The 144179-nt window shown below is 36.8% G+C and overlaps 2 protein-coding genes, 6 long non-coding RNA genes and 2 pseudogenes across 20 annotated transcripts in view; 4 read left to right on the forward strand and 6 right to left on the reverse strand.

Moving 5' to 3' along the window:
• Positions 1–7655: 7655 nt before the first annotated feature.
• Positions 7656–21529, forward strand: LOC114324026 (ADP-ribosylation factor GTPase-activating protein AGD5). The gene is given in 11 exon segments (XM_082884279.1): positions 7656–7876; positions 11532–11590; positions 11863–11952; positions 12579–12634; positions 12731–12821; positions 12913–13123; positions 13249–13320; positions 13322–13469; positions 13596–13774; positions 14142–14286; positions 20938–21529. Coding segments are annotated over 11 exon segments (1587 nt in total). The 5' UTR covers positions 7656–7825; the 3' UTR covers positions 21423–21529.
• On the forward strand, positions 15523–15850 carry LOC145797353 (uncharacterized). Its single transcript, XR_014338795.1, has 2 exons — positions 15523–15660; positions 15730–15850. It is a non-coding gene; the product is annotated as an uncharacterized LOC145797353 (long non-coding RNA).
• Positions 21530–25402: 3873 nt separating the features above from the next.
• Positions 25403–97667, forward strand: LOC145797354 (uncharacterized). Its single transcript, XR_014338796.1, has 2 exons — positions 25403–25503; positions 97458–97667. It is a non-coding gene; the product is annotated as an uncharacterized LOC145797354 (long non-coding RNA).
• LOC114324029 (ADP-ribosylation factor GTPase-activating protein AGD5-like) lies at positions 36363–45619 on the forward strand (annotated as a pseudogene). Its single transcript, XR_014338790.1, has 12 exons — positions 36363–36560; positions 38167–38225; positions 38488–38578; positions 42333–42387; positions 42484–42574; positions 42693–42816; positions 42854–42961; positions 43087–43306; positions 43433–43611; positions 43976–44224; positions 44304–44362; positions 45196–45619. The product of XR_014338790.1 is annotated as an ADP-ribosylation factor GTPase-activating protein AGD5-like (transcript).
• LOC145797357 (uncharacterized) lies at positions 60516–64025 on the reverse strand. The gene is made up of 2 exons (XR_014338799.1): positions 63113–64025; positions 60516–60821 (listed from the first exon to the last, which is right to left on the reverse strand). It is a non-coding gene; the product is annotated as an uncharacterized LOC145797357 (long non-coding RNA).
• LOC114324024 (putative disease resistance protein At1g61300) lies at positions 65840–87995 on the reverse strand. 9 transcript variants are annotated; one of them, XM_082884277.1, is made up of 4 exons: positions 87782–87995; positions 85675–85762; positions 66162–69195; positions 65840–65984 (listed from the first exon to the last, which is right to left on the reverse strand). In XM_082884277.1, the coding sequence occupies exons 3-4, from the start codon at positions 69179–69181 to the stop codon at positions 65978–65980; spliced, it is 3027 nt and encodes a 1008-aa protein (XP_082740403.1). In that variant the 5' UTR covers positions 69182–69195; positions 85675–85762; positions 87782–87995; the 3' UTR covers positions 65840–65977. The 9 variants fall into 9 exon arrangements, with proteins under 9 accessions (XP_082740403.1, XP_082740397.1, XP_082740399.1 ...); XM_082884271.1 differs by adding an exon at positions 85019–85088 and having other exon boundaries at positions 65909–69195; positions 87782–87994; XM_082884273.1 differs by adding an exon at positions 85083–85155 and having other exon boundaries at positions 65909–69195; positions 87782–87994.
• LOC145797355 (uncharacterized) lies at positions 93434–93888 on the reverse strand. Its single transcript, XR_014338797.1, has 2 exons — positions 93754–93888; positions 93434–93646 (listed from the first exon to the last, which is right to left on the reverse strand). It is a non-coding gene; the product is annotated as an uncharacterized LOC145797355 (long non-coding RNA).
• Positions 94176–97184, reverse strand: LOC114324030 (uncharacterized). Of its 3 annotated transcripts, none has more exons than XR_014338793.1 (3): positions 97045–97184; positions 95514–95590; positions 94176–94236 (listed from the first exon to the last, which is right to left on the reverse strand). It is a non-coding gene; the product is annotated as an uncharacterized LOC114324030 (long non-coding RNA). The 3 variants fall into 3 exon arrangements; XR_014338794.1 differs by lacking the exon at positions 94176–94236 and adding an exon at positions 95203–95374; XR_014338792.1 differs by lacking the exon at positions 94176–94236 and having other exon boundaries at positions 95381–95590.
• LOC145797352 (uncharacterized) lies at positions 97240–97724 on the reverse strand. The gene is made up of 2 exons (XR_014338791.1): positions 97587–97724; positions 97240–97296 (listed from the first exon to the last, which is right to left on the reverse strand). It is a non-coding gene; the product is annotated as an uncharacterized LOC145797352 (long non-coding RNA).
• A 34212-nt stretch (positions 97725–131936) lies between these two features.
• Positions 131937–144179, reverse strand: part of LOC114324043 (disease resistance protein At4g27190-like) — a 13664-nt pseudogene continuing 1421 nt past the window's right edge. The window contains exon 2 of the transcript XR_014339228.1: positions 131937–133692. The product of XR_014339228.1 is annotated as a disease resistance protein At4g27190-like (transcript). The remainder of the gene's footprint in view (positions 133693–144179) is intronic.

Here is a 144179-nt window from a genome sequence, read left to right on the forward strand (position 1 = left end):
TGACAGCATTTGGGTAATTTGTTTGGTATATTTGTACTCTGTTTTCCTTTCATAGTGGATTGATTTGTGACATTTTGCCCGTAGTTTTTTAATCATAATTGGAGGTACTCCAATTGTGATTTTTCCACGTAAAAATTGTTTGTGTCGATTTATTATTTTTGAAACAGCAATCTAAATCACTTTCGTATGTGCTAGATGATTTAGATTGTTAGTTTTAATCGTTTGGATTGGTACAATTAAATCTTGATCTAATCACGAATCACTTAGGTTTTTCAAATTATTTACCTACATACATTGATAATATGGGCGATAACTCAGTGGCAGAACCTTTTGTATTAACTAATGTTGCAAATTGGTGCCCGAACGTTTGTTTTGACAAGTTTATTATTGACGGTGTGTGGAAGGAAACTACGATGCAAGCAGGTGCAGCTTGGGTTGGGCTGGATAGGGATGGACACCAGCTTGTTTGGAAGAAATTCTCTTTCCTAGCATCCTTTGCATTAGTGACTGAGGCAAGAGCTTGCCTTGAAGTAGTCAAGTGGTGTGTGCAACATGATGTGAAAGCTGTTATAATTCACACAGACTTGTTATTGTTAGTTCAGCAGTTGAAAAATAGGCGGAAGATAGAATGGGATGTGACAAATCTTTCACAGGATATATGTTATTTTTGTAATATGTTAAATCATATATGTATTACTAATGTTCCACGAGTGGATGTAAACGTAGCTCATGTGTTGGCAAAACTAGCCTTGTCAGGTGGCTGAACTATTTGTAATGTTGGGTATTTATATAAGATATCATCTTACTAATTCTCACCAACCAAAAAAAAAAAAAAAAAGTAATTTCTGCTCATAAGCCCGATAAGAGATAGCAATAAGATTTGTTGTTAGTTAGTAGTCTTTCTTTATTTAGTTTTTAGTATTTAAAGTTGATGGGATCTTGAACTTCTGAAGTAATATATTAGGATGACTAGAAATGGGTAAATATATAGTTTGTTTTAGAATCAATAACTTTTATAGAACATTATTTATTGGCTTGTATTTTATTTTTTGGTACTATTATCCCTATTTTTCTTGAATAATTGATTGAAAGAAAATTCGAAAATTTCTAGCAAAATAATTAGTTAAAAGTTCTGCCATTTGTAGACGTGTGAGCTCTGAAATCTGGTTTTAGGCATGTGATTTACATTCTACTCTTAAGTTTTTTTGATTTGGATTTTTCATCAAGTTTCATATTCTATTAATGTTATAAGTAATTAACATATTTATAAATCATGTAATTGGTTATGATAAAAGTGATCATTGTGAGGATCCAGTAGATATGGGATTTCTTCTTTATACTTTAAGTCACAAATGTGTTGTATCTTGAATCTGCTAAAAATTTAGATTTGAACATGTCCAAAGATACCCTTCGAAGAGAGATATGAACATATTGTGTCACTTTCTTTCCTAACCAAAAACTACACTTTCTTGGAAACACAAGTAAAGCTAGAGAAAATATCAAGCAGGAAAGGGGGAGAGATAGATATGAACATATGACACTTTCCTGGAAAGCTAGTTCACAAGAGAATCTCATAAATAAAGCTAAAAAAATATCAAGCAAGTCAGTCCCTTTGTCAATTAAACCTACTCAAAACGAAGAGGAGAGAGAGAGAGAGAGAGAGAGAGATTTTCACTAACCACCTTCGCAGCAAGTGCACCAAAATTGATTATATGCAACAAATCTATTTTAGACACAATAACCAAACCAAACAAAACCTTAAGTCTCATTAAATAGGATCGGCTGCAGGAATTTTTCTTCTCCACTCGACTTTATCTAAAGGTCATTTCATTAGTCAAATTAAGGAGAATCATATCTCTATTTACTACACTAGTCTACGTCAATCTAGGTCTACCCCTACCCCTAACACTACCATCTACCGTCACTATATTGCATCTCTTCGCTATTGTCTCAGTTGATCTCCGTTATGTATGACCAAACTATCTCAATCTATTTTTGGACACAATATACCACCGAATAAATTATAACACCCTCACATAGCTGTGGTTACACAGGTTGTCTAATTCTGATTATGTATTTGTACACTCTTAATATATATCTGCTTAAGGTTTTGCTAAAAAAAAAGGGAAATACATAAATAATGCATCCATTTCATCCCAATGATCATAAACCATAAACCCCCCCCCCCCCCCAAAAAAAAAAAATGCTCAAGTAACATAACATGTATAGCATGCCATCTCAATGACCTTACACACAAAAAATAAGCATAAATAACTTGTGCTTAAATGAACTCTTCTATTTCCACCACAATAATCCATGTCTGCCCAATATAACAAGATAAGGATATAGGATATGCTTAAGACATCAATAACTCATTTAGATAGCTAGTTTCTCTAATTCATATAATGATTGAAGAAGAAGAAGCTCACAGTTGCTAACAAAAAAATATTTCTTACCTCTTACATGACATGGATGGAAAATAGAAAGTTCATATTTTTCTTAAATTTCTATTTAATTTAAAGTATATTTCTAAAAAATTTACATCATAATATCTAAGAATATATATACAAGTGTTCAGGATATGTATAGGATATGTTCTACATATCCAAATATTTTAATATTTAACTTTAAGAAGGAATAAAGCTTTAACACTTACCTGTGCTCAATACTCATAGCTAAGTTCATGTAAGATAACTTGTGCATTCCATTTCCATCTCACAAACAAAAAAGAAGGCATCTAGAAAAAATAGTACCTCATTTGAAAACTAAAAGCTCCCAAGTAGAAATTACATCACTTTGAAAGAACAACATGATCTGATTCTTTACTTGTTTTTTAATTGCATAAAAAATTTGTATAAATGCATTGGAAAATCAAACAAAATAAAGAAATGCCAACATATTCAACCCTGTTCCCTACAACAACAAAAGAGATATTAAAATCTTGAACTACAAGAAAAATGAAGGTTCCTAGAATTCTCATGCTTCTGACTACAAGCAAGGGGAAAAAATTTCGCCTGAACAATGGCCATTATTTTGAGGGTATCATACCTCACATCGACAGCCAAATAAAGAACAAACCTTTTACTCAGCAGCAAAAGCTTTCATGCTGTATAAAGTATAAGCCCAGTCCATGCCCTAGAAATTACCAGTTCCAACTAGTTCAGCAATTTGAAGTAACTTGAGGACCTAATTTTTTATATTGAACACAAGGGAAAAAACATAAGAGGAACAAATTATCAGATTATACCAGAACAAAGAAAAGTTTATGTGAAGAGAAATTTTTCACTTTAGCAATGAAGAAGAAAAGGAAAAGGAAGAATGGGAAAGAGGAAGAGGGAACTCACCACAATAGATTGAATAGAGAAGAACCATCTCCCAGTCTCAAATCTTTCCAGAACAAAGAAATGTCTTTGTGAGTGCTCTGAGTGGTTATGGTTATGTTTATGGATTGGATGTGATAAGAGTAGATGTAGAGAAAATTTGGGATAGTGTAGCATATTGGACAGCAACTCCTAAAAGAGTAGAAAAATTTGAAGAAACAGCTCGTCAAGTGAAAAATTTGAATACTAAAAAGATGGGACTTGATTGTGCAACTAGGTGGAATTCAAGATACTTGATGATTCAAACTGCCTTGTTGTATAAGGATTTATTTTACCGTTTGAAATATAAAAAGACCCAATATACAACATTGCCAAGTGAGGAGGAGGGAGTTTGCTAGAGAAATTTGTGGGAGATTCAAAATATTTTATAAAGTAATTGAATTGTTTTCTGGAACTAAATATCCCACAGCTAATGTTGCTTTTTCAAATTTATGTGAGATTAGGATAACTATCTCTCAATTGCTCTCTTGTTCAATTGAGGTGGTTAGATCAATGGCATCAAAAATGTCGGGAAAAAGTTTAATAAATATTGGGTTGTTATACATGGTCTTATAGGAGTTGTACTTGATCCTCGGTACAAACTTAGTGTGTTGGAGTTTTATTTTGATAAATTTTATGGAGATACAGCTGAAGAGGAAATTGCGAAGATTCACCAACTTTGTTATGATTTGTTGCAAGAGTATCAAAGAAAACTTAGTTTGGGGACTGATGCTAATGTTAAATCTTCTACAAGTTCAAATTTTGGGGATTCAGAGGTAGTTTCAAATTATGATTTGTTTATTAGTAGAGAGCAAAGAAAAAAAGTCAACAATGTAACATCAGAGTTAGACTATTATTTAGAAGAGGATGTTGTGACAAGAACCCCCAATTTTGATGTGTTGACTTGGTGGAAATCAAATGCATTGAAGTATCCAACCTTACAGGCAATAGCTAGGGATTTTTTAGTTATTTCAGTATCCATTGTTGCTTCTGAGTCTGCATTTAGCACTAGTGGTAAGTTGGTGAGCCTGTATCGGAATAGACTTCATCCAGATACTTTGGAAGCATTGATGTGTGCACAGAGTTGGTTGTGGGCTATAGAGATGCAAGGTACTTAAATAAATCAATATATAATAATTTTTAAAATAAATACATTTTCATTGAATAGTCTTAGTACTTAATTTCTTTTCTTATTTTTCAGGTAATTCAACATTGGAATCAGTTAGTTATGCTACTATATATGATGAGATGGATGTGAATTAGAGTTGATCTTTCTTTTGCATTTCTCTTGTTGGATGGCTCAAACTTTCATAATAGGATCTTTTTACATGTTATACATTGTCTTTCAGTAAATGGATGTGAATCAGAGTCAAGCACTATTTTTTTCTTTGGTTTTTATTATCCTTGTGTAGGTTTTGTTGCTGGAGCGATGCTGCTACTGGAGTGTTGTTACTGTAAGAAACTTGTAAAAAATTAAAGTTGAAATGTCAAAGAATGCACTTTGTTGAATTGGAAGCTGAAATGCCAAAGAATGTGCATTGAGAGTTTAGTGTGTTTTGCTTCTAGCTGAATTAAGCCTTACTATGAACATCTAACTACTTTAATAATTTTGTGCAATTCATTTATGGTGTTTAGAATTACAAAAATAGATACTTTGACATACATGTGTATTTAGAGTAAAGTTATCCATATGTGGGTTTTGGTTGGCAAAGAGTTTTTTGACATTATTTTGTTGGTTCTGTCTTTAGGATCTTGCTGTGTATTTTGATTTGTTACAATTTTTCTTTTTTCTTTTCTTTTTTTTTTTTTTTTTTTTTGTGTGTGTGTGTGCGTGTGCGCGCTACCATTGAGATAAACATGGGTAGCTCTGTATTAGTGTTGGTTGGTAGAGATCAGCAAACAATTCCTTGTTTATGCCCTGATGTAATTTAATATGAGTCTGATAACACTTTCTTCAAACAGGTTCTTTCACATTTTATTTCTTCAAACAAGCTCTTATAACATTGTAAACAGACTCTTATAACATTGTAGCGGAGAGAGAGAGAGAGATGGTTGTAATTTATTTTTATTTTTTTTAATCTTATACGTTCTTTCACATTTTTTTTTTCAATTACTAAAACTTATTTGATTGTCTCAAAATTATATATTTGATTATTTTAAAACAAAATTTTTAATTACTTAATTAATGTATATTTGATTTTGCTATTGAACCAAATAACATAAAATAAGATTGAATGTATATTTAGCTTTGGTTGTGAACCTTTAAAAAACAATGGTTGTTAACCTTAAAAAAAAAAAAAAAAAGGGTTAAGTTGGGTTGGGAAAAATCTAAATCCATTAGGAGATGGGGAGGATAGTACCAATGGGGAATGGGGAATGGGGAATGTGGAATGTGGAATAGGGAAAATTTATTATAGGGGAATGGAGATGAGGAATTAATATCCACTCCATTAACCCCCATTGTCATCCCTACCTGGACCGACCCGTTCCAACCTTGAATCGAACCATTTATTAGGCCATCGGCCCGGTTGATGACTATAAACAGTTAACACCCAAACCCCTTCTCTTTTTAGATGGGCCTTCTTTTTTTCTTTTTAAATCTGATTAATTATAAATGCGAAAATAATTACATTCAATTATATAATTAGAGTTTGACAAGGCATAGCTACCTATGAAGCACGGGTGCGGGTACGGGTATGATACAGGTACGCCGATACGGCAAATTCTTAAAAATGTAAGGGACGGGTACGGTTGGGGTACGTCAATTTTTTTTTTTTTTTTTTTTTTTAAATTTATAGTTAAAATTCAACCTACAAATCATAAGTTTCAATATCAAAACTAAAAAGAGAACTTGTCTAAAAAGTTATATAATTCTTTATTTTTCTTTTTTTATTGTCTAAAACAGGAAGTAAAATAGAGCAAAACCATGACTCATGGGTAAAGGGTGTTAGAAATAAATTACTTGATATTTTTAAAATTGAAAGAAGAATAATAAATGCTGCAATAAATTCTAGCAGCTGTTAAAAAAAAAAAAAAAAATCACCTTGCCATACCGGTGCCGTACCCACGGCATACCCATGCTGTACCCACAACGTACCCAAATGTATTTGTTGTACCTGGCATGAATTCGGCGTATCCGGTACACGCATTGCCATACCGATACGCGTACTCGCATCTGGTAAGTACCCAGTACTCATACGGCATACTTTTTGGAATACCCATGCTTCATAGGCAAATTCAACCATCAATAATCTAAATTTGAAACTAAATAAATAGTTACCTACAATCTCATAGTGGATGAAGAATAAACAATATTTATTATTGGCAATAATTGACTCTCTTATAAAATTGGCTAATTCAAAACTGTTTTGATTATATGATTCAAATAAAATTTTCTATTTGATTGATTTAATTGGGAAATTTGTTTCTGAAGTTATTTTATAATAGAAAAGTTTAGTTGAATCGCAAGGTTTAAGAATAAAATAATGGAATTGGAGAGAAATAAAATTAGCATAATTTGTTTGAATGATTAAGGAGGTGAAAATTATGAAAAAATTATGAGAGAGATTAAGAGAAAATAACTTTTTTTTATAACTCACTTTGATGAAGTTTAATCAGAAATAAAAAATTATTTTATAAATCTTTTCAAAATACCTGTAATTATTTATCTAAATACAAAACATTGAAAGTAAAATGATACATGTATCATCTTTTATTTATTATTCATCCATAAGCAATACTAAAAAATCACAATTATTTTACTTCTTATCATTTTTGTTATTAGTTAATTTATTAAGGCCTATTTTAAAAACATCAAGTTTTAGTAAAAATATCCTTACAAAAAAAAAAAAAAATTAATTATGCTCTATTTTTTTTTACATATATTTTCGTAAAATATTAAAAAATCATTAAAAAAATTAATTCTCAAAACAATCCTAAATTTGTTATAAAGATTTTAAAGGGAGGACACTGGCATTTTAGAGACTAAGAGGGTGTCTTCGAGATATTAGGTGGAAGTGTAAGTTTACCTAATTTATTTCCATCCACTTCATTTTTTAATAAATTATTGTTTTATTTATTTATTTAATGTTTATTTATAAATTGAAGGTAGCTGAAATGAAATCTCAAATTACGCGTGGACCCCGATCAAAAGTTGATCAACCGCAAATCACACTCCACGTTACACGTGCGAGAGCGTATGAAATCCACCAACAGTTTCGCTCACACGAACATAGCCTCACGCCCGCACGAAGAAACAAGAGAAGAATAGAATGGAGTCTGAGGCGACAAAAAGTCAAGAATCCGCTGTTTCATTCTTCTCCTTCTCCTCTCTATTTTAGTATTACAATCAGACGGTTTAGAGAGAGAGAGAGAGAGACCACCGTTCGTTCTTCATCATCTTCACCTCCAACAAATTGCTTCTTTCGTATACTTGTTTCCATTCTCTGTGCGCATCATCAATCACCATGAACGAGAAGGCCAACGTTAGCAAAGAGCTCAATACCAAGCACCGAAAGGTTTCACTTTTTTCACAACTTCATTGTTTGTTCAATTTTCGATTTAGCCCCTATTTTGCTACGCTTTGTTCGATTTCACATAGATTTGATCTAAGGCCATGTTTGTTTGGGCGTTCTAAATTACACTATGTTTGGATTGAGTGATTTGGAGAGAAAAGAAAAGAAATTGAGCGATATGTATTTCCCTTATTTGTTTAAAAACCTAAGTAGAAAGAAATGAAAAGAAATGGAGAGAAATAGAGTCTCTTATAAGTCGCATTTTCAATCTTTTCAAAAGTGGAGAGATTGAGAGAGAAAAAAAATCACTATTTTTATAATATCAATTTTGTCCCTATAAAAATAAAAGAAATAAAATGATTAAAAACATAAAAAGCTTATTTTGGTAATATAATAAAATAATTTCTTTTCTTTTCTCTTAATGAAATCTAATCAAAGAAGAATGAGAGAAATCACAATTATTTCTTTTCTTTTATTTCTTCTTTATCCAAACAAAAAGGAGAGAAATTACAATTATTTCTTTTCTTTTCTTTTCTCTTATTACTTAAGTAATCATTTTTTTTTCTTTTCTCTCATAGGTTCTCAAATATAGTGTTAGATTGTATTAGCATTTCATGACCAATAGTAATAGTACTACGTATCTTTGATTTTGTATTTTCTGATTGAGTTAGGATTATAAGGAGGACTAATAGTCCAAACTTTGATTTATTCCTTCAATTTATATCCCATCCCTTTGTTGGATTGAATAGTCCATCGTATGTAGAATATCATATCCGGATGGATTGTTAATCTGTACTTCAATTGTTTAACCAAATATCAGATTAATAATTTTATTGGACTATTAGTCCAATCCCAACCTCATATCCACCCAAACAAACCCAAACAAACATGGCCTATAATAGTATTGGTTTTTTATTGATTTGTTCAATTGGGATTGTGCTAATCCAACGTATAATCAGGGATCTCCTATTTGGTTGATGTTGAAATTTCTGGTTTTCCAAATTAAGTTTTGAATATGTTTCTGGGATCATCCATGGATTGAACATTATTTCTGGATGTTAAATTTATGATTTTTCCATAAACTTTAACTTAATCACTAATTATCATATCTGCGCATATGTGTCACGGTGGTGGTGGTGAAATTCTCTGATTTACATGTTATGTAGGTTTTGCGTTCAAATTGATTATTGTATCAACTTTTACATTTTGTGGATACTGAGTTATGTACATAATATTGCATTTTGGATATGAGCAGAGTGTCAGACCTGGAAACCACTTAAAATGCGGACAAACAAATATGGCTTTAGGATGTTTATGTTTATGGGTTTACTATGTTTGTACCTTTCTTTATGTTTCACCATGTGCTTGTTTGGAAAACATGGTCCATAGTTAAGAAGTTATTTAAGGGAAAAAAAAAAAAAGGAGTAAAAAATAATGAATTTTATGAACGTAAATTAAGCAAATTGGAAAAATTACATAGTTCATTCCTGCTTCTTACATCTTTGAAGTAAAGAAAGTTTTCAGTTTTTAATAAGTGTCTAAACAACTGTAAGATCAAACAGGTGCAAGTCCCCGTTGTATGTGGTTGGCCCCGTTTGGTAAAACTGTGGAAAAGTGATTATAGATTATAACTTAACAGATTATGACTTATAGCTGTGAACATAAGCTGTTAACCTGTTTGGTGCAGTTGTGAGATTATGGATTTAAGCAGCAGAGTAGTGTTTGGTTAATAAGCTGTAGCTTTTTACTATATAATTGTCCTTTCTACCCTTATATGATATAAAAATGATTATTTTGTCATTTTTTTTTCAGTTTTAATTTAAAAAAAAAAAATATTTCATTAATAAAAGTTAATATAATTAGTATCAATTAATATAAAAATTGATACATTTGCTAAAAATGTAATGGAAGTGTCATTGTCACAATTATTTTCCATTATAAATTAATTAGTATCAATTAATTGCTTAATTAGTATCAATTAATACTAAAATTATTAATTAGTATCAATTAATGGCTTAATTAGTCTCAATTAATATTAAAATTATTAATTAGTATAAATTAATATTAATATTTAATTTTTATTAGCATCAATTAATATTAATAATCAACAACTGTTATTAATTAGTATTAATTAATAATTAATTCATTACAAAAGTATACAATATTAATTTATTAATAATTAATACCAATTAATATTGATTTTTTTTCTTTTTCTTCAGAAATATGCAATTTTTTATTTTTTAATTAATATAAAAATATACAATATGAATTTATTAATAATTAATACCAATTAATATTTATTTTTCAATTAATATTGATTTTTTTCTTTTTCTTCAAAAATATACAATTTTTTATTTTTTAATTAATATTAATTAATAATATTAATATTTGGGTATTGACGAGGACATTTAAGTAATTTCAGCCCCCCAACACCAGCTGCGCACTTAAGTCAAAAATTTAAGCACCCCCTGACCAACTTTTGAGATAAGCTGAGAAATAGCTTGATTTAAGTTATAAGCTGGTTAACTTAAGCTGCACCAAACACATTATTTTAGCTTAAATTAAGGTAAAAGCTGAAATAAGCAGCTTATAAGGGGGGTGTTTGGTGCAGCTTTTTTAAGCTAACTTATGGCTTCTGGCTTTTAAAAAGTTATTTTGGACTGTTTGGTTAAACTTATTTCAAACAGCTTCTGATTCTAACAACTTATTTTAAGTCAAAAAAGCTGATTCTGAGAAGCTGCTCACCCCTTGCTTCTGATTATCAGCTTCTGCTGTGGACATGTTAATTCACGGTTATACTCTTAGATTTTTTTATTTTTTATTTTTTTAAAAATAGAAAAAGACTCAAATGGACTATTAAATATTATTATTATTATTTATGAAAAATGTAGACAAATAGTGAATAATAAAAAATAAAAATTAATTGAAAAAGCTACTTCACAGCTTATTTAACAAACACTACTCAGCAACTTAAATCTATAATCCAACAGCTATACCAAACAGATTAACCGCTTCTGATTAAAGTCATAATCTATAATCTGTTAAGCTATAATCTATAATCTGTTTTAACAGCTACACCAAACACCACCAAGCTTTTACCAAACAGGCATATTGTCTTGCATTGCCTTAAGTGTCTGACTTAACAATTTGGATTTTTTTTAGCTTATAATGATGGATCAGATGCTAGATTTCTCATATTGCTGGCTTTACTTGTCTACCCATTAATTTGATGATTTGTCTGAACTCTTAAGGCTTGTGGAAGAGGCCTGTATGCTGATAATGCATACTTGATGTATGTGTGTAGCAGCGTACAATCTGTGGTCTTTGAGAATCCTTAAATCCTCATGGTGCATTAAAGTTTTGGCTTCATCCAGTTGATAAAAACAGGTTTTCATGTGCAACTTCATTAGGGAGGCAAAAAGTCCTCTGACTTGTTGCTGACTTCTCATTCTGATGTCCAATTGTGATATGCATGACCATTTTTTTTTTTTTGTTTTTTTTTTTCTGCTGTGTGGAAATGCACCATTTTTTCGAGTGCCCCCCCGCCCCACCTCCTCTAAGATAGATAATTATTTTGTTGCCTTTCTTCCTTCATTAGTCTGTTTCCTTCTGAATATGAATCATTGATCAACTATTTTCTGATCCTTATCATTTACAGATACTGGAAGGGCTTCTTAAATTGCCAGAAAACAGGGAGTGTGCTGACTGGAAAAGCAAGTATGTTATCTGGAAACTATCAAAATTGATATTGATAGTAAAATTGTGAAGCAATAAATAACTTGATCTCAGTACATTATACCATAAAGTAGCTGCATGTTTTTCTTTTCCTTTTGTTAGGTAAGAAAATTTGAACTTGAGTCTCGTTGTGTGGGATTTGCGACCTAAGCTTCATGGGTGTCCCGTTCTGGACATCAAGTAGCTTCATGTTATTAGTCAAAAATAATTTCTATGTATTTCGAGTTGCTGTTAGTGACTAGTATTTCATGCAGGGGTCCTCGATGGGCTAGTGTGAATCTGGGCATCTTTGTATGCATGCAATGTTCTGGAATCCACAGAAGTCTTGGAGTGCACATATCAAAGGTGATACTTTATGCATTGGTAGTGCGCTTTAATATTGGGAAGTTTGTCTATTGGTTGGGTCCCTTCAAAGTTCCACTGTATATTTTTCTTAGCTTTAATGCCAAAAGAACCAGTAAGTAGAGAGTTTTTTACTTATTAAAAATAAATAAGAAAAGCAGAGAAAGTTTTATGATAGATACTAGCAATAGGGAAATTACTACGTAATATTTTTCAACTTTCCAACTTGAAACCTGACCTATTACTTTCCAGCTTGAAACCTTACCTTTGGTGCTCTCTCTCTCTCTCTCTCTCTCTCTCTCTCATTGGCTTCTTATTGGTCTTTCCATTATGGAAGGTCTCTTTGAGAAGGTGGTTGCCTTGGGTTACGGGAAATAAACATTCATATCCCTGTGATAAGTTGCTTGTTTGTCAATGCTAAAATCTTCATAATCTAAAGTTCAATAATGCAGAGTCAAAAATTTATGAGCCCTTCAATTATTCTATCATAATTTGTTTTTGGGTTAATATTGAATCCTTGCTAGGTTTACCCTATCACGTAAGAAGAAAATATTTTTTACTTCTGCACACAAATATGTGGTTAAGCAAATGCCAATTATTATTTGCATACTTATTCTGGATTTTTGCCGGTGAGGTCTGCTACTCTAGACACATGGCTTCCCGAACAGGTTGCATTTATTCAATGTAAGCTTCTCTCTAACTACAGTTCCATTTTTTAGGCCAATGTTGGTCCTAGATAACAAAAAAGTGACTCAATATATGGTTTCCTTCCCTATACAGCAATGGCAAATGAGAAGGCAAATACTTATTGGGAAGCAGAGCTGCCCCCTAATTACGACAGAGTTGGGATTGAGAATTTCATTTGTGCAAAGTATGCATTTGCTCACCATCAGTGCACTGTTATGGCCTGATTTTACAACTGCTCAGCCTTAAGTGGACATCTCTTGCATACTTCAATGAAGGTATGAGGAAAAGAGATAGGTTGCTAAAGATGGCAAGCCAAAGTCGCCTTCTAGATCACTAGAAGAAAAGGCTTCTGTGCAGTGGCAGAGACCTGGGGATAGGAGTGGGAATGGATATGCTAGCATATCTGAAAATTCATCTGAGGAAAGGAAGAACTTTCAAGCTAGTACGGGGGAGACTGTTCCTGCTACAAGGAAAGGACCTGAATCAGTATGTTGAGTTCTTTGCCTGGCTGATTTCTTGCATACTTTTAATGTGTTCTCCTTTTCCTTCATGTTTGTTTGTCTTCCAAAATCTTTGAGATTGTTGCCCTGACCTATTTGGTTTACAAACAGGTCATTCCACCGCCAAAGTCTCAACAGATCATTCAGAAATCAGAACCAGTAGTGTCGTATGCTGAATCAGCAAAAGCAGGCAGCAGACTCTAGTCCAGCTGTCTCTCCTCCTAAAGTTGATTTTGCTACTGACCTTTTCGACATGCTTTCGATGGATGGTCCTAGTGAAAATGGCTCAGAGGCAGCATCTGCTGATGATAATGCATGGGCAGGTTTCCAGTGTATGTCCAAGTTTTCCTCATTTTTAACATCATTGAAGTAATGTATCTACTTTTGTAACAGCCATGGTTGAGGTGGAGTAACAGTGCTAATGATTAAATTTTTCATTGACTCTTGACAACTTGCAGCTGCTGCAAAAGGATCAACAGCCGATAAAACTGTCTCTACAAAACCAGATAATAACAATACCCAGTCTACTTCTGGTATTGAAGATCTCTTTAAAGACTCTCCTTCACTAGCACCTTCTACAGTATCGGAGAAGCCTATAAAAGATGTTAAAAATGATATTATGAGCCTCTTTGATAAGGTACTACTGCAGGATTTTACTCCTTATACAAACTTTAATTGACTGTATATTCAACTTTTATTTTGCTTAATTGATGGAATATCTAGTTTAAGCTTTGTTTTTGTTAAAACTAAAAAAAATATGAAGTTCAGTATGTATTATGACTTATTGGGCAGGGATAAGTCAATCCATTTGGATGTGGTGTTGGCTGCTTCAACCCCCGTCAAACTCTGAACACTAGAGCCGCTTTAATGATTTTTAGTTTATTTTTTTTGTCTAATATAAAACAGTTGAGACCAACAACATTACTTTTGGTTTTATCTTATCGCTGGTGCTAATACTACCATTTGAAAATCATATCTAATCTTATAGTTCTTTGGTTTTGCAGTCCAATGTGGTATCACCATTTTCTGTTCATCAACAGCAACTTGCTATGTTGGCACAGCAACAGTCCCTTCGTATGGCTGCTGCAGCTAAATCAGCTGGCGTGGTGCCACAGTTTGCTGGCAATGCACAACCACCGAGCCCCAATGGTACAAACTTACCCACTCAAATAACCACAAATGAGAAACAGAAGTCAATTAATCATACGATTGGAATTGCAACAATGTGACCATAAACATGTATCCACTAAGCACCAATTTAAGCCAACAATGATAGTAACTGAAATTACAAAGTAGAAACAAAATTAAAGAGTTTCCAACCATAATTTACAAAGTTGTTTCCCCAAGGGTCTCACATTAAACATCCCAGAGGTTGTTTGAGTTAAACAAAAAAGGAAAATGCCTGCTCAAATCAAACTTACAGAGTATGTCTTAAGAGTGAGCTACACTGTGTATTCACAAGCATTACATGTAAGCATGCTAGAGATGTGAACGTTCTCTAATTTTTTATGCAAGTTTTTGGCCAGAATAATTTTGGGTAAGTGTGAAATCCCGTATTTTTATATAATAAAAATAATATATAATTTTCTTAAATAATTATTCACAATATTTTGAATTTAATAGCTTGTATATTTTTATACTGAACATTTATTCAAAATAAAATGAAATAAAATATTTTTTGACTTTATATTATTACTCAATATTACTTTCTGAACCTTATGATATTTTTATTATATTTTTCTATATATTTTTTTGTAATCAAATTACACTGGAACATAATATTTTCTGTACTAAAATCCAATCCAAAAAAAAAAAAAGAAAAACCGTGGGCTTACTCCCCATGTTTTCTCACCTTCCACATGCACCCCTCTCTCAGCTATCATTACCAAAACAAAACGTGGTGAACATGCTGATGCCATACCACCAAGTGTTCTATTTCTCCTTTTTTTTTAATTTCTTTTCATCTTCTTCATTTTGCTTCTCTTCTAATTTGATATCTCTCTCTATCCGTTTCATATATCTCTCTCTCTCGGTTCTCTCTTTCCCTCTACCTCTCATTCTCAAAACTCTCTTTCTCCTTATTTATCTATGTTTTTCCTCCTCCCCCGACCTCCATAGCCATGGCCTCAACCCATACTATCACCATCCGAACCACCAACCCGCGAACTGAACCACCATTGACGCACCGTCGGACCGCCACCACCACCACCACCACCATCACCTATTTCCATTATCATCTAGAACCACCATTCACAAAGTGTTGTAGGTGAAGAAAGAGAAGAAGAAGGAAGATGGAGGAGAAAGAAGCAAAGTTAGAGAAGTTTATTTTGAAGTTCAAAAGTTGGTTTTCGGCTTACTTTCGGCATGCCAAAACCATCCATTTCGGGAAGAAGTGAGACAAATAGGCCATGTAAGATGAAGTACGAAGTAAGTTGAAGAGATTGGCGAAAGAATGAAGTAAAACCGTTAAGAATTAAGAAAATTATGGGGTTCGAAAGATGGTTCGAAGAAATGTCCGAGATGGTAGGAAAAAAATCTAATTCTTCATCAAATTTTAAAGATCCGACGGCATGCAAAAAGAGATGGAACAAGGCGTGTGAGTAGTGAACCAAAAATTAGGCCGTGAGGTGAATCTAATGATAGAAAAATAAGATAAAACGGAGTTACGATGAAAAAGATACGAGTATTTGAACTGGGGACATTGAAACTAAAATTCTGGGTCTCTCTGTCGTGCATGCTGTGGCTGTTGGAGAAGATGAACTAAATTTTATCCAGTGTTTCTCAGCTCATGGTGCTACGGTGCATCCTAGCACATTTAGGTTAATCGAGTGGTCCTATGACTTTGGGGATGACCACCCTTAGGTTTTTCGACGTGTAGAATCCATTTTTGGGGTTAGATCTTGCAAATTCTGAGTCTAAGATGATGATCAACAACTAAAAGTCCTAAGAGAATCCAATGAAAGATCAACGGTGAGATCGTGTCCGATTAATGTGAAATTTCAGCAAGACGATCATGGAGCCAAGACGGTCATATCTTACGATCAGAATCATAAATCAAATTCGAACGATAAATCGCTAGCAACCTAACATAGTAAGAAAACCCTCTCAACCCTCTCATTTTTTATATATTTGAAATTTTCAAATTATATACATATGATAAAATGTCTAAACTTGTAGATAAAATTTTATTTATAATTGTATGAAAATTTATGATGGTATATCAAATTTGGACTTGCATGTGTAGTTTATGCCATTAAAAAGATTATTGAAGATGTTATTTGGCCCTTTAAATCTGCCAGAAAGTTGCACTAATTTTTAGACAATTTTATACTCAAAATTTGAAGATGATTTCTTTTACAAAGTTGTTGATAATGATGTCTAGTTCATCCACAAAATTTTTCAACAATTATTGAGTTTTGTATGAATTTATACAGATTTTTAACCAAATCTGGAGCTATAGACAAATTTTGTTATGTGTTTGAAAAATCATTAAAAATTTTATATTAAACCAAATCTGATAATTTCTAAGCAAAAAATGAAATTTGAGAAGTCTAGTTTCATAATAAATTTTTAGATCATGGAATTTATTTATAAAATTTAAGTATGGAATTAATTTAAGGAAATGTGATAAATCTGTGTCATAAAATTTCTGAGAATTTTACAGAATTATTTATAACTTATTTTTGGGAATTTATTTCTGAAAAATGACCCAAACATATTTATTGAATATTCTGTACATTTTCACGAATTTTAGAACTGTATAAATAATTTATTTATAATTTTTATTACCTAAGGTATAACCTGAAAATTTCTAGACAGGTTTAAAATCATGACTTCAATTATTTATTCGGATAAAAATCAGTTATTGTGTTAGTCCAATTCATCAAATATAGTAAATTAGTAATCCATGTATGGGAGTATTGTGGTTTATTTAATATTGTGGCAGTCTAATCTTGTAAATTAAAAATCTATGCACGTGTGTTACTTTGGTTTATTTTCTCTGTATCTAAATTATTATTTCATACCATGGTTTAAATAAATTATTTATTTAAATGCTGTACATTTATTTATTATTGTGTGACATGTGTAATATTTTATGTTGGGAATTTTAATGAGATGGTGTAACATCAATTATGATTAAAAATTGAAATTATTTGTGAGTAATATCAAAATTAACTGAAATGATTAACGGCATATACGAAGTTAACAATTGACGGTCAATACCAGTTGCTCAGAGTGAGTCTTGGTTTTAAAGAGTGTACGAAATTAAGGGTTGACGGTTAATACCGGTTGTTCAGGGTGAGCCCTGGTTTTGAGAATTCTCACGTAAATTGTGTTGCGAAACTCTAAGATGGCACGGGACTTATTTGAACTATTTTCGGTATTTGGTTTTGGAATAAGGGTGGATGTGCCGGTGGCACACAGGGAGGTTACGTACCCCTGGCAGACCGTTTCCTTGGGGCAGACCACGGATGCTACTACTTGGGTATATAACTCCGGACGTGGGCATCCCTGGTAGTTACAGTTGGTAACACTAAAATATTTGACCAAGGGAGGGTTTCAAATTAACCGTTGCCATGCTTAGTGGTTGGTAAGTTCAATCTCTTTGGTGAGATTTCGAGTGTCACCTAATTTATTAAAATTATTGAAATTATTTTAATGGTTGTAATTCATATTTACAATTATATTATTATCTCGTGTTTATAATCTCATTATTTTTCTCTTAAAAAGAATGGCAGGTTGGTTATGTTTTCTTACTGTGTTGCAAAACTCATGGCATATATTTTTGTTGCCCTGGCATTTTATGCCAGGTTTTGGCGAGGAAATAATTGAAGCTGAAATGGAGTTGACGCTAACGTAGAGCTTTGGCTGACTTGAAATCATGACTAAAGTCGAATAACTTTATTATCTTATAAATTAGCTATTAAGGACCTTATAATTTCATTTGATGTTGTATTTGGATAATCTTAAGTTTTTATTTAATATTATTTGAATCTTTGGTTATATACGAGAGCTGGAATGTCCTATTAAGATGTCAACTTTTTAGTTTATTAAGTCATTTTGTTTATTTAATTTCCCTTGATATTTCAAAAAAAAAAAAATTTGGGGTGTCACAGTAAGACACATCCGTGACCTGATACTCCGCAACAAATTTAAATGATAAATTAAGATATCCAAAGAAAAGTAATTATTGTAAGAACAAAGCTGTTGCACAAATCACAATCTGGAAATGATAATTTAGAACCGACAATGCAAAATTAATTGAAACCAACCACTGCCTCCAGGTTTCTGATCAGATAGACAGCCCGGCAAAAAGCAACTCCAACTCCTCCTCCTGTGATGTAGTTCTCTGGAATAAAAGAGCTATCATTTTTCCATATGTTATATAGATTACTGTATAAGGGAAACATGAACAAGCAATGTAAATTCTCAGATAGATTTAACAAACTTGCCATCTAAATTTTAGTTCTCCTCTAGGGGGAAAAAATGCACCCAGCAATTTAACCTACCACTTTATTAGTGTAATATCTTTTAAAACTCAACAAACACTATGGTAGGGATGGGTTCCAAGCCATTTTTTACTACACCTTTTGGAAGATTGTGGGCCCATCTGTGATTAATTTTGTCCAAAATTGTTTTTCCTCTTGTAGCATCCCTCCTGAGATTAATAGAACTATTGTAGCCCTTATCCCGAAAGTTGCTAATCCTGAGAGTGTGAAACAATTCAGGTCTATTAGCTTGTGTAATGTCACTTACAAAATCATTTCAAAAATCCTTGTTAACAGAATAGGCCTGTCTTGAATGATATTATTAGTCCTATTCAGAGTAGTTTCATTCCGGGTCGTTCCACTCATGATAATATCATAATCACCCAAGAAGCTATTCATACTTTGAATAAGAAAAAAGGGAAGGTGGGTTTCATGGTTTTTAAAATTGACCTCGAAAAGGCTTATGATAACATTTCTTTGAATTTCCTTCAACAAACTTTGCAAGAATTCCACTTTGATAAAAATTTGGTGAACCTGATTATGAGATGTGTCACTAGTGTGAACACAGCTATTTTGTGGAATGGTGAGCCCCTTGAAGAGTTCAAACCAGCTAAGGGCTTAAGACAGGGGGATCCTCTATCTCCCTATCTATTTGTGTTATGCATGGAACGACTCTCAGCCATGATTAGCCAGCAAGTGCAAGGTAAACACTAGAATGGGCCTAGCTTGGCTAAGAATGGTCCTAACATATCACATTTGTTTTTTGCAGATGACCTGATTTTGTTCGCCAAAGCAAATGAGCATAATTGTAACACTATTTTGCAAGTCTTGAATGAGTTTAGTGAAATTTCAGGATTAATGGTTAACCTTCATAAATCACACTTGCTTGTGTCTCCTAATATTGCCAGAAGAAAAGCAAATTAGTTTAGTAATATGTGTGTCATTCCTCTAACTTGTAATTTGGGGAAATACCTAGGGATCCCTTTGTTGCATGATAGAGTGTCCAAAAATCATTTTATGTTTATTTTGGAAAAAATGAAGAATAAACTTGCGGGGTGGAAATCTGAGATGTTGTCTTTGGCAGGGAGAGCAACCCTGATACAATTTGTCTCTAGTGCTATGCCCAGCTATATCATGCAAACTATGGAGCTCCCGAGGAAAGTTTGTGATGAGATTGATAAAATCAATAGAAACTTTCTTTGGGGTGACAGTCTTGAGAAAAAGAAAGTACATCTTGTTAATTGGGATCAGGTTTGCAAGATGAAAAAACATGGGGGTCTTGGGATCTGCAAGGCTAAAGATCAAAATCTAGCTCTTCTCTCCAAATTGGGATGGAAAATGTTAAGTGGAGAGAATACTCTCTAGGTTGATGTGTTAAATAATAAATACTTGGGTCAAGAGCCTTTCTTAATTAAAAAGAAAGGCAAGAGTATATCGCACATTTGGAAAGGCATCCTTAATACCAGGAAGCTCCTGGTTCAGGGAGTTCGATGGAAACTTGGTAGCGGTAACAAAGTGAGAATTTGGAAAGATTGGTGGTGTGGTGTTGGGGCTTTTGAATTGGGTTTGAACACACTTACCAATCAAACTCCAAATTGTGAACATACTACTGTGGTGTCTCTTCTTGATACTCATGGTGATTGGGACTTAAATCTTTTGCAAAATTCCTTTCCTTTACCTATGGTTGAAGCTATTTTAAAGCTACAACCACCGAGGCTTAATGCTGGAGAAGACACTCCCAGATGGATTAAATCCTCTGATGGGGAATTCTCCACATCCAGTGCATATGATTTAATTGTTGATCATCATAATCAAGAAAGGGATTGGGGATGGATTTGGAAGCTTAAGTTTCCTCAGAAACTTAAAAGCTTCTTGTGGCTTGTCTTTCATGGAAAAATTCTTACTAACAAAATGAGAAACCTGAGGGGTATTACTTCTGATCCCACTTGCCCTTACTGTGCTAATGTGGAAGATCTTGAACATTTGCTTTGGTTTTGTCCCAAAGCTACCCAGATATGGTGCCATGTTTATAGTAAGGAGTGGTACTGCAGTAGGCTCTTGTTACCTTGGAAAGATTGGATCATCCAAAATATGAAAGGGAAGAACCACAATTCTTATTTGATCCTCATCTCCCTTTGGACTATTTGGAAAAATCGAAATAAGATGGTTTTTGAATCTAAAACTACTAATATCCATGAGAGTGTTAAACTCATATCAGATTATGCCAAGGATATCTTTCAAGCTTTTAGTTTGGATGTTACTCAACCACTTCAAGCTAAAAGTTTTTCTGTGTGGTCTTGTCCAAATGCAGGAAAAATCAAACTTAACACGGATGGTAGCCCTCGCAGGCATGGAGGAGGTGGGGGTTTTGGTGGTTTATTTCGGGATGAATCCGGAGCATGGATTAGTGGATACTATGGAAGACTTGAAATATGTACCTGTCTAGAAGCGGAACTTTGGGCAGTCAACAAGGGGCTGACTATAATACTTCAACAAGGCTTCAATCAAGTGATCATAGAAACCGATGCGGAGCAAGTGGTGAAATTATTGAGTGAAGATCTGGGAGAAAAATGTCCTTTCCGGGACATTGTGGAAGATGCGCGTATTATCATGAGAGGATCTGACTGCTCCATCCAACACATTCGAAGGGAAGCTAATATTTGTGCGGATGCAATGGCCAAGTTAGGTGAATATCAACCGGCAGACTTGCTTATTGTAAACGAACCCCCTAAAGAACTCCGCGCCTTACTTGTTGCGGATATTGTTCATCTCTCTCAGGAGAGTGGTAGGATGTAGTCCTTCTTTTGTTTTATTTCCGATGTACCCAAAAAAAAAAAAAAACACTAGATGTTTGACCATTTGACTCCTCAACATTGATACATAAGCCACTGGAATGGCCATAATTAACACATTGGCTTCGAGAATAATGAGGATCCATCAATCCACAAATGAATCTGAATGAAACACAAGAGTCACCAATAAACTAAAAATCATTTATTCAAGAATTTAGTGAGAACCTAAGCTAAATTAGTGGTGGGTGAACATGCAATGGGTGTGCATGTGCATTGCGCGTGTATGGGTCAATAGTTTATGAATGAAAAAGATGAATAGAAACCATCCGTGTTTGTGGAATTTAAAATATCTGAATTAGTTTAAAATTTTCATATGCGCAGTTTTCTTTTCTCACATAGGCAATTTTCAAACTCATAAATTGTGATGGATATTTTTGGAACACCAAAAAAGTATGACGAAGCTTTAAAAAGTGTTCAATCCAAATGGGTTGTACATTTTGTATAATGGTATATATAGCATGACATGTAAACTTAAAAAAAAATTTAAGAGTAGAAACCATAAGACATAATGAACTTTAAAAAAACACCATAGCATCCAAAAAACAATCCACGAGAAGTTAAAGATATGGATAGGAAGAAGCGTCACTATCCCGATCATATCCCTGCACTCAAACCTAGGAGTAAGGGGAGGCGACCTTTAATTGTAGCCGATAAAAAAACAGATAGGTTGCTACTAGAAAAGGGAAGCAAATTCACTTCCCCTTATCGAGCTAATAGGCACCTGAGGAGATCATGCATAGTGTCATCCAAAAACTAGATCTAAGGGGAGGACTCTTGGGCCAAACCTATCCTCACTTGGGCAAGTAGGGATGGCAATAGGGGGCTTTGGGGCGGATATTAATTCTCCATGCCCATTTCCCTGTTATAATTTTTCTCCATTCCCCATTCTTCATCTTCCATGGGGACTACCCTCCCCAACCCCTAATGGATTTGGATTTTCCCCAACCCAACGTGATCTTTTTTTTTTTTTTTTTCAACCAAAGCTAAATATACATTCTATTTTAAGAAGTTTATTTTAAAGTAATCAAATAATTAAGAAATTTAGATCAACAACTTTTGTCTCTCATTTTTCTCTTACTTTCTCTCTCTATCTAGTCTTTATTCTCCCTGTATCTCTGCCACTTCATCTAGACACCACTTTTCACTTTCTCTCTCTAAAATTCACATTTTGATCACCCCCATCCAAATATCACCACCATCACTTTCTTTCTTCTTTTTTTCTCGAGAAAATGTCGAAACTTCATCTGGGTTCTAAACTTCCTTACAGAGATTCAAGGTCATGTCTAACCAACTCACTGGTTCGCTATTGAGTTTCGCAGGGTTGAACTCGCTCCAGTTCCTCTTGTTCAACAACAACTTCTCTTCCATTCCCTAAGGTTTCTTCTCCGGCTTGACAAGATCACCGAGGCTGGATCCTTAGCTGTAAACAAGGATGTCAAAACATATGGAGAAATGGTAGGTACCCATCCCCGACCATCCCCGATAGAGACTTAGATCAAGCTACCAACCCACCCAAATCGGGTGGGGGGGGGGGAAGTAGGGAAAATCCATATACTTTGGGTTAGGTCTCCATGGGTAACCATGGGTAGGGTTTCATTGCCATTCCTAAGGGCAAGGAATCCAGAAAGGGGAGCTCGGCTTGCAGCAAAAGCTTTTAGTACTAACGCAGTTGCGGACTCAGACGTGCTGATACTTTTTTTTTTTGGGGTGAGTGACGTGCTGATACTAGACTAGAAGAGGAATGCCCCTTTTTATGCATGGCGCAAGGAAAGGAAGAGCAAACTGATTTTCGCTAATCTTGGATCAGTGTTCTTTTCCGATCTTCCACTAAGAAAGGTATCATCACGACAACTCAATTTGTCCGCTCAATTTGTCCGATAAATTACTCGGGGCTCCCCATGGTTTAAATATACATACACTATGCATCAAGTTAGCTTCACCAAGTAATAGGTGAGCTTCACCAAGTAATAGGTGCAACAAGTACATTTATTTATTGATAAATGCAACAAGTTCATTTATACAAAAAGAGAATGCAGTTTTATTTCTTTCAAGTTGACAAAAGACACATAAAAAAGACTATCCAGTATGCTAATTAACAGGAGCAATTTTATAGAATGCTACGCACCTGACTGAAAAAATAAAAATAAAAAATGTAACGAGTCAAAGTATCCTCAGTGTCTCATGTACAAACTCTCAGTTAATCTAATACTCAAATCCATATCAAGAAATCAAGTACTTAAAATTACAAAATAAGTACAAAAGCATTAATATGAATTTAAAGTACTTAAAATTACAAAATAAGTACAAAAGCATTAATATGAATTTAAAGGGGAACTTACTGATAAGTCCCATGTACCAAGTTCAAGATCCAGCTAATCCCAAAACAAAACACTTGCACCAATTAGTACAATACATTTTTAATTGTTACCAAAAAATCTTTTTTTTTTTTTTAATTTACAGACATTGTTCACATCTTACTACCATCAGACTTCCGTCAAACGGTTGCCGGAGACTTGTCGGAATGTTCAACATCGCCGGGAAGTTGCCGGAGTCAAATTAATCAAACTGAAAAACATGTTATGAAACTGTAAAATTTTACAGTTTTATACCATGATTCATTCCAGTACCAAAAAAATTTGAAACTGCAAAATTTTACAGTTTTTACCGCCTGTAACTAAAACTCGAAAACTACTTGTTCAGAATCTGTTATTCTCTCCTTCTTCCTCTGTTATATTAGTTTTTTTTTTTTTTTTATTTGTGTAAATTTGGTAGATTTGTGTATTTTGATTTTTTAATTTAGATTTAGGTTTTGATTTTGATTTTTTCAAAGAGCAGGGTTGCGATTTGGATGAAGACTTCTACAAAAGGATTGCATTATTCAGTGAATGACTTCATATATAATCTAGATCAAGTGAGATATTGCGCCAGTGGTAAGTAATTTCAGAAATGGAGAGAGCATGAGTGGAAAGAACATGATTTGGTAACGGTGGATCTTGACTTGGAACTTGGATGCTGCCAGTTTTATTTTTGCTTTTGTTGTTATCCTCACGTTTGGGTAAAGCTGGACTGCTCTGCTGCTGCTGCTGAAAACAGAGGCAGAGGGGAAGGAAGAAAAACGAGAGAAGAAAACATAAAGAGGGAAGCACAAAGTAGAAAAATAGAGGAAAAAGACTTTTTGGTGTACTCAAAAAGTTATGGGATTAAATAGTGTCCACATGTTCCACATGGGACCTGTGGGTAATTTCCCCAAATTTATACCAAAAACATATATACACAAAAACGGCTTTATGTTTGTGTACCTGAATGGACAAACGTTGTCAAATGGATTCATTTTTGCAGTGAACCTACCTAAATTAAATGTAACATGATTTAACAATCTTGAAATTGCAAAACAACAAAAACATAACAATAAAAAAAAAACATTTATATTCGTTTCAGTTTTCTGAATGAAGTTTTTTTGAAAATTTAGTTTTTTATTTTTGGTATTTTTGGTTTTTTTTTTGTTTTTAGTGGATATTTTTAAAATTTTAAATATTTTTATTATTTTTTTAAATGCACTTTACATAGATGTATTTAAAAGATAAAATATTTGTGAAAAAATATTTTAAAAAATTAATAAATACACAAAAATACAAAAATATATTGAATTTTTGTTTTTATTTTTTTTTTGTATTTTTGGTATTTAATGAATTTTTTAAAGATTTTTCGCAAAAATTATATTTTTTTAAGTGCATTTATGTTACGCTAGAAATTAAAAAAATGTTTAAAATATTAAAAAAATCAATAAAAACAAAAAAAAATATTTAAAAAAATACAAGAAATTAAAATTTTATGAGAAGTATTTTCAAAAAATTATTAATTTGAAAGAATAATCTATCCAAAGTACATTGTTATTAAAGAAGTAACCAATAACATAAACCTTACTTTGAATTTGATTAGCAATAATATAGAGGAAAAAGGGAACAAAATCGAAGTTGCAAGTCTTCTTGTTATCTTTAATTTGATATCCAGGGAGAGTAATTGAGGTTTTTTTTTTTTTTCTCAGGGCCCAAACAATGAAAAACTTTTTCTTTTTTGAAGTTTCCCGACAAACAAGCGGAACCTGGAATTTGAAGGTCACAGACACTTACAATTTGGGTCAGATGCCTAACAATCTTCAGTGCGGCGTTCCGGAGAGAGAGAGAGAGAGAGAGAGAAATTCCTATCTTTCCATCATCGCTGACCAAAAATATTTTCAGATATTTTTCTTATTAGTACCTGGACCGACCCGTTCCAATCCCGAATCAAACCATTTATTGGGCCATTGGCCCAGTTGACCACTATAAGCAGTAAATGCCCGGGCCCCTTATCTTTTTAGATGGACCTTCTTTTTTTCTTTTTAAATCTGCTTAATTACAAATGCGAAAATAATTGCATTCGATTGTATAATTAGAGTCTGACAGGACATAGCTACAAAGAAAAATGCTTAGTAGCTCGAATTTGTGTGTCTCGAATGTGTCAAAACGATGTCATTTTACACTCAAAACGATGTCGTTATAAGACATTCGAGTCATGAAAATTCAAACCACCTAACATTGTTGAGCTACAAATTCAACCATCAATAATCTAAATTTGAAATAAATAGCTACCTACAATCTCATAATGGATGAAGAATAATCAATATTTATTATTGACAATAATTGACCCTCTTATAAAATTGGCTAATTCAAAGTTGTTTTAATTATATGATTCAAATAAAAATTTCTATTTGAATAATTTAATTGGGAAATTTGTTTATGAATTTATTTTATAATAGAAAAGTTTAGTTGAATCGCAGGGTTTAAGAATAAAGGGTTAGGCTTTCTTCCAGTCCGTGATCAAACTAAAGGATACTGTTAGGCTTGTAGGGGTCCATCACAGATTCCGTTTCGGTAATCCAAACTGTTCAATGTATAAAACTCGTATATGCTTGTAAAAAATCACGTTGATCAGATATCGATAGTTACTTCATCAAATTAGTTTTATATATAAAAAAAATAGAGAGTGAAAAAATAAACGGTTGACAGAAAATTGATTTGATCACATAGCTATCGATATCCGACTAACATGAATTTTTACGAATATATAGTACTCGACAAGTTCTACACATTGAACGGTTCGAATTATCCAAACAGGACCCATGATGGGCCCCTACAAGCCCAACAGCACTCTCCAATCCGATCACAAAACGAGGGAAGCCACTGCCAAGAATAAAATAATGGAATTTGAGAGAAATAAAATTAGTATAATTTGATTAAGGAGGTGAAAATTTGAGAGATTAAGAGAAAATAACTTTTTTATAACTCATTTTGATGAAGTTTAATAGAAATAAAAAATTATTTTATAAATCTTTTCAAAATACCTATAATTATTTATCTAAATGTAATACATTGAAAGTAAAATGATACATGTATCATCTTTTATTTATTATTCATCCATAAATAATGCTGAAAAATCAAAATTATTTTACTTCTTATCATTTCGGTTATTAGTTAATTTATTAAGGTCTATTTTGGAAACATCAAGTTTTAGTAAAAAAAATCATTACAAAAAAACAAAAGCTCTGTTTGGATGTGTTTTGAAATTACATTTCTACCCTATCATTCCCGCTTCTCGTTTGGATACCACTTTCAAAATAGAATTCCACTATATAATTCAAACTACAATTTCAAAACCCGTTTGGCAGCTTTGTGATTCATTTCTCTACTTTCAACGTCTTCAGCCTTCTTCCTCTTTCTTTTTGAAAAGCTTCCATGTTCATCGTCTCTAAAAAGATTCACATGAACTGATCTACTCATCTTTCTATGTTTCATAGATCAGGACTGAAGATTCGCCACGGGTAGTGTTCATATAGAACTCAGACCATTTTATAATATCATGAATCCTGTGAACCCGCTAATCAAGTGAGTTACAATTTGTGCGTTGTGGAAGATTCATTCTACGGGCAACCAAACAACGACAAGACCGAGGTCAAATATATCACAAATTTATTTCACATATTTTCTTACAGATCACTAATTTGAAAAAATCATCTCTAATTTTATTCCCATTTTTTTTTTTTTTGTCTCAGGTCAAATTTATCAAACCTATTGTCGAATCAGACGACTACCAAAGAGTCGCACATTCAGTCACTGTACCCACTCCATCACCGATGAGAACTATTCAACTCTCACTAATCTGGTAAGTATATCCTTCAATCATCTGTTCTGTACAAATGAGTTTTGAAATGATTTTTGAGAAGTCCAAACGAGTATAGAGATAGTTTTTGATCTATCTAAACTCTTTGACACCTTCATAGCTGAGCCGATCATCCCCTGGGTTATCCGGCCGGTTGTCCCTCGGGTCATCCGACCGGTCGACCTCCCTGCCCATCATCTTCAACTCTTCTTCTTCTCTTCTTTTGCTCTTTTGCTTATTTCTTCTTGTGGCCTTCTTCTTCTTCTTCTTCTTCTTCTTCTTCTGCTTATTTGTGGTTATTTTTTTACTATGTAAACTTGCTTCACAAACTTTTTACAGACAATGTTATATGATTTTTATTTTGTCTCTGTTTTGGCCTCAAATCATCTGCCTTTCCTACAGTTCAAATAAACATTGATGTTATGTGTTTTTATTTTCTCTCCGTGTTGCCCTTCAAATCATCTGTTTCTCCTAACATTATTTAACAAGTTGAAGTAAACATTAATGTTATGTGGTTTTATTTTTTTATCTGTGTTGCCCTTCAAACCATCTGTTTTTCCTAACATTATTTACTAAGTTCAAATAAATATTAATTTTGGTTCCTACATAAATAATTGTAATTGGTTTTTGCTCTATTATTTTTTTATATCCACTCCAGAGTAGTTTGCTCTGTTATTCTTTTATATCCACTCCAGAGTAGTTTAAATATAAATTGTATGTTTATAAATGGATGGAAACAATTCTGATGACAATCAGGATACAAAAATGTGGACTCCTAGAATTGAAATGAAATTAATAAACATGTTAAGAGAAAAGGTTAAAAAAAATCAAACAACAGGCTGTACTACTGTGTGGACAATTAGGCATTGGAATCGTTTTGCAAATCAGTTGCACAATCTATATAGATTTTTGTATACAGCAAAGCAGGTGTGACAAAAATATCAGCGATTGAAAGCTGATTACCAGACGTTTAAGCGACTGCAGGCACAGACTGGTCTGGGATGGGATCCCATTGTAGGCACTGTTTGTTGCACCTAATGAATTTTGGGATAAGACTTTTCATTAACCTGTACCATTTTCAAATTATTTTTTTTTTACATTTCATCACACATACGTTATGCTTAATTCAATATTTTCAATTGTTGTAGGCTACCAAAAATGTAAAGAAGTTTAAGACAAAAGGATTTGAGTATTTCCAAGAAATAGGGGAAATTGTTGAAAATTGTTATGTCACAGGGGCCTTGTCTCGTGCATCCATACAAGGAGCCCTTGATTCAGATGAAGAAAATGAAATTCTAAATAAAGTTTGGAACCTTGAAGTTGGTAGGAGTAATGCTGCTGAAGCTATTCCTGTTGACTTATTCGACGATGAGTACATGGATCCAAGGAAGGGCAAAAGTCACAAGAGGGGCAGTGGTTTTGATGATGTGTGCGTAGTTTTCACATCCTACGTACTGGCAAAAACAAAACATTCACATGCACGATCAAATGAGACAGAGGCTGTAAGTGCAGGTGGTGATGAGTATTTCCTTGATGCATGTCAAGATGTATTCCTAGAGCTTGGGGACATACCACCGGTGGAGTACGTTAGGGCACTGACACTGTTTAAAGACAATGAATGGCGAAGGTTTTTTATGCATACTCTTACCCATATGCGCCTAGCTATGATCCTCGTTTTGCAGTGAAGTAAGAAGTTGTTTTTGATTGTGTTAGCGAATCTCCTTGTCGTTTTGCAAGATGATTTGATGATTCCTGATTTGTTTTTTATCATTTTTTTTTTATCCCATGAGATGCTCTTTCTTTTCCATCTTCGTATGTTTAATTTTATTGAACTTTTAAGTAGTTTCTGTTTACATCAATATGTTGTGTTATTACAAAATGACTACATATTAAACAATTTTTCTTCTCGTATATATTTTAGTGGATGCTTGAAAATGACTAAGGCCGACTATTCATGTAGCCACTTTTTAATTCAGTTTCACCAATAATGGTAAGCGTTAGCATATTGTCAAACATTATTTTATAATTATGCTTTTACTGTGATGTAGACGAAACAATATGTCATCCGACACAGAAAATAATGCAATGGAGATCTCATCAGAGGATGATGAGATTATTGAAGATTTTATGGATTTTTTGATGATTACTTTCATGCATGACCATATCAACGCATCAAGTAGTTGTCGATCGTAGCGAACTTGTCCATTCAGAGGTGGTGATTACATCTTCAGTTTATTAAATGGTCATCCAGAAACAATGATGGACATTATGCGAATGGATGCACAAACATTCACTTTATTAAAAGACACCTTACTCCAAAATGGCTTTATCGATACTGAACATATGCATATCAGTGTCGAGGAATCGCTTAGAATTTTTTTATACACTTTTGCACAAAATGATCACCATTGACTACTGACAAATAGATTTCAACACTCCATGGAAACAATTTGTTGGCACATCAAAATTGTTATGCGGGCATTGTGCAAGCTTGCATCAACGGTTATCAAACTACGTAACCAAGACAAGATACCGGCAAAAATTTTAAATGACAGGAGGTTTTTTCCCTGGTTCAAGGTATGGATTTAATGATTGTCTTGTAAATTTTAAATAACAATAAGGGATGATATTTTTTTTTTCTCCTGTTATAAAAGTAATATCCAAGTTTGTTTCGCTTTTAATGTCAAACAAATATCTTTCAATTAAGATTGTGTCGGTGCTATCGATGGCACATTGGTGGATGCATGAGTCCTTGTTTCAAAACAAAATACATTCTGCGGTCGTAAATCTACGGTATCACAAAATGTACTCGCAGCTTGCGACTTCGACATATTGTTCACATTTATTAATTCTAGATGGGAAGGTAGCACTCACAACAACACTATCTTAGTTGACTCTATTACAAGAGCTGATCTACAGTTCCTACACCCACCCAATGGTGAATGTCACGAAATAATATATGGTACACTTTTCGGAATTATTTTTTTGTACATCTGTTTGACAGAACAGTGCATTCATTATTTACATATAGGTAAGTATTATTAGGTGGATGCTGGTATCCCGAACATGCCTGGATTTCTTGCCCCATTTCGTTCCCAACGCTATCACTTGCAAGAGTTTCATGGCCGTCACGTCATCATTTAGGACCTAAGGAATTGTTTAACCATCGACATTCGTTGTTACGCAATGTCATAGAGAGAACATTTGGTGTTCTGAAGAAGCGATTCCCAATATTGCGGTCCATGCCAAATTACAAGTCTACAAGACAAGGCCCTCTCGTGATTGCAAGTAGTGTACTGCACAATTAGATCCGTTTGCATGCAGATATGGACCCATTCTTCATGGAAGTTGATAATGAAATGGCAGCAGAAGCGGAAGCAGACAGGCTTGTTAGAGACCAAGCTGACTGTGTTGACATGTCACAACATGGGTTGACGTACCAATCTAACTTTAGGGATGCAATTGCCACTGCTATGTGGCAAAATCATGTTGGCCATGGATAGATTTGTGATGTGAACAAGGCAAGTGAATATCTTAGTGACTAATGGTTTTAAATGTATTATTATTTTACTAGTTTCAATCATTATGACACATTTATTACATAACTTCGCCCACTTTACGTAACTATGAATTTAATGACTTCTTTCCTCTTTTTGAAGGATAACTAACAATGAGGACAACGATTAGGCTAAATGGCAATTAAAGGAAAGGGAATACAAAGATCATCACATGGTCAATCAACAAAATGTTATTACGTTAATGAAGACACTTAAATATATTATTGATGCAATGTATAATATGCAGAGTCAAACACTTTATTGAATTTGATGGTTGAATGATGCATGCAAAAATTGTAATTTATGATATTCATTCACTTTATGATGTTCATTAACTTTTTATTAAAAAAAAAAATTGTTGGCCATCGATAGATTTGTTATTAATTCTAATTTTTTTATTAATTTGTATACAACATTTTTTTATTACTTTATTTTTTTTCATTTTATTGAAATTTTGGCTTTGTTATTAATTTTTAACTGTCTTTTTATTAATTGTTTTTTTTTTTTTTGTGTTATTAACATAATGGTTTTGTTAGTAATTTTTATACCAAACAAGTTTTTATTAATTTTTTTCCTTTTTATTAAAGAAAATGTATAATTACTAATTTTTAACTTTTTTTATTTCATTTTAGCCGAATTTTTTTTCTGAATTTGTTTTTTTCATTTCATTAAAATAATGGTTTTTTTTTATTAATTTAAATTTTGTAAAATTAATTTGTAGACGACAAAAATTTTAATTTACTTTTCTCATTTTAAAACAATTTGAAGGCTTTGTTATTAATTTTAATTTCTTTTTATTAATTGTTTTTTTTCCATATTAACATAATGGTTTTGTTATTTTCATATGTTATACCAAATAAGTTTTTATAAATTTTTATTTCCTTTTTATTAAAAAAAAGTATAATTATTTATTTTTAACTTGTTTTATTTCATTTGAGCCGATTATTTTTTTTCATTTTATTAAAATAATGGTTTTGTTATTAATTTAAATTTTTCATAATTAATTTGTAGACGACATATTTTTATTAATTTACTTTTCTCATTTTAAAACAATTTGAAGGCTCTGTTATTAATTTTAATTTCTTTTTATTAATTGTTTTTTTGTTCATGTTAAAATAATAGTGTTGTTATTAATTTAATTTTTTTTATTAATTCTTAGACTTTTTTAATTTTCATTTTAATTTTAATTTTTTTCATTTTATTGAAATGAAGGCTTTGTTATTAATTGTAGTTTCTTTTTATTAATTTTTGTACGAATTTTTTTTTTTTAATTTCATAATATAACTCACAAATTGTTATAACGTTGTCACTGATTAATTTTACAGTGCAGAAAAAAAAAATTTACTATTTATTACGTCAATACAAAAGATTACAACAAAATAAAAAAAATAAAATAACCACAACAAAATGAGAAAACAAAATAAGCACAACAAAATAAGAAAACAAAATGTAACCACAGCATGTGTGAACCATTTAAACGTTCCTTGAAACAAGGTAAGCATCATTGTCAGGTGGTGGTGGTGGTGGTGGTGTTGTAGTGGAGGTGGAGAGAAGTAGTGATAGTACACCTGAGTGACTCGATGGTCAATCTGATCAATGCGGTTCCTTATCACTTCATCACATCTTCCTGAGTCTACACGAAACTCACCAAATTGTTGAATTAATGAGTTCTAAGTGGCGGCAAATTCATCGAACCGAGTACCCAATGTATTGACCTAATTAGCCATTTGTTGTTCCTATTATAGGCACTGATTGTACCGTTCTTGTTCCAATGCTAAATAATCAGTCTAGTATTGGGGTTGTTCATTTGGTGGCATGGCATTGTCATTGGGTTCTTCCTCATCAGGTATTGGTTCATTTTCAAAATTAATAAAGCCCAGTAAGTTTTCAATACCACCAGCTCGGGTCAGTGTGTACTCAGAAATTGGTGAAGTGATTCTCATATCTACTTCACCTTCAAGGTTGACATGATGCGCTTTGAAAATTTTGGTTAACAAAGCTCCAAAAGGTAGTGACCGGCCACTCAGAGTACCAAGTTTTGTAGCCATCATTTCTCTCAGTAATATGTAGCATAAATATAATTTTTGTTCAATTTCAAAACAATATAACAAATAAGCATTATAACATGAAACTGCATCAAAATGTCCTATTTTGGGAGTGACATTTTCAACTATCCATCGATGAAGAATACGAAGGTGGGGTTTTAAATGTCTTGCTTGTAAATTAGTGCCGGTGAATCGACTCTCACAAATTGTGGTATAAACCTCAGTTAGATCACCAACAATGTTAGCTAACTGAGCCTCAATTTGAAAATGGCTTTGCAAATCTCCTGTTTCAACTCCAATAATTTGTGCGAAAGTGCGGGGGTTGAGTGTGATTACTTCCCCCTTCACATAAGAGGTCAGACTGAACGGTTCAACTTGTTCTTTAGCAGATGTCAAGTGAACGTAAAATAAATATACAAGACGGGGATATACCTTATGTAGTAAATTAGTTAAAGGTAATCATCCCATCGTATCCAGTCTACCAAGCAATAGTGGATAATATTGAAAAGGTAGATTTACCTTTCTCCACGTAACAATTAGTCGATTAGGAAAAGTTGAATAAGCTTGTTCGTGATTATATGTGAGAAAATCAACAGTGGGATAGCCACCATGTTGTTGTTGACGTTGTATAGGGTTAGAGGTTTCGCCACGTTCGGGTCCCGCTCTTTTTGTTATCGGCATGATGACTACAAAAGTTAAGAAAAATGTATGAGAAATGTATTGTAAAATCTATGATGTTGGTGTGAAAAAAAAAAAAAACAGATAGGCAAACTGAGCCTCTGCTAAAAGGCAACGAACAGATAGCGAAATTGAGCGCAGAAGGGAAACTAGTAGCTGAAACCGGATGACCGGCGGGATGACTGGCCGGTTGTCCCGTATGTGATTCTTCGCCTTCCTGTAACTCAGCTCTGAAACTATCGAGAATATGAACTGTGCTTCAAACTAATCTCTTCTCTTTTCCTTCACATGAATATGCACACTGATTGTAGTTAATATTGTAGGGTGAAGGAGTTGCTGAAGTTGTTGGAATGAGATGGTGAAGATGGTATGGTTACATGAATGCAGAGATAATGGCTTATATAAAGGCTGAGGTTCAGAAGGTCCAGAAGGATTTTTTTTTTAATTTTTTTTTCTTATTTACTTTTCATTTCTTACTGATTATTTTTTTTTTTTTTCCTTACTTATTTTTAATTTCTTCCGTATACTGATTACTGACTATGTGTGCCGATTTTTGGCTTCTTATTTTTTTTCCATTATCGCACTGTGATGAATAGATACCCAGCATAGGAGGGGTAGGTCTATTGGATGAGCGAAATTACAGTATTACCCTTTTCATTTTATTCTTACATAACAACCTGCCATTCAAATCAATAGGGGCGAATTGGTCATTTTGTACACAAATATCACTCTTGCCTCCAATTATATGACCTTCATGGGTGGGTGAGAGGTAGGTGATAATAATGCACCAACAATTCAAAACGATTTTTTTATTAAATTAATAAAATGTAATAAATGAAAAAATATTGATAATGTTTGGTAACGTTTACATTTTAGTTTGTATTTAAAAATATTGAATACACTGATTTTTGTTAATTTTTATCAATATGTAATCTCCAAAGTTGTTGACTTCAACAAAATTTTTGAAAAATATTAAAAACGCACTGTACAAAATATTTGTACAGGCCTAAAAAATGAATTGACACAAAATAATTGACATAGAACTTATTTGAAAAAAAAAATTATTCAAAAAAATTACTTAAAAAAACAATTAATTGAAAAAAAAATCATTTTTTTATTTGAGTATTTTAAAAATAGTTTGGTTATGACTGTTGATAAAAAATACGGATATCGATATATGAGTTGTGCGTTTGATTATCAATTATAGGTTGAATTAAGTTTTGAAAACTCATCACCAAACAAATTTTCTTATTTCACATGTCACATCAAACTTTCAAAACTCAATTTCACATACAATTCAAAACTCAATTCAACACTCTATTCAAAAACCATAACCAAATAAATTTCCTATACTCAAATCATAATTTCACAACTCTCAAACTCAAAATTCAATTCATATTCTCAAATCATATTTATAGAACTCTATCAAACGTAATCAAAAAAATTCAATTATGCTGTCCATTTTTGACATATATTTTCATAAAATGTTAAAAAATTATTAAAAAAAATTAATTCCCAAAACAATCCTAAATTTGTTATAAAGATTTTAAAGGGAGGACACTCGCATTTTAGGGACTAAGAGAGCGATTGTCATCTTCAAGATATCTACAAGGGGGAAGTGTAATTTTACCTAATTTATTTCCATTCACTTCATTTTTTAATAAATTATTGTTTTATTTATTTATTTAATTTTTATTCATAAATTGAAGGTAGCTCTAATCTCAAATTACGCGTGGACCCCGATCAAAAGTCAATCAACCGCAAATCACACTTCACGTAACACGTGCGAGAGCGTACGAAATCCACCAACAGTTTCGCTCACACGAACATAGCCTCACACTCCCACAAAGAAACAAGAGAAGAATAGAGTCTGAGGCAACAAAAAGTCAAGAATCCGCTGTTTCATTCTTCTCCTCCTTTTTATTTAGCCACATTTTATCTGACGAATTAAGTTGGAGGGGATGGGTAGGAAAAAAATTATTAGTGAAAAGATTGTTAATGTGAAAATTATTCGTGAGTAAATTAAGTGAAAATATATTTATTTTGATGATAGTATAAGAAATGATTAGTGATAGAATTATTAAATTATTTTTATATAAAATAAATAAATAAATTATTTCTATATTAAAAAAATTAAAACAAATATTACAACAGAGATACACTTGGTCAAAAAAAAATTCTAAAAAATTAATTTTTTTATTACATAAAATAAACTCAATCACTTTATTATTTTTTTAATGTCACTCAAAATATAGACAAACTAATCATCCTATGTAAAAATAATCACAATCTTATACTAATCTTCTATTTTTGTCGACCAAGCCTGTGCTATGTAAGGCCACAGGATTGCTAGTCCAATCCCCCGAGCCAAACAAACATGACCTTTTAGTCTTACAATCCGACGGTTTAGATGGAGATAGAGCTAGAGACAGAGAGAGAGAGAGAGAGAGAGAGGACAGAGAGAGAGAGAGCACCGTTCGTTCTTCATCATCTTCACCTCCAACAAAGTGCCTCTTTCGTACTTATTTCCATTCTCTGTGCGCATCACCAATCACCATGAACGAGAAGGCCAACGTTAGCAATGAGCTCAATGCCAAGCACCGAAAGGTTTCACTCTTTTCACAACCTCATTGTTTGTTCAATTTTGGATTTAGCCCTTATTTTCCTACGCTTTGTTCGATTTCACATAGATTTGATCTAATAGTATTGGTTTTTGATTGATTTGTTCAATTGGGATTGTGCTGATCCAACGTCTGATCAGGGATCTCCTATTTGGTTGATGTTGAAATTTCTGGTTTTCCAAATTAAGTTTTCAATATGTTTCTGGGATCAGCCATGGATTGAACATTATTTATGGCTGTTAAATTTATGATTTTTCCATAAACTTTAACTTAATCACTAATTGTCATATCTGCGCATATGTGTCATGGTGGTGGTGGTGAAATTCTCTTGGGAGTTACATGCTATGTAGGTTTTGCATTCAAATTGATTATTTTCTCAACTTTTACATTTTGTGGATACTGAGTTATGGACATAATATTGCATTTGATATGAGCAGAGTGTCAGACCTGGAAACCACTTAAAATGTGGACAAACAAATATGGCTTTAGGATGTTTATGTTTATGGGTTTACTATATGTTTGTACCTTTCTTTATGTTTCAACATGTGCTTGTTTGGAAAACATAGTTAAGAAGTTATTTAAGCAAAAGGAAAAAAGAAAAAAAAAAATGAGTAAAAAATAATGAATTTAATGAACGTATATTAAGCAAATTGGCAAAATTACATAGTTCATTCCTGCTTCTTACATCTTTGAAGTAAAGAAAGTTTTCGGTTTTTAACAAGTGTCTAAACAAGTGTAAGACCAAACAGGTGCAAGTCCCGGTGTATGTAATTGTCTTGCATTGCCATAAGTGTCTGACTTACCAATTTGGATTTTTTTAGCTTAATATAATGATGGATCAGATGCTAGATTTCTCATATTGCTGTCTTTACTTGTCTACCCATTAATTTGATGATTTGTCTGAATTCTAAGCCTTGTGGAAGAGGTTTGTATGCTGATAATACATACTTGATGTATGCGTGTAGCAATGTACAATCAGTGGTCTTTGAGAATCCTTTTGCTTTTGGTTCAAGAGGTCCTTCCCAATTTCATGTGTCAATTTGTATACTTATATCTAGCATAAGTTTTTTGTTTAAAGCTTAGTTGTTTTGAACTTCCTTTGTGCCTTGTGAATGTGATTGTCTTAACAAGTTTATTGCACCCTTTTCTGGCACCTTTATTATACTTGCATTTTACTTATCAAAACCCAAAAGAATATATTCTTTGGTTTAGGTGAATACCAGCCCTGAACTTATTTGTATGCCAAAGGCTTCTCACTTGGCCTTAAATCCTCATGGTGCATTAAAGTTTTGGCTTCATCCAGTTGATAAAAACAGGTTTTCATGTGCAACTTCATTAGGGAGGCAAAAAGTCCTCTGACTTGTAGCTGACTTCTCATTCTGATGTCAGATTGCGATATGCACAACCATTTTTTTAAAATTTTTTTTGCTGTTGTGGTGGAAATGCACCATTTCTTCAAGTGCCCCCCAGCCCCACGTCCTCTAAGGTAGATAATTATTTTTGTTTCCTTTCTTCCTTCATTAGTCTGTTTCCTTCTGTAGATTTTAATATGAATCATTGATCAAATATTTTCTGATCCTTATCATTTACAGATACTGGAAGGGCTTCTTAAATTGCCAGAAAACAGGGAGTGTGCTGACTGCAAAAGCAAGTATGTTATCTGGAAACTATCAAAATTGATATTGATACTAAAATTGTGAAGAAATAGATAACTTGATCTCGGTACATTATACCATAAAGTAGTTGCATGTTTTTCTTTTCCTTTTGTTATTTGAACTTGAGTCTCTTTGTGTGGGATTTGCGACCTAAGCTTCATGGGTGTCCCGTTGTGGACATCAAGTAGCTACGTGTTATTAGTTAAAAATAATTTCTATGTATTTCGAGTTGCTGTTAGTGACTAGTATTTAATGCAGGGGTCCTCGATGGGCTAGTGTGAATCTGGGCATCTTTGTATGCATGCAATGTTCTGGAATCCACAGAAGTCCTGGAGTGCACATATCAAAGGTGATACTGTTAATGTAAATTGTAAAAGTAAATACTACCACCCACTCCACCTACCACCTCCACTACCACCCACTCCACCTACCACCTCCACTACCACCTTCACCTACTCCCAAATCCTCTCCTATATAAAATCCTTGTAATATACACAATATACACATCAATCATACATATCAATCAATAATATACATCAATGTATTTTACATGGTATCAGAGCTATAAGATTTAGGCCTATATTCCTTTCTTTCCGGCGGGCAGCCATGCCTTCGCTGCCCGCTGGAGTTTTTCAACACCTCCACAGAGTATGGCTCAATCCCAAGCTTACTTCCATCAAACACAGTCTCAAACTTAGAATACCCACAAAAAATCTCTCCTTTTTCCTCCTTCAAGATCCTTTATTTTCATTTTATTTGGATATGGATCCATACACACCCAAAAACATCCTCATACCTGGAGCTGCTGGCTTCATTGCATCCCATGTCGCCAACCGGCTTATCCGTAACTATCCTGACTACAAGATTGTCATTATGGACAAGCTTGATTACTGTTCAAACCTCAAGAACCTCAGGCCTTCTCGATCATCCCCAAATTTCATGATTCATGATTGACATCGGTAGTGCTGACCTTGTCAACTTCATTCTCCTTACTGAGTCCATCGATACGATAATGCATTTTGCAGCCCAGACCCATGTTGACAGTGAAATCCGATGGGGGGTATTGTGATCTTGCGTTCCGGTCGGCGCTAAACTTGCAGCTGAAAACCGGCTGCCGGATGTTCCTCTGTATCTGGAAAACCACCGGACTACACTCCGGTTCGCCACCGAACTGGAACACAAACCTCGGGTCTGGTTCAGACCAACCGTCAAATGCAGCCAAGCCGTCGGCTTCTCCTGTTCACTCCCGAGCTTTATCCACCTATTCTGAAACACGGCGGCTCTCGACTCCGCACCGTCGAGGTTAACGCCAACGTGGACGTGCCCCAGTAGCTTCCCGCACGAGACTCTGCACGTGCGACCCATGCGGCCAGCGTAGACCGACAGGCGGAGGGTGAAAGGCTTGCCGGAGAGGCGGCGGATGGCGGCGGCGTCGAAGTGGAACTTTTCCATGAAGTACAACTCTGAGGTTCTGAAGAGGAGATAGTCACACGGGTTTAGAGAGAGAGAGGGCACCCACACACTACACAGGCACACGGCATACAGAGAGCCATGTTTGTTTAACAGCAAAAACACAAAAACAAAAACAAGTGGATCTGACACTCCACTCTCACCCACGGCACTCACAACCCACACTCACACACACACCCACGGGATTGACAGACACACATGCACTTTCTGATGCCAAAATTTTTTTTTTTTTAATCAACCCCACTCCACTTTCTCTTATTTTAATATATCTCTATATATATATATATATCTATGTTTATTTTATTCTATTGCACAGACCATCATCCTCTTCTCTCTCACTTTCACGCCCACGGTTTTGATCAAACCCAGCATATAGTTTCCAAGCCACCCATGTGGGCTTGTCCCCTCTTATTCTTATTATTATTATTATTATTAAAAAAAAAAAAAAAAAAAAAACAGGCAGACGACGAACTTGCACACCACACTCCTTTTATTCATGTCGGGGCTCCCCCCGTTCACAATTTTACATCAAAAAAAAAAAAAAAAAAAAAAAAAAAAACCACACAAACAAAACAACCACACCCACAGTGGGATTTTTCTTCTCTACTCTGCTACGGGTCTCTTCTTCTTGCCTCCGTCCTGGGCGGCCCTTGACGGTGTTGCCTCCGTGCTTCCTAGTCCACCGAGCACGTTCACTCCCCCATACTCCTCCACTGCAGCATATGGCGGACTTCCAAATCGAAACATCACGGTGGCCTTCCGCTTCAGCTCCTTGTTTTCTGCCCTTAGCACACTTATCTCTGCTCGCGCATCCTTATACATGCGTTGGAGCAGAGCCAGCTGGGAGTTTAACTGCTGCACCTCATTTGCCCTACTCTGCAGCCGGTTCGACAAGTTTGTCACCGCAGTCATGGTTTCCACACATGACTTCAACGTATACTGATTGGCCTCCACATCCGACTGCACCGCCATTTTTTGCTCCACAGACCACATCGGAAAGTTCACCGGAGCAAACTCCGGGGCGCTTGGTTGAGGTTCCAGTGCCACCGCACCAGTTTTCTCTCTTGTTGACTCAACCTATTTGAGGTTGATAAAGTGGGCACGCCTTTTGAGGGCACGACTTTTGAGGGCTCGATATATATCTACATGTATATTTTTTGGGCAGCCTATCTACATACTCATACAGTGTCTTCTACACCGGTCAGCTTTATCAATCCCTTTGTTTCAACCTCAAATAGGTTTCTCTCTTCACACCTATTTGAGTTTGAGGGGGGGTTATACACAGTATCATGTATAAGTCGCTCATGGCGCACTGTGCATCACCACAACCTCTGCTACACCGGTCCGACATGACCCCGTAAACTGTCTTCTACAACGGTCCGACATGACCCCGTAAACTGTCCTGCTACAACGGTCCGACATGACCCCATAAACTGTCTTCTACAACGGTCTGACACGACCACACAGTGTCTGCTACAACGGTCCGACATGACCTCGTAAACTGTCTGCTACAACGGTCCGACATGACCCCGTAAACTGTCCTGCTACAACGGTCCGACATGACCCCGTAAGCTGTCTTCTACATCGGTCTGACACGACCACACAGTGTCTGCTACAACGGTCCGACATGACCCCGTAAACTGTCCGCTACAACGGTCCGACACGACCATACCGTGTCTTCTACAACGGTCTGACACAACCATACAGTGTCTCCTATCCCATTTTTAATTTTATTTGTCAGCTTATTTTTCTGTTTTGTTACTCTCTCCAAACTCAAGTTGGCTAGTACCTATCCTCCTTGAGTTTGAGGGGGGCTGTTAATGTAAATTGTAAAAGTAAATACTACCACCCACTCCACCTACCACCTCCACTACCACCCACTCCACCTACCACCTCCACTACCACCTTCACCTACTCCCAAATCCTCTCCTATATAAATCCTTGTAATATACACAATATACACATCAATCATACATATCAATCAATAATATACATCAATGTATTTTACAAATACTTTATGCATTGGTAGTGCGCTTTAATAATGGGAAGTTTGTCTATTGGTTGGGTCCCTTCAAAGTTCCACTGTTTATTTTTCTTAGCTTTAATGCCAAAAGAACCAGTAAGTAGAGAGTTTTTTTACTTATTGAAAATAATTAAGAAAAGCAGAGAAAGTTTTATGATAGATAATAGCAATAGGGAAATTACTACGTAATATTTTTCGACTTTCCAACTTGAAACCTGACCTATTACTTTCCAGCTTGAAACCTTACTTTTGGTGCTCTCTCTCTCTTTTCTCATTGGCTTCTCATTGGTCTTTCCATTATGGAAGGTCTCTTTGAGAAGGTGGTTGCCATGGGTTACGGGAAATAAACATTCATATCCCTGTGATAAGTTGCTTGTTTGTCAATGCTTAAATGTTCATAATCTAAAGTTCAATAATGCAGAATCAAAAATTTATGAGCCCTTCAATTATTCTATAACAATTTGTTTTTGGGTTAATATTGAATCCTTGCTAGGTTTACCCTATCACGTAAGAAGAAAATATTTTTTACTTCTGTACACAAATATGTGGTTAAGCAAATGCCAATTATTATTTGCATACCTATCAATGGGTTCTTTCTGGATTTTTGCAGGTGAGGTCTGCTACTCTGGACACATGGCTTCCCGAACAGGTTGCATTTATTCAATGTAAGCTTCTCTTTAAGTACAGTTCCATTTTTTAGGCTGATGTTGGTCCAAGATAACAAAAAAATGACTCAATATATGGTTTCCTTCCCTATACAGCAATGGGAAATGAGAAGGCAAATAGTTATTGGGAAGCAGAGCTGCCCCCTAATTACAACAGAGTTGGGATTGAGAATTTCATTCGTGCAAAGTATGCATTTTCTTACCACTATTATCCCATTTTCCTTGGTAAAATACAGTGCACTGTTATGGTCTGGTTGTACAACTGCTCAGCCTTAAGTGGACATCTCTTGCATATTTCAATGAAGGTATGAAGAAAAGAGATGGGTTGCTAAAGACGGCAAGCCAAAGTCGCCTTCTAGATCACTAGAAGAAAAGACTTCTGTGCAGTGGCAGAGACCTGGGGATGGGAGTGGGAATGGATATGCCAGCAATTCTGAAAATTTTCTTTTGGGTAAGTACAATTCTGAATTCTGAAAATTCATCTGAGGAAAGGAAGAACTTTCAAGCTAGTACGAGGGAGACTGTTCCTGCTACAAGGATTAGTATACCTGTACCTCCTAAAGGACCTGAATCAGTATGTTGAGTTCTTTGCCTGGCTGATTTCTTGCATACTTTTAATGTGTTCTCCTTTTCCTTCATGTTTGTTTCTCTTCCAAAATCTTTGAGATTGTTGGCCTGACCTATTTGGTTTACAAACAGGTCATTCCACTGCCAAAGTCTCTACAGATCATTCAGAAATCAGAACCAGTAGTGTTGTATGCTGAATCAGCAAAGCAAGCAGCAGACTCTAGTCTAGCCGTCTCTCCTCCTAAAGTTGATTTTGCTACTGTCCTTTTCGACATGCTTTTGGTGGATGGTCCTAGTGAAAATGGCTCAGAGGCAGCATCTGCTGATGATAATGCATGGGCAGGTTTCCAGTGTATGTCCAAGTTTTCCTCATTTTTAACATCATTGAAGTAATGTATCTACTCTTGTAACAGCCATGGTTGAGGTGGAGTAACAGTGCTAATGATTAAATTTTTCATTGACTCTTGACAACTTGCAGCTGCTGCAGAAGGATCAACAGCCGATAAAACTGTCTCTACAAAACCAGATGATAACAATACCCAGTCTACTTCTGGTATTGAAGATCTCTTTAAAGACTCCCCTTCACTAGCACCTTCTACAGTATCGGAGAAGCCTATAAAAGATGTTTAAAATGATATTATGAGCCTCTTTGATAAGGTACTACTGCAGGATTTTACTCCTTATACAAACTTTAATTGACCGTATATTCAACTGTTATTTTGCTTAATTGATGGGAATATCTAGTTTAAGCTTTGTTTTTGTTAAAATTAAAAAAAATATGAAGTTCAGTATGTATTATGACTTATTGGGCAGGGATAATTCAATCCATTTGGATGTGGTGTTGGCTGCTGCAACCCCCATCAAAGTCTGAATACTAGAGCCGCTTTAATGATTTTTAGTTTATTTTTTTGTCTAATATACAACAGTAGAGACCAACAACATTATTTTTGGTTTTATCTTATCGCTGGTGCTAATACTACCATTTGAAAATCATATATTTTATAGTTCTTTGGTTTTGCAGTCCAATGTGGTATCACCATCTTCTGTTCATCAACAGCAACTTGCTATGTTGGCACAGCAACAGTCCCTTCTTATGGCTGCTGCAGCTAAATCAGCTGGCGCGGTGCCACAGTTTGCTGGCAATGCACAACCACCGGGGCCCAATGGTACAAACTTACCCACTCAAAACTGGCCAAATGTTGGCTACCAGTTTCCTGGGGTGATGATGCTAGCTGCTGGAAATATTGAGCTACAGAAATACATGCAGCAGGTAGAATACTTCAATTTGTAGTGCTATTTAATTGAATTGATTCTGAACACTCATTTTTCTATTTTTGCTTTTGAGCCAGATGGTAAACATGGGACAAACACATCCTGTCGGGTGCTCTATTCCATTTCCAACATCAAGGTACCATCTTATAGGTCAATTGATTGCTTCATCAACCAATTGTTTGATTGGGTGCTTACATCCTAACACCTTAAATTATTGGATTTTATTTTTTTAAGCATTTGAAACTTTTTATTTTGATTGTGGTGTAGTTAAAAAATGTGGTTTTTTTGCTTTCCTTTCTTGTACATAATTTAAAAGTATTTTAGGCGGCATTAATGCTGTGACTGCTGTTCTTTAATGGATGTTTAATGCTCATCTGTTCTTGGCATGATGTGGCATCTATTTTTCCCATGGAAATGCTTCTATGAAAGACAATCTGGGAAATAATTGTTATCAGCTTTCTCATCTTCAACTACTGGGAAGGAAACACATTCATTACTTTGTCATAGGGTGTAACCCATAAGCAACCGACCTTAGTTGCAGAAAGATTGATAATTCGACACTAATTGATTTTTTCTACATTTTGTCCTTATTTCTTTCTGATGTATTTATCCTTTTTTACTCCACATACTATATAGGTAAATGTTCTGTACAGATTTTCTTTTGCATTGGTTAGTTTTTCTTTTCTTTTCTTTTCTTTTCTTTTGGTTATTTTTGGGATTCATATCTTTGAGCGGTATAAGCAGTCTTATCCCAGTTGGAACCACTAAGCAGTTCCAAGTTTGATTCTTGCTCTCAAGGAGGAATCGCAATTTTAGAGTGGAAACATCACTTTGTCACCCACAGTAGGTTTTTCCTGCAACTAACCAACCAACAAGCTCACACCTTAACTGCTTCATGGAACCTGAAGATAACAACACAAATCATATCCCAGGCATTCCATTGACTCCACTTGAGCTATTTGATTACAGTGCCAGTATGGTCGATGAGGTGATTTCTGGCACTGATGATGATGCAGAAGATCTTACCACAAGTGCTGTTTTCTCGCAGCTGGTAAATCCCTATGGAAGATGAGAAGTAAATGTCATCTTTATGATTTTTGCCATTGGATGTCCTGCAAAAATATTGATCATCCTGGCCTAAAGACTGATTTGACATCTCCCAAGGGAAGGTTGTTCCTTTTTCTTTTTTTTCCTTCTTACTTCCTTTAATCTAGGTTTATACTTTTTTGTTTTCTTCTTTTGGTGATAATATGTGGGAGCCAATGAATCCATCAAAATACCACAGATTTTAATATTGTTTCGCTCCGGATCAATGCAAGTGTTAACTTCCCACATTCCATGTTAACTTTACGTAGTTCCAAATTTGGTTATGGTATGGATTTTATTACTTGTATAATTTTTTGTTCGGAAAATTATATAGAAACCAAGGTATAATTTATCATCTTTGTGGCTGGAGGTGCTTTCTGTAATGATACTTGTCTTATTTTTGGATGAAAACTGTTGTAGTTGTGCTGTTTTACATTGGATTTCCACACAGATGGGTAGCCTTCAGGTATAACTAGCTCCTTGCCATTGTAAGAGAATTTTAGATGGTCGACTTCATCGTCCCATGTTGCTGCCTTGGTGGCCTCAACAGAGAAACTTTGAGAGTCGAAAAGGATTCCTAGTGCTTGAATCCACAGGTAGTCCCTGGGTCGACCAGCTGGCCTCAGTCCAATGAAGCGGGCATTGATTTGGAGATTGGGATTTGAAACCAAGCTGAAATGCTCATTGCTCTTGCCATGGAAGTAGAAGACAATGCCATCTGCGCCAATGAACCGGGGGTCAAAGTATGCTGCTCCAGGGCTACCGCAATTTGGTTTGCGAGCTGAAAATATTAAAACACAAGGGTGTTAGTTTTTTGAAGCACAAAGCGTAGAGTAAATAAGGATGTTGTACTATGAAGGTGAATCAATTACAGAGAAGATAATTTACTTTTGCACTCAGCTTGGCATATGGGTGAATAACAGTTGACATGGCAAACTTTAGCTTTTGGGTCGTTTGGATATGGCGTCGGGCACTCACTTAGGCATGGCAGCTCCTTGAGAAAGCATGGGCTCTTGGGTTTGTTGCAGGTGGTGGCTTCTGCCTGGGTTTGTACTGCACCAGGTATGAACAGAAGCAAGATGATCAATAAGCATTTATTGCTTAAGATGATGTTCATGACTCTATTCTCAGAGGCAGATGAGTCAGGTGGAGTAACAACACTCTTTCTGCTGGTTTTATAGACTAATGTCAATTGCTTTTTTTTTATTTTTTCTTCCTTCCTTTCTGTGCATTGGTATTATTTATTTTGATCAATTCTCTTGAAATGAATCTTGAACTATCTAGGAACAAAGGGCTTAGTTGGATCTCTTGAATGCTTTGCTTGATTTTTGATCTTGGGTCAATGCTTTGGGAGCCGTAACCTTGTTTAAGAAAATGCCAGTTGGCATACTGTCTCTGGGCTTCCTTTTGTTCAGTTTGTAAGTTGCCTTAAATTTTTGCTTATTTTTGTCTAGTGAACTTTTATATTCAATTTTGAATTATTTTTTTTTACTTTTAGGTGTATCTCGACTAAATGATCTTTAAAAAAAATTTAGTTCCGAAGGTTTTGCCATGGCAAATTTAATTTTTTCCTACTTTTTAGTTAGTGTAGGCTTGAGGGTCATCATTCTCTCTCAGGCCTCATATCATGCTAGACCCATGTGAAACTTGGGATAGAAAATTGGTTTGTTTTGGACCACGAGTTCAGCTCCACAACCACCTTGATTCTTGCCTACGTTTGCTGGCATTTATTGATTGCCATTTATTAAATTCTTGTTCATAAAAATACTACACAAATTAACGAGACATTATCCAAAAAGCGAACACATTTTTTTCGCTTCATTCTTATCAATGCTTTTGTTTGTTTGCATCCAATTAAGCTGAAACTTCATGATACTTCCAAAAGATTGTTAAGAGATATTAATGCTGTGTTTGGTTGGGAGATTTATGGAAGGATTTGAAAAGGAAAATGGAAAAAGTATGTGAAATGTGAATAAAATATGTTTATATTTCACCTAGTTTCACACACTTTTTCCCTTTCTCTTTCCAAATCCCTCTTCAAATCCCCCAGCCAAACACAACATAAATGTAAAAATGAAATGTTAAATGCAATGGAGGGAGGGGCAAAAAGCACCAGTGTTAACTGTTAAGTGTAAGGAAAATAGTGGCAACTTGAATTTTTTAATTTTTTTTTAGCAATAATAGCAAATCACTACATAAAATAGATCAAATACAAATGCTAGTAATTGCAAAGAGATCAGTAATTGCACAACTAATAATTAAGACGGTACAACAATTTCAAATAGAAAAAAGAAACAAAATATGCAAAGGATCAAAGATTATGGAAAGATCACATAAAGATGGTTGAAAGGAGACATATATTGTACAAGAAATAATTGGGTGTAGCATTAAACCATAATTTTGAAAGGTATATTCTTCCGGAAAATTGAGTAGTTTGGACTACTATATGGCTTAGAAGATCTACTTCTGAATTGGCATTGCTTTGATCACACCCTTCAAGAAACAAAGAAATTTGAGGAAAAATAAGTTGTTAGAACAATAATAGAAAATTTGATTTGCTGAGGAGTGTATATAATTCGGGGAGATTTTGGCACGCTTAAAAGGTTGATGATGAGTAAATCCTTGGTGCTTTTGAAGAACTGTCACCAAAGGTAGGTGAAATTAATGATGACTAAGAATTTGGTACAATTGATGGTTGATAAACATATTCCAATATTTTTGTACAAGTTAGAAAAAAAAAAAAAAAAAAAGAAATGAAAGAAAAAATATTAGTTAATTATTGTTCAAACCAAGCTTGAGTGTGGAGAGATATGCGATAGAGATGATAGACAAAAAAAAATCATTTTATCATTGTTTTGCCGCTTTAATACTTTGCATGGTTTTTCAATTTGTTGAACAAAAGAAGAAAAGTAAGGAAAAATTATGAGGATAGAAAAATGCGATGAAAATGAATAAGCATTTTTTAAAGGGAAAATGATCAAAAAGTCCTATTCCAGGGTTTCTTACTCTATTTGGTCTTTGATGTTTTCTAATACACGTACAAGTCCTATTCGGCTAAACAATATTACAAGGGGGTCCTGTTTTCATTGGTTGGTATGTTTTCCTTGACGGATGTGCCCTTCCCGAAATTGTAGTCAACATAATAAGGATCACATAATATCGCATTCCGTTTCAGAGTGATTGTTTTTGGAAGGTGAATCTCAATATTAGTGCAGATGGACGTAAAAAGGGGGAGTAGGTTTGTGGTGTGACAGGATTGTTAGGTTACAGAACTTCATTTGTTCATAATTGGATTCTGGCGACGTCGTTGTTTCGTCTCGAACAGGTCAGGGCATTTTCTATATATCTTTTGTTTTTCCATGCTATTGTACGTATATGTGTGTGTCTATGTTTTTTGGTTAGTGTATATCCACTGTGTGTCTGGTCGACACATCGAAAGAGTCATTTATTTTGATTATAGGTTTTGATTGGAACACCCAAAACCCAAATGTGTGTCGTTGACTCATTCACTCACATATTCAGTTTCTAGGTTACTTTTAGTATGGTTGAATGACATTTCCGAAGGTAGGCACTGAAATTCAGTTGAGTGTCAATAGCATTTTCTACAACACCACACCCCTTCACAAGCCCAGTGTCCTCCACGAGCTTGAAAGTCGGGACATTGTTCACACTACCCCCAAACCTCTGCCCCACCCCATATTCAAACTCCAACAGTTTCACTTCCTTTCGTACTTTGTTCTTAATGTTTCTAACAAGTGAATGTTGACCATATCCAGGCAATGGTCCCTCCAGATTGCTTGTTCCAACAATATCCATGTCGTCGCACCCCACAACGTAGGTACTATATTGAACATCCAATATTTCGGGCCGTGTGACCAGCGTGCCCCCGCTAGTCGAATCCCGTTCCAAACCAGCACAGTTTATATCTGCCTCGATTGCACCCGTCACGTCGGTCATGCCCGGTTCCATACCACCTTCTCATGCGCCATCTAATCTTCCTTTTCCCGCCACACAATTATAAGCCTGCGTTACAACATGTACTTCCCGGTCAGCAAGTTGATCTTCAAGTTCAGACATCTTTCTCAACAATTTCAAATTTTGCTTCTCTAGCCTGCTAATCTCATCATCCTTCACCTTCACGACTAACGTGAATCCTCCAACAATGTGCACAACTTGTCTTTCATTTGCATTCCTCAGTGTGTCAATCTTCTCCTGCATTGTCATGATCATTTTGTCCTTATCCTTGTTCTCCGCCTCAAGCACTGCTAAAGTAGCTAACGTTTCCGCAACATTCATGTCACTCCCATCCTTCAAACGTCCTTCACCAACAGCTCCAATATGTGCCACTTGGTTAACAATCACAGTTTGGACATCCTTACTTGCCCTACTCACTGTCACATTAGGATTTGCATTATCGCAATATTGCGTCACGTCAGCACCACCCTTACCACTGAAACCACCCTTACCAGAACCCTCTGCCACATTCTGACCCATATGCGCAGAACCACTAATGGCATCCCCAACAAATTCATTCCCAGACTCGTTACCTTATACATGTGTCGTAGTTTTCTCCGTATGTAACCCCTCTGCCATCTTCTTTTCACCCACATCTTCACCTTTCAGAATCAGTCGTTCGTATGGCTCAACGCGCAAACGCTCAGCCACAACCTGTCATATAGCAAAGGTTCAAAATTAACAAATATTTTGCACACGCAACGCACATTACATTACGTGTAAATTACATAAACAACACCACGTACAACCCATCTTCGTATACCTGGAACTTGACATTATTCGTAAACACAACTGATAGCTTCTTCGTATGTAGCTCGTTAACATTCCACTTGAGGAATCTAGGAAACGTTGTCACAGTTTCAGGTTCCATAATAGTTGAATGCTCGCACGGCCAGTACTGTAACACAATAACATACCAAATTAATACACTCTAACACTAGACACACCCAAACGTACCTTCCTACATCAGCAAACCAACAACACACTCAAATCATAAAACGTAACAACTAACAGAGCGACTAACACATATACATCAAACCAAAATAAATACATACCAACAATGCCACCACGCATCTTGTCACTTTTTGCGGCATTCGATAAAATTCCCTAATCAACCCCATAAGTGTGTTCAGCATTACTCCTGTCCAATTATATGTCTGCACAGTTTCCAAATTATCAAGAAACCAAACAAACGCCTAACTAATTGTCTCCCTCGAAGTACAGAAAAATAAATTCCCACAAACATACAAACTCAGCAGTTTAACTGTGTCCTCTACATCCCGTTCCGTATTTCCTTGCACAGTATCCTGGAGCAACATCTTAACCAGCTTTGCAGTCACACGTCTAAGGTTGTGGTATCGGCGCTGGATGAAATCAGAGGCCGGCTTCGGTCCGGGGGTCAAGTCAAGGAACTGGCCTCCACATTGCATGCCGAAAATCAACCTTAAGTCTCATGTTCTTACCTTAATAGGCACACTCCCAATGACAAAAGGGTCATCCCTGTGATTATACGATCGAATGATTTTCATCATAAGCTCATCATACTTTCTGAGCTCGCTGTGTTCCGACTTGTTCATTAGTATCGCTTCAAACATAAGCCAGAATGGTGTTCTCCATAAATGTGGGTAATGCACATCACGTAGCCTAATAGTGGACACCATATTCACTACTCCAGCCAAGTTAGATTGAGAGTTCAATCTTTGTTTAACATTTTTCGTCGTTTCACCCACACGCCCTTCATTCATCTCTTGTTTAAACAATACACACCCAATGGGCCTTACCCCAAGTTTTTTCCGTGAAAAACCCGATGCCTCTTCACCCCTTTTCTGCTCACTTGATCTCGTCCATGAGCTGATGCTCCTGCCAATCGCTACAATTGACAAAGAAAACACAATATCAGCAAAATGACACCATTACACGACACACTGTCATGACCCGAACCCGCCCCTAAAAGTTTGGGTCATAACTGGCCAATAATCCGTAAACTACCGAAGGCCTCAAATGATCATACAAAATATTTATGCTAATGGGGCCATAAACGGAAGTATGTAATAAATAGAAGTCCATTGAGCTGTGCCAATCATGAGCAAAGTCATAGGGTTAACCACGTAACACAATTATACATATACATGCCCATCAAAAATATAAGAGCCAAAGGAAAATCGTACACAATGTTTACAACCCAAGACCATGAAAGCAAAAACATAATAGGGTCAAAGTGTGGTATGAGCCAAGATAAAACTCCATCTCGGAGGTATGGCTCGATTGGGTCACAAAAGGCTCCTGAAACTGACTCTAGGGTTGTGCTCCATACTGCTGATCACCTACATGTGCATACATAAAATTGGGTGAGTGAAGCTCAATGAGTAATAATGCAGTAAAACAATGTAAGTCAATGATCATAAGGTTCTCTCAATATCCATAATCATATAAGCCAAACGGCCTTAGGCCCAATCATATGTCAAGCGGCCTCGGGCCCAATCATTTAACAAGCGGCCTCAGGCCCAATCATTTAATAAGTGACATCGGGCCCAATTATTTATCAAGCGGCCTCGGGCCCAATCATTTAGCACATGTCATATAATATCAATGAAGTTTCATCATTTCCAATCAATTCATAATGTTGACATCAATCACCGTTCATAGTTCAAGATACGCAACAGAGAATATAAGTGTACTATATTACTACTCACAGTGCGTTTGGTCTTGCGGCGTTGTCTCCGGCACTCGATCTACACAAAACATGTCACATACACATCCGATAAATCATTTGTTTCAATTCGTACACTTTTCTTTAATTTCTCTCAAGTGTTCAATGCGAAACTTCTCTACATGTGGACCGCGTACAAAGCATGTTCCAAAGATGTACCTTAAACGGCCCTAAATGTTCATGACTTAAATTAATGTTTCTTACAATAATTTCACATGTTTTTCATTGAACATATCATGTTTCCTTATTTAAGATTTAAGGAAATAGCAAGAAGTGAAAGGAAACCAAGTTAGGATAGGAATTGGCATGAAACGGTTAAAAGAAAATAAATAGCCTTCACTAATTTGAGCATATCTATTTGTGTACATAGAATTTGGGTGTGAGACCACCACCGTTAGAAACTAGACTTCGAGGGCTTGAATTTAGGCTCAAGAATCGCTTAAAACGCAGTCCAGATGACGGATATATGCCTTTTTGAAGTTGGGCTGAAACAGGGGTTCCGCTTGAACGGAAATCCCCACAGCTTGTGCGGCCCAAATCCGCTCGAGCGGAAAAATCGGCCGCTCGAGCGCCCAAGGAGTAGAACCAAAACTTTTTTTTTTCATGTTCCGCTCGTGCGGTGCCCGTGACCGCTCATGCGGTCTGGGCAAACTCAGACAGTCCGAAAATGGCCAAAAAAGCCAAACTAACCAACTCATTTCCAAGGTCAAATTCATGCAAAAACAACTCAAAAACATGATATCTAAGCATGATACAAGTGAAATTCTACATTAAACATTCTAATCTTGCATCAACAACAATTCCATGGTCTTATCTCTTTCCTATATCCATACATTACATAAACAAATTCAAAGTATATAAACCATGAATAATCTTACAACAAAACTTGTTTCCATAGATCATCTAAGGTTTGTTTCATGGGTCAATCACAAGAGTGGACTTAAATCAACAAAGATGGAGAGATTAGGGTTTAATCTCATGTCTTAAGCTCAAACCACTATACAATTCAAAACCCTAGTTCAAACCCCCAATCTCTTCTTGATTTCTTGACAAAGATGAGTTAGAATCAAAATTTGTGAGTGATTTTCTATACCTTGGTTCAAATCTATGGTTTGCCTCTTGATTTCCTTCAAATCCCTAGCTTCATCATCTTCCTCTCTCTCTAACTCACACTATAGAGCTCTCAAGCACAAAAAGGAACACAAGAGGCCAACATATATGTGACTTAGCTTTTTTTTTTTTAAAAAAAAATTCCAATTTAATCATTACGAATCGTAATTTTTCAAAATCTCACCAATGGCTCTAAAAATCATGCTAATCATAGATATGAAGTCGTTTTTTGTTTATCGCGCCTCTACGGCTCCCAATTTCAGTTTAAAGTTCCAATTGCAACACATATTCCTACTTTCAATAGATATTTTTCCAATTTCACATATTTTCCATACTTAAACATGCAAATTCATATCAAACACATAATCACATATATAATTAAGCATAGTATGGGTTGGGTTATCACAATCTTCCTCCCTTTAGGAAGTTTGGTCCTCCAAACTTTTTTACCTCAAGTTGAAAATAATTCCGGATATCATTGCCGTATTTCTTCTTCTCGTTCCCAAGTGGCTTCGTTCCCGTGATGTTCCCTCCATTCCACTTTTACCATTGGGATAGTCTTGTTCCGTAGTTGCTTGACTTGTCGATCAAGGATTCGAAGAGGTTTCTCCTCATAAGCTATATCGTCATCTAGCATAACTTGATGATAGTCAATAACATGAGAAGGGTCCTGAAGGTAGCCTTGCAACATTGATACGTGAAACACATTGTGCACTTGTTCCATGCCCAGTGGTAAAGCAATCCGATAAGCCACTGGACCTAGTCTTTCTAAAATCTGAAGCGGCCCTATGTACCGGGGTGATAATTTCCGTTTCTTCCCAAATCTCGTGTGCCCTTTTATTGGAATGATTGTAACAAAAACATGATCCCCAACTTCAAACTCCAAGTCTCTCCTTCTTTGATCCGCATAGCTCTTTTGTCGGTTTTGAACAGTTTTCAATCTCTGTTGGATGATTTGAATCTTTTTCGTAGTAACTTGCACAATTTCAGGCCCAATCAACGACCTATCCCCAACCTCGGTCCAATAAATCGGAGTTCAACATCTTCTCCCATACAAAGCTTCATATGGTGCCATCCCAATACTGGAGTGGAAACTATTGTTGTAAGCAAATTCCGCCAAAGGTAAATGAGTTTCCCAACTTTCACGGAAGTCTAGAACACACATCCGGAGCATGTCTTCCAACGTCTGTATGGTCCTCTCAGATTGACCATCGGTTTGCAGGTGAAATGCAGTACTAAACCTCAACTCCGTTCCCAATGCTTTTTGTAAGCTTTGCCACAATCTTGACACAAACCTGGAATCTCTATCCGACACAATGGAAACCGGAACACCGTGCAATCGAATAATTTCAGCAATGTACACTGTAGCTAGTCTATCCGCATTATAAACAGTCTTCACAGGCAGAAAGTGAGCAGACTTAGTCAATCTATCTACAACAATTCATATAGAATCCATACCTCGGGGTGTTCGGGATAAGCCCACAATAAAATCCATAGTTATATGCTCCCACTTTCATTCCGAAATAAGGAGAGGTTGAAGTAACCCCGCCGATCTTTGATGCTCCGCTTTTACGTGTTGACATTGAAGGCACCTTGAAATGAATTTCGCAATTTCTCTCTTCATATTAGGCCACCAAAAAGCTTGCTTGAGATCTTGATACATTTTGATATTCCCGGGATGCATAGCAAACCTGGACTTATGAGCTTCTTCTAAGACTCTTCTTTTAACTTCGGGGACAGTAGGAACACACAATCTTCCCTTGAACTTCAACACTTGGGCTTCCAAAGAAAATTCCGATCTCAGTTTTGCTTCCATCTCATCATATACTTTTTTGAGGAATTCATCCTCCAATTGCCTTCGTTTAATTTCCTCAACAATAGCCAGTTGTGCGGTCATTGCTGTAACGCCCTCAAAAAAATAACATTAAACCCATCAGTAGAGACATACATTGAAATGTAAAAGCTCCATTTCCTTCTATTCATCAGAGTTCCATTACCAAAAGTATTACATGTTAACAACAAAAGCAAATGCCCTAAAGGCTTACAGCTTTCCAAGTTAATACTTGGTTACAACAAAAGAGTGCTAACTCATTTACACATTAAGCCCTTGGCTTGAATATACATGTAATACATCAAAGAAATAAAATAACAAAAGTCCGCCTGCCTCTAGCCTCCCAAGCTACGTCCTTGGAGGTGGCATGCTACCTGTATCTGAAAATGATATTCCCATATAGGGTGAGCCACAGCCCAGTAGAAATACACTAAACTAAATATGAACAATGACTAAAAGATTAACAATTGATAGATGGTCAACACTGATACTTTCTCTTATTACACTTTACAGTTTCATGACATACAAGCCCATGTTACAATCCATTTTCCAAGTCTCTTCAATTCTCAATTTACAACCATGGCTCAGAACCTGGCCAAAAACTCATATGAGACAGTAACTCATATTAAGCACTTCTCCATTTCACAATAGATAAGCATACTAGCTATATCACACATCAACAGATAAGCATACAAGCTATATCATCACTTCCACAGATATGCATAAAAGCATTATCACACTTCCAATGACAAGCATATGAGCTCTGTTAACACATTACTAGATAAGCATATGAGCTCTATCTATGGAGTCCATCCCCTATCTCCTCCCAACAACATCCGGTTTAGAGGTCCATCCCCTATCTTCCCCTAAACCGTGGAGTACATCCCCTATCTCCTCTAACACAACACAATGCATATAAACAATAATTATACACATCATCACACAATACATAAATATAATATATTCTTTCAACCGTCATGCTCAATGACCCATTCCAGTGATTAGTTTCAGTTTGCCTAATCATCATGCATTGTCTACAACAATCAAGACTATCCTCCACCGATAACCCAAAGCAGTTATTTCTATACAGAAAATAAATGCAACAATGGATATATAATCAACATTTCAACTAGGTGAGCGATAAATAATCCAACTACACCCTTTAATCCCATATCTTTCCAAATCAATTCCTCATTTCCCATAATTAATTGTGCAAATTAATTAACCAATGTAATTAGGGCATTTTCCATAATTAACATCACAACCCTTAGGTTCCATTTTCATTAATGTTTTAACATTAATTTCACTTTTCCATGCCAAACATGCATCTAGGTTTTATATAGCCAAAACTCCAACTTTTGTAAAAATTACGCCAAGGCCCCCAAACTTTCACAAAATCACCAAACCAACCCCAACATCTCAAAATACTAAAATTTAAAGACAAAGCTCATAAAGAGGAGTAGGATATCCCTATCTCAAATTCGGAGCCCAAGAGGAGAAGATGTAGAAAACTAAAATGCTCCAAACTCCAAGATTCACGGATCAAAACGAAGCCCTCGACGATCAACACAACCTTTACAAAGGGCAAAGGGAAGGAAAGTACTCTAACTAGATCAAACCCTAGAGAGAATGGAGTTTCTAGAGAGAGAGACTCTCAAAATATCTTTTTAGAAAGTAAGAGAGAGAGAGAGAAAGTGTAAAAAGTGATTCAAAAAAGCCCAGCTGCCCTCTGTTATACGACATTCCCGCTCGAACGGAAAACACAACGCTCGAGCGTCAAGAACAAAAATCTGGACACTCTCGAGCGCAATAAGGCCCGCTCGAGCTCCAAGACACAAGAATAAAGCACATCCGCTCGAGCGCGAAAACCAGTCCGCTCGAGCGTAGATTTCCCCCTCCCAGAACTCACACCGAAAAGATACTACCCGCTCGAGCGCCAACAAATCCGCTCGAGCGTAGAGAAACCCGCTCGAGCGTAGAAATCACATCTGCAGAAGTTTTGCGGGAACACGAAAATACTGGAGGTATGCAATCCCCGCTCGAGCGCAAGAAGGCCCGCTCGAGCGGATCGCCTAAAAACTGAACGACAAGGATTTGAAACCAAGGCCTAACCAACCTGTAACAACCCTGCTCAAAACATCTTAAAACTCAATCAAGCGGAATTAAAGGACATCAACAAGATAGATACTACTATCAACTTCACAGAACCAAGTCCGGAACACAACAGAATAATAAAGGGACAACCGGGATCGATATAACGACCAGCATTCTATCCTGTTCATGTAGCCCAATTTCCACCTCCATCCTTTCCAAGTCAAGTAAGAGTTCATTCTGCTCCGTAAGCAAACATGCTAAGTTTCCCGTTGACTTTCTGCTAAGGGCATCTGCCACCGCGTTGGCTTTACCGGGATGATAATGAATCTGCAAGTCATAATCCTTGATAAGTTCTAACCATCGTCTTTGTCACATACTAAGCTCCTTTTGAGTAAAGAAATACTTGAGGCTCTTGTGGTCAGTGTAGACTTCACATGTTGCTCCATAAAGATAATGCCTCCAAATCTTCAATGCAAACACCACAACGGCTAATTCCAGATCATGCGTAGGATAATTCTTTTCATGTGGCTTCAACTGTTAAGATGCATAAGCAATTACTCTTCCATTCTGCGTAAGCACACACCCCAAACCCTTATGAGATGCATCATTATAAATCACAAACCCTTCGGTACCCGACGGTAAGGCAAGGACCGGTGCTGTCGTGAGACTTGTCTTTAATTCTTGAAAGACGGACTCTCTCTGTTCTGTCCACTCGAATGGAACACCCTTTTAGGTTAACTAGGTGAGTGGCACTGCAATCTTGGAGAAATCTTTAACAAATCTTCGATACTAACCCGCTAAACCCATGAAACTACATATTTCTGTAACATTGGTAGGAGCAGACCAATTCACAATAGCTTCTATCTTTTGCGGATCGACAGACACACCATCCTTGTTAATTACATGCCCCAAAAGCACAACTTCATTTAACCAAAATTCACACTTCTTCAATTTAGCGTATAACTTCTTGTCCCTAAGCGTGTGAAGAATTAATCTTAAGTGCCTTGCATGATCCTCACTACTCTTTGAATAAATAAGAATGTCATCAATGAATACCACCACAAACTCATCCAAGTACGGTTTGAAAACCCGATTCATTAAATCCATAAAAGCTGCTGGTGCATTCGTAACCCCAAATGGCATGACTAAAAATTCATAATGGCCGTACCTAGTTCAAAAAGCGGTCTTCTCAACATCCTCTTCTTTGACTTTCAACTGATGGTACCCGGATCTCAAGTCGATCTTTGAAAACACTTGTGCCCCTTGTAATTGGTCAAACAAATCATCAATCCATGGTAAAAGGATATTTATTCTTCACTGTTACCTTATTAAGTTCTTGGTAATCAATACATAACCGAAGGGTCCCATTCTTTTTCTTCACAAACAAAACAAGTGCGCCCCATGGCGATGTGCTCGGTCGGATAAACCCTTTGTCAAGCAATTCTTGCAACTATATTTTCAGTTCCTTCATTTCTGCCGAGGACATTCTATATGGAGCCTTGGAAACCGGTTGAGTACCCGGTACAATATCAATAACAAATTCAATCTCACGGTCTATCAAGTCCCCTGGCAATTCTTCTGGAAATACATCCGGAAACTCACTAACAATTTGAATATTTTCAACACCCATCTCATTTGTCTCTGCATGCAAAATGCTACACAAATAACCCCTATAACCTTTCTGAAATAGTTTACAAGCTTTCATAGCTGATATCAAAAAGGATGGAGGGACCACTCCATGTCCCACAAAAGTAAACTCTTCTTGACCCGGTGGGCGGAAAACAACTTGTTTAGACACACAGTCGATGGTTGCATGATACTTAGCTAACCAATCCATTCCTAAAATTACATCAAAGTGTACCCTGTCAAGAGGCATCAAATTCGCACATAATGAAATATCTCCAAGTAAAAGCTCACATGCCGGATACATAGAAGCACAAAACATATAATCCACAGATATGAGAGACACACACAACACATAATTCAAGGGTTCCATAGATCTATTCAAATTAGGAGCAAAGGTTTTCGAAACAAAGAAATGAATGGAACCTAAATCAAGTAACACATGAGTAGGTTGGCCATTGATGAAAAGCGTACCTGAAACCACAGCATCGAAATTTTGGACATCACCCGGAACAAGAGCAAAGACTCTTCCTTGCCTAACATTATCTCGAGAAATAGTAGGCCTTGCCGGGGTCTTTGTTGCAAGAGTGGATCCGGCTGAACTAGCAGTTGGCCTATTCCCTTTTTGCTGCCCAAACATAGGACAATCTCTCATCATGTGTCCCATTTTCCCACACTTGAAGCAAGCTCCTGATGCTCGATGACAAACCCCTCGATGCTTCTTTCCACATTCCGAGCAAGTTGGTGGTGAATTACGGTTAGACCCTGCATTGTTGGAAGTTCCCAAATTTTGCTTCTTATTTTGCGAGGATGCTGACCCTCTGTGCATACTAGAACCCTACCTTTTGCCTCTCCAATCCGAGTACCTGTTGCGGTTAACTTGGTTACCTTCTACTATAATGGCCTTATCCAATACATCCACATATTTCTGTACTTGCAATACATTAATTTGATCTAGAATGGAGTCTCGGAGACCTCGCTAAAATTTTCTCGCTTTTTTGTAGTCCGTATCGACCATGTACGGTGCAAAATAGGCTAATTTGGTAAATTGCGCCTCATATTCTGCCACTGTCCTGTTCCCCTGCTTCAAGTTTTCAAACTCCGCCACCTTATTGTCTCAGATACTCTGTGGGAAATACTTCTCATAGAAGATTTTCAAAAAGTGGGCCCAATTCATCCCTTGATGTCCTTCTCGGATAAACATCCACCAACGGCGCACCTCATCCTCTAGTGTAAAGGCAGCTAGCAAGACTTTCTGTGCCTCCGTGCATGGAAAGACTTCAAATAATTTCTCGATACCAAGCACCCAAGCCTCCGCCTTTACTGGATCAATACCTCCTTTGAACATTGGCGGTTTCATCTTCTTAAATTTCTTTGTGAGAGTAATGGTTCGATCATCAGCTTGATGGTCTTGCACTACTGGTGGTGGTGGTGGTTGTTGTTGCTGTTGTCTAAAAGCTTCTGCAATTTCCATAATCATTGCCTCCATCCTATCAAGTCGGGTGGAGGTCGAATCCTCTCCATCTTCCGCCCTTGTTCTCGCCATGATTTGAGGAACATGCATTATAACTTTCACAGATAATATGCACATAAGTCGCATATACAAATGTACATTTCCATGTCATACCCGATGTGAATGCATTATGGATGCAACTTAAAACTTTTCTAGACTTCTTATTGCTCATATGGACTCGTGTATGAGATATTAACTCGTGCTTTGATACCACTCAGTCATGACCCGAACCCGTCCCTAAAAGTTTGGGTCATAACTGGCCAGTAATCCGTAGATTACCGAAGGCCTCAAACAATCATACAAAATATTTATTCTAATGGGGCCATAAATGGAAACATGTAATAAATAGAAGTCCATTGAGCTGTGCCAATCATGAGCAAAGTCATAGAGTTAACCACGTAACACAATTATACATATACATGCCCACCAAAAATATAAGAGCCAAAGGAAAATCGTACACAATGTTTACAACCTAAGACCATGAAAGCAAAAACATAATAGAGTCAAAGTGTGGTATGAGTCAAGACAAAACTCCATCTCGGAGGCATGGCTCGATTGGGTCACAAAAGGCTCCTGAAGCTGACTCTAGGGTTGTGCTCCATGCTGCTGATCCCCTACATGTGCATACATAAAATTGGGTGAGCGTAGCTCAATGAGTAATAATGCAGTAAAACAGTGTAAGTAGATGATCATAAGGTTCTCTCAATATCCATAATCATATAAGCCAAACGGCCTTAGGTCCAATCATATGTCAAGCGGCCTCGGGCCCAATCATATAACAAGCGGCCTCGGGCCCAATCATTTAACAAGCGGCCTCAGGCCCAATCATTTAACAAGCGACATCGGGCCCAATTATTTATCAAGCGGCCTCGGGCCCAATCATTTAGCACATGTCATATAATATCAATGAAGGTTCATTATTTCCAATCAATTCATAATGTTGGCATCAATCATCGTTCATAGTTCAAGATACGCAACAGAGAATATAAGTGTACTATATTACTACTCGGCACTCGACCTACACAAAACATGTCACATACACCTCCGATAAATCATTTGTTTCAATTCGTACACTTTTCTTTAATTTCTCTCAAGTGTTCAATGCGAAACTTTTCTACATGTGGACCACGTACAATGCGTGTTCCAAAGATGTGCCTTAAACGGCCCTAAATGTTCATGACTTACATTAATGTTTCTTACAATAATTTCGTATGTTTTTCATTGAACATATCATGTTTCCTTATTTAAGATTTAAGGAAATAGCAAGAAGTGAAAGGAAACCAAGTTAGGATAAGAATTGGCATGAAACGGTTAAAAGAAAATAAATAGCCTTCACTCATTTGAGTATATCTATTTGTGTACATAGAATTTGGGTGTGAGACCACCACCGTTAGAAACTAGACTTCGAGGGCTTGAATTTATGCTCAAGAATCGCTTAAAATGCAGTCCGGATGATGGATATATGCCTTTTTGAAGTTGGGCTGAAACAGGGGTTCCGCTCGAACGGAAATCCCCACCACTCGTGCGGCCCAAATCCGCTCGAGCAGAAAAATCGGCCGCTCGAGCCCCCAAGGAGCAGAACCAAAACTTTTTTTTTTTTTCATGTTCCGCTCGTACGGTGCCCGTGGCCGCTCGTGCGGTCTGGACAAACTCAGACAGTCCGAAAATGGCCAAAAAAACCAAACTAACCAACCCATTTCCAAGCTCAAATTCATGCAAAAACAACTCAAAAGCATGACATCTAATCATGATACAAGTGAAATTCTACATTAAACATTCTAATCTTGCATCAACAACAATTCCATGGTCTTATCTCTTTCCCATATCCACACATTACATAAACAAATTCAAAGTATATAAACCATGAATAATCTTACAACAAAACTTGTTTCCATAGATCATCTAAGGTTTGTTTCATGGGTCAATCACAAGAGTGGACTTAAATCAACAAAGATGGAGAGATTAGGGTTCAATCTCATGTCTTAAGCTGAAACTACTATACAATTCAAAACCCTAGTTCAAACCCCCAATCTCTTCTTGATTTCTTGACAAAGATGAGTTAGAATCAAAGTTTGTGAGTGATTTTCTATACCTTGGTTCAAATCTATGGTTTGCCTCTTGATTTCCTTCAAATCCCTAGCTTCATCTTCTTCCTCTCTCTCTAACTCACACTATAGAGCTTTCAAGCACAAAAAGAAACACAAGAGGCCAACATATATGTGACTTCGCTTTATTTTTTTTAAAAAAAAATTCCAATTTAATCATTACGAATCGTAATTTTTCAAAATCTCACCAAACGCTCTAAAAATCATGCTAATCATAGATATGAAATCGTTTTTTGTTTATCGCGCCTCTACGGCTCCCAATTTCAGTTCAAAGTTCTAATTACAACACATATTCCTACTTTCAATAGATATTTTTCCAAATTCACATATTTCCCATACTTAAACATGCAAATTCATATCAAACACATAATCACATATATAATTAAGCATAGTACGGGTTGGGTCATCACACACACCCAACAAACTTTGATGCACAAACAACAATCACCACATTATGCAAACCCACATTCGCCCAGATCTGACGTCCCAAACCTATCACTACATGTCACACTAACCCTCTCAACAACACACAAACACTCGATTTGTACACCCACATTACCATACTGATGACGTTGGGAGGAGTCCAAACTGTTCTATTCATATTACATCGGCAAGAAATGCATCGGCTCATAAATTAGTCCAATCTGACACACAATTACGCACATTCCAACATTTTTCACAAACACAAAAACAGCCATACGACACATCGGTAAAGCAAAAATCCCAGTTTGATAATGTTCCATAAACCCTAACAACCCACTACACAAATGAAATAACAAAATAGGGATGTCGTTACTTACGTTTGGGCCCCATTGATGTAGTAGATACACAGTTGAATAACGGCACCTGCAAAACCTTCAATGCCAGACACCTACGCGACCACGTCGACAACTCCACTGCTGATCCAAATGTCACAGAGTACTTGTTAGGGTTTCAATGTTGTATATGACGCCACACAACCACACCAACACGAATCTGAAAATACTACCATAGGCTTTCAAATTGGGTGACAAGATTTCCCCCAAATCACATGACTTCATCGCATCCCAAAAATCACGCTTATCAGAGTTTCAAATTACTAATTTCTAGAACATAGCCTAATGGTCTCACACGTGTGCCATGATGTCACACTTTTGCATTCACATCCGTCACACCCCACCACATGCCAAACAAAATGAATAATGTGCTAGTTAAACAAATCGGCACATAAACACAAACACACGTGTGTTGACACAAATCCCAAACAGGTGACATCCAAACGTTGCACATTACATACCCTACCAAAAAGTATTACTAAACTTCTTGCTTACATCACACCCAAACAGACCCCCAAAAACGTATTAGTAAACTTCTCCTAAACGTTACACCCAAACAAACACGTCTAAACCAGTGGTTGTCTCGTCTTTACACATCAAATGGGACTAAATGGAACACATAAAATAATATGGGACTAATTAGAACATATTTTGAATATATAAGATTTATTGGTAACTCTCCCTTTTTTATATAAATAAAAATAAAATATGCTTACAAATAATTCCATTTGATTTTCATTTTAGTTACGTTTTCACATGAAATCAAATATCCGAACATAATGTAAAAGTCAGGTAGCTATGATTTCCAAAAAAAACCCAAAAAATCACCAAATAAGTTAAAAAGTAAAAAATCTCAATAATTCAAGGTTTTCGATACAACTAAAAAAAGTTGTACCCAAACACATTAATTTTTTTTCACCTTGTAAAAAAAAAAAAAAAAAAATTTAAAAAATCACTACAAAACTAATTCCCTAGCAAGAAACATTATGAGCAAGCATTACAATATATAAGAGTTTAAGAGGCCAAGCTTTTTTTATCCCAAAAGTGAAATTTTTGTTGCAAAAAATATTTGAGGACCAATTTCTATTGTCTCGAGAACAGTCGCTAAAACCTCATCTTGAAAAGTTAAAAAAAAAAAAGTTTTAAAGATAATTTTTAAAATGTCACTAATAAATGCACTTCTAGGGAAAAAATAACATGGTCTCATAAAGGTCTATTTTTTTAAACAAAAAATTTAGTCCTAAAAGTATAATACTTCGTTACTAAAGCCAAGTTTGGCAACTCAAAAATAATCTATCTTTTTATTGTTTTATCTTTTTTCTATCACATCACCTCTCTACTTTTCTGCACATCTTTTCGTAAAAAGACAAAAATGCACTTATTTAGTTCATCCCAAAACAACCCCTAAATACATAATTTTATAGCTAAAAACATAATGATATTTTTTGTAATAAAAATATTTAATTTTTAAAAATGATTTTATCTCTAAACTTTAGTCTCTACTTGTTTTATTTTGTTTTGTTTTGTTTTTGTAGTGGGAGTCTATTTGTTGTAGTGAAGAGACTCGGTAGTAATGTGATTGACAAACATAATTGTGTGTGGTTTAAAAACAAAATAACAACAACAAAGCTGGAATGTAAAGAGAGATTGGGTGGAATTAATGGAGAATGCTTTCCGCATAATGAAAACAAAAAACAAAAAACAAAAATAACGAGTAGGAGCGTAAAGAGAGTTTGGGTGGAATTAATAGAGAATACTTTCCGTATAATGAAAACAAAAAACAAAAATAAAGAGTATACGGACACTCAACTAGTGGAGGAGGGAAATTAAGAGAGATTTACATGTGCATATTACCAATGGATTTTACTTCATCACCTAATAACGCTAAATATTTATGTATTTATATCCACAAATTCATCATGTAACAAGAGAGGTAGGCCCTCTAAATGTGTAACAAATTAAAAATTAATAAATAACCTACCACATCAGTCTAAGTCAAATTTTGAGTCTGAATATAAGTCTGGGCCAAAGTCTAAGCTAGAGAACAACTTTTAAGTATAGACCAAGGTATTCTCGATTAGATAAGGGGATACTGTTGTACTCTTTGTGAGAGGTCGTGTTTTTCGATAATTTGAATTGTTCATATGGTAAGATTCGTCGAATATATCATTCATACAAAAAATCAAGTTAATTGAATATATATATCTTTATAACCAAAGAATATTTGATTTTATAAAAAAATTAACAGTTAACATAACTTTCATAAATTTTTAAAAGTAATTAGGACCTAATCATGAAATTATGAATATTCAATTAACTTTATTTTTTACATGAATAATATTCTTCACGAATCCTATAATATAAAAAGTCTAGATTATCAAAAAAATATTTAGGACGAACTCCCATGAGCAACACAAGTTGAGATTCTCTCCTTGGCTCTCTTCTTACCTCCCTACTTGCAATGATGGAAATACATTTTGAGTTAATCCAATGATACAGATTTAGTTATTTAAAAATAAAAAAATAATAAGACAAATTTAAATTTGCTTTTTCAGCCCAAATCTAAACTAATATTGGATCAAGTCAAAGTGCAACTCTATCATAAGTAAAGAGAAAGCTCAACAAGAAGAACCCGCTAACGTATGAAAAAATTTCCAACTCTGATACGGGTGAAAGCGTAAAAAGGGTAAAAAAAAATTATGAAAATGATTATGAAAAATTTATGATTTTTAGATTACTTTAATTAATATGTAATGCTTTATTTTAAGTGTAATTCAAAAGTCACAAAATTTTTATGATTATTTTCATAAAAAAATTTTCATGACACCAAACATTATTGTTCCTGAAATATCACGTTATCGTCAAACACCAAGGATCCTCTAGAGTGGTTTTTTCCTAAAGTTTCGTAAAGTGGTGTATTGTGTGGTTGAGATTTAATGTTGAAAAATTGATGTGACTTATCATTAAATCTCAACCACACAATGCACCACTCTAGAAAATTTTAGAAAAAAAATACTCTAGAGAATCCTGGCTCATCGTCAAAAAGGGTCGAAGCACATCCTTGGTATTGGGAGGGTCCCACTCTAGTGATTCCCACCAATCTATGTCATTGCTACTGACGTTGATCTGTTCAAGAGTCATGGGAGCAGACGGTTGTCCATTATTATCTATGGGCAAAAACAAAGGGAGCCTCTTCAGCTTGGGGCACTCTATTATATTAATTTCTTTAATGGAATCACAAACCATTATTCCTTCGCAGATGCTCTCCAATTTCGCCAGAGAATCAAGCTCCAATCTCTTCAATTTGGGAAGAATGAAAGGCATATCGTAATTATTTCCGAAGAAGCTTGTTTCCATTCCTTCGCAGATGCTCTCAAATTCAGATAGAGAACAAGAAAGACCCAATCTATTTAGCTCTGAGAGAGTGGTACGTGCACCATCGAATATCTCCTCAATTTCATTGCAGTTTCTGATCTTTATCTGTTCCAAGTGTGGCAGCTGCAAGCCAGGCGTGAACACGCTCTTCATTTTGGGACAATTCCAGACTTCCAAGTTTCTAAGATTGGAAAAGGTGCCATGAGGTGCAATTACTCCAAACGCCAACCTGGACCCCGCCAACTTCTCCCACCCAATTAGGCCCCTGAGATCCGGCAAACGAGAGAGAATCAATTTCTGAACGCTTTGAAATGGGGCATTGCAGGACTCTCCTAATTGATCATCACCTACTTCTATCTCCTCCTCATTGCGGGATGAAGACGAGAAAGTGAAGCAGGAGCAACCGGACACGATGCTCTCTATCCCTCCGCAATTTAAAATTTTACAAAACTGCAGGTGTCTTGCATTACCCCAAAATGACGGGAAAACATCACAAAAACAGCCGCTACTAAACCATTGATCCCTAATAATTAAGGCCTCAAGATCGTATGGCAGAAAACTGACATCTTCTCCCTTGGAAATGTTTTCCCCCTTCCATGATATGAGTTTGCTATAAATTTTACCATCAAAAGGAGGGACTCCAAGCTGAAGCAAATACTTGTCCAACGGCACCTCACGGTGTTGTAGAAATTTGACGATTTGGTTGAAAGAATGAACATCGCCCAGACGGACATCAAGTTCTTCCAGCTTCGTCAACCCCTCCAATTCCTCTGCTGCTTGTATTTCTACAGGTGTATGTCCAAGTCTAAGGAGTTGGAGATGGGAGAGTCTGCTTAATGTCCCACTTGGTATCTTCTCTAGCCGATATTTGTTTTCCATATTCAAACTTCTTAGATTGACCAGCATGTCCACACCTTGAGGTACTTCCCTAATTATTGTACGACGGAGGTCCAATTCTTCTAACGCTCTAAGCTTTCCTAGTGGAGGCACAAATGCGAGTGAAATACAGTCCGCAAGCAACAATGCAGTGAGGTTCACCAAGTCTGATATGGAATTTGGCAACACTTGAATTCTATGATTATTGGACAAATCAAGAACCTGTAGGGCATGCATATGCTTGAAGAATGATTCTGCAATGCTCACCAACAGATTGTTTTTCAAAATCAATGTCGAAAGACTATGACACCTCATGGACCAGCCGCATGGAATTTCTCGTATGTTATTACACATCAAGGAAACCTTTTCCAGATTTCCGGCACATTCCTGCAGATGTGGAATTTCCATCAATCCAAGACGAGCTTTTACCATGAATCGATTTTCTGTCATCTTTAGTGCCATGTCCCTAATCAAATCATGCATCTTCACATATGCATGATCATAAAAAAAAGGTTCCAATAAGCAGGACCTTTCAAGTTTATTCAAGATAGTGTGACCCTCGTCAAACTGTCTTATCAAACTCTTACTTCTGTCAATCAGTCCCTCAGCAATGAAATATCTTATTAATTCATTTCTTGGTATGTTCCAATCTTCAGGATACAAGGCGCAATACAAGAAACAATCCTTCAATTTTGTGCCATTCAAGCGACTATAACTAAGTTTCAATAACGGTAATACATCCTTTTCCATATCTTCATGCCCCATGGTAGGTTCCTTCAGTTGTTCAATCACATTCCTCCACTCACGAATGTCATCCACCCCTCTCATGCTTCCAGCCATGGTAATAATCCCGAGTGGCAAACCATCACATTCAGCTGCCACAGACTTTGCGATATCTATTACTTCTGGAGAAAGTGTCGTGTCCTCCCCATTACAAAGTTTCGCCCAAAATAAGTTCCAAGCTTCTTCTTCAGAAAGAGATTCCACTTTGAATCCTTTGCAAACCATCTTGCGGCATATATCGAATGAGCGAGCAGTGAGGATCAACTTACATCCACTAGGAATTCCGACCCTATGTAGATCAATGTTATCCCACACATCATCCAAAAAGAGAACACATTTCCCCCTTCTTGCAAATGCTTGCGACAATTCTGCTGCCCTTTTCTTCTCTTCGTTCTCATTTGACAAATCTAACTTCAAACATTTAGCAATGTCACTCTGCAGCTTACCAATGCTATAATCATGGTCCTTTGATACAGTACACCAAAAGACATGATCACGAGTTTCAGAGTTTTCTAAAAGTTTATTATGGATGTTCACAGCCTGAGATGTTTTGCCGACTCCCCCCATTCCCCAAATCCCAATGCGTAATTCTTCAGAGTCATCCATCAAGCATGCCCAAATTTTCTCCAGATTTTGCTGTACTGTTTGGCCTGTTAATTCTGTTGACAACAGAGATTCTCCTCGGGTCGCACACACGTCAAGTAGAAGCCCCCCTTGAAAACTACCTTGCTCACGGAGTTGCGCAATTTCTACATTCAATTTATCAACACGATTTCCCAACAAGAGCAAAGAAATTTTCCTTTCTCGTACTTCTTGTTCTAAGTTTTGAACTCCATTTCTCATCCTTTCTACATTGCTCAGCCAATTTTCAACTTCATGTTTCCGTTTCTTTCCTGTTCGCAATTCTGCATCTTCTACTTCTGCTTTTACGTCAACTGCTCGGCTGTCCAACGCTTCAAAGTTGTTTCTGAGTGTTTGCATCTTTTCATCCTGGCCTCTTAATTTCCTCAACAGCTCCATTTCAATAGCACTGCCTGATACCCAAAAAACCAGAACTGTGCTTAAATTAGTGAGCAAAAGATTGTGCAAGTAAGTGAGAGGTCCAACTTTTGGTAGAAGAAAAAATTAGTGTTCCTTTTTTGACAATGATGTTGCCCAGCTAATAAAATAAATAAATGAAGAATAAGCACAATAAAAGAGAGGCGGGAGGTCCTCTTCATATAGTTTGCAAATGACCATTCTTTAAACCATTTTTTTACAAACAAATTTTTTTTTTTTCATATGTAATATTGTTAGTTTGAAGTCTGGCCTAGTTTGAATTTAGGCTAAAGTTTCATTTTAAGTTCAACTCTAAAAATAATATTAAAATCTAAAATCTACCCAATCAACCTATATGTTAAATATAAAATAATTATTGTAAAACTGAAAATTAATAACTGCATGGTTGAGTTGAAAAAAAAAAGCTTAATCATTACATTATCGGTTCAAACTGAAGTAGTGCATTTTCCATCTTAAAAGCATTTTCTTTGTGGCCGAGTTTTATGCTAATTTCTTATACGAGAATTGAAGCATAAAAAATTAAAATGTGTACGAATATAAATAAAAATACTTATATACGAATATATATGGGCTCTAGACAATCTCTTTCAAGCTATTTTGATCAACTATATATTGGGACGGAACCATAAATTTTATTTAGAGGGCCCAAAGAATGTGTATAAAAAATATTTAGATAGTTTTGATATAATAATTGAAGATAATTTATTACGCAAGTGTTGTGAAGGAATTATTTTATGAAGAAAAAAATAATTAAATTTAATAAGTCTTTTTTTTAAACTTCTGAACTATTAATCAGATCACACTATATAATTAATAAGATTATTATTTTTAAGTCATTTTGTTAGTTGATATATTTGGTAAATAAAAAGTAAAAAATGCTTAACACTCTTAAATTTATCCCAAATAACATGAACTATTGCAGGTCAGTTGTTGATTTATTCAGGAATCAATCAATTAAGACTCAACTTATTTTCACATCAATTTTTAGGTAAATTTAGAAGTGAAAATTAGGGATATCTACCATTACTCATAAAAAGTATACATATCATTTGATTTTTAAAATTAAAAAAATTGACATTTATCTCTTGTATTAATAAAAATCAATTCAATGAATTTGATGCTATTAACTAGTATGTGAAACAATTGAAAATCATCTTCTTATACATTATCAAATCCTAATGAAATAGAGAGTAAGGTATTTTTTATTAAATAAGGGATCCTCCAATTATGTATTTTATAAATACTCATAAATATAAACGTAAAAATAAATTTTCAAAAATTTAGAAGCGGCCCCACCCGATCCCTATGCAGTTCATATGCTCTCTCAATACCATTACAAACCCACACCAACCCAAACGATACTCACCAATACCATTAGGTCATGTTTGATTCACAAAATTAATAGTGAAGTATTAATAATTCTATTAAATTAGTGTGGTATTCACTATCCAATTGGATTAATATCTATTGGATTAAAATCCCACCCCTACCCCATTACTAATAATCCTACAAATTTGTTGGATTAATTATCCATTGGATTAATAATCCTAAACCAAAATGTTAAAACAAACATAGGATAATTAGACCCACGGATTTATAATCCTAATCCCATACTCTAATCCACCCAATCAAGCATGCCATTACAGAATTACCCATTTTCATCAAACATACTCAAACAATCATCATTATCTACATCTCTTACTTGTTCTGTTTCAAGCTTTAACAAGAAGGGGAGAGACAAGTGGGATGAAAAGAAAGGGGAAAAAAATCCATTTAAAAGGGAAGAAACTGTTGTACAAATTGCATATTTAAATAATTATAATAAGATTCATATAATTAGAATAAAATTATGGAACAAATAATCATGGACTAAAACTTGTTGGAATTTACAACTTGATGAACATAATATATATATATATATATCAAAATAATTTGCTTAAATAAGATAAGGAAGCAAACCGAAACCTTTATAATACTATAGTCTCCTTAAAATAGATTCGCTACCTCACCGAGGGTGCTACAGGTATTAAAACCCGCTAACACAGAAGCACCTTGTGTTTAGCTCCAGCGAACAAACAATGACAACACTCTCTCACACAGGAAGAATATACTAGGAGCAAAGTAACTGTATAATATGAAAGTCAAAAATTCTGTGTACAAAAAACCCAAGGAAGAAAGTCTCCTTTTATACGCAATGAGAGAGAGAGGAGGGATTTTTTTTCCTTATTTCTCTTGTTGGTTATCCTTTTCTCTTTTCCTAACCAACATAACTCCTATTAATAGGAGTTCTAGAAAAATGCATTCATACTCATCAAACAGCACAGAATGCTTTCATACTCATCAAACACCATGAAATGCTTTCATACTCATCAAGCATTCATCCTTAGCATAATATGCTTTCATACTCATCATGCATTCCTCAACAATTAATGTAGAATATGTAGTTATATACCATTTTCAATCAATGTAGAATAGGTAGTTATATACCATTTTCAATACCTCATTCATGAGGCCAACATAATGAAACAATTTTCATTCAATTCTCAAACCAAAAAAATCATTTTTTTCCCAACAATCCCCCACATAAATAAAAATTAACTGAATAAAAAATAACAGACAACATTTAACAATAAAGACTCGGAGAGAGAGCACACAGACTAACTCTACATCAAAAAAAGTAGCTGTTGGCCTTGAACCTTTTGTAGTAAAAGTCTATCGAATTTACTAGCTGACCAGTGAACGTGATGTCTTAAATTGTTCTGTAGTTTGTATAAATTAAGACAATAGACCTCACATAGGAGTAATTCCAACCATTGTTCTTGTTCTCATTGGCGTGTCCGATATGGCCTTGGAATATTAGCTTGGTTCAGTGAGTGTTTTTAAAGAATTTGGCATTATCAATTCTTAAAGAAGCAGCCCTACTTTGCACTCACATAAGTGACCTACATAAGATATCTAGTAATATCATGGTTGATTCTTCATCTCAATTAGGTTATTAAAAGTATTAGCTTAACCTTCCACCCCTACAAGGTATCACTGTATAAAGAAATGGGCAAGAGGATTTACCTATTCAGTGACTTACCCGTTATACGCAGTTAAGTTGTCCCTTTGAACCTAGATCTTGGGATCTCTAGTCAACTAGGTTGGGTTTTCCGTTTTGGTAACATTTACTAAAGGCCTTAACTCTATTCCTCTTGACGACATTTCTACTGACTCTCGAGTTAACCTTTTGGTTAGCGGATCTGAATGTTGTCCTTAGATTTTAAATAGTCTATAGCTAATTCCATTAGAGAGTAGTTGTCGTATGAAATTATATCTACGACAGATATGTCTAGACTTTCCATTATACATATGACTATGTGCCCGTCTAATCGCCGATTGGCTATCACAATGAATACAGATAGCTGGCACAGGTTTCGGCCAACGTGAAATATCTTCAATGAATTGACGTAGCCATTCAACTTGTTCAGTTGCTTTATCCAAAGCAAAACTCTCAGATTCCATCGTTGATCTTGAAATACACATCTACTTGGAAGATTTCCAAGACACGATTGCCCCTCCGAGAGTAAACACATAACCACTAATGGATTTGGAGTCATTTATATCAGATATCCAATTAGCGTCACTATAACCTTCTAGTACTGCTGGGTATTTGGTATAATGCAGCCCATAATCCCAGGTATAGCTCAGATAACCTAACACCTGCATTATACCCTTCTAATGAGCAGCATTCGGATTACTTGCGTATCTACTAAGCCTGCTAATAGAGTAGGCTATATCCGACCTTGTACAACTCATTAAATACATCAAACTCCCAATGACCCAAGAATATTCTAGTTGAGAGACACTCTCACCATTATTCTTGGTCAAATGTAAACTCAAGTCTACCAGTGTCATAGATACACTCGTATCTAATTTACCAAATTTCTTAAGTATCTTCCCAACATAGTGAGATTGAGAAAGTACAATACTACCAAATGTTTTGGTAATCTTAATACCCAGAATCACATCTGCAAGACCCATATATTTTATGTCAAACTTAGAGTTTAACAATCTCTTGGTACCTCTAATCATCTCATCATTACTATCAATAATGAGTATGTCATCAACGTATAGACACAAAATGACATAACCTACGTCAGTATCTTTGACACAAACGCATTTGTCACACTCATTGATCTTAAACCCATTTGACAACATAGCATTGTCAAACTTCTCATGCCATTGTTTAGGAGCTTGCTTCAAATCATATAATGACTTAACAAGCTTACAGACTTTCTTATTTTTCCCTGAAGCTGAAAACCCCTCGAATTGTTCTATGTAGATTTCTTCATTTAAATCTTCATTTAAAAAAAGTTGTCTTTACATCCATCTGATGTATTTCCAGACCAAGTAAAGTTGCTATTGCAATCACTATGTGAATGGATGTAATTCTTGTTACAAGTGAATACGTATCAAAGTAATCTAGGCTTTCTCGCTGCCTGTATCCTTTGATAGCTAGCCTAACTTTGTGAAGCTTAAGTAACCAGCTTAGGGTTTGATAGAATATCATCCCCTATTTATAAATAAAGATTAGGGTTTACAAGATGAGACAATTACAAGTCGAGCCCTGAGGGCATAGAATAATTACAAACCAAAAAAAAGTTCAGATAATAATATACTATGCTAACACTCCCTCTCAAACTAGTGCGAAGATATCTCTCATGCCCAGCTTGCCTAATATGTCATGAAATGGTTTATTCCCAACCCCCTTGGTGAGAATGTCAGCAAGTTGTTCACCAGACTGGACAAAAGGAGTACAAATGGTACCACTAGTGAGTTTCTCCTTAATGAAGTGGCGATCAATCTCAACATGTTTGGTCCTGTCATGTTGAACTGGATTGTGAGCGATGTTGATGGCGGCCTTATTATCACAGTATAACCGTATGGAGCCCGTCTGATCAATACCTAGATCACTCAACAATAACTTGATCCATAAAAGTTCACACACACCTTGTGCCATAGCTCTAAACTTAGCTTCTGCACTTGACCTGGCAACCACATTCTGTTTCTTACTCCTCCAAGTAACTAGGTTGCCTCCAACAAAGGTGCAATACCCTGAAGTCGATTTCCTATCAGTTACTGATCTAGCTCAGTCAGCATCTGTATAGGCTTCCACACGAAGATGATCATACTTTGAAAAATAAAGACTCTTACTAGGAGCTGACTTCAAGTACCTCAAGATTCTCATGACAGCCTCAAAGTGAATCTGATGAGGAGCATGCATAAACTGACTAACCACACTAACAGCAACAACAATAGCAATATCAGGACGGGAGTGAGATAGATAAATGAGCTTACCCACTAATCGCTGATAGCTCCCCCTATCAACAGCTTCTCCTCTTTCATCATCCCCCAATTTCTGATTGGGTTCCAGTGGAGTGGCACATGCCTTGCAGCCAAGCATCCCAATTTCCTTCAATAGGTCAAGCACATATTTTCTCTGTGAGATAAATATCTCATCCTTAGAGCGAGCAACTTCAATTCCCAGAAAATACTTCAAGCTTTACAAGTCTTTGATTTCATACTCATTAGCTAAATATTTCTTCAACAGAGGTATTTCTCCACTATCATTGCCTGTAAGAACTATGTCATCTACATAAACAATAAGTGCTGTAGTCTTACCACATGAGGAATGTTTCACAAACAAGGTGTGATCTGCCTGACTCTGTTTGAAGCCATATTTAAACATAGCCTGAGTGAATCTCTCAAACCAAGCCTTTGGAGACTGTTTGAGACCATATAATGACTTCCGAAGCTTGCATACTTTGCCTTCTGTCTGATGATCCTCAAAACCAGGAGGAATGTCCATATATACCTCTTCTTCGAGGTCACCATGGAGAAAGGCATTCTTGACATCAAATTGATAAAGCGACCAATCTAGATTAGCTGCTAGAGAGAGAAGTACTCTGACTAAATTCATCTTAACCACGGGTGTGAAGGTCTCTTGATAATCAATGCCATATGTTTGAGTAAACCCTTTTGCCACAAGTCTTGCCTTGTAACGCTCAATAGACCCATCTGCTTTGTGTTTCACAGTATATACCCATTTACATCCCACAGGTCGTTTGCCCGTAGGTAACTCAGTCAATTCTAAGTGTCATTCTTCCTAAGTGCTTTCATTTCCTCAATCATGGCTAGTTTCCACTCAGAGGTAGCAAGAGCATCCTGAAAATGGTTAGGAATGCTAACAGAAGAAATATTGGACACAAACGCTCTATATGAGGATGACAAATGAGAGTAGGACACAAACTGTGAGATAGGATGTTGAGTACAAGATCTCACACCCTTCCTCTTGGCAATAGGAACGTCAAGATCAATGGACTCAAGAGATTCAAAGTTACCTAGACTCTCATCAGAAGCAGGAGATAGCAGTGGAGGAGCAGAAGTGGTCCCTTGTATCCAGTTAACTTGTTGTCTGTCTATGTCCCGGACATAAACATGCTCGTCCTTATCCTTGGTGACATTGGGTTCTATAGTCCCAGTAGAAGAGGGTGGTGCAAGAACAACTGGTTCCACCATAGGAAGCACAGTAGAAGAGGGTGGTGCAGGAACAACTGGGTCCACCATAGAAAGCACAGGACTCATTTCACACCAAGGCTCCCCCGGAAATGAGGACGGTGACACCGGAGAGGACAAGAAATAGGACTAGGACTCAAAGAAAGTAACATCCATGGACACAAACCACTTACGAGAAAAAGAGTGGTAACATTTATACCCCTTTTGAGTAGGAGAGTAACCAAGGAAAACACACTTGAGGGAGCGAGGGTCCAACTTACCACGAGAAGGAGAGTGATTACGAACAAAACAGACACAACCAAAATTTTAGGAGGAATAGAAAACAAGGACTGAGAACCGAGGAGGACGTGAAGATGAGCTTGTTTTTGCAAGACCTGGGTAGGGAGACGATTAATAAGATGGGCAGCGGTGAGAACAGCATCACCCCAATAGGGCCGAGGCACACTCATAGAAAAACACATGCACCGAGCCATGTCAAGAAGATGCCTGATAGGGTAATTTTGGTGAAAATTGGGCCGAGCTATGAGATGGACTTCATGCCCCAAAGTGCGAAGGACTGGGTAAAAAGGCCGCAAAGTTATTCCGGTCCAAGAGAGATAAAGCTACTTCGGCCCAAGAATTGTAAAGTTACTTCGGTCCGGACAACTTAGAGCTAGGCCGGTCTCAGAGTTAGACCGGTCTTTGACGTATTCTGGGTAGATCGGTCAGTACCTTGCTACTCGGTAGTTCGGTCCACGTGCCATGGTTTGTCCATGAAAGAACCGAGATAGGGAGTAGAAAGGAAAGAACCGAGCTAAAGATAGTTCGGCCTACTCTGTGGCTCAGCATAGCCAGTTTTATTTCGGTCATATGGTAGTTCGGCCGTGGTAAAAACCATCCCACTTGGTTTAAGCAGTGGGGGGGTGTAAAAGGATAAGCATTATCCTTTAGGAGTATGAATCCTAGGAGGACTCTGCATGGAGAAATAAAAGTCCTACTAGGATTGTGCCATTCGAAACCTATAAAAGCTCACAAACATCACCTTGGAGGAGGTAACACAACACACAATTTTGCTTTCTGAATACATTGAGCTTTGTCTATTTGTCAAGTTTGCTGACTTAGGCATCGGAGAGGTTTCCGGCAAACACCCGCCGGCTAGCTCACGTTTGTGTTTTCAGGTGACAAAGCGACGTCGTACAGAGGAGCGCGGACTTAGTCAACAGGATTATACGAGAAGGTTTATTTCTTTCCCGTACAATGCCGATTCTTGCGTTCCGCCACCCCATTTTGTTGAGGGGTATTGGTGCAAGAGGTCTGATGAATAATGCCATGAGAAGAGAAATATTGTCCTAACCCAGAATCTATGTATTCCATGCCATTATCGGAACGAAATAGTTTGACAGTGGCCCCAAACTGAGTACAAATCATCTTATGAAAATTGCGAAACACAGAGAAAACCTCACTCTTATCTTTCATGAGATACACCCAAGTAGCACGAGAAAAATCATCAATAAATGTAACAAACCATCGATGACCTTTCACAGACATAACACGAGAGGGACCCCAAACATCAGAATGTATTAATGAAAAAGGAACTAAACTTTTATTCAAACTGGGAGCAAAAGAAGCTCTGTGTTGTTTTCCAAGTTGACAAGACTCACAAAGAAAGTCAGACACATGATGATTTGCAAAACCAGATGGAAATAAATGCTTAAGTAAATAAAAAGAAGGATGCCCAAGACGCCGACGCCACAGCCATAAATCAGCGGGGGTAGTAGAAGAAGTGGTGGAAGAATAAGCAAGTTTGTCCGGTTGATCCAGGAAGTAGAGACCATTTTCTGCACTACCACTGCCAATCGTCCTCCTCGTGACAAGGTTCTGAAAAAGACAATGATCAGGGAAAAACGTCACACTACAATTCAAATCCTAGGTAAAACGACTCAAGGATAACAGATTAATAGAAAAATTAGGAACATGGAGAACAGAAGATAGATGTATGGTAGAAGTGACTTGGACTAAACCTTTTCCAGAAATAGAAGAAACAGTACCATCTGCAATCCTAACTTTGTCCTTACCTGAAGAGGGCTTATAGACAGAGAAAAGATCAGAGGAGCCAGACATATGATCGGAGACACCGAAATCAATAATCCAAGGCAAAGACTTATGACACAAGAAAACACAAGGAGAAGAGGTTAAGTTACCTGAGCGGGCAAAGGACGAGGAAGCTGTATTGAGAGCAGTATAAGACCGGCGGTCCAACAATTGGTGCAAAGTATCCTCCAGCTCAGTATCAGAAGCTTGGCCAACAGAAGCAGAATTAGAATCAAGTGTATCAACGGCACTAGACTGATGAGCCCGGGAATAGGAACCACGTCCTCTAGACTGGCCTGACTGACCTCCTCGAGAACCAGACCGATCACCTCGACCCCCGGATGGAGTCCCATGAAGCTTTCAACACGTCTCACGAGTATGCCGCGACTTCTTGCAATAATCACAGAATACAGACTCCTTAGCAGCAGATGGAAGGATAGGAGTCAGGCTGAGGCCATCTCGAGGAGTAGACAGTAATGCTGAGCGGTCAGTAGAGACAGGGGACATCATAGCAAACCGGCGACTCTCCTCATTTTGTACATAGGCAAATGCCTCCTAAAGTGAAGGAAGAGTGTCCATACCCAGAACTCGACCCCTAACTAGATCATACTCCACATTTAGGCCTGCCAGAAATTTAAAGACCCGATCCCGTGCAATGAACTTCTTGTACTCGATAGAATCAGCAGGGCAAACGAGCTTATAGTCTTCTAGGTGGTCAAAGCGTTTCCAGCCGTTGGTGAGGAAAGTGAAATATTGAAGAACAGTCTGCTCCCCCTGAAGTGAGCTCTCAATAGAGCGGCGCAACTCAAATACCTGTGAGAAATTCCATTTGCGAGAATAGGTGGCAGCCACAGCATCCCAAACATCCTGGCAGTCTCCATAGACAAGTAGCCCTCACCAATTTTAGGAACCATCGAATCAATAAGCCAACGCATAATCAAAGAGTTGGTAATCTCCCATTGGTCATAACTCGAGTCAGTGGTACTAGGTGCCTGTATCCTGCCATCAACATACCCCATCTTCCCTCGGCTTTTCAACAATATAGTCAAACTTTGAGACCATGCTAGGTAGTTCTGACCATTAAATAGAGAGGTGGTGATTTTCAAACTAGGGTTGGGGTTCTCAGTCATGGTAGTAGGTATAATGAGACTCTCACTCCTTGGTGTTTGAGAAGTAGGGGACACATTGGTGGAATCTGCCATGGATACAATACTACCGAACCCGAAACAAAACTAGTGGTAATCACAAATCCGGAAGGTGGTGGTAAAAGAATAGGCACAATGACCACTATAAAGGCATAATAAAATTAAGAAACCATAATTTTTTTTTTTTTTTGTGTTTTTTTGTGTTTTTTTTTGAGTAATTATTTATTTATTTATTTATATATGTATTGGTATGGATACAGGCATATAGGTTATTTATTTATACATGTGTATACACGACATATATACCAAACAGAGATGAGGTATTTTGTATGCCAGAGATGAGAGTATACCAACCGAACAAAGATGAAGGAGATCGACGATGTGAGGAAGACGAGCTGCGGAGATCGACTGAGGAAGGCGGCTGACGAGATCGACTGATGAGCTGATGAACGAAGATGAAGGAGATCGACTGAGGAAGGCGGCTGAGTGACGATCGACTGAGAGACAGTTGAGTGACGATCGACAGAGGAAGGCGACTGAGTGATGAAGACGAAGCAAAGATCGACGCAGCAGATGATCCACCCAAGTAAGCTTCGAACCGTAGAGTGTCGTTGGTGTAGAGGCCTACCAACGAGGGTGAGCTGAAACCCTAGAGGTTCTGCTCTGATACCATGAAGCTTGAGTAACCAGGTTAGGGTTTGATAGAATATCATCCCCTATTTATAAATGAAGATTAGGGTTTACAAGATGAGACAATTACAAGTCGAGCCCTGAGGGCATAGAATAATTACAAACCAAAAAAAGCTCAGATAATAATATACTATGCTAACACTCTGTACTTTTCAAATGATCCATCGACCTTCATATTTCTTCTAAAGATCCACTTACTCCCCAAGGCCTTACTGTCTGAGGGTAGATCAACCAACTCCCAGGTATGGTTCTGTAAGATGGAGTCGATCTCACTTTTAATTGCTTCTTTCCACAAAGGACTTTCTGGTGAAGTCACAGCTTCATGGAAAGTTCGAGATTCTCTCTCTAACATATAAGTCAAGAAGTCCAGGCCAAAGGACTTGGAAGTCTTAGCCCTTTTACTCGTTCTTGGCTCATCTACTTTTTCATTTTGATCACTATCACTAGGATCATCCTCAAGTTCTTTCTCAAAACCTCGATTCTCTCTTTAAATTTGGCAAGGAAACACGTCCTCAAAGAAAGACGCATTCATTGACTCTATTATAGTATTCTCGTGTATATCTGAAATATCAGTCTTGTGCACAAGAAACTTATATACACTGCTATTCTGTGCATAACCAACGAATATACAATCCACGATTTTCAGACCTATCCTAACCCACTTGGGTGTAGGTACCACTACTTTTGCCAGACAATCCCACATTTGTAGGATATTATAAGAAGGCTTGCGACCTTTCTATAATTCATATGGAATCTTGTCCATTTCTTCCGAGGTATTCTATTTAGAATATAATTCGCAGAGAGAATTGCTTCCCTCCACAAGTTCTATGGCACCTAGAACTTATTAACATTGCATTCATCATTTCTTTCAACGTCCTATTTTTTCGCTCAGTAACACCATTTGACTAGAAAATTCCGGATTGAGCACAAATCTTAATAAACGGCAATTCATATTCTCTACCACGATCACTTTTCAAAACCTTGATCTTTCAGCTTAGTTGATTCTCAACTTCATTCTTAAAAAGAATAAATTTATCAATCGCCTTATCTTTGCTTTTTAGCAAGTACACATAACAGAATTTAGTGCAATCATTAACAAAAGTGATGAAGTACTTGTTCTCACCACGTGATTGTACGACTTTCAAGTCACACATCATTGTGTACTAAATCTAAAGGTTCGGTACTTCTTTTAATAGAATGAAATGAAATCCTAGTCAATTTTGCTTCTACACAAGTTTCACACTTGTGATTTGGATTAATATTGAAAGATGATATGTGATCTAACTTGATTAATCTACGCAAAGAGTCAAAATTCACATGCCAATCTACCATGCCACAATTCAGGGGACTCAAGCATATAAGCAGAAAAAGAAGAGTTCTCGTTCATTTTTAAGATAATAGTCATTATATTGAACTTAAACATACCGCCCGATATATACCTCTTACCCACATAAACTCTGCTCTTGGTCAAGACGACCTTATCAGACTCAAACACCATGCGGAAGCTATGCTTGCTTAAGAGAGACCCCAAGACAAGGTTCTTACGAATGTCCGGCACAAACAAGGCATCACTCAGAGTCTGTTCTTTTCCTGAAGTCAAGGCACCAAAACATGTTTGGTCCAAAGAAGTCACTTTGAAGTCAATAGTCTTACTATCAGGAAATACAAATCCAGTGTTCAATAGTCTACTATTCGAAACTTCATAACATGGCCAGTAATCTTATCATTATGAATCATTAATTTCTCAACATGTGGTCAGTAGACTTTTCACTACTAGGAATCACAATATCTTGACATGTGATTAGTAAAGACATAATGATTCTTAGTAATGAAAGAGTCTACTGATCTTATATCAAGACATTGTCACTCACTCCACTACTAAGAATCACAATGTCTTGACATAGGATCAGTAGACTCTTTCATTACTAAGAATCATCATGTCTTGACATATGATTAGTAGTCACTCCACTACTAGGAACCATAATGTCTTAACATGTAATCAGTAATTTGTTCACTGCTAGAAATCACAATTTCATAATTGTGTAACCAGTGGTCTAACACCCCTTAGGAACCATTAGTTTTCTATCTCTGTGATCAGTAATCTTGCACTCACTACGAGCCACGAATTCAAGAATATATTCAGAATTATAAAAATTCAAAAAATACATTCACCCACCTTAACGGGTTGTCTCATTTTCAATCTTAAGCAAAATCACATAGCAATCATACATGTTAACCTAAGGATAACATACTAATTGCCTCTGATTAATTCAGAGATATTATTATGCAATCTTTAATCACATTTGATCTCTCTAGATTTTCCTTTAAGTATCTCGCAAGGCTTAAGGCTATCAGGTGGAATAACAACTTCCGTTGAAGCCATTTCTGAAAAATCACAATAGAATTTCATTATTTTGTTTTTCTAAAAACTAAACTTAACATTAGAAAATCTCGAAGTCTGAAATTTAATTCAAAACTAATCTCACCACTTACCCTAAAATCGAACATGATCAGAAAAGTTTCCAAGAAGACCGGAGGAGTCACACCGATCCCACTTAAGACCCAGTTAACCTTAGACAAAACTTTCAAGAGCATGTTGACTCCTAATCTATAGGAAACAAATTTACAATTAAGTTAGTCAGGGGATAAATTAAGTTAAAACAAACCAAGTTTACAAAACTTACAAATAATTAAAAATTGCTATCAGAATTACACCATTCATAAAAGTTAACCGGTACTCCCAGAACTGAGCTCATTATTTCTGAATAAAAATCAGAAATATTTTAGCTAATGATAAAATTTGGTTTATTTTTTCAAAACAAAACACTTTGGAAATAATCAAAATATGACCAAAGACTTTACCAAAACTTGATTTTCTACCACTTTGAGAATAAAATGAATTAAATCCAAAGACTTCCTTTAACCATAAAAGTTTGAAACCAAATCCATCTTAGTTGCCAATAGGGGTGTAAATTTGACCCAGCCCGGCCCATGTTGGGCCTTGCGGGCTCTTGCCAAAATTCAGGCCTGGCCACGGGCCAAAAAAACTAACCCCGGGCCTAGGCTCAGGGAGTATTCGGGCCTCGGGCCAGGCCCGGTAGGTCTTGGCCTGGCCTCGGGCTTGGGCCGAGCTTGGGTGGGCCTGATCATTTTTTTTGCTTTTTTTAAATTTTTTTTACCAAAATTTTATTATTTTCCACAAAAAAAAACACTGGGCTTTAGGCGAGTCGACCAGGCCGGGCCTTGAGTGGGCCAAAAGCAGGCTAATGGACTGGGCCACGGGCCGGGCTAGGCTTCAAAATGATGGTGCAGGCCCAACGGTTCGGGTTGGGGTCGGGCCCACCCCTGGCCACCGGACATTTTTACACTCCTAGTTGCCAAGGCTAAACTTTGGTTTCTATTATAGAAAACTTAGACTAAATTTTGGTTTCTATTACAGAAAACCAAACCACTTTGGGAATAATAAAAGTAATCCCAAAGATTTTCTCTAAACCCGAAGATTTATAATTTCTTTCATTCCCCCTTTCCTTTCACTATGGTGAAACTATTATAAAGTAGAAATAAAACTACTACTAAAACACAAGTAACAAATTGCTTCAAATATAAAGAATAATAAACCAATCCAATTAAGGATTCTTATTGGTCCAAAATTCCTTTCCATGCTTAGTTAGACAAGTTACAAAAACCTTATAACTCCAAAATTAAATTAAAATTAATTGGCACAGTAAACATGTAAATAATTCTATCATGTAATAAATTCTAAAATAATTCTAGAAATAAAATATGCATGTAACATAAACCAAAATTTAGAAAATTTAGAACATGCAAATTATCTTACAAATCTACGTTCTAAAACACATGTGAATTAAACTAGAAAAGTAGAAATGGCTCTGTTTGGAAGGATTTTCAAATCCTAATTCTACCCCCACATTGTAACATCATGTTTAGATAGAGTTTTGGAACTAGTTTTCCACAACAAACACAAAACTTTGCAGAAAACTCTCTGTAAAGCGTGATTTTCGATTTTTTTTTTTTGAAATTTGGCCTAACCGGTCGTCCCACGTCGTTCGGCCAGTTGACCGAAATAGTGGAATTTTTTTTTTTTTTTTTTTTGCAATTGATTTGTTAAATTTTATATATTCAAAAAAAATATTTTCTAAATTTTAAAAAAAAAATTATGTGTTTTAATAGAATTTTGAGTTGTATGTTTGGGTATGAGTTGTAAGTTTTTGTATCAAATGTCACATCAAAAATTCTCCACTCAATTCAAAACTCTTTTGAAGACTATTTTCAAAACTCTTGCACCAAACAAATTTTTCACACTCAAATCATAATTCCAAAACTCACAAACTCAAAATACAACTCATACTCTCAAATCATAGTTAGAAAGCTCCACCAAACACAACTGAACATATTTAACATGTCAATTTTAACTAAACAACTAGAAACTCATGAGTATGTAAATTATATTACAAAATTATAAAATAAAGAAGCATGCAAATCATGGTAGGAAATTAGGAATCATACAAATAAAATTGAACTATATTAGATAGCAATATTAAAACCAAATAATGAGCATGTAGTTTATGTTATAAACGTATGAAACTGGAAATGACACACTACAGCCCAACAGCATGAACACTATATTACTTTACTTCAATAAGTTTGAATGCCTAATCAGGTACTACATAACAGTTTCGGTTTTTATATATGCTACAGGTGGTTCGGAAAACAAAACAGTAGCATGCATAATTTTTTTTTAAATAAATTAATTTAGTTAATAGAAGTCACAAAATTACAATTTGTAATCATGAATTTCATGTGAGAAACAGAACTATACACATGCATATGAGAAATGTTTTAGTAATTGAATTCCCAATCAGAAATATACATGAAACAGCAAGTAGAAGGAACTCACTCCTAGGGAATTGTACAAAACGTTTGTCGACTCTCTGGAAAAACCCGTTGGTTTTCGGAAAACAAATTCATTTTTATTTTTTTTTATTTACCTAATCTAATATCATGGGAAACAAAATTACAATTCATTTTTATGTACAAAGTTCCAAGAAAATAATATGATTAAATACTATGAATCTCTTTTATATCCTAAATTACTAACAGAAGCAAATCTAATGTAACAAATTAATCTAATATCATGGGAAACATATAATTTGTTTTAAGATTGTTGTACAAATTGCATATTTAAATAATTATAAACAGATTCATATAATTAGATTAAATTATGAAACAAATAATTATAGACTAAAACATGCTGGAATTTACAACTTGATATTAAAATAATTTACTTAAATAAGACAAGAAAGCAATTTGAAACCTGTGTGATACCACAGTTTCTTTAAAACAGATTTGCCGCCTCATCGAGGGTGCTCGAGGTTTACCGGCATCTGTCTCCCAGGATACGACGGTTAGAGTCCGTTAACGCAGAAGCACCTTCTATTAAGCTCTAGCGAACTGACAATGGCAGCACTCTCTCACACAGTAAAAATATACTAACAGCAAACTGACTGTATAATATGGAAGCCAAAAAATCTATGTAGAAAATCCAAGAAAGAAGGTCTCTTTTTATACATAATGGGAGAGAGAGGAGGGGTTTTTTCCTTATTCCTCTTGTTGGTTTTCTTTTTCTCTTTTCCTAACCAACATAACTCCTATTAATAGGAGTTCTACAGAAATGCATTCATACTCATCAAACACCCTAGAATGCTTTCATACTCATCAAACACCATGAAATGCTTTCATACTCATCAAGCATTCATTCTTAGCATAGTATGCTTGAAATGCTTTCATACTCATCAAGCATTCATCCTTGGCATAATATGCTTTCAGACTCATCATGCATTACTCAACAATCAATGTGAGACAGGTAATTATATACCATTCCCAATATCTCATTCATGAAGTCAACATAATAAAACAATTTTCATTGAATTCTCAAACCAAAAAACCATTTTTTTCTTATAGAAACATTACCTGCCAATTTGTATGGGTGATCGATTTCTAGGCTGTTTGATTTTGAAATCCAAGATGCTTATGTAGAAATTGCTACCTCAAATGATGGCTGTTAAAAGCAACAAGTCAAAAGTGGAACATATGCAAAATTATCGATTAAGTGGATCTCATTCTCATGCCAAGTATTGGGATTCTGGCAAACTTTTGTCTTTTAGTTAGTATGTTCGATGATACATTCTTTAATATTACTGTCTTTAAAATACTTTAAATTTTATTACGAAATTTATGCTAGGCAATTACTATTAATGTAATCGAACCAAGCTCTCCTAATAAATACATATGTAATTATTTTTATCAAATATAAATTATTCTACACCAGTCTACTCTCAAACAATTATATCAATCTCTACACCACGCTGATTAGAACATTCACAATAAATCTAAAAGAAAAATGATTGAATTCAAGTAAAAGAAATAATTTGTAAAAGCGCGAAAAAAATAAAGTTGGTTGTTTAGAACACAAAATAAACAAAATTGCATTTCATTTTTCATAGGACATAATCATGTATTACAGATTTTTAAAAACATATGTGGAGCTCGTGTGAAAATTTTAGTTGGGTCCAACTCCTATACGCATCCCCGTATCATTGAGAGAAAAAAAAATTCCAATTTTTTGTGATATAATTGCAAAAGGGCATTATAATTATGTTACAAAACTTGTAGTTATGTTATGAATCATTAGATAGTAAAGCATTTTTTGTGGTTAGCAAATTTATGAATTTTGCTGATTTTGTTACAAATTATCATAGTGAAGTTACAAAAAGGTATATCGCATGCCCTTTTTAGTGGTGTGTATTGTAAAATTTTCTCCCTTGATGAATGAAAATAATGAATATTTTTATCTAAAAAATACGGACACTTTCTAATAATGTAATGTATTGGACACCAACACGACTTAAACACACGAAACACAAAGCATAATTTTTTTATACACAAACTTTCTCGCCATAACAAAAATCACACAAATATTCGTAACTTTTATTGCAAAACATTATAACTTTATCATACTCTGCCCCTTTTTAGGGGTAATTTAGGATAAGTTTGAGTAAAGGTGTAAGATCATCTCCAACGGTGAATCAAACCTGGCATCAAATTTAAAATTTGGTGAAAAAGTCACTTTTTTAAGCTCCAACGGTTTCACCAAATCGATATCAAATCTAGAATTCAGCAAAAATGGTACCAAACTGAGTGCAGGTGAAGCATTTCACCAAATCACTGTTCCTAACCGTTGGGATGAGACGAACGGGTCGACCATCCGGTTGACCAACCGGTTAACCAACCGGTCGCCCCGGAGAAAGTTCAGACCGTTCACAAAAAGGTTCAAACCAGTCCAAAAAAATATATATATATATATATATTTTGCCTAGGTGGTCGACCACCAAAAGTTCAAAAAGTTAAAAAAAAAAAAGGTTCAAACCGGTAAAAAAAAAAAATTTTGCCGTTACCGGTTGACCGGCCGGTCAACCAACCGGTTGCCCAGCGCAAATTTGATGAAACGGATTTGATGTTGAACCGTTGGAGCGCGAAGTATCAAATTAAGGAAATGACCCATTTTTTACTCAGATTTGGTGAAACATTTGGTACACCGTTGGAGATGCTCTAAAGAGTACTTTAGTAACTTTTTTACTCAAATTTAAATTTGAGTCAGATTTGCGTAAGGGTTGGAGTGGAGATGCCCTTAGTAACATAATATTGTAGGAATAAAAAATAATTTTAAAAAAAAAAAGTTAAAAATAATAACCATCATGGCAGCATAACATTACAGGAAAAAAATGTTGATATGTTGTAAATGAAGGACGCAAACCAGCATACAATATTGCAAATTCACATATAATAGACATAGAGATGGAAAGATATCATCAATCATCCTATTACCATATCTTTTAAGAAAGAACCCAGAAATTAAAAGCAAGCAGATCCGGCCTAAGCAGAAGAGAACAGTAGGCTTAAGCATCCTTTGAAGCAAAAAATCAAACATATGCAAGAGAGTTTAAAATAAATAAATTACAAATTAAAAAAATGAAAAATGAAAAAAAAAATTCTCAAGAGATGCTTTGGTGGTAGTTACCTGATCTTTGAAAGCGGAGACACACTTTACTGAAAGATCAAAACAGATTGCAATGGATGGCTCAGAAGTAAATCTACGTTAAAAAACAAGACAAGCAACAAATGTTTTTCCTCTTGCAAAGCTTTCTCAGGACAGAGAAAAGATAAAAGGGGAACTGGAATAAAAAGAAATGCAAATAAAAAAAATAAAAATAAAAATAAAAAACTACCTTCCTGGAAGTTGCGGTAAAAGAGCATTAATTGAAGAAAAGATGTGAGAAATGTTTGGTTTCATTCTCTGTATTTTTTTTTAAAGAAAAATTAATTAATAAAAATAAATATTAAAAATATATATATTTTTTTATAATATATTTTTGCCCTCTAAAAAAATAAAATTATTTGTGTTTTTTATTTTTTAATTTTTTTACGAAATTAATTTTTAATATTTTAAAAATAAATTCTAAAACAAAATTTTGAAAATAAAAAAAAAATTTAAATCAAATATACCAATATTTTCTTTTCAATAAATTTACCGGGTCCCGCGAAAAGAAAAAGGTGTGTAGATCCACGGCGAACCATGCAATGGCATTTACGCGGCAATTACGCGCCAAGATCTTATCACAATAAAAGTACGATTAAATATAAGGGTAAGGAGTGTTTGATAAATAAGTTATTTATAATTTATTTTAGGAGATTTTTTTTAAAAAAATTTATGTTAAAATTTTATAACATAAAAGATATATAATATATTTATAATAGTTTCAATTTCTCAATATTTTTATAAAAAAAATTTAATTCAAAAAAATTTCAGCCTAATTTAGCAAAATTTCAATCTCGACACAGAAAAATTTTGATATAGATAAATTTCAAACAAATTTCAAAATACAGAGAAATTTATTTAATTTTCTTTGTATTTTAAAATTTCTCCGATTTGCTCATAATTTTTTCTGTTTTTTCACCAATAACTTTTTCATTAATCATTAATGCCAACTCATCATCTTAAAACATCTCTCTCTCTCTCTCCATTTGTAGAGAAGCCATAGCCGTTTCTTCCTTTCCAATCACCCCAAACCCCCATTTCTTTTTTTGAAATTCTCACTCTACACTTCTCTCTCACCAAAATCTTAATTCACATCAGAATTTTCTCTCTCATTCTTACTCTCAAAATTATGTTTTGGATATATCTTTTTCTCCTTCTATAAGTCTTAATTTTGGCCATTAAAATGGTGGTTGTGACTACAAATTGTTATCTCAAATCGTAAAGTTTGTGGGTGTAACGCCCTCAAAATAATACATAACTCCCACGTCCAATTCTTCCATAAACATGATAGATAGTTTACATCTCCATACAAACATCAGAGTTAATATTACAGAAGTGTATTTCATATTAATTACAAATGTTTACAAAAATAATAGAATGCCCAAGTTGTTACTTGGTCAATCAAAAGAAGAATTCTAACTCTTTTACAGGTAAAGCTCTTGGCTTGCATTTACATATAATCAACAAAATAAATAACAAAGCATAGTCTTCAACTCCAAAGACCTCCCAAGTAAAGATCTTGAACTTGACACGTCACCTGTACCTGAAAATGGTGTCCCAAGTAGGGTGAGCCAAAGCCTAGTAGAAATATACTAAACCCAATATGAGAAATAACTAAAACATTATCACACAACAAATGATCGACACGTATAAACATTATCATACCCTTTTCATAGCCCGACAACAATTACATCCATGCTACCATCCACTTCCCTTATTTGTCCAGATTAGTACCTAATTATGGTTCAATATCTAACCAAACATTTTAAGTGAGACTACCACTTGACTTGTTAATTCTTCCGTTACCCATGATCCAAAATGAGACTACATCTCACGTAACTAATACTTCACTTTATAAGGTCTCGGGACTTTCACCCCAGACGCCTCGACCAACTTAATTATCTATGGAGTACATTCCCCAACTCCTCCCAAATAATGATACATATACAATGTATTTAAACGTATAACCACCTATGAAGTACATCCCATATCTTCTCCAAAACATAGATGCACAAACAATGTGTTAAAGTATATGAACACACGTGTAGAGTACATAAATAATGTGTTAAAGGATATGAACGCATATGGAGTACATCTCTTATCTCCTCCCAAACAAATATATATAAACAATGTGTTAAAATATATGAACACATATGGAGTACATCCCATATCTCCTCCCAAACAAATATATATAAATAATGTGTTAAAGTATATGAACACATATGTGTGTGGAGTACATCCCCTATCTCCTCGCACACACTGGAGTACATCCCCTATCTCCTCCTAAACAAATATACATATATAATGTATTTACGCAATTTATCTTATACAATGATCAATCAATACACATATTTGCTGTATTATTCCAACCGTCCCATTCAATGACATAACACGTTTGATTAGTTTCAGTTTTCCATAATCAACATACAGTGTCTACAACAATCAAGACTATCCTCCACCGATAGCCTAAAGCAGTTATCTCTAAACAGATAACAAATTCATCAACATATAAAATATCGTCATTCTCATAGGTGAGTGATTAAATTATCCAACTACACCATTTACTCCCACAATTTCCCAATTTCATTATTCTCAACTCAATTTCACATTTTTCCAAATTAATTATTCAACATAAATAAGGCATTTTCCCCCTTTTCTCAATATCAACCTTAAGGTTCAATTTCATCAATTTGACAACAATAACTCCATTTTTCAAGGTCTCTCATACACATAGAGTTTAATATTTGAAAACCCCCTTTTTATAACCACCAAACAAACCCTAACTTTCCCAAAATTACTAACTAATCAAAATGACTAATATTTATGTCAAAACTCATAAGAATGAGTAGATCATCCCTACCTCAAAGTTAGAAGCTCAAAAGAGATGAAGAGAAAAACCATAGATGCTCCAAATGTGAGATTTTTCAGATCAAAGTGAAGCCCACCCCAAGCACAACCTTTCTTATAAAGGGACTAGGCTAGAAACATACTAGAAGTAGATCAATCCCTAGAGAGAAGGTAAGTGTAGAGAGAGAGGGAGCTGAATCTAGGGTTTTGAAATCAAAAGGGATGAAAAAGTGAAGTGTAATCCCGCTGCTGACTACTGATATAACACAGGCTCGCTCGAGCGAAGAAGTGGTCGCTCGAGCGACCAAAAACAAAGAATCCTCGCTCGAGCGTAGAAAGCCTCGCTCGAGCCAACAATCCAAACCTTCAGGTCTGCAACCCAGAAGCACGCTCGAGCGACAAAATGCTTGCTCGAGCGAAGAAACCCAAAACATAAACCTCGCTCGCTCGAGCGAAAGAAAGCTCGCTCGAGCCAAGAATCAAAACCATCAAGTCAAAAAGAGACGCAGACGCAAGCTCGAGCACATGACTTCTCGCTCGAGCCACCAGATACAAAACTCAACTCTCGCTCGAGCGAAGGATCTAAAACACAGAGCTCACTCGAGCAACAAAAGGCTCGCTCGAGCGTAGGACCAAAATTCTGGGTTGCAACCATTTGCTCCCAATCACACCCAACCTGTAACAAACCTGCCCAAAACATCCTATAACTCAAATACAAAATATTGAAGGACGGAAACAAGATATATACAACAATCAACATCCACAGAACCAAGTCCGGCTTACACTAATCAATGGAGGGAAAACCAGGGTCGTTATAGTAGGAAAGTAAGCAGGTCTCATGATCGAAGGAAGCCTAGTTTTGAAATTGAACCCCGTCGGACTCCACTACATGCAATTTAGACTTGAAGCACTCAACGAGCTTGAGGGACTCCTCGTTGGAGCTGTAATTGATTATCTCCGTGCTTACGTCTACATGAGAGAGTTGAAAGGCGCGGAGCGAGAGAGAGAGAGAGAGAGAGAGAGAATGAATGAATGTTGAGTGGGTTAGTACGAAGAAACGGGTAAGGGATTTTAAGTTCCAAAAAAAAAAAAATTATTTTTATTTTTTAATTATCAATTTTTAATTTCTAATAAACTAGGGATAACCAAGGTGGACCAATTTGCACGCCATGCCTCCATGGTTGACTAGTGTCAACAAAATACTAGCCGTGTTGTGTATGGTGCTCCTGATGAACCAATGAAAACAAAACAGTAATTAATATTAGATAGATAAAAAATTAAAAATCAAATATAACAAACTAAATATCAACAATTTTGTAATTGAATTGCCATTAACACTTAAACTGTGTTTGGATTTCAAACTTAATAAATACATAGAAATATAACTGTAATTACTTATAAATGGACAATTTTTATGAGTATAGAAATAAATAAATAAATTTACTAAATAAAAAAAAGTAACAGTAGGATGTCACCCTTGATAAATTTTATTGACCTCAAAGATCTGAACATTATATGAATTTGGTCTGTCTAAAAAAATATAAATTTTACAGTACTATTATTAATATCTTTAGAAAGGTGAAAAAATTTAACAGTAAGCATAACAGGAAAAGAAAAAGCTCATACATCTCTCCAAGCAAACATGAAATCTAATGTAGTTATTAAAAAGTAGAATAATAATGAAAAATATATAAATAGAGGATATATTCATCAAAAGATGATCATGACATAGGAAAGAGATATGAACATAGTATTCTTCCCTGACCAAAAACTATGACACTTCCTGGAAAGGCTAAAGAAAATATCAAGTAGGAAATCAAGATTTAGGGGAGAGAGAGATATGAACACACGACACTTTCCTGAAATGCTAGTTCACAGGAGAATCTCAAAAATAAAGGTAAAGAAAATATCGACCAGGAAATTTCCTTTGTCAATTAAAATCTACTCAAAACAAAGAGGAGAGAGAGAGAGAGAGATTAACCACATTCGCAACAAGTGCACCAAAATAGATTTTATTCAACAAATCTATTTTAGACACAATATACTACAGCATAAATTATAACACTCACAGGTTGGCTAACTCGATTATGTACACTCTTTTGTTCAATCTGTGCATTTCATTCCATCTCATTGATCTAAAAGAGAAGACATAAACAATGCAGCCATTTCATCCCAATGATCTCATAACCCTAAAACAAAAATAAAAAAAATACTCAAGTAACATAACATGTATACCATTCCATCTCAATAACCTTTTAAGCAAAAAAAGCATAAATAACTTGTGCTTAAATGGACTCTTCTATTTCATCCACAATGACCTATGTCTACTAGGTACAACAAGAGTAAGGGTGTAGGATATGTTTCTAAAATCAATACCTAATTTAGATAGTTGGTTCCTCTAATTTCAGATAATATTTGAAGACGAAGAAGAAGCTCACATTTGGTAATAAAGAAATATTTCTCAACTCTCACAAGGATTAAAAATAAAAATAAAAATAAAAAATCACTATTTTTCTTAAATTTCTAATTAATTTTAAGTGCATTTCAAAAAAATTTATATCATATTATCTAAGAATACATATGCAAGTGTTCACGCTATCTTCTCGTTCTCATACCCAACTTTTGGATACATATTCATATATTTTAAGATTTAACTTTAAGAACGAATAAAACTTTAACACTTACCCACGCTCGATACTCGTACCTAAGTCCATCTAAAATAACTTGTACATTCCATTCCATCTCAATGGTCTCGTAAGCAAAAAAAGAAGGCATAATCAGCGCATAGAAAAAATGGTACCTCATTTGACAACTAAAAGCTCCCAAATAGAAATTACATACTTTGAAAGAACAATAGTTTCTACATTCCATCTCCATTACACATGGATTCAATCAACATGGTCTGATTTTTCATTTGCTTGTTACTTGCACAAGACTTTTGTATAAATGCATTGGAAAATCAGACAAAGTAAAGAAATGCCAACATATTCAACCCTTTCCCTACAGCAACAAAAGAAATATTAAAATCTTGAACTACAAGATATATGAAGATTCCTTCCCATAGAAGTCTCGTGCTTCTGACTAAACTCAAAGGAAGAAAAAATCACCTGTACAATGGCCATCATTTTGTGGGCATCATAGCTCACATCGACAGCCTAATAAAGGACAAACCTTTTACTCAACAGCAAAAGCTTTCATGCCCTATGAAGTATAAGCCCGGTTCATGCCCTAGAAATTACCAGTTTCAACGAGTTCAGCAATTTGAAGTAACTTGAGGACCTAATTTTTTTATATTGAAAACAAGGGGGAAAACATAAGAGAAACAAACTGTCTGATTATTCCAGAACAAAGAAAATTTTCACTCTAGCAATGAAGAAGAAGAGGAAAAGGAAGAATGGGAAGGAGGAAGAGGGAACTCACCACAATGCATTGAATAGAGATGAACCCTCTCCCAGTCTCAAATCTTTACAGAATGAAAAAATGTCTTTGTGAGTGCTCTGAGTGGTTGTGATAGAGTGCTCTATCCAATGAAACAGTGACCCAATGTGGTTGAAAGAAACGGTAGCCAAATGTTGGTTGAATACTGGGGCCTGCAGTGTGGGAGGCTATGTAAGACTAATGAATAAAGAAGTAAAGAATAGATGGGAGAAACCAATTTTTTAAGTTATAGAGCCCTGGATCGTGAGCCTACTTGAGCTAAGTCATGGTCAATTCAGATCAGCTCAATTATCAAACAAGCCTAGGAATGTGGCTCGATCTCGGTCATTTACTAAACGTACTAAGCTTGAACGAACCAGAGTATGAGCTATTTATAAACAACTCAATACGTTTGCCACCCTACTTGAGGTCAACAATAAGAACCAAGTTCACCATTTCTCTTTATTGAGGGCCAAAATGCCAATACCTAAATATTACACAATAAAAAAAATATGACGATAAATTAATTTTTCAAATCTAATGTCTTTCAGACACTTCTTTTTTTTCTTTTTGATAAGCAAAGATTTATGAAATAAAGCACAAGGGGGTAACATCCGTGCACACTATATGAGGGAAAACAAAACACCTATATCAACTATAAATCAACTTTACTCAAAAGACTACAAAGTCCAAAAAATGGTTCAGCACAGATCAACTCCATCTGAAATCCAACTATTCAAAAAAACCATTCTGTCACTTCTCAAATTACATGATTCAAGACAATACTATCTTATCAAATTCTAAAGAGTAGAGAAGTGTCAAAAAATCACTTGATTAACATTTCAAACAACCTACTCGAGTCAACTAATTTACAATGAAGAGTTGTACCAGTAGGCCAACCTATCCAGCCATGAATTGAACAGCACTGTGACAACATAACCACAAACGAAGTCAATTCATCATACGATTGAAATTGCAACAATGTGACCATAAACATGTATCCACCAAGCACCAATATAAGCCAACAATGGTAGTAACTGAAATTACAAAGTAGAAACAAAATGAAAGAGTTTCCAACCATAATTTACAAAGTTGTTTCCCCAAGGGTCTCACATTAAACATCCCAGACGTCGTTTGAGTTAAACAAAAAAGGAAAATGCCTGCTCAAATCAAACTTACAGAGTATGTCTTAGAGTGAGCTACACAGTGTATTCACAAGCATTACATGTAAGCATGCTAGAGATGTGAACGTTCTCTAATTTTTTATGCAAGTTTTTGGCCAGACTACTTTGGGTATGACACATCCATGACCTGATATTCCGCAACAAATTTAAATGATAAATTAAGTTATCCAAAGAAAAGTAATTATTGCAAGAACAAAGCTGTTACACAAATCACAATTTGGAAATGATAATTTAGAACCGACAATGCAAAATTAATTGAAACCAACCACTGCCTCCAGATTTCTGATCAGATAGACAGCCCGGCAAAAAGCAACTCCAACTCCTCCTCCTGTGATGTAGTTCTCTGGAATAAAAGAGCATCATTTTTCCATATGTTATATAGATTATTGTATAAGGGAAACATGAACAAGCAATGTAAATTCTCCGATAGATTTAACAAACATGCCATCTAAATTTTAGTTCTTTTTTGGGGGGAAAAAATGCATCCAGCAATTTAACCTACTACTTTATTAGTGTAATATCTTCTAAAACTCAACAAACACTAGATGTTCGACCATTTGACTTCTCAACATTGATACATAAGCCACTGGAATGGCCATATATTGAAATTAACGCATTGACTTCAAGAACAATGGGGATCCATCAATCCACAAATGAATCTGAATGAAACACAAGAGTCACCAACAAACTAAAAATCATTTATTCAAGAATTTAGTGAGAACATAAGCTAAATTAGTGGCGGGTGAACATGCGATGGATGTGCATGCGCATCGCACGTGCATGGGTCAGTAGTTTATGAATGAAAAAGATGAATAGAAACCATCCGTGTTTGTGGACTTTAAAATATTTGAATCAGTTTAAATTTTTCATATGAGCAGTTTTCTTTTCTCACATAGGCAATTTTCAAACTCATAAATTGTGATGGACATTTTTGGAAAACCAAAAAAGTATGACAAAGCTTTAAAAAGTGTTCACTCCAAATGGGTTGTACATTTTGTATAATGGTATATATAGCATGACATGAAAACTTAAAACTTCTTTTAAGAACAGTAGAAACCAGAAGACATAATGAACTTCAAGAAAACACCATAGCATCCCAAAAACAATCCACGAGAAGTCAAAGATATGGATAGGAAGAAGCGTCATTATCCCGACCATATCCCTGCACTCAAACCTAGGAGTAAGGAGAGGCAGCCTTTAATTGTAGCCGATACAGAGACAGATAGGTTGCTACTAGAAAAGGGAAGCAAATTCACTTCTCCTTATCGAGCTAATAGGCACCTTAAGAGATCATGCTTAGTGTCATCAAAAAACGAGATCTAAGGGGAGGACTCTTGGGCCAAACCTATCGTCACTTGGGCAAGGAATCCACAAAGGGGAGCTCAGCTTAGTACTAATGCAGTTGCGGACTCAGAGGTGCTGATACCAAGACTAGAATAGGAATGCCCCTTTTTATGCATGGCGCAAGGAAAGGAAGAGCAAACTGACTTTCACTAATCTTGGATCAGTATTTTTTCCGATCTTCCACTAAGAAAGGTATCGTCACAACAACTCAATTTGACCAGTAAATTACTCGGGGCTCCTCATGGTTTAAATATGTATACACTATGCATCAAGTTAGCTTCACCAAGTAATAGGTGCAACAAGTTCATTTATACAAAAAGAGAATGCAGTTTTATTTCTTTCAAGTTGATAAAAGATACATTAAAAAGCATGCTAATTAACAATTATAGACTGCTATGCACCTGACTGGGAAAAAAAAGAAAAAGAAAAAGTAACGAGTCAAAATTTCCTCACTTTCTCATATACAAACTCCAAGTTAATCTAATACTCAAATCCATATGTGCTGTTTGCAGGAAGTTTGTTCGTTCTCTTCATTTCTTCATGACCTGCTGCCTTCTTTTCTTCACATCCCATTTTCTTCCATCCATCTTTAGCCTGAGGGCTAGCACTATGCTCTTTGGGCTGAATATGAGAATTACTGCCCTCAAATTGTTCAAATGGATTCATTTTTGCAGTGAACGTGCCTATATAACATGATTTAACAATCTTGAAATTGCAAAACAACAAAAACATGACAATAAAAAAAAAAAAAAAAAAAAAAAAACATTAGTTTGAAAGAATAATCTACCAAAAGTACACTGTTATTAAAGAAGTAACCAATAACATAAAACCTTTCGTATTCAATTAGCCCAGGGAGAGTAATTGAGGTTTTTTTTTTTTCCCGGCGCCCAAACAATAAAAACTTAATACTCAACAGAACAATTTCTCTTGTTTTCTTTTCTGAAGTTTCTCGGCGAACAAATGGAACCTGGAATTTGGAGGACACAGAAACTTACAATTGGTCGGAAACCTAACAATCTTCAGTGCGGCGTTCCGGAGACAGACACAAATTTCCTATCTTTCCATCATCGCCGACCAAAAATATTTTCAGATATTTTTCTTATTAGTACCTGGACCGACCCGTTCCAATCCCGAATCAAACCATTTATTGGGCCATTGGCCAAGTTGACCACGACAAACAGTTAATGCCCGGGCCCCTTCTCTTTTTAGATGGGCCTTCTTTTTTTTCTTTTTAAATCTAATTAATTATAAATGCGAAAATAATTGGGAAATATATTAAAAAATCTTTTTTTAAGTGTTTGTATTTCAATTAGTCCATAAGTTATTTTTATATTCTAATAAGTCCTATTATTTAGATATTTGATCTGCCAAATTCTAATTCTCATATTTAAGAGATTTTATGGACATTTCTACCCTTACAAATATTTTTTGAACGGTTAATAATTTGGAGATATGAACATTCATATTTTACAATGCGAATATTCACATTGACGTGTGAATATTCACATTGACATGTTAACATTCACATTAATGGTGTGAACATTCACGTTGATGGTATGAACATTCAAATTACGAAACATTCACAATGTAAATGTGAATATTATTAGGATGTCTTGGTAATTATGTCACTCATAGGACTTATTGGAACATAAAAAAATATTGTAGACAAAATGAAATATAAGTAGGTAAAAAGAAATTTATGAAAAAAATGTCCCAAAATAATTACATTCAATTATATAATTAGAGTCCGACGACGCATAGCTACAAATTCAACCATCAATAATCTAAATTTGAAACTAAATAAATAGCTACCTACAATCTCATAATGGATGAAGAATAATCAATATTTTATTATTGGCAATAATTGACTCTCTTATAAAATTGGCTAATTTAAAGTTGTTTTAATTATATGATTCAAATAAAATTTTCTGTTCGAATAATTTGATTGGGAAAATTGTTTCTGAAGTTATTTTATAATAGAAAAGTTTAGTTGAATCGCAGGGTTTAAGAGTAAAATAATGGAATTGGAGAGAAATAAAATTAGCATAATTTGTTTGAATGATTAAGGAGGTGAAAATTATTAAAAAATTATGAGAGATTAAGAGAAAATAACTTTTTATAACTCATTTTGATGAAGTTTAATGAGAAATCAAAATTATTTTATAAATCTTGTCAAAATACCTATAATTATTTATCTAAATACAAAACATTAAAAGTAAAATGATACATGTATCATCTTTTATTTATTATTCATCCATAAACAATACTGAAAAATCCCAATTATTTTACTTCCTATCATTTCTGTTATTAGTTAATGTATTGAGGCCTATTTTAGAAACATCAAGTTTTAATAATAAAAAAATCATTACAAAAAAAAAAAAAGAAGTCAACTATGCTCTCTATTTTTTTACATATATTTTCGGAAAATGTTAAAAAATATTAAAAAATTTAATTCTCAAAACAATTCTAAATTTGTTATAAAGATTTTAAAGGGCGGACACTGGCATTTTAGAGACTAAGGACATCCACAGTGGACTAGTTAAATAGTGTGTTAGTGTTAGTAGCCAAAATTTAGTGGAGACACCGTAACTTTTGGGTTCACAGTAGAAGTGTTAAGCAGTGTGTTAGTGGGTTTTGTCAGTATCAGTTGTTAACTTCTTTGTTAACTGTGACTAATGTTTTAATCAACGAGAGAGAGAGAGAGGGGGGGACAGCGAGAGAAAGAGGTGGATGTAGGGAAGTGCCGTGGGGTAGTTCGGCCGGTCATCCCCCAGACATCCAGACCCTTCGAGAAAAAAAAAAAAAATTGCGTTGATTGGTTGATCGACCGGCCGAATTCTACTACCTTAATCTTCAGCAGAGCTTCCATAGAGAGAGAGAGCCTTTATTTATTTATTTTATTTTATCTAATATATATATATATATACACTTAACACACATTTTAACACATACTTTAACATATCCATTGCACCACCACTCACTCTCTAAAATTAATAAACTCTTAACACACATTTTTGGGTCTCACTTTTATCATTTTTTGTCATATAACACACTTTAATAAATAATTTTAGCCATCTCATTGTGGATGCTCTAAGAGAGAAACTATCGTCTTTGAGATATCTAGGAGGTGGAAGTGTAATTTTACCTAATTTATTTCCATCCCCTTCATTTTTTAATAATTTAGTGTTTTATTTATTTATTTAATTTTTAGGGATATTTATCACTAAATCTCATCTCACAAACAAGTACTCTAATTAGTCCCAAGTTTTTCCTATTGATCTATTAAGTCCTATTAGTGGAGAGTTTCTTTCTATGTGGTTCTATTTTTTTATTTTGGTAGTGTTTGGTGGACAACTATACTTTTTATTAATGTGACAAGTATGATATAATATTTCAATGTGACATGTATTAATGTGACACTCCAATAATGTGACACTAAAAAAAAATAAAAAAAATCCTTAGTGTACTTTTCCTAAATGTGACAACGTGGTAGGTATGATATGACTCTCCAAAACTTTTATTCCAAAAAAAAAATAAAATGAAAGCTCTTTGGTATATTTTTCTTTAATATGACAACGTGGCGGGTATGATGTGATACTTCAAAAAAATTAAAACTCTTTAGTGTACTTTTCCTAAATGTGACATGTGACACTCCAACGTGGCGGATATGATGTGATACTCTAAAAAATTAAAAACTCTTTAGTGTACTTTTTTCAAATGTGACACTCTGACGTGACAGATATGATGTGACACTATAAAATTCTTTAGTGTGCTTTTTTCTAAATGTGACACTCCAATATGGTAGAAAAATGAGTCATTTCAAAATGATTAAATAGATCATAAAAAATATATATATAAAACTATATAAATTATAAATCCAAAATATAAGATTTATAGGCCACCTCCTAATTTTTATTAATAAATTGAAGGTAGTTGTAACCTCAAATTACGTGCGGACCCCGATCAAAAGTCGATCAATCGCAAATCACACTGCACGTAACACGTACGAGAGTGTACGAAATCCACCAACAATTTTGCTCACACGAACATAGCCTAACGCCCCCACAAAGAAATAAGAGAAGAATAGAGTCTGACGCTTCTTTTGACATGTGCTTGTTTTAATTTAAAGGTTAAAAAATTATTAAAAAAATTAAAAAACTTATAATTTATATCAAAAAATTAAAGATTCTATTTTCTCTTTATTTTTTACATATTTTTTCATAAAAAATCAAAAAATCATTCCAAATATACTAGTTTATTTGAGAAATTTGGCCATAAATCCCTCCTAACTTTCCTTTGTTGTTAAAAGGATAAAAAAAATTTAATACTTTCAAAACCCCTTCATAATTATTGTGACAACCCCGACCTGTAATTAGCTAACTATCCACGATTTAGTACCCCTAATAAGTAATTAAGATGAAATCCTGAGTTAATTACTTTTGCATTGCATTATTTGTGTTTATATCTGTTCTGTGTAGAAATATCTGTTTGTGTTCTGTCTCAATTTATGAATTGAAGGCCTTATCGGCATCCGATCGCAAAATTAACTTGAATTACGTGTTAGTTGAAATTTTTAGAACTTTATGGTAGGTTCAATTGAAATTCGATTCGGAACAAATCAAATTAGAATAATTAATATCAATTGCTAGCTTAAGTTAAGATTAATTAAATGTCCTAAGCAAGCCTATATAAGGCCTATACATACCACTTGAGTCATCTTTTTCTCATAATCCTTGAGCCTTCAAGAGACAAACACAGAGAGAGAGAGAGAGCAGAGAAGATTGAGCTCATCTTAGGAGAAGTGTAAGAGAATTTGGAAAGTTTGGCTTAAGACTTCAAACATTAACCATTGAGAGTGCAATTGGCCATTGAACGTAAGAATTTAACTCTTTTAGTTTTGAGATTAAGTCACTGAGTACATGAATTCAAAGAATTGAGTTGTGTAGTGCAAGAATTGAACTTAGATGGTTGACCATGGGAGTGTACCATACATGCATGCATATTTCATAGTAATTTGAAGTTATTTCCCAAGAAATTCCTCATGCATGTTACTAAATCACTTTAGTTTTGGGAATTCATCAAATTTCATGTCATTTTGAGTCACTAGATCATGTTTTGGAAGTCTTCAAGTCAAAGCAATACATCCATGTTATGTTTTCTAAGAATTGGGTTTTGTTTTGTATAATTGGCAAGTTTTTGGACGTTGATTTTGCGAAATGATTTAGAATTCTCAATGTTTTCCAAGTTCCTATATGATTTCTCAAATTTTTAGCCCAAAATGATGAGTTTTGTAATATTTGAATTGAATTTGGAAGCTTGGAGATGAATCTGGAAATCCTAAAATTTGACCACCTCGCTCGAGCGACGGATTCTTCGTTCGAGCGACCACTTAGTGATTTTGCACTTCCGCTCGAGCGACCAGAAGATCGCTCGAGCGTGAAATGCAAGCTCCCAGAAGTTTTATGTTTTTGCAGACCGCTCGAGCGACAAAAGTTACGCTCAAGCGAGGACCTGAGTCTCACGCTCGAGCGACCGTCGAGTGTCCGTCAAGCGTGAAAATCACATAACCAGTACTTTTTCAAAGTTTGCAGACCGCCCGAGCGAAGGAAATTGCGCTCGAGCATCCTCTCACATGTTTGTATGTCCTCTCGAGTGAAGGAAGTTGCGCTCGAATGGGACCTCCTATTTTCAGCAAGTTTTGTTAAAGATTCCAAAATACATTTTGGCATCCACATTGCATCCTAGGCATTCCTAGGCCATGATTAAGACATAATAGTAAGGGTAAAACATAGAAACACACTAAGAACGAAACGTAATAAGCTAATTATATTCTGAACGTGTGTTTGAAATGTGTATCTGTTATGTATTTGTGTAGGTCACGCGCCATAGGCTATCTGATTGTCTGTTCTATCTATCCGATTGGGAGCCATCTGTGAGTAATAGCTTTATAAAGCTATGTTCAATTATAAGTGTTTTCTGAATGATATAAGATGGTCTGTTTTCTAAAATATTATTTTTTGCATGAATTAATGGTTGTCCAATATTTATGAAATGTATTCGTGGCATTCTTAGCTTCAGATGTCATCTGTTATCTGTTCTGTTATGTCCTAATTATGGGTCAACTATACGTCTCATGAGCCAACTGTTATGGATCCTTATGTATACGTCCCATTTATAGGTCAACTATACGTCTCATGAGCCAACTGTACCATCTTCGTGCACATGAGTCAACTATATGCCTTTATGGTCGTCCCTTTATGAGTTAACTGTACGCCTTTATGGTTGTCCCTTTATGTGTCAGTTGTTTCTGTTAGTGCTAATGAATGTGCCATGTATCATTAATGTTACGACCCAAACCCGCCCCTATAGGTTTAGCATCATAACCGGCCATTAATCCTTAGATTACTAAAGGCTTCTGAACAGAATAACGTAAAATCAAGGGGCTGTAGAAGCAAATATACAAAATACAATGTCTATTGAGCTGTGCAGACATACATGAAACAAAATAATTTTAAACTTTATAAGCATACTCATGATGTCACATAGGTACAGTAATTATACGTCACCCCATGTACAGATAACCAAAAATAAACTGTTCATTAAACAAGAGAAAACGAAGTGTTGAACGTTCAAAAAGACATGGCCATATGACTTGACTTGGTCCGGAACCTCTTCGGAAGGCGTGAAGGGTGGCTGACAAAATGGAATCTCAAGCCATCAACTCTGGCCCCGATTACGTGCCTGGTCACCTATATACATAATATAAATAGTGAGCGAAAACCTAGTGATTAATAACAAAATAAAGGATTTCCATAAATGATGTCCCATATCAATTCTAGAAAATAGGTTCATATTTATTTCAGAAACAGAAGCATATCCATATTCATAATCTTGTCCAAATCATACACAGAAATTAGAGTTCATGCTAAATCATACGTGATACATCCATTAGCGCTAACAGAACAGATGCAGAACAAATAGTGGTTATAAGTAACCAGTTCCATAAAGGAACCTCCGGATACAGGTAACAGATAACAGATATGTTGAGCCCCATGATGGAGCCTCCGGTACGGGTAACAGAGTGCAGACATAATAAGTTTAATAATGGAATCTCCGATACCGAGTAACAACTAACAAATATCACATGATGCTAAGGATGCTAAGAATGCATGTCAGAATTTGGACAATTATTCATTATATAGAACATAACATTTTAGAAAGCATATCTTATTTCAACATACAGAAAATAAATAAAGTTGAACATAGTTTTACTAAATTATTATTCATAGTTAGCTTCGGGTGCAGACAGACAGAGTAGACTAATCAAACAGTTTACGACACGTGACCTATATCAACACATAACAAATACACATTTGAAACATACGTTGGAATATATCTAGCTCATTACGTTCCGTTCTTAGTGTGTTTCTACATTTTACCCTCATTATTATGTCTTAATCTTGACTTAGGAATACCTAAGATGCAATGAGGATGCCAAAATGTACTTGAACACATTTAACAAACTTGTTGAAAACAAGGGTCCCATTCGAGCGCAACTTCCTCCGCTTGAGCGGACATGTAATGTGTGAGGGGATGCTCGAGCGCAACTTCCCACACTCGAGCACTTTGCAAATTTTGAAAAAAGTACTGGTTATGTGATTTTCACGCTTGACGAACGCTCGATGGTCGCTCGAGTGTGAGACTTATGTCCCCGCTTGAGCGCAACTCTTAACGTTCGAGCGGTCAGCAAAAAAATATGAAACTTCTGGGGGCATTGTAACAACCCTCGTTACTGTTTACCGATAAACTACTGATTACCGTTAAACTGAACTGATTAGGATTGATAAGTGAACTGAATAAACTACTGAACTGACTGACTGAAATTGAAACTGAATTGACTGAGTATATCTGTTCAATTGTATGTCTATCTGTTTGATTGTTTGATTATCTGTTTGTGTTTTTATGTTTGAACTGCTAATTGAAGGTCTTATCGGCGGCCGAACCGGAAATCGGTTAGTGTTTTATGATCATCGTAATTTATGTGATTTTATAGCATATTTATCTAAAAACTGATTAGGTATGATTAAATTAGATTAAATGGTACCAAATTACATGAATTGGACTTATTTACAATTAGACCATTTAGTGGCCACTACTTTGCACATTTTGTGACTTGTATACACATTGAATCAAACATTTCATCAGTCCATTCTCCTTGTTCTTGCCGACTTGAGAGAGAGAGAGATAAGAGAGAGAGTTAGTTTCATCTCATTTGGCTTGGTTTGCTTGGAAATTGAGTAGATTGGAAGGACTCTTGCATAATTGTAGTTCTAGACTTGCCTTTCAAGCTTTAGGTAAGGAGTTCAACCTTTTGATTGTGGAATTTAAGTAAATTCTTGCATGATTTACAGCAAATTGAAGCCTTGAGCCAAGTTATGGCTCTTACTTGTTGAATTGTAGCTTAATTGTTGCATGTATGTATATATATTGAAGTTTTAAGATTGTAGTTCACATTCCTCACATGCATGTCCATGTTTTAAGAGTAGTCCATGTTTTCATCTTGTTTTTGGAACAATTGGCTCTCTAGAGCATGTTCTGAAGCTTTGAAATTGGTTTGAATTGGATTTATTTGAAACACCCTTGGGCTTTGATTTTGCAAATTGAGCTTTGAATCATGTTAAACTATGAGTTTGATGTGTTTTCTGGAAAATTGGCCCAAGAGGATCGAAATTTATGTTTTAAAACTTGGTTTTGAGCTTGAGGTTCGAATCTGGAATTTCCAGAATTTGGACTCACGCTCGAGCGGGGTAACTGGCGCTCGAGCGTGGAAATCGTGCTCCCAGCATTTTTTTTCTGTTTTGAAGTCTGCTTGAGCGGATTAATTGACACTCGAGCGGGACATTGTGCCTCATGCTCGAGCGGGTGTCGAGCGCCCAATCGAGCATGATTTTCGCCTATCCAGCATTTTGTTCTGTTTTGCAGAACGCTCGAGCGGGTAAGTCTACGCTCGAGCGGAAACCTTTGTCTGCATGTCCGCTCGAGCGAAGTAACCTACGCTCGAGCGTGACCCCTGTTTTCTGAAAAGTCTGGAAATGCTTTTTCAAGTGCATCTTTGCATCCTCATCTCATTCTAGGTAGTCTTAGGCCTAGTTTAAGACATCTTAAGGAGGATATAGATGTAGAAACACACCGAGGCATTAGGGATTAAGCTGTTATCTTTCCCAACTGTGTAGCTTAGTGTGTGTTAATCTGTAACTGTGTAGGGTTGGCAACTGGGGACGCGCTCTAGCTTTACTGTAGCCCAGAACTCTATGAGTAACATCTGTGTAAAGATATGTTCAAAATGATTATCTTTTGAACAATTGAACTGTACTGCTTTCTGAACTGATACTGTTGATTGAATGAATGTATGTCCTATATTCTGAACTGTACTGTGGCATTCTTAGCAATTACTGTTTACTGCTTACTGTTACAGAGATCTCTGTCGATTCCCTTGTTGGAACCACTACTATTTACTGATAGATGGCCATCATTTACTGTTCGGTCTTTTAAAACCTACTGTATACTGTACTGTTATGCTAATGGATGTACCACATATGACTGTACCGACTGAACGACTGAAATACTTAATTAATGAACTGTTTTCATTACTATAAGGACATTCATTCTTAACTTCTTTACGCATTGTGTTATTCACTGGGCTTTAGCTCACTCTTATATATATATGTAGGTGTACAGGCACCAGACCGCAGATAGAAGTGTCGGGGTAAACTCCAGTTTTGTCGAGCCAACCTATGTGCCTCAATGCGAGGTTCCGAGCCTGTCAAGTTACGGCTTAAGGGTGTTTTTAATTTCCCCGTCTGTCTCTGTATCTGATTTGTACGACTGTATAGACTGTACTGTACTGAATGATTGTATATATGTATATACTGTTTTGTCTGACTGTGTATATTTGAATGAGAAGTCTTTTTTTTTGCATACAGACTGTCATAGCTCATTGGACATTGTTTATTTACTGTATTGGCTTCCGCCAGCCCCTGTACTCTGTATTACTGTTAAACAGGCCTTCGGTAATCTCGGATTACTGGCCGGTTACGGTGCTAAACCCATAGGGGCGGGTTTGGGTCGTGACAGAGTGGTATCAGAGCGATACTTACCACGAGTTATACCACACACACGTGTCCAAATGAGCTATAGGATGTCCTAGAAAAGTGATTAGGGCATTACATGAGCATGATAAGTGTGTGATATGACTGACTGAATATATGCTAAAGTATGAACCTGTGTAAACAATGACTGCCTATATTAATAATTGTTACAACTGCTTATAGTGAAATGAATAATGCAAACACTGCAACTGAATCCTCATCTGAGGCCAGAATGGGCAGACTGGAACGGATGATGGAACTGATAACTGAAAGATTAGACCAGCAACAGAATCAACAGCCCCCACCTCCTCCTCTAGCTGTATCGGAACAGAATACTAACGTTAATGATGGGGACATAATAGCTCTCACCCACAAGTTCAGCAAAATGAAACCGCCATCCTTTCAGGGAGGCCTTGAACCGTTAAAAGCTGAAGCATGGGTTCTTGAGACTGAAAAATTATTTGAGGTTTTTCCGTGCTCTAAAGCACATAAAGTGCTATTGGCCACCTTTACTCTGCAAGAAGAAGCTAGAAGGTGGTGGATGCTCATCCGTAATGAAAATACGGTTATAACTTGGGCTCAATTCAAGGGAGCCTTCTTCGAGAAGTATTTCCCTCAGTGTGTTAGGGATAGAAAGGTGATTGAGTTTGAACAACTGAAGCAGGGCACGATGTCCGTTGCTAAATATGAAACAAAGTTCACCGAGCTTGCGAGATATGCACCGCATATGGTGGACACTGATTACAAGAAGGCCAGAAAGTTCGAAGGCGGCCTTAATGTTGCAATTCTTGACAGAATAAATGTTTTGAAATTACCGAATTATGTGAATGTCCTTGACCGAGCTTTGATGGCTGAGTCGAACATCGAAGCACTGAAAACTGAAATACCAGCGTCTGAATGGCGTGGTAAGAGACAGGGTTTCAAGTTTAAGAAAGGCAAGCATAACCCATTGAATAAGAAACAGAACACGGGGTCAACAACTAGCCCCAGCCAAGGAAGTGGTTTCATACCACCCTGTTCTGAGTGTGGCAAGAAGCATAAAGGGGTCTGTTACAAAATATCTGGAGCTTGTTACAGGTGTGGCAAGGTGGGCCACATGGTTAAAGACTGCCCCTCTGCTCCACAGGCTAGTAGTAAAGCTACACTAAGCGTGGCGGCATCAATTGTTGCACCAAAACCGAACCCCAAAGCTACCGGGAAAGAGCCCATAAGGCAGGGCCGAGTGTTTGCCCTAGTACCGAGAGACGTGCAGAATACCGAGACCGTTGTGTCAGGTATTCTCTCTATTTGCACCCAAAATACTTATGTACTAATTGATTTGGGGTCTACGCATTCATATGTGTCGCATGCTTTTTCGCGAAAACTGAATAGACCATTAGAACCCATGAATTATCTGTTAGCTGTATCATCACCCATTGCGGAATCTATGACCTGTGCATATATGTACCCTGCTTGTGAAATTATTGTTGGTGATGCACATTTGTTTATTGACTTACTGCCTCTGAACATTGATCATTTTGATGTAATATTGGGAATGGACTGGTTAACGAAATACCATGCCACCATAGACTGTGTAACGAAACAAGTAGTTTTCCGTCCACCGGATTTACCCGAATTTGTGTTTAATGGGGTTGAAGTAGTACCTCCTCCGTATTTGATTTCATCTGTGAAAGCTGTAAGATTGATTAGAAATGGGTGTAAGGGATATCTGTGTTCTGTATTGACTGTATCTACTGATGATAATGCTAACGTGAACAGTATTCCTGTAGTCGGAGAGTTTCCAGATATTTTCCCAGATAATCTGCTAGGGGATTTGACTGACAGAGAGATCGAATTCACCGTTGATGTGATTCCGGGAACGCAGCCAGTATCTAAAGCTCCTTACCGAATGGCTCCATCTGAACTGAAAGAGCTAAAGGTGCAACTGCAAGAACTGTTAGACAAAAAGTTCATCAGGCCTAGTACTTCACCATGGGGCGCACCTGTTTTGTTTGTAAAAAAGAAAGACGGCTCATTGAGATTGTGTATAGACTACCGTGAACTGAACAAGGTAACTGTGAAAAATAAATACCCATTGCCACGTATTGATGACTTATTTGATCAGTTACAGGGTGCTCAAGTGTTTTCTAAGATCGATCTCAGATCCGGATACCATCAGTTGAAAGTTAACTAGAAGACATTGATAAAACTGCTTTTCGAACGAGGTATGGACATTACGAATTTTTAGTTATGCCTTTTGGAGTTACCAATGCACCTGCTGCATTTATGGACCTAATGAACAGAATCTTTAAACCGTACCTCGATGACTTTATTGTTATATTCATTGATGACATACTGATTTACTCCAAAAGTATAGAAGAACATGAACATCATCTGAGACTTGCCCTACAAACCCTAAGAGAACAGAAACTTTATGCTAAACTGTCTAAATGCGAATTCTGGCTTGATCATGTTATGTTTTTGGGGCATGTTGTTAGCAAAGATGAAATTTCTGTTGATCCATAGAATATTGAAGTTGTAGTGAACTGGCCTAGACCAACAAATGTGACGGAAGTCCGAAGCTTTTTGGGACTAGCCGGGTATTACAGAAGATTCGTCAAAGACTTCTCCAAAATTGCCTTACCATTAACTCAACTGACACAGAAGGGAATATCATTTGACTAGATTGACCAAAGGAAATCAGTTTTCCAAGAGTTGAAGACTTGACTCGTGACTGCACCAGTTCTTACCTTACCTTCAAGTACGGATGGTTTTACCATATTTAGTGATGTTTCTCATAAGGGTTTGGGGTGTGTTTTAATGCAGAATGGGAGAGTTATTGCCTATGCTTCTCAACAATTGAGACCGCATGAAAAGAACTACCCGACCCATGATCTGAAACTTGCTGCAGTAGTATTTGCACTGAAAATCTGGCGTCACTATCTGTATGGGGCAACGTGTGAAGTATACACCGACCACAAGAGCCTAAAATATTTATTCACACAGAAAGAACTGAACATGAGACAGCGGAGATGGCTAGAACTGATCAAAGACTATGACTTACAGATTTTGTACCATCCGGGAAAAGCCAACACCGTTGCCGATGCATTGAGTCGGAAATCGACTGGAAATTTAGCCTGTTTGCTTACCGGGCAGAAAGAATTGCTTTGTGACCTTGAAAAATCTGAAATTGAAATTGTTTTACGAGAACAAGGTGGAACCTTAGCTGCTATTTCTGCTCAACCGGCACTGATTGAAGAGATTAAAGAGAAACAGCAATTGGATGACTTCTTGAAGAAGATCATCGAAGAAAGGGAAACTAGACCAAGGCCGGGTTTCAAATTTGAAAGTAATGTACTGAGATTTCAAGGAAGACTGTGTGTACCAAATGATTTTGAATTAAAAGGAAGAGTTCTGCAAGAGGGCCACAATTCAAAATTTTCTATCCATCTAGGGAATACGAAAATGTATCAAGATCTGAAACTGAATTTCTGGTGGCCGGGAATGAAGAAAGAAATTGCCGATTTTGTATCAAAATGTCTTCATTGCCAACAAGTCAAAGCCGAACATCAACGACCCGCAGGCTTATTGCAGCCCTTACCGATACCGGAGTGGAAATGAGAACATATTACCATGGATTTTATCGTTGGATTACCTCGCTCTAGTAAAGGTATAGACTCAATTTGGGTTATTGTTGATAGACTGACTAAATCTGCTCACTTCTTACCTGTTAAGACAATTTATAATGCGGACAAGTTGGCTATACTCTATATTGATGAAATTGTTAGACTGCACGAAGTGCCTGTGTCCATTGTTTCTGACAGGGATTCGAAGTTTACGTCGAGACTTTGGCAAAGCTTACAGACTGCATTGGGTACTGAATTGAGATTGAGTAGTGCGTATCATCCTCAGATCGATTGCCAGTCAGAAAGAACCATCCAGACTCTGGAGGATTTACTGAGAATATGTGTCCTTGATTTTCAGGGAAACTGGGAAAGCCATTTGCCATTGGCTGAATTCACCTACAACAACAGCTACCATTCGAGTATTGGTATGGCGCCTTTCGAGGCATTGTATGGCAGAAAATGTTGATCTCCGATTTGCTGGGCAGAAGCTGGAGATGAGCCTTTGCTTGGGCCCGAGATTGTATACGAAACAACTGAGAAAGTGAAACTGATACAACAGAGACTGAAAACCGCTCAGAGCAGACAGAAAAGTTATGCTGATGTTAGAAGACGAGGCAGAGAGTATGAAGTAGGTGATCATGTTTTTGTGAAAGTGACATCGATGAAAGGCCAGACTCGTTTTGGAGTCAAAGGCAAGTTAGCGCCGAGATATGTCGGACCGTACAAGATTATTGAGAAAGTCAATCCAGTGGCGTATCAATTTGCGCTTCCTCCTGAAATGGAGCATATGCATAACGTCTTCCACATCTCTATGTTGAGGGACTACCTCCGGGATCCTTTCCATGTGATAGAGCTGACTCGTGTAGTGCTGAGTAATGACTACACTTACGAGGAACGGCCCATTCAGATCGTAAACAGACGGATCAAAAAGTTGAGAAACAAAGAGATCCCGTTAGTGAAAGTCGACTGGCAAAACCATGGTGGCGTGTATGCCACTTGGGAAAAGGAAGATGACATGGCTAAAAGATATCCTGAACTGTTTCCACTGAACCCTGTTTTCTTCCAGAATGAAGGTAACTTGAGTTTAGAGGACTAAACTCTTTTTAAGGAGGGAAGACTGTAACAACCCTCGTTACTGTTTACCGATAAACTACTGATTACCGTTAAACTGAACTGATTAGGACTGATAAGTGAACTGAATAAACTACTGAACTGATTGACTGAAATTGAAATTGAATTGACTGAGTATATCTGTTCAATTGTATGTCTATCTGTTTGATTGTTTGATTATCTGTTTGTGTTTTTATGTTTGAACTGCTAATTGAAGGCCTTATCGGCGGCCGAACCGGAAATCGGTTAGTGTTTTATGATCATCGTAACTTATGTGATTTTATAGCATATTTATCTGAAAACTGATTAGGTATGATTAAATTAGATTAAATGGTACCAAATTACATGAATTGGACTTATTTACAATTAGACCACTTAGTGGCCACTACTTTGCACATTTTGTGACTTGTATACACATTGAATCAAACATTTCATCAGTCCATTCTCCTTGTTCTTGCCGACTTGAGAGAGAGAGATAAGAGAGAGAGTTAGTTTCATCTCATTTGGCTTGGTTTGCTTGGAAATTGAGTAGATTGGAAAGACTCTTGCATAACTGTAGTTCTAGACTTGCCTTTCAAGCTTTAGGTAAGGAGTTCAACCTTTTGATTGTGGAATTTAAGTAAATTCTTCCATGATTTACAGCAAATTGAAGCCTTGAGCCAAGTTATGGCTCTTACTTGTTGAATTGTAGCTTAATTGTTGCATGCATGTATATATATTGAAGTTTTGAGATTGTAGTTCACATTCCTCACATGCATGTCCATGTTTTAAGAGTAGTCCATGTTTTCATCTTGTTTTTGGAACAATTGGCTCTCTAGAGCATGTTCTGAAGCTTTGAAATTGGTTTGAATTGGATTTATTTGAAGCACCCTTGGGCTTTGATTTTGCAAATTGAGCTTTGAATCATGTTAAACTAAGAGTTTTGATGTGTTTTCTGGAAAATTGGCCCAAGAGGATCGAAATTTATGTTTTAAAACTTGGTTTTGAGCTTGAGGTTCGAATCTGGAATTTCCAGAATTTGGACTCACGCTCGAGCGGGGTGACTGGCGCTCGAGCGTGGAAATCGTGCTCCCAGCATTTTTGTTCTGTTTTGAAGTCCGCTCGAGCGAATTAATTGACACTCGAGCGGGACATTGTGTCTCATGCTCGAGCGGGTGTCGAGCGCCCAATCGAGCATGATTTTCGCCTATCCAGCATTTTGTTCTGTTTTGCAGAACGCTCGAGCGGGTAAGTCTACGCTCGAGCGGAAACCTTTGTCTGTATGTCCGCTCGAGCGGAGTAACCTACGCTCGAGCGTGACCCCTGTTTTCTGAAAAGTCTGGAAATGCTTTTTCAAGTGCATCTTTGCATCCTCATCTCATTCTAGGCAGTCTTAGGCCTAGTTTAAGACATCTTAAGGAGGATATAGATGTAGAAACACACCGAGGCATTAGGGATTAAGTTGTTATCTTTCCCAACTGTGTAGGGTTGGCAACTGGGGACGCGCTCTAGCTTTACTATAGCCCAGAACTCTGTGAGTAACATCTGTGTAAAGATATGTTCAAAATGATTATCTTCTGAACAATTGAACTGTACTGCTTTCTGAACTGATACTGTTGATTGAATGAATGTATGTCCTATATTCTGAACTGTACTGTGGCATCCTTAGCAATTACTGTTTACTGTTTACTGTTACAGAGATCTCTGTCGGTTCCCTTGTTGGAACCACTACTGTTTACTGATAGATGGCCATCATTTACTGTTCGGTCTTTTAAGACCTACTGTATACTGTACTGTTATGCTAATGGATGTACCACATATGACTGTACCGACTGAACGACTGAAATACTTAATTAATGAACTATTTTCATTACTGTAAGGACATTCATTCTTAACCCCTTTACGCATTGTGTTATTCACTGGGCTTTAGCTCACTGCTTATATATATATATGTAGGTGTACAGGCACCAGACCGCAGCTAGAAGCGTCGGGGTAAACTCCAGTTTTGTCGAGCCAACCTATGTGCCTCAAAGCGAGGTTCCGAGCCTGTCAAGTTACGGCTTAGGGGTGTTTTTAATTTCCCCGTCTGTCTTTGTATCTGATTTGTACGACTGTATAGACTGTACTGTACTGAATGATTGTATATATGTATATACTGTTTTGTCTGACTGTGTATATTTGAATGAGAAGTCTTTTTTTTGCATACAGACTGTCACAGCTCATTGGACATTGTTTATTTACTGTATTGGCTTCCGCCAGCCCCTGTACTCTGTATTACTGTATTACTGTTAAGCAGGCCTTCGGTAATCTCGGATTACTGGCCGGTTACGGTGCTAAACCCATAGGGGCGGGTTTGGGTCGTGACAGGCATGTATTTTACGCTCGAGCAAACTTCTGGTCGTTCGAGCGGAGATGCAAAAACAAAGGTGGCTGCTCGAGCGCAGAATCTCACGCTCAAGCAGAAGTGCATAATTTGGAATTTCCAGATTGCACTCCTACGCTCCAAACTCAAATTCCACACCTCAAAACTCATCCTCTTGGGCCAAAATTCTAGAAAATATCTAAGAACTTGTAAAACATCATGGTTTGAAGTTCATTTCATGAAATCAATGCTCAAAAGCAAGTCAATTGTGCAAAAATTCAACTTGAAATGTAAGAACATGCTATAAACATGACATGCATGTATTTATTTGACCTCATAGCTTCCAAAACATGATCACATGCAGTTCAATAGTAAGAGATGTTATGAATTCTTCAACCCATGCTAGGATTACAACATGCATGAGAGGAAATCTTTGGAAACAACTTTAAAATGCTAAGAAAAGAGCATGCATGCATGATATTGTCTTTCTACCAACTCATTAGCTTAAAATTTGCTTAATTGAACTTAATTTTCTTGAATTCTTGTAAGAGTGAGTTAAATGAAAGCTTAGGGAATGCAAGTCTTACCTAAAATCCTTAATTCTTTGAATTCTAGGTGAGTCTTGGTAAGTCCTAACTCAATTCTTCAATTGCCCTTTAGTTGCCTAGCAATTCTTCATTTTTCTTCTTGAAATCAATTCTCTCCTTTAATTCCCTCTTATTCTCACGTTTGTGTGTGCATAGGCTCATGAATGTGTTGAAATGTAATCAACAAGGATGAGTGGGAGTGTAAAAGGTGCCTTATATAGGCTTGGATTGAGTAATTCATTAATTAGGCTTAATTGGGCATTAATTTTCCTAATTTAATCGTTCCGAATCAAATTTTAATTAAACCTACTATAATGTTCTAAAAATTTCAAATAACACATAAATCAAGTCAATTTCTGAATCGAATGCCGATAAGGCCTTCATTTCGCAAATCAAAACAGAAACATGAATAGATTTTCCTACATTAAACAGATATAAACACAAATAATGCAACACATATGTAATTAATTCAGAATTTGATCTTAATAACTTATTAAATGTATGAAATCATGGATTAACGTTAATCATGGGTCGGAGTTGTTACAATTAACTGCAAATTCTAATTATGAATACGATTTTGAATCTATATCTGTTATGATCTATGATTTCTGAACATGATTATGAATCCACTTCTGATAAATATTGAATTCTGTTTTCTGTAACTATTATGGACAGCATACATTAAACCATTTACTCTGTTATTATTTACTAGGCTTCAGCTCACTATTTATATTATGTATATAGGTAATCAGGCACGTAATTAGGCCGAGAGTTGATAGCCTAAGATTCCGTTTTGTCAGCCACCCTTTGTGCCTCTTGAGGAGGTTTCGGATCAAGTCAAGCTTTGTGGCCATGTTTTACGAACATTTAAAACCTTGTTCTTTTGGTTTTTGAACAAGTTTTTGGTTATATGTACATGAGGTGACGTAAAATTACTGTATCTATGTGAAGTCACGTATATGTTTATAAGTTTAAAAATATATATATATATATATATATATATTGTCCCATGTATGTCTGCACAGCTCAATGGATGTGAACTTTGTATATTTGCTTTCGCAGCCCTTATTTATATGTTATTCTGTTCAGAGGCCTTTGGTAATCCAAGGATTACTGGCCGGTTACGACGCTAAACCTATGGGGGCGGATTTGGGTCGTGACAATTATAAAGTACTACATGAAGGACAAAATTTGTTATTTGAATATCTTATTTGACCATTATATCCTCTCTTTCTTTTACAACTCTCTCTCTCTCTCTCTCTCTCTCTCTCTCTCTCTTCACTAATTCTATAATTGTTCATCGTTTCCACCATCTTCATTGTCTATCGGCGTCGCACATCCTCACCATTGGCCGGCAACCACCATTTTTATTGTCAAACCACCATTATCTCAGATTTGATGCCTATGAATTCATATTTGAGATCAATAATTTCAAATCTGAGATAAAAAAATAAAAAATCAAGATATTGCAATGAAAAATCAAGAGTTTTTTTTGTTTGTTTGTTCATTTAGTATGTATGTAACGCCCCAACCCTTCATATGTCATCGATATTGTCCGCTTTGGGCCACGCCCGTACGGATTTGTTCTTCTCAGTGGTTCACCCATCCCAGAACTACTCCAGCATAAGCACGCTTAATTGGGGAGTTTTGTTAGGGATTTCACTACATGGGAAAAGGCCTCGATATTATATAAGGGTCTAGGTTTTTACTTTTATAGCCCATGAACTTCCTCTCCATTCCCGATATGGGACACCGGGACCTTACAATCCACCCCTTTTAAGGCTGTATGTCCCTGTGCAATAGCCTGCCAGCTCACAAGCCCGCCCACATACACCGAGAGACGCCAGGGGCCCACACTCGGTACTTCGGAGAGTCAGCTCTAATACCATATGTAATGCCCCAACCCTTCATATATCATTGATATTGTCCGCTCTGGGCCACGCCCGCACGGATTTATTTTTCCCAGTGGGTCACCCATTCCAGAACTACTCCAGCATAAGCACGCTTAACTGGGGAGTTCCATTAGGGATTTAACTACCTGGGAAAAGGCCTCGGTGCTATATAAAGGTTCAAGTTTTTACTTTTATAGCCTAGGAACTCCCCCTTCATTCCTGATGTGGGACACCGGGACCTTATAATGTACTTTGTTTTTATAACAATAAAATTTTACTCTGTTTAACAACATAATGATCTACTTAATGACATCAAAATTTTACTTTAAATCATAGTAAATTTTACTCTAATTCAAAGAAAAATTTTACTCATTTTTTTTTATTACAGAATAAAATTATACTCTGAATCAAAGTAAAGTTTATTATGATTCAAAGTAAAATTTTACTTTGAAACAAGCTGTGAGGATGGCTTTACATGAAAGTGCCGTGTCATGAACCAAAATAAAATTTTACTGTTGGAAGAACAGAGCATCATGAGAAGAAGAAAGAACGATAGAGTTCAAAAATAGATGGTCAAGAGGAGAAGAAAAAGAAGAAGAGAGAACACATTTTTTTTTTTTCATTCTTATCAATGCTCTTGACAATTTCGCACTTTATTTCTCATCGTCCTCATTTGACAAATCTAATTTCAAACATTTGGCAATATCACTCTACAACTTACCAATGCTATAGTCATGGTATACAGTACACCAAAAAACATCATCACAAGTTTCAGAGTTTTCTCCAAGTTTATTATGAACATACACAGTTTGGCACGAGTCATTTGCTCAAATTTTCTCCAGATTTTTTATAAATGTTAAGAATCATCTAATTCTATTTTAAAAGAAAAGGCAAAAAAATAAAATAAAACTAACAAATTAAAAAGTAAGTAGACCAGTTACCGTGGTAGTGTATTGAAAAAATTAGGCAGGGCTTCACGATCTGCTCACTACACAATCACTGCCTCATTGGTTTTGAAAAAGAGAAGCTTAATTGTTAAGTCTTACAGGTAGAGGAGAGTTACATATTCCCAGTCAGAACCAGTCTATTCTTTGTGACAGAACATCAATAGCATCTAGCATAAGCATAAAATGGAAAAAGAATAAACAACTCGTGATGACGTTGATTCATAAGTGAAGAGGAGTTGAAGAAAAACTTTGTTTGCATCCAATTAAGCTGAAATTGCATGACACTTTCAAAAGATTGTTGAGAGATATTAAGTGTAAAAATGAAATGTTAAATGCAGTGGATGGAATGGCAAAAAACACCAATGTTAACTATTAAGTGGAAGGAAAATAGAGTAGCAGTTTGAATTTTTTATTTTTTATTTAGCAATAACAGCAAATCATTGCATAAAATGGATCAAATACAAATGTTAGTCATTACAAAGAGATCAGTAATTGCACAACTAGCAATTAAGACGATATAACAATTTCAAAAAAGAAAAAGAAAAAAGAAACAAAATATGCAAAGGATCATAGATTATGGAAAGATCATAGAAAGATGTTTGAAATTAGACATACATTGTAGAAGAAATAATTGGGTGTAGCATTAAACCATAATTTTGAAAGATATGCTCTTTCGGGAAATTGAGTAGCTTCGACTGCTATATGGCCTAGAAGATCTGCTTCTTAATTAGCATTTCTTTGATCACACCCTTTAAGAAACAAAGAAATTTGAGGGAAAATAAGGTGTTAGAACAATAATAAAAAATTTGATTTGCCGAGGAGTGCATATAATTCAGTGGGATTTTGACACACTTAAAAGGTTGATGATGAGTGGTGCTTTTGAAGAACTATCCTAGCCAAAAAAGACACCAAAGGAAGGTGAAATTAATGACGACTAAGAATTTTGGTACAATTGATGGTTGATAAACATATTCCAATATTTTTGTACAAGTTAGGGAAAAAAAATATAAAAGAAAAAATACGGGTTAAGTATTGTTCAAACCAAGCTTGACTATGGAGAGAGATGCGATAGAGATGATAGACAGCAATAAATCATTTTATCATTGTTTTGCCACTTTAATACTTTGCATGGTTCTTCAATTTGTTGAACAAAAAAAGAAAAGTGAGGAACAATTACTCGTTTGGCAGGGATAGAAAAATGCGATGAAAATGAATAAGCTTTTTTTAAATAAATAAAAATAAAGTATGCGTACAAATAATCCATTTGATTTTCATTTTATCATTTTAGTTACTTTTTCACATGAAATCAAATATACAAACATAATGTAAAAGTCAGGGTAGCTATGATTTCCAAAAAAAGTCAAAAAATCACCAAATAAGTTAAAAAGTCAAAAATCTCAATACTTCAAGATTTTCAATACAATTAAAAAAAGTCATACCCAAACACATTAATTTTTTTCACCTTGTAAAAAAATTAAAAAAAAACACAAAAACTAATTCCCTAGCAAGAAACATTATGAGCAAGCACTACAACATAAAATAGATTTAGGGATCAAGTTTTTTTTATTCCGAGAGAGAAATTTTTGTTGCAAAAAATATTTGATGACCAATTTCTATCATCTCAAGAATAGTCGCTAAAACCACATCCCAGATAGTGAAAAAAAAAAAGATTTTTAAAGATTATTTTTAAAAATGTCACTAATAAATACACTTTTAAGAAAAAAATAACTTGGTTCTCTATCACGACCCAAACTCGTCCCTATGGGTTAAGGCCATAACCGGCCAGTAATCACGAGATTACCTACGGTCTCAAAACAAATAATATGAAACTCATCAGAGTAAAGGGGCCAAACGGAAGCAATTTTAAAACTTTGTCCATAAAGCTGTGCTTATATGCACACCATAACATTCCAAAACATTTATATGTTAATAACTTACATCAAAATATGTACTAACACAGAACACTGTACATACAGGGTCAGACAAGTTTAAGTCAGTCGAACCCAAGACTTATATACAAAAGTAGTCCAATGCTTTCGCTAACATAACAAAACTATGAACAAAGGACAAAGGCGAAGACAGTCTCGTGCGTGAGACATTGGGCTGACTCCTCAAAACTTTGACTATTTCTCACAATTTCACCGAGGCTGGTTCTGGACGTCCCTTGGCTCACCTACATGTACATGAATGAGCGTGAGCGAAAGCTCAGTGAATAATATCGAATAAAGAAGATACATAAGCAATCTTTGAAACAGTTACAGCAGACGGCCTTTGGCCCAATCACTTGTATCAATTGGCCTTCGGCCCAATCATTTATGTCAATCGGCCTTCGGCACAATCATCTATGTCAATCGGCCTTCGGCCCAATCATTTATGTCAATCGGCCTTTGGCCCAATCATCTATGTCAATCGACCTTCGGCCCAATCATTTATGTCAATCGGTCTTCGGCCCAATCATTCATGTCAATCGGCCTTTGGCCCAATCGTTCATGTCAATCAGCCTTTGGCTCAATCGTTCATGTCAATCGACCTTTGGCCCAATCATTAATGTCAATCAGCCTTTGGCCCAATCGTTCATGTCAATCGGCCTTCGGCCCAATCGTTCATGTCAATCGGCCTTCGGCCCAATCGTTCATGTCAATCGGCCTTCGGCCCAATCGTTCATGTCAATCGTTGTCCGCCATTCAAATTAACGAACTTACAAAACTTACATAGAAGTAAACAATTGGACAACAACATATTTCAAATATCTTGTTAAGATATTACTCATAGTGATCAGCTTGTGGATTTACTCTAGAGCTTGACCCTACACATCATATAGCACATATGAGTCACAAACGATTCAATCCATTCTTTAATTCACATATTCCTCTTTAGGCTTCATTCTTATCTTTTTAACTCAATTACAATGCTCAATATATGCCTAAGGGTATTTAGAAGTGAAAGAGAACAGAAAACGAAACACAGAAGCCCTTTTTAAAATTTCAGAAAATAGGGTCCCCGCTCGAGCGTGGTCTTCCCTGCTCGAGCGGACCTATAAGGTCTGCAAAGGTACTAGACGCATCAAAATTACGCTCGAGAGTTAAGTCTGGCGCTGGAGCTGAAGATCTGTCCACATAGCTCCCCGCTCGAGCGTGAACTTACACGCTCGAGCGGACATCCAAGTCTGCAAAAATACTGGGAGCACGAATTTCACGCTCAAGCAGAAGTTTCCCCACTCGAGCTAACATCAAAATTCTGGGAAACCCAGAATTGTTCTTTGAGCTCAATTCGACCTTCCGATCAACATTTCAAGCATATAATAGCTCAAACTTCAAATATGCTTGTGCTAACATGATACAAACACCAAATTATATCATTATGAAGCTTAATTTCATGAATCAAACACTTGCATGTCCCAAATTAACCCAAACTCATCACCAACTCATCAAATTCATGCATTCAAAGCTCCTACTCTTATAAATTATACATGCACGTGATATATTACCCTCATTTCAACTCACATGGTGCAAATGGTGATTGTAAACATGAGCTTCAACTAGAAACTTACATGGATCATGCATTTCAAACTCAAACATGCAAATCCCAAATAATTACATACATGCAAACATACATTGACCTTCAATTCAACATTATCAACTCAATTTCATTTTAATTCTTACTCTTGATCATTAATCAACTTGAATACACCAAATTATACATTAACTCATGAATTCAAAATCAATTGCTTACCTAGAAGCCCAATGTTCTTAATCTATAGCAAATTCTTGAGTTTAATCCTCCAATCTTCACAAACTTGAGCCAAACACCCAACTCTCCTTCTTCCTCTCTCTAGTCGACCCCTTTCCCTATTCTTAGAGTTTATAATCAGCCAAATGAAGCTAAGGAGAGAAATTGAGTGTATAAAGGCCCCTTATAAGTTCCAACTCAACACATTATTTTATTATAAAACAATTGGGCACTAATTCCTTAATTAAATCAATTTAATTTGATCCGAATCAATTTCCAATTAAATTTCACCGTAGGCTCTAAAAATTACGCTAATCACAAAGGCGCAATCGATTTCAGTTTCCGTGGCCAATAGGGCCTCAATTTAGGCCTCGTTTGGGAACAGGCTAATTTAGTAACTTTTTGGCTATTTGACTAAAAAGGTAAGTAAAAAAAACTTGTATGTTTGGGATAACTTTTTGGCTAATTACGAAAAGATGTGCAAAAAGTAGAGAGAAAAGAGAATCTTTGACTTTTTGGTATGAGTTGTTGGCTTTTTGGCTAATTTAGTAACTTTTTGGCTAATTGGCTAAAAAAGTAAGTCCCTAAACGGGGCCTAATTTCCAAAGCAGATAATCAAACAGATATTCATACGGTGAACAGATAGAAATTCAAAGCCACATATTTTCACATAATGGCACACAAAATCACATTAAACACATAATCATATTCATATTGAGGACCAATTAGCACAAAACGGAATAGGGTTATCACAGTCTTCCCCCCTTTAGGAAGTTTGGTCTCTCAAACTTATTTTACCTTCGTTGGGAAACAAATGTGGATAACGTAGTCGCATTTCCTCCTCTTTTTCCCATGTAGCATCCGTCCCATAGTGTTCTTTCCATTCCACTTTCACCATTGGGATGGACTTGATTCTCAACTATTTCACTTACCGGTCGACGATTCGCTCCGGCCATTTGGCGTACTCCATATTTTCATCAATAGCTACCCGGTGATAATCAATCACATGAAACGGGTCTCGAAGGTAACCCCTCAACATCGACACATGAAACACATTATGAATTTGTTCCAATCCCGGTGGCAAAGCAATTCTATAAGCAACTGGACCAAGCCTTTCCAGAATCTGAAACGGCCCAATGTAACGGGGCGACAACTTGCCTTTCTTTCCAAACCTGACTTGGCCTTTCATTGGGGACACATGGATAAACACATGGTCACCGACCTCATACTCAAGAGGTCTTCTTCGAACGTTTGCATAGTTCTTTTGTCGGGCCTGAGCTGTTTTGAGTTTTTTCCAAATAGTTTTGATTTTCTCAGAAGTATCTTGTACAATTTCAGGCCCAAGTAAAGCTCTATCCCCGACATCTGTCTAACAAATTGGTGATTTACACTGCCTACCATACAAAGCCTCGTACGGTGCCATACCGATGCTGGAGTGGAAGCTATTATTGTATTCAAATTCTACAAGTGGCAAATAGTCTTCCTAACTCTCCTAAAAATCTAAAGCCCACATTCGAAGCATATCTTTCAAAGTCTGTACTGTTCGTTCTGATTTCCCATCTATCTGTGGGTGGAATGCAGTACTAAACCTTAGTTCTGTCCCCATAGCTTCCTGCAAACTCTTCCACAATCTAGATACAAATTTCGGATCTTTATCTGACACAATGGATACTAGAACTCCGTGTAAACGGACAATCTCATCAACATAAATGGTAGCCAGTCTATAAGCATTAAACGTGGCTCTAACTGGCAGAAAATGTATAGATTTAGTGAGTCTATCAACTACAACCCAAATAGAATCCATACCTCGAGAAGTCCGAGGTAGGCCAACAACGAAATCCATAGTCACATGCTTCCACTTCCATTCAGGAATAGGGAGAGGTTGAAGTAGACCGCCTGGTTTCTGATGTTCAGCTTTGACTTGTAGACACTAAAGACATTTGGACACATATTCTGCAATCTCTTTCTTCATCTTAGGCCACCAATAGGTTTGTTTTAAATCCCGATACATTTTATTGTTACCCGGATGCATAGCAAACACTAATTTGTGGGCTTCATCTAAAATCCTCTTCTTTAGTTCCGGAATATCTGGGACACACATTCTGTTTCGAAATCTCAACGTTTCATTCTCAATGCCAAACTCTGCTTTCAGACTTGTTTCAAATTCATCAATCACTTTCTTGAGGAATTCATTCTCTTTCTGTTTCTGCTTTATCTCATCAATGATTGCCGACTCGGTTGTAATAGCGGCTATCAATCCGCCTTGTTCACACATTACCACTTCAATTCCAGACCTCTCAAAATCTTGCAAGATCTCTTTCTGTTCAGTAAGCAAACAAGCCATACTCCCCGTTGATTTTCTGCTCAAGGCATCAGCAACTGTGTTAGCTTTCCCGGGGTGATACTGAATCTCTAAATCATAATCCTTTATTAATTCCAGCCATCTCCTCTGTCGCATATTCAACTCCTTCTGCGTGAAGAGGTATTTCAGACTTTTGTGATCCGTGTAGATTTCACACTTTGCCTCGTACAAAAAATGCCGCCAGATTTTCAAAGCAAAAACAACTGCGGCCAATTCTAAGTCATGTGTTGGGTAGTTCTTCTCGTGTGGTCTCAACTGTCAGGAGGCATAAGCAATAACCTTTCCGTTCTGCATTAGCACATAACCCAAACCTTTATAAGACGCATCACTAAAAATTACAAAATTTTTCGTACCTGATGGTAGTGTTAAAATCGGTGCAGTGGTCAATCTTGTTTTCAATTCATGAAAGGCTGATTCTCTTTCATCGTTCCACTCAAAAGGTTGCCCCTTGCGTGTCAGTTGGGTAAGAGGCACAGCTATTTTCGAAAAATCTTTCACAAACCTCCTGTAGTACCCAGCTAAACCTATGAAACTACGGACTGCGGTTACATTGGTCGGTGTAGGCTAATTTACAATTGCCTCTATTTTCTGTGGGTCCACTAAAATCCCTTCCTTGTTGATCACATGCCCTAAGAAAACAACTTCATCCAACCAAAACTCACATTTCTTTAGTTTAGCAAACAATTTCCTTTCCCTAAGTATTTGCAGGATAGTTCTCAAATGCTGTTCATGTTCAAGTCTATCTTTAGAGTATATCAAAATGTCATCAATAAAAATCACAACAAATTCGTCGAGATAGGTTTTAAAAATTCGGTTCATTAGGTCCATAAATGTTGCCGAAGCATTAGTCACTCCAAATGGCATAACAAGAAACTCAAAACGTCCATATCTCGTTCTGAATTGCGGTTTTCTCAACATCTTCCGCCTTTACCTTCAACTGATGATACTTGGATCTCAAATCAATCTTGGAAAACACTTGTGATCCCTGCAACTGATCAAACAGGTCATCAATACGGGATAAGAGATATTTATTCTTTATTGTCACCTTGTTCAATTCCCGATAGTCGATACACAAGCGTAGGGTTCCATCTTTCTTTTTCACAAATAACACCGGTGCACCCCATGGTGAAGTGCTAGGACTGATAAATCCTTTGTCAAGCAGGTCTTGTAATTGTTCTTTCAATTCTTTCATTTCAGCAGTAGCCATTCTGTAGGGAGTTTTAGAAATAGGCTAGGTGCCTGATACAGTTTCAATAGTGAATTCTATCTCCCTGTCCACCAATTCCCCTGGTAGTTCATTTGGAAACACATTTGGAAATTCTCTAACAATAGGGATATCATTCAATTCAACATTTACAGATTGTTCAGACAATACATAGCACAAATAACCCTGACACCCTTTCCTGATCAATTTACATGCTTTCATTGCAGATATCAAATAAGGTGGAGACACTACCCCGTTACCCACAAACACAATTTCTTATTGTTCTGGTGGTCTAAACACAACCCGTTTTGTCACACAGTCAATGGTGGCACAATATTTAGTTAACCAGGCCATGCCCAGAATTATGTCAAAGTGCCTAAAGTTCAAGGGTAACAAGTCCACATATAGAATGGCATTTCCAATTCGCATGTCACAAAAATGATAGACAGATTCACACAATACCGATTCCCCAGATGGAGCAGACACACATAGAAGATATGGCAATAATTCTAGAGGTCTACTTAGTCTAGATGCAAATGCACATGTTACAAATGAGTGTGTTGATCCAGAGTCAATTAACACAAAGGCATCCTGATTACATATAGAAATGGTACCTGAGACAACTGCGTTGGCATTTCGGGTATCGCCCAGAACAAGCGCAAAAGCTCTCCATTGTCTCACGGTATTTCCGGCGGGAGTAGATCTCGTAGCATTTCCTAGTTTTGGGGTTGATGCTGTCGAACTAGCAGCAAATTTTCCACTGTTCTGTTTGCAATCTCTGGCCATATGCCCCTGTTTACCACAATTAAAACAAGCTCCTGACACACGGTAACAAACCCCACGATGCCTGTTACCATAAGTAGTACACAATGGGGTTGTATCTCGGGAAGAATTAGAAGTATTTGAGGAGCCCGTATTTTGCTTCTTTGAAAACTTCTTCTTTGAAAAGAAGCCCTGCCTTTTACTACCCTTCCAGTCAGTTGTCGGCTTAATTTGTCTACCTATATTAGCTTCTGATATTATGGCCCTGTCTAATACCCCAATGTAGGTTTCTAGCTTCAAGACATTCACCCTCTCTAGAATGTCGCTTCGAAGCCCGCCTTCAAAATGTCTCGCATTCTTATAGTCCGTATCAATCACGTGTGGCGCAAACCTGGCCAATTCAGTGAATTTGGCCTCATACTCAGCTACAGTCATACTGTCTTGCCTCAGTTCCATGAATTTTGCCACCTTCCTATCCCGGACACACTGCGGGAAATACTTGTCATAGAAAATTTTCAGAAATTTTGCCCAATCAGCATCTTTGTAATTCTCACGCATTAACATCTACCATCTTCTCTCTTCGTCTTCTAGCATAAAGGTGGCTAGAAGCACTCTCTGTGTCTCCGAACATGGGAACACTTCAAACAGTTTTTCGATGCCGAGAACCCAAGCTTCAGCTTTCAAAGGATCTAATCCACCATGGAACTGTGGTAGTTTCATTTTCTTGAACTCTTTGGTGAGAGCTATGATTCGGTCATCATTCTGATTATCTGGCACAGGAGGTACAGGAGGTGGGGGTGGAAGATGTGGCTGCTGCCACTATTGTTGTCATTCCTGTTGTTGCCTCAATGTCTCTGCCATTTCCTGAATCAGTCTTTCCATTCTATCCAGTCTGGTAATAGAAGATTCCTCTATCTCATCACCTCGTGTTCTCACCATCTGATTAAACTTGCATTATACTTTATACAAAAGATACACAGGTATGCATATACTAAAGAGCATACATAATCAAATAATTTGAAATGCAAGCAGTCCACGAACTTATAACACATAGTTGTTCACATTTAACAGTTAAGCGTATTCTTGATGCTTTCAGATTCATATTATCACATGAATGCATCCTAGATATTTTTTAAACGCTTATTGCTCTTTTGGACAAGTGTGTGAGTTATTAACTCGTGCTCCGATACCACTCTGTCACGACCCAAACCCGCCCCTATGGGTTAAGGTCATAACCGACCAGTAATCACGAGATTACCTACGGCCTCAAAACAAATAATATGAAACTCATCAGAGTAAAGGGGCCAAACGGAAGCAATTTTAAAACTTTGTCCATAGAGCCGTGCTTATATGCACACCATAAACATTCTAAAGCATTTATATGTTAATAACTCACATCAAAATATGTACTAACACAGAACACTGTACATACAGGGACATACAAGTTTAAGTCAGTCAAACCCAAGACTTATATACAAAAGTAGTCCAATGCTTTCGCCAACATAACAAAACTATTAACAAAGGACAAAGGCGAAGACAGTCTCGTGCGTGAGACGTTGGGCTGACGCCTCAAAACTTTGACTGTTTCTCACAATTTCACTGAGGCTGGTTCTGGACGTCCCTTGGCTCACCTACATGTATATGAATGAGCGTGAGCGAAAGCCTAGTGAATAATATCGAATAAAGAAGATACATAAGCAATCTTTGAAACAGTTACAGCAGACGGCCTTTGGCCCAATCACTTGTATCAATCGACCTTCGGCCCAATCATCTATGTCAATCGGCCTTCGGCCCAATCGTTTATGTCAATCGGCCTTCGGCCCAATCATCTATGTCAATCGGCCTTCGGCCCAATCATTTATGTCAATCGGCCTTCGGCCCAATCATTCATGTCAATCAGCCTTTGGCTTAATCGTTCTTGTCAATAGGCCTTTGGCACAACGTTCATGTCAATCGGCCTTTGGCCCAATCGTTCATGTCAATCGGCCTTCGGCCCAATCGTTCATGTCAATCGTTGTCCGCCATTCAAATTAACGAACTTACAAAACTTACATAGAAGTAAACAATTGGACAACAACATATTTTAAATATCTTGTTAAGATATTACTCACAGTGATCGGTTTGTGGATTTGCTCTGGAGCTTGACCCTACACATCATATAGCACATATGAGTCACAAACGATTCAATCCATTCTTTAATTCACATATTCCTCTTTAGGCTTCATTCTTATCTCTTTAACTCAACTACAATGCTCAATGTATGCCTAAGGGTACTTAGAAGTGAAAGAGAACAGAAAACGAAACACAGAAGCCCTTTTTAAAATTTCAGAAAACGGGGTCCCCGCTCAAGCGTGGACTTCCCCACTCGAACGGACCCATAAGGTTTACAAAGGTACTGAACGCATTAAAATTACGTTCGAGCGTTAAGTCTGGCGCTCGAGCTGAAGGTCTGTCCACATAGCTCCCCGCTCGAGCGTGAACTTACCCGTTCGAGCGGACATCCAAGTCTGCAAAAATGTTGGGAGCACAAATTTCACGCTTGTCACGACCCAAACCCGCCCCTATGAGTTTAGCATAGTAACCGGCCAGTAATCTGTGATTACCAAAGGCCTGCTTATCAGTAAGACAGTAATATAGAGTATAGGGGCTGGCGGAAGTCAAAACAGTAATAAAAGATGTCCAATGAGCTGTGACAGTCTGTATGCAAAAAGACTTTTTAAACATATACACATTCAAACCATAACAGCATATACATACATCACATACAATCATTTACAGGCATTCAGGTTAGGGACCAAATCCCTACCATAACAGTACAGTAACAGTCTATACAGTCTATACAAAACAGAGACAGAAAATGGAGAATCTAAAACACCCCGAAGTAGCCTTAGCTTGGCAGCACTTGGAACGTCGCAGTGAGGCATGTTGGTTGGATTAATAAAAAAGGAGTTTAAACCCCATGCCCCTAGCTCCGATCCGGTGCCTGGACACCTACATATATATATAAACAGTGAGCTAAAACCCAGTGAATAACATATGCGTAAAGCGGTTAAGAATGAATGTCTTTTCAGTATTTAAAACAGTCATTTGAACAGTATATCGGTCATTCAGTTTGTGGCTCATAATTCACGCCATAACAGTCATTCAGAAACTATAATAGTCATATGTCGTACATCCAATAGCAAAATAGTACAATAGGTCTTAACAGACCGAACAGTCAGTTGATGGCCATCATATCAGTAAACAGTAGTGGTTCCAAACATGGGAACTGACAGAGATCTCTGTAACAGTAACAGTAACAGTTCAGTAATAGTAAATTGCTATGGATGCCACGAATACAGTTCACAAATAGGACAAACATTCATTCAATAAACAGTGTCATTTTATAAAGCAGTGCAGTTATTTATTCAGAAAATAATTTCAATTAAACATATCTTTACAACATTGTTACTCACAGAGCACTGGGCTATAAGCAGCTAGAGCGTCCTTGGATGCCAACCCTACAGTTACAGAATGAACACACACTGAGCTACACAGTTGGGAAGTAATAACTTAATCCCTAATTTGCCTCGGTGTGGTTCTACATCAATATCCTCATTAAGATACCTTAAACTAGACCTAAGAATGGCTAGGATGGAATGAGGATGCAAAGATGCACTTTTAAACACTTTTCAAAATTTGCTGAAACAGGGGTCCACGCTCGAGCGTGTAATTCTATGCTCAAACGGACATGCAGAACAAAGGAGCTTCGCTTGAGCGTGGTTTTCCCCGCTTGAGCAGACTGTAAAATCATGCAAAAGTATTGGATGCATGCAATTCACGCTCGACGGACGCTCGATCCCCGCTCGAGCATGAGACACAAGTCCTTGCTCGAGCGTGCATTCCCTCGCTCGAGCGGGCTGTAAACATGGGTAAAGTACTAGATACACGTATTTCCTGCTCGAGCATCACTTTCCCCGCTCGAGCGGACTGCATGAACTCAATGTATATGCTCGAGCGTGGAGTTCCACGCTCGAGCGTGAGTCCACAATCTGGAATTTCCAGATTTGAACCTCAAGCTCAAAACTCAACTTTAATGCATCAAATTCAATCCTTTTGGGCTAATTTTCTGGAAAACACTTATAAACTCATAATATGACATGTTTCAAAGATCAATTTGAGAAACCAAAGCCCAAAGGTAGTTCCATTGAGCACAATTTTCATCCGAAGTTCAAAAACATAATTTAAATGTGACATGCAAGTGCTCAACCAAATTCAAAGCTTCAATGCAAGCTCAATTAAGTTTAAACTTCCAAAAAACGTGATGAATTCACGTACTAGAACTATAATATGAACATGCATGTAACAATTTCCATGAACATAACCTCAAAACTTCCATATAAGGACATGCTTGTGTGGATTAAGCTTCAATTCAACATGTTAGAACCAATTCTAGACTTAGATCACTAAACTTCCATGAATCATGAAAGATATAACTCAAATGCAAGCTCAAGAATATGGTTCCTCTACCTTATGCCTTCAATTCCAAGTCTAGAAGTTCAATTTGCCAATTCTCTCTTCAATTCTTCCAAGTTTTCCAAGCCAATTTGAGATGGAATCAAGCTTTCTCCTACTCTCTCTCTCTCTCTCTCTAGTCGGTTTGTCTCTCAAAATGGCTGAACAAAAAGTATGTCTAAGTGTATTCAAGCCTCAAGGTGTTGGAGAAAGTGGCCCACTAAGCATGGCAATTTGGTGAATAAGTCCAACTCTTGTAAACTAGCATTATTTAATCCAATTTAAACATACCAAATCACATTTCAATTAAACATATCATAAAATTGCATAAATTCTAGTCAACACATAACACTTATCATTTTCATATTCGACCGCTGATAAGGCCTTCAATTTGCAGTTTAAAACATAACATATGAACAGATCATTTAACAGTCAAACAGATAGACATGCATTTAAACTAACACACTCAATCAATTAGCTCAGAATTTCAACCAATTCAATTACTTATCATGATCAGTCTCAGTTTAGCAGTAATCGGTGGTGTTATCAGTAAACAGTAGTGAGGGTTGTCACAACGCTCGAGCGGAAGTTTCCTCACTCGAACGGACATCAAAATTCTGGAAAACCCAGAATTGTTCTTTGAGCTCAATTCAACCTTCCGATCAACATTTCAAGCATATAATAGCTCAAACTTCAAATATGCTTGTGCTAACATGATACAAACACCAAATTATATCATTATGAAGCTCAATTTCATGAATCAAACACTTGCATGTCCCAAATTAACCCAAACTCATCACCAACTCATCAAATTCATGCATTCAAAGCTCCTACTCTTATAAATTGTACATGCACGTGATATATTACCCTCATTTCAACTCACATGGTACAAATGGTGATTGTAAACATGAGCTTCAACTAGAAACTTACATGGATCATGCATTTCAAACTCAAACATGCAAATTCCAAACAATTATACATGCAAGCATACATTGACCTTCAATTCAACATTATCAACTCAATTTCATTTTAATTTTTACTCTTGATCATTAATCAACTTGAATACACCAAATTATACATTAACTCATGAATTCAAAATCAATTGATTACCTAGAAGCTCAATCTTCTCAATCTATAGCAAATTCTTGAGTTTAATCCTCCAATCTTCACAAACTTGAGCCAAACACCCAACTCTCCTTCTTCCTCTCTCTAGCCGACCCCTTTCCCTTTTCTTAGAGTTTATAATCAGCCAAATGAAGCTAAGGAGAAAAATTGAGTGTATAAAGGCCCCTTATAAGTTCCCACTCAACACATTATTTTATTATAAAACAATTTGGCACTAATTCCTTAATTAAATCAATTTAATCTGATTCGAATCAATTTTCAATTAAATTTTACCGTAGGCTCTAAAAATTACGCTAATCACAAAGGCGCAATCGATTTCAGTTTTTGTGGCCGATAGGGCCTTCAATTTAATTTCCAAAGCAGATAATCAAACAAATATTCCTACGGTGAACAGATAGAAATTCAAAGCCACATATTTTCACATAATGGTACACAAAATCACATTAAACACATAATCATATTCATATTAAGGACCAATTAGCACAAAACGGAACAAGGTTATCACAGTTCCATAAAGGTTTATTTTTTTAAACAAAAAATTTAGTCCTGAAAGTATAATACTTTGTTACTAAATCCATAGTTTTACAGCTAAAAATATAACGAAATATTTTTGTAACAAAAATATTTTATTTTTAAAAAGTGATTTTATCTCTAAATTTTAGACTCTATTTGTTTTGTTTGTTTTTTTGTGATAGGAGTCTGTATTTCTTGTAGTGAAGAGACTTGGTACAAATGTAATTGACAAACATAATTGTGTAGTTTAAAAGCAAAATAATAATAATAATAACAGCGACGAAGCTGGAGTGTAAAGAGATATTCTGGTGAAATTAATAGAGAATTCTTTCAAAAAAACAAAAAACAAATGGTAGAAGGACTCTCGACTAGTGGAGGAGGGAAATTAAAAGAGACTTACATGTGCATATTATCCAATGGTTTTTACTTGACCACCGAATAATGCAGAAAAGTTAGGGATCATAAAAAAAAATTTATGAAAATGATTATAAAAAATTTATGATCTTTAGATTATTTTGATTAATATGTAATGCTTTATTTTAAGTGTAATTCAAAAGTCACAAAATTTTTATGATTATTTTCATAAAAAAATTTTCATGACACCTAACATTGTTGTTCCTGAAATATCACGTTACTTGAAATAGTCTCTTGTTATCGTCAAAAAGGGTCGAAGCACATCCTTGGTATTGGGAAGGTCCCACACTAGTGATTCCCACCAATCTATGTCATTGCTAGTGGCGTTGATCTGTTCAAGGGTCATGGGAGCAGACGGTTGTCCATTATTATCAATGGGCAAAAACAAAGGGAGCCTCTTCAGCTTGGGGCACTCTATTATATTAATTTCTTTAATGGAATCACAAACCATTATTCCTTCGCAGATGCTCTCCAATTTCGCCAGAGAATCAAGCTCCAATCTCTTCAATTTGGGAAGAATGAAAGGCATATCGTAATTATTTCCGAAGAAGCTTGTTTCCATTCCTTCGCAGATGCTCTCAAATTCAGATAGAGAACAAGAAAGACACAATCTATTTAGCTCTGAGAGAGTGGTACGAGCACCATCGAATATCTCCTCAATTTCATTGCAGTTTCTGATCGTTATCTGTTCCAAGTGTGGCAGCTGCAAGCCAGGCGTGAACACGCTCTTCATTTTGGGACAACTCGAGATTTCCAAGTTTCTAAGATTAGAAAAGGTGCCATGAGGTGCAATTACTCCAAACCCCAACTCGGACCCCGCCAACTTCTTCCACCCAATTAGGCCCCTGAGATCCTGCAAATCAATGAGGATCAATATCTGAACGCTTTGAAATGGGGCATTACGGGACTCTCCTAATTGATCACCATCTACTTCCATCTCCTTCTCATTGCGGGATGAAGACGAGAAAGTGGAGGAGAAGAAAACGGATAGGATGCTCTGTATCCCTCTGCAATTATTGATTGCACAAAACTGCAGGTGTCTTGCATTACCCCAAAATGACGGGAAAACATCACAAAAACAGTCGCTAGTAAACCATTGATTCCTAATCATTAAGGCCTCAAGATCGTATGGGAGAAAACTGACGTCTTCTTCTCCTCCATTGGTAATGCACCCCTTCCCCATCCATCTCACGGATTTGCTATAACTTCTATCCCAAAAATCCATATCATCTGCAAGCTCAAGACGATACCTGTCCAACGGCACCTCACAGTGTTGTACAAATTTGACGATTTGGTTGAAAGAATGAACATCGGCTAGATGGACATTAAATTCTTCCAGCTTCGTCAACCCCTCTAACTCTACTTGTATTTCTACCGGCACTGATGTACAGCGAAGTCCAAGGGATTGGAGATGGGAGAGTCTGCTTAATGTCCCACCTGATATCTCCAGCCAATTGGTGTCTTCCATATTCAGATTTTTTAGATTGACCAGCGTGTCCACACCTTGAGGTACTTCCCTAATGCCTGTACCACTGAGGTCCAATTCTTCTAAGGCTCTAAGCTTTCCCAGCGGAGGCACGTATGTGAGTGAAGTACACTTCGCAAGCAACAATGCAGTGAGTTTCACCAAGTCTGATATGGAATTTGGCAACTCTTCAATCTCAGAATTATGGGACAAATCAAGAACCTGAAGGGCATGCATATGCTTGAAGAATGATTCTGCAATACTCACCAACTGATTTCGTTTCAAAATCAATGTCGAAAGACTATGACACCTCGGGGACCAGCCGCATGGAATTTCTTGTATGTTATTACGCATCAAGGAAACCTTTTCCAGATCCGGCACATTCTTGCAGATTAGGTATTTCCTTCAATCCAACCAGCTTTTACCATGAATCGAGGATGATTCGTTTCTGTTATCTTTAGTGCCATGTCCCTAATCAAATCATGCATCTTCACAAATGCCTTCCCTTCAGAATAGGGACTGTAGGAAAGGATTCAAGAAAAGAGTTAGAAAATTCGAAGATCTTCGAAGATCCTTGAAGAACAACTTCGAATTCTCTAGAATATAGTGAGAGGCTTAGATTCTTCAATAATCTCAACTTAGGAACACAACAACAAAGGAGATGATGGAGATAAGAGATTGGGTGAAGAAGAAGGCAAAATGGCTAGAGAATAGAATAATGGCAAGGCTCTCCCATTGATCTCCCACTTTCACTCTCAAGGTTGATAATGGAGAAGGGAAATTAGTTCTTTCCCAAGAGTTAAAAAAATCTCCAAAATCCATCCCTTGTAAAGCTATGGGTGGATGCTATTTATAGGCACCTCATGATGTAGGATGGAGCCCATGTGCAAGGCACATGGGGGATATTCTCTCTAACCACCTTGTCCGAGGAGGTGACTTCTCCGAGGATGAGAAAACCCCGAAGAGGAGATCAATCCCTCGGCGAACCCTTCTTCTTAGCCACACCTAACCAATGATCCCCAATCATCCCAAAAGGTCAGGGGTAGTCCCAAAGGACGTCCTGCCGCAAAAATATTGCCGAGTCTCATGGACCCCCCGGGGTCGTGCCATCTCGACCCGGGTATAGGCTAGTTTAACCGAAGAGTGAATTTGTCTCCACTCATCGTCCTCGGGATCGGGTCCTTTGTTCGAACTCCATTACGCCCATGGTTCTGGTGCGTAGATCCCGGAAAGCTCCGAGCCCGCAAGTGTTCTGGGACTCATTAACGGAGCGACTTCTAGATTGCGTCTGAATCCGTTCGAAGCCAAGTATTTCGGACCTCTAGGTTCGTGGATCCGAACCCTTTCGAGTCCGAGTGCCTCGGATCTCTAGGCTTGCTTAATACCCTTTCGAGTCCGGGCCCGAGTAAGTCTCTAGGTTCGTGGATCCGAACCCTTTCGAGGCTTAGAGCCATTCAGCCCGTTTGACGGCGATAAATCCAAGCCCACCAATCTTGGACTTGCGATAAATTCGGGCCCACTAATCTTGGGCTATTGGGCCTAAATAATTTAGTGGGCTTAAATTAGCTCCTCTTACATTTGCCCCTTGCGTGTATGAGAAATTGTAATTTTCTCGGACATGCATAATTTCACCTTATCAGCCATGCTTCACATTATGTCTTCAGAAATATTTGGTCTTGACAGAGTCTAAGGATAAAGCTGGTGATTCACCGTAATTTACAGATAAAATCGACAAGTAACATTAAAATAAACAAATAAATAAATAAACATCTCCTTTTTTTTTCTTTTTTTTTAAAAGAAAAAAGGAAAAAAAAAAAAAAAAACAAAACCTGAATTCTTCAATTCCATGAATCAGTAAACATGAGTCCAATTCTTCTTTTTCTTCTAAAATAACTAAAGATCTATTTTCTTATCCCAAGAAAATAAATAAATAAACAAAAGATTAGAGCACCCATTTATAAGGCCCACACTCACACTTTGTATTATAAAAAGGCAAGGCTGATGCACTTTTGAGTTTTTAATTTGACAAAAAGAACAAACGGCAAACTCTTATATATATATATATATATATGTATGGAATATTTGAAGGTATATTTAAGAGAATATGCTTTTCTTTTTGCCTATTTGTAAAAATAATGACAAGAACCCTAAACAATACATTTCCTTTCCTTTTTGCCTCCAGCCGCCAAGCTCCCTAAACAATACATTTCCTTTCTCAGCCGTCCCTCTCTCTCTAAAACAGAGACCAAGCTTTTTCATTTTCAAGAAAAGCTTTGCTTCTATAATATTAGACGCCACTGTCGTGCTCTCTTTCTCTAACAAAGAGAGACCCAACTTTCTTCTTCTTTTTTTGGTCTTCGGCAACCCAGTGGCACAATCTCACTAGCGATTTTTTTTTTTAATTTATTTGCAGGAGATCAAACTCCAAGGACCCATTTCGGCACAATTTCTCTCCAAACTGAGACCAACCCAAACTTCATCTTCTTCAAAGAAGCTCCGTAGCTGCCGTGCTAGATGGCCACTGCCGCTTGCTCATTCCGGCCGAGCCTGCATACCGTCGCCAACTCTGCCCGTTGGTGTAACTCTGGGCGCTACCATCAGCCTAAGCAAGAACCAACCACGGCGTTGTCCTGCGCGTGACCACTTCAACTCACGTGGTTTGTTCGTCTCACGCCCAGCTCTTGCACCGGTGTTTCATGTGAATTTATTCATCGTTATCCTCATGAATATTGGAATAGTTACTGTTGAACTCTTGTTGCTGAATAATTGATTATTTGTAGAAAATAAGCCCTTGTGTGTTGCTTGTTGCTTTGACAGTCGAACTTGTGAGCTTGTCGTTACACATACTATTGTTGATGTTGTCCCATTCTGATAATGCCTGAATCATGATCTGAAATTGATATGGTTTGTCTCATTTGTTGGCTTTGCTATTTCAGGCAAATGAATTCTTGATTGAAATCCACGACCTCGGGGCCCTTGGAACCCGCACTAATGAGAGCAAGGGCTGTTCCTCGGAAGTCCGAACAGAAGCAAGACTGTCCCTCGGGAGTCCGAAAGTAGCACACACCCTACTTTGGCAAGAAAGATTCCTCTGGAAGATAACCGAGTCTACCAAGCTTACACCAACAGAAGTAAAGACTGTCTCTCAGAAGTCCGAGCAGAAGTAAGGCTGTCCTTTAAAAGTCCGAGCAGAAACGAGGCTGTCCCTCGGAAGTCCGAGTGGATGTGCACTTCTACTTCGGCAGCTAATGGAAGCAAAGGCTATCCCTCGGGAGTTCGAGTAAGAGTCCACTCTACTTTGAAAAGAAAGATCCTCGGAGCTCGTATTGATGAAATCAAGGGCTGTTCTTCGGACCCGCACTAATGAGAGCAAGAGTTGTCCCTCGGAAGGCTCTCCCTCAGAAGTCCTGTTCCAGCTCTGATCACTGTTGACTTCAACGGTTCCAACGCACACCACACACGTTCGCCCTCTCAACGCAACGTGTGTGGTTGCTGACTCTTCTGTGGTACCAGCATTGCTTCCGGCTTCAATTTGTCCGACGCCGACCACGCACGTTCACCCACTCAACGCAACGTGTGTGGTCCTGCCAAGCCTAGCCCAGTCTTGTTGATTACAGTCTGTAAAGCCTCTCTGATTTCAGCTTATATTTCCAACATCGGCCTCGGATATCACCCCTCTTAACTGTGGCTTTCTCTTCCTCTTGTATATACATATATTTTGTGGTAGTTTTGTATATACATATATCAGAATTTATGATTCCAATGACACACATTCTTCTTTTAACAGGTTAGAGACTGAAGCCGTGTGTATGTTGATTACTATTGCAGGGCCAAATTCAATCTGCTATTGAAGCCGTGTGTACATTGTTGGTTTCAACCCGCTGCTACTTCATCACCAATCACTGTTGGCTTCTCTCTGCTGGTACTCCGCCATTGGCTTCAACTACTCCAACGCAGACCACGCACGTTGCCCCACTCAACGTGACGTGTGTGGTTGTCGACTTCCTCTGCGACATCCCCGTTGTCTTCATCTTCAACCATCCAGTGCTGACCACGCCGTTACCCATTCAACGTAACGTGCGTGGTTGCTCACTCTGTTGACTTCGGATTGTCCAACGCCACTCACACGCGTCGCCCTCTCAACGCGTCGTGTGTGGTTCGGCCTAGCACGGTTCAGCTTCAGTTTCCACTATCATTCATCTCTTTCTTGATCATTGCTGCCTTAATTCTGCTTCCTCAAATCTGTGGGTAAGTATATATATATAAAAATATATTTACAACTTGGTACAAACTTTTTTTTTTTTTTTAATTGCTTTCTTGCCCCTTTCGATAAAAATGTTTTATCTAGGACAATGCAATGAAATGATAAAATTTTTGTTGTTTGGCTATTTTGGCATTGTTTTCTCATTCTACTTGAAAAAATATTTATTTCGAATGATACAATGGAAAGAACAATCATACGCACATGTTTATAAAAGCTGAAATATTCTCATTAGTTCTTCAACTTTCTTGACAAAAGTATAATAGATTCACTGCAAGTGATGGGATAAAACGTACACCATAGAGAAAACCAGCTTCTTCATAACGTAAGGGAAATACAACTTTTAGACAAAGTAAGAAAATGAATTTCAACATAGATGAGTCCAACTATGGGTAGTAATGCTTGATAAACTTTGCATTGAGCGGGCCAGTTCGGAAGCCATCTTCAATCCTTACAAGCTTGTAGTACCCGCTTGAGCTCGCCTGGACCACCTTGTAGGGCCCTTCCCATTTTGGAGAAAACTTGGGCAAAGGTTGTCCTCGCATGATTGGGTCTACAATCTTCCATACTAGATCACTTTCTTTGAACTTCCTTGGTACCACAATCTGGTTATAGGCTCGGGCGATGGACTCATTTTCCATGACTTTTGCAGCTCTGTCATGCTTTTCCTCTAATGCTTCCAATCTGGTGGTTCGAGGCTCCAATACCATCCCCGAGGCGAGAGCCATTCGAGCAGATGGCGTTTCCAACTCTATAGGTAACACTGCCTCGGACCCATACACAAAGGAGTAAGGAGTTGCTTGAGTTGGCTTTCTCTTTGAAGTGCGATACGCCCATAGGGCTACTATCAACTGTTCGGGCCAAGTCCCCCCAAACTCATCCATCATCTTGCTCAGAATCCTTATCAGTGTCTTGTTTGTGGCTTCCGCTTGCCCATTCCCTTTTGGATAGTAGGGTGTGGATTTGTGATGCTTCACTTGGTAAGTCTCTAGGAGGCTCTTCACATATTTGTTTATGAAGGGAGTGCCGTTATCCGAGAGGATGGTGTTTGGTACTCCAAACCGGCAAATGATATTCTCCTTGATGAAGTTCGCGACTTCAGGCCCCGTAGCGTTCTTTAGAGGAATTGCTTCGACCCACTTTGTACACAATTCAGTGGCTGTGAGAATCCACTTGTACCCCTTAGAAGATGTGGAGATGGGCCCTATCAGATCAAAAGCCCAGGTATGGAACGGCCATGGCGTTCGGATACTATGTAGGTCTACGGCTGGAGCATGGATCAAATTTCCGTGTTTCTGACAAGTCTGGCACCTCTTCACGTGATGGGATGCATCTGACTCCATGGTCGGCCAGTAATACCCAAGGTGTATAAGCTGCTCGAACAGCCGAGCCCCTCCTTGATGTTCAATCTCGTGAGCTCTTCCGAGGACTAGATCTGACTCCTCCTTGGAGAGACACCTCAGGGGAGTGCCCTCAATACTTCTTCTGTAAAGCTTGTCCTGATCAAGAAAGTACCGCCTCGCTCTCCTCTTGAGGTGTGCAATGTCCCTCAGGCTCTCAGGCAGTGTACCCTCTTTGAGATAGTCAATGTAGACTTGCCTCCAGTCAGGGGTATCAATTTCAAAGCAACTCTCATACTCCCGGATGTATGACTGACACTTGGGGCATTCCTTCTGTAATTGATTCGAGTCCTTCTCCATCTCGGGCCAATAATAACCTTGTCTTTGGATTTTTCTGTACAGACTGATATCCTCATCCCCGCAAGACTTTTCATGGATCTGTTGTAGTCGGAAGCTCGCTTCTTGTTGGCCAACACACCGGGCTAGGAATCCGGTACCCCCTCGGAAGTAAAGTTCACCTTGAATAATTGTGAATTGGGCAAGCTTGGCCATAGTCAGTTTTCCAACTTTGCTTCTGAGTTGTTCGAGGACTTCACCTCTCCAGTCCTCCGGAAGGTCTTTGTCTTCGGGTATTATTGAAGGTTCTGTTCTCTTCTTGATAACAATTGTTGCCTCTTCCTCTAGAATGTCAACTCTTGCCCCTAATGTTGCGAGGGCATCTGAAAACTTGTTGTCGGAGCGAGGCACATGCTCTATTTTGACCTTCTGAAATTTGTCAAGAAGCCTTTGGACTGTTGTTCGATATGTGGCCAAGGCAGGCTCCTTTAAGACGAACTGTCCTGAAACTTGCTTCACTATCAGCTTTGAGTCCCCCCGGATCTGAATCTTCTTGATACTGTGCTTATCAGCTGCTATCAAGCCTAAAATAAGAGCCTCATACTCGGCTTCGTTATTTGAACAATGGAAATCCAGTTTATAAGACAAATATAACTTTTCCCCACTTTTGCTTATAAGGACTACCCCGGTTCCTCCTTTTCCTCCGGCTGCTGCTCCGTCAAAGCTCAATGTCCAAAAGCTTTCCTCGGAAGCCATAGCTGCAAGCACCTCTCCTCTTAATTCTTCATTCACTGGTTCGTAGTCACCACTTGGAAATTGAGCAAGGAGATCAGCTAAGGCTTGGCTTTTGATTGCCTTGGGAGCTACACATGTGATCTCGAATTCACCCAGTGCTAACAACCATCTTGCCACCTTCCCGGTTAGAGCAGGCTTGCTTAATTGGCTTGGAGTTTGGGAACACATCAAGATAGTGGGAGACTAGGTCAGGATCTAGTCCGGGCATTTCCTTATATGACCAAGCAAACACATCTGAGTATTGGCCTATCAACTTTAACAACTGTTCCCGCTTCTCTGGGCTAAGGCTCGAACTTACGAATACCGGCCTCGGTGCATCTTGTCCATCACTCAGATCTATTTCAATAAGTTGTTCGGGCTGAGGCTTCGGCCCATCTTGCATACATTCTGGAGCCACTTCAGGCTTTATTACTATATCATTGTCAGGAGGCTCTTCTTTTGACTCGGAGTCGGTGACTGAAGAAACCGACTCCCCGCACCTTCATAAATAGTACACCATCTTGCCTCCTTCTCGAACTTTCATCACCTTCCGAGGAATAGGCGGACTTTCTGGTCTAGACATTACCCGCTTACTTGACTCTGCCATCGGCTCCTTGTCATCTTTGATATCCTCCCAACGAGGAATTTTGACCCCTCGAGGCTTAGAGGTGGTGGGAACTTCTTCGACAGCCAGTTCGGTGAAGTAGATGGCATCAGAATAATGAGCTTCATGGATCTCAAAAGGCCTTTCTGTAGCCTGAATTGTCACCGTCTTCTTTCCCCATTTAGCCTTAACACACTGATGATAACTTGATGGTACAGCCCCATATCTATGCATCCAGGTCCTCCCTAGAATGATGTGATAATTTGCCTCAGAATCGATAATATGGAACTTGGTGGCCGAGCGAATCTCTCTGACAGCTAAATCAACTGTTACACATCCGATAGTAACTCTCCTTTCTCCACCGAAGCCAGTGATAACTATCGGCTGTTTCACAATGCGTTCTTCAGAGATTCCGGCCTTTTCTAGAGTAGCGCGAGTCATAATGTTGATAGAGGCTCCACTATCTAGAAAGGCCCTTTTGAACTCAACCCCGTTAATAAAAGCAGTCACATAAAGCGGGCGATTGTGAGAAAAAGGATACTTCCGATCACCCTCGGAGAAAGTAATGGCACTAGATTACTCTTTTGCCTTCCTCGGGATAGACCCCTCAGTCGACATGCATTCCTCATGGTGTGCCTCGGCTATATTAATGATAGACTTGGTGATTTCCGTTCTTGCCTCCCTGGAAAGTCCAAGCTGGTCAAAGAACTGCTTGAACTTTACACAGTCTTGCAAGGTTTTGGCATAGTGATCCGGATCTTTTTCCACTCTTGGAGGCTCGTAACTAACCATCTCCTCGGTCTCTTCAAAATAAGATGCCACATAAACATGGTGTCCTCTTCTTCCGTAGTACTCTTCTCCTCTTTCTGGATCAAAGGGATCTTCGCCATGAGTCATAAATGTTCTGCCCTCTGGATCGAGAGCACTTCCATAATAAACTTGCTCACCCTCTGGCTCGAGGATGTCGTCCAGATAACAATCATCGTCATCGAGATTGGTGATAGCCTCGATCATCGGGCCTTCATAAGCAATCATAGTAACATTCTTACCCTTGTCTCGGTGTCGAGGATATGGTTGTTCTCGGATGTCTTGAGTCCCTTGCTTTTTGAACCTCAATTCGTCTGCCTCGACTTTATCTCTGAAGATTTTCCTGAGAGTCCAACACTTCTCTGTCGGATGTTTCAATGTACGATGGTAGACACAAAATTCAGGGCTCTCACGGTCCTTTTTTGATGGCATTTCTTCAACATAAGGCAATTTTAGCTCTCCGTCAGCCACCCATTCCTTAACTAGAGCTTTCATTTCCTCGATTCCACATGGATAAGAAACATTCCCCTTTTCACCATTATATTGCTTTCTCTTCTGGCCTCTATGACCTCCTCCTTGTGAATTTCGGGTATCTGGGGCAGAGGCAGCAGCAACAATAGGTCCACGAGACGATTTGAAACTAGTCTTGTAACTGGCCTTAAATCCGGACTCCTGAGCTTGAGGAATGCTAATGTTCCGAGCTGCTTCCATTAATGCCGAGAAGGTGGGTAGCTTGTGATTAACTAGAAACATTTTGTACCTGCTCAATGCCCCTTCTAGACAGATTTGAACCAGATAACTCTCCTCGACTGCTTCATGACAATCTACGGCCTTGTCCTGAAACCTTTTGACGTAGTCAAGGATGTCTTCACTTTCTTGTTGCTTCTCTTTACACAATGTAAGTGTGGTCACCTTCTCCGCCACTTGAAAGAACTTAGAGTGGAATTTGTTAACCATTTCCTCCCAATTTCGGACAGAGTTTGGGGCCAAATTAACATACCAACTATATGCTCGGTCGGTGAGGGACTTAGAGAATTCTCTCAATCGGAGGACGTGGTTTGAACCATGAATACCCAGAGTCTCGATGAATCGCACAACATGTTCCCGGGCATTTCCTTGTTTGCCGTCGAACTTGATGAACTTCGGCACTGTATACCCCTCAGGGTATGGATAGCTCAGCATCTCAATGGGGTAAGGCGGCTTGATGTCTGGATCAGGCAAAGAGGGTAAAGTCCTCTTGCCCATTCGAGATCGAACATGACCTGCACATCGGCGAGAGTGAGAAACTGCTGAGGGAGAGAGTTTGATGGTGGTATTCCCGGGACTTGGCTTGTGGACCCGAAGACTGAACTAGGGGCGACTTGGCCATTCTGGTACTGCGAATTCATCATTGGTGAGGACATTTGACGATATTGGCCATCAGCGCCTATAGACAAGCCAGTTGGTGATGGGACATTGAATTGAGGCCCGTAAAGTCCACTGTACGGTGCCGCTATACCGGGTTGTGCTTGCAGATTTGTTGTTGGCACCAAAGGAGGCCCGCTTGGTGCTTGGGTAACATTTACTGGTGGCGTAACAAGATTAGGTACGGGCAGAGCTCCCTTTTGCGCCATCATGCTCCTTATGTTTTCCTGGACACCAACAGTCGCCGGAGCACCATTCATTACACCAGAAACTCCCCCAGTCACCATTGGATCTTGGCTTGGCACGCCATGGAGCCCGGGCATGGGCAAACTGCCGTCGCCTACTGTGGTTTAAGCATGTGTTATTGTGGCCGTGTTGCCATGAGCCATAGGCTGATTGGGGCCTACTTCTCCTTGGATTTGATTTTGCGCTCCGGCGGGAATAACTCCACCACCAGTTTGATTTCCGTTTGGTGCCGGTGCAAAGTTAGAACTCATTACCAACATGGTGTGAGTGAGATTCTGAAGAGTGGTAAGAATCTCTTGCTGAGTATTCTGTAGTCCTTGAATGGCTTCAAGCAAAAGTGGTTGATCTGGAGCCATGGTTCTGTCATCACCACCATTAAAGGATCCTTGTTGGTGAACTTCATCTTCTCCCGCCATCCTTGTTGGAGTTGTATGGATTCCAGATCTCGTTGAGACCATTAACCAATCCGCCTCCCCAGTGGAGTCGCCAAAATGTAGGAAAGGGTTCAAGAAAAGAGTTAGAAAATTCGAAGATCTTCGAAGATCCTTGAAGAACAACTTCGAATTCTCTAGAATATAGTGAGAGGCTTAGATTCTTCAATAATCTCAACTTAGGAACACAACAACAAAGGAGATGATGAAGATAAGAGATTGGGTGAAGAAGAAGGCAAAATGGCTAGAGAATAGAATAATGGCAAGGCTCTCCCATTGATCTCCCACTTTCACTCTCAAGGTTGATAATGGAGAAGGGAAATTAGTTCTTTCCCAAGAGTTAAAAAAATCTCCAAAATCCATCCCTTGTAAAGCTATGGGTGGGTGCTATTTATAGGCACCTCATGATGTAGGATGGAGCCCATGTGCAAGGCACATGGGGGATATTCTCTCTAACCACCTTGTCCGAGGAGGTGACCTCTCCGAGGAGGTGACTTTTCCGAGGAGGTGACTTCTCCGAGGATGAGAAAACCCCGAAGAGGAGATCAATCCCTCGGCGAACCCTTCTTCTTAGCCACACCTAACCAATGATCCCCAATCATCCCAAAAGGTCAGGGGTAGTCCCAGAGGACGTCCTGCCGCAAAAATATTGCCGAGTCTCATGGACCCCCCGGGGTCGTGCCATCT

The sequence above is a fragment of the Camellia sinensis genome, chromosome 8, assembly GCF_055761805.1.
Source record: "Camellia sinensis isolate YWXY chromosome 8, ASM5576180v1, whole genome shotgun sequence".
In the NCBI taxonomy this organism is placed as follows: Eukaryota; Viridiplantae; Streptophyta; class Magnoliopsida; order Ericales; family Theaceae; genus Camellia; species Camellia sinensis.

Excerpts from the sequence above, each read along its gene's own strand:
- LOC114324024 (XM_082884270.1), bottom strand. The coding sequence starts at position 69,181 with ATGGAGCTGTTGAGGAAATTAAGAGGCCAGGATGAAAAGATGCAAACA.